The 144,179-nt window shown below is 37.9% G+C and overlaps 1 protein-coding gene and 1 pseudogene across 5 annotated transcripts; one reads left to right on the top strand and one right to left on the bottom strand.

Moving 5' to 3' along the window:
* The first annotated feature begins 46,024 nt into the window (after nt 1–46,024).
* On the top strand, nt 46,025–139,274 carry CRY1 (cryptochrome circadian regulator 1). Of its 5 annotated transcripts, XM_089921229.1 has the most exons (14): nt 46,025–47,023; nt 105,618–105,726; nt 127,220–127,362; nt 129,439–129,623; nt 129,953–130,041; nt 130,597–130,737; nt 130,820–131,131; nt 132,286–132,437; nt 132,677–132,879; nt 132,978–133,073; nt 137,444–137,527; nt 138,123–138,194; nt 138,270–138,373; nt 139,147–139,259. In XM_089921229.1, the coding sequence occupies exons 1-13, from the start codon at nt 46,866–46,868 to the stop codon at nt 138,371–138,373; spliced, it is 1,848 nt and encodes a 615-aa protein (XP_089777355.1). In that variant the 5' UTR covers nt 46,025–46,865; the 3' UTR covers nt 139,147–139,259. The 5 variants fall into 5 exon arrangements, with proteins under 5 accessions (XP_089777355.1, XP_089777357.1, XP_022455615.1 ...); XM_089921231.1 differs by lacking the exon at nt 137,444–137,527 and having other exon boundaries at nt 138,274–138,373; nt 139,147–139,274; XM_022599907.3 differs by lacking the exon at nt 137,444–137,527 and having other exon boundaries at nt 46,028–47,023.
* LOC111187855 (small ribosomal subunit protein eS8-like) lies at nt 93,393–96,253 on the bottom strand (annotated as a pseudogene).
* Nucleotides 139,275–144,179: the final 4,905 nt, after the last annotated feature.

Here is a 144,179-nt window from a genome sequence, read left to right as displayed (position 1 = left end):
ACAAGAAAAAGAATAGTTTCCAAGTTTCCGCATGAGTACCCGGAGTGGGTGAGGTGGCCCTCAACAGAAAAAGATGGAGGAATAGATTTGAGGGGAAAGATGATGAACTCGGTTTTGAACTTAAGCTAGAGGGATCTCTGAGTCTTCCAAGTGGAGATGTCCAATGAGCCTTTGAATATATAATTCCAGATCTCAAAAGAGAAGTTTGAGCTCAAAGTACAGATTTGGTAGCTTTAGCATATGGTCATTGGAATGACTGACATTCCTCAGGAAGTGTGTTGGAGGAAGAAGAGAAGAGGGGTTTGGGATAGGACCTGGGGGTCAGGGAGACAATGAAAAAAGAATTGAAAGCTAGAAGCAGGAGGGAGTCAATGATTTCAAGACCACAGGGTGGTCATTGGTGCCAAGCTATAGGAGTTCAGGAAAGATATGTACTGAAGTGGAACCCTTAAATCTAGACAATGGGAAGATCAAAGGAGACCTTGATAGGAGCAACTTCAGGTGTAAAAACCCAAATTGCAATGAAACTACCAAGAAGGAAGTAGAAACTAAAGGCATAGCTAAGAATAGTGGGAGAAATTTATGTCTTTTTTTTTCCCCTTCATTTCCTATAATCCAGACCTTTGATATAGCTGAAAGAAAACTAATCAGCTGGGGGAAAACCACTTATTTTTGGTGCTGACCTAACTCTGACAAGTGAGTTTGCATGCCTACCCACGCAGCCCTAAGAAATCAAAACAAAACAAAGAACGTTTAAAAGAAATTTTATCTGTGTTAGAGACAGCAGGTATCTACCCATCATCCTTTCTCACCTTCTTCATCAGTAACAGAATTCTGATCTTATTCAGGGCAGCAATATGTTTAGCTAAAAGTCTCCTTCTCCCAGCCTCCCTTGCAGCTAGGGATATATAAATGTCAATATTTGGGTGGGGCTTTCAGGAGAGCTGCTTAAAGAAGACAGCTCAGCAGGATGAGGCCTCTCTCTTGACCCTTGCTCTCCCTCTTCTTCCTTTCTGGAAAGAAGATGTGATGGCTGGACCTCCAGTAGCAATATTGGGCCCATGGAGCTACTTTGAAGAGAGAAGTTGCAGATGAGGATGGAATAGCAAAAAATACACTCAGGTCCCTAATGCTGTCACAGAGATACTATCTCTTCTCTAAAATGTTTGCCTACAGATTTCTTGTATGTGAGAGAATAAACCCCTACTTGGTTGTAGTTCGGTCTCTGCTATTAGCAGCTGAACACAATTCCTAACTGATATGTCATCTTTTAGTACCCCTGACTTTGAATTCCTATTCTGTTCAGACCTGCCCTTCTCCAAGAGCCACCACCAAAGTACTGCACCATTAAGAGCCCTGAAGAAGCCAGGTGCTTGAGAAACATACCTACCTGGTTGCTGATGTCTACAATTCCTGGGATAGTGGCCAGAGCCTTGTTTTACCACTCAAGATAGGGCTTAAGTTGCAAACACCCTTGAGATAGATGTCTCATGGACTAAAATTTATTCTCTGAGTTTGTCCTGGGTTTTGATTGGGGCTGAGGAAAGAACATATGGATGAACACCTGGGGAAGAGGGAATATCAAAGGGAGAGGAGTTCATGGCAGAGACAGGTGAGTGGGCACTAGGGCCTAGATGACATATTTCCCAAGCTTTATAAGTTTGCGTTAGGGTGGGCCCAGGTGAAGGACCAGTAGTAACATTACTAATGTTTATAGAGCACACAGTCTGTACCATGCACTTTACTTACATTATTTCATTTAATCCTCACAACATCCCTGTGAGGTTAGGTGGTATTGTTATCACATCATTTTACAGATGAGAAAACTGAGGCACAGAGACATTAAGTAAACAAGAGACCTGACATTTGAACCAAGGTCTATCTCACACCAGAGAGTCAGCTCTACCTAGAAATAATTTCTAAAATAATAATAGCCAACCAATATCAAGCACTTTTCATGTGCCAAGCATTTTACATGTATTACTTTTTAGCAACCTCATGAGGTAAATACAAATAGTGTCTCCACTCTGTAGATGAGGAAACTGAGGCCAAGAGAGGTTAAGGGATTTGCCTATGATCTATGTAGTTAGAAAGTGAGAGACCTGGAATTTGAACCCAAGTTTGTCTCACTCCAGAGCTAATAAATACTGAGGGAGTTTATTTTTTCTAAACTTTTTCAAGGCCCCTGAATTTTTAACCTACTAAAAAGTCAGAAAAGAAATGACAGCATGCAGTGCACCTTAGTTGTTCAATGCTCTATTCATTGTTAGAAGCAAACACTATATAAATCCACTCATAGAGGTATTAATGACAGCCAGGAAAGTGATACCCTTTATTCTCCTTATTTTACAAATTTGGAAGCACAGAGGTCATGAGACTTACCCAAATGCAATAAAGGAATCAAAATACACTCTGGTGGGGAGCCATAGGATCCAAGTCCTCGCAATTTAGTGGTGAGATGAAGGATGGAATTCTACATAATTCTGAGCTTGTAAAGGTCCCATAAACTGCAGACTTAAAGAGGAACTTTTTTTTTTTTTTTTTTTGTGGTACGCGGGCCTGTCACTGCTGTGGCCTCTCCCGTTGCGGAGCACAGGCTCCGGATGCGCAGGCTCAGCGGCCATGGCTCACGGGCCCAGCCGCTCCGCGGCCTGTGGGATCTTCCCGGACCGGGGCACGAACCCGTGGTCCCCTGTATCGGCAGGCGGACTCTCAACCACTGTGCCACCAGGGAAGCCCAAAGAGGAACTTTTAAAGATGAAACTTTATTTCCCTTCCTCCTCTCTCCTTTTCGGAATAAAGGTCCATTTTTCACTCCTAAGGAATTCACTCACTGCAGCGGACAGTCTAGGAACAATGTTCATGTGTTAGGGGGTCAGGGGCTGCTGGGTCTAGAGTTGCCTGGAATGGAAACAGGCCCCGTGGATCATACTGACAGCTGAACAAGTGCCTTGGCAGGAGAAGGGGCTGAGCTGGGATGACCTACAGCGTTGCCACCATCAGCTTCTGCTTTCCATGGCCTCTGGCACGTTCTTCCAACTGACAGCAAAAGTCACTGAGGTGAACGGAGGACACAAAAAAAGGAATCCCAAGCAGAGGCTGAAGTTTACTTTCTAGTGCATTGAGACGGGCTCCCAAGCATCTGCTTGGTCTCTTCTCTTTGCTGAGACCCTGAGGTGGATGGAGTTGCCCTGCCTGTGCTCTCCAACAATACAAGCTGGAGGTTTGTAAAAGGAGACAGGTCTCTGAGGCTGTGTTTGGAAATATTCCACTGCAGAGCTGCTGAGTGGGGGGGAAAGAGTTGCTGAGTGGCGGCAGCATCATTCAGTTCCACCATGTTCAGTAGCCCATGAGTGGACTGTTAGAGCACGTGTTGGTTAATGCTAATTTTCACTTGGATTCAACTTCGCTGATAAGCTAGTCTTAGTAAGATCAAAATAACAATGAGAAACTATTTTCTACTTCTCAAATACTTGAGTTTTTTACAGTAGTCAGCGCTGAGATGGGAAAGGAGCGTGGAATGATTTTCTAATACTTAGCAGGTGGGCATGAAGATTGGCAAACAGCTTAGCAACAGCTTTTAAAACATATATACACTACCAAATGTAAAACAGATATCTAGTGGGAAGCAGCTGCATCACACAGGGAGATCAGCTCGGTGCTTTGTGACCACCTAGAGGGGTGGGTTAGGGAGGGTGGGAGGGAGACGCAAGCGGGAGGGGATATGGGGATATATGTATGCATATAGCTAATTCACTTTGTTATACAGCAGAAACTAACACAACATTGTAAAGCAATTATATTTCAATAAAGATGTTTTTAAAAAAAGTTTATATTCTTGGACCCATTAATTTCACTCAGGAATATATCCTAAGAATTAGAACTGCAAACAATGACTGGTATTCAAGGATGTTGTAATAAACACCTTTTTTGGAAAACTGTGCAGAGCAACTACCACACACTCACCTTTGTGGAAATTCCCCTCCTGTGGTTGAAACGCCATCTTATCACTCATCTCAGCCAGCACCGATTGGAGGAAGCAGGACTGGGCACCTGACCCAAATGGGGCCAGTGAGAGTTCCCGCTGAAACCCAGCAGGACCCTGTGGGGCTCCTGGACACAAAAGCCTTTCTGTGTCCCTCATTTCTTGTTTGCAGGAAATAGGCTTCATTCAGCCTCCATGAACCTACCCCTGAGTTCCAAAGGGCAGTTTCAAACAATTGCTAATCAGGGAAGAGAAGGATATGGAAGCAAGGGAGGAGCAGTCAGGAAACAATAATACAGACTTGGGGCAGGTGCTGGTTCCCCCTCAAGGGATACACAGAACAATACCTTTGAGCTGATTTGCAGATACTGAAACTCCCACCAGGTGGGAGAAGTTAACTGCGTGCTGCCTACAAGCATGTAGACCCCAGACTGGTTGGAACCAAAAGGTTGATGATGATCACGCCCACTTACCCCACCACCAGCCAATCAAAAGAATGTCCACGAGCTGATCACGTCCTCCTCTTTGAACCATCACTATAAAACTCCTCACTACCCCCTCCAGGTCAGGACACACAGTTTTGAGGGCATTGGCCCACTGTGGCCCCCTTTGCCTGGCAAAGCAATAAAGCTATTTTCTACTTCAGTCAAAACTCTGTCTCTGAGATTCAATTTGGTATAGGTGTACAGAGGCTGAATTTTGGCTACACTGCCTCCTTGATCAATTATCATTTATTGGTCCAGGGACGGCCAATAATTTTTCAAGTTGTGTTTCACTTGCATCTGAAATAGTGCAAATGTTTACTGCAGCATTATTTATAATAGCAAAAGTTGGAGACAATTTTATGTGTTCTAACGCAGGACTGGTTAAGTAAACTATGGTACATTTATAAATGGAGTACAGTATTATCATCACCATCAGTATTCAAAAGTGTAATATCTTCCATTTAAGTGACTTTCCTGGTGGTCCAGTGGTTAAGGCTCATGCTCTACTGCAGGGGGTGCGGGTTCTATCCCTGGTCGGGGAATTAAGATCCTGCATGCTGCAAGGCCAATCAATCAATCAATCAATCAATAAATCCTCCTTTGACCACCATGTCCTCTTCCATCCCACATTCCATCTCTCTCATCCCTTTTCTGCAAAACTCCTAGAAAGATTTATCTAAACTCACAGTACCAGTCTCTACTCCCATTCTTTCCAGAATCCCCTCTAATCAGGCTTTGCTCCACCAAGATTGTTCTTGTCAAAGTCACCAATGACTTTCATGTCACCAATTCCATTGGCCAATTCTCAGTCCTCATTTTCTAAACCTTATCAGCAGCATTTGACAGAGTTGATGGTTTACGTCTTCTCGAAATTCTTCCTTCATTGGCTTCTGAAACTTGACTCTTTCTTGTTCTCCTACCACACTGTTCACTCTTTCTCAGTCATTTTTTGCTGGTTCCTTCTCCTCCCACTTCTAGACATTGTAGAGCCCCAGAACTCCGTCCTCAAATCTCTACTCTTTTCTTTTTATACTCCCTTGGTGACCTCTCCTGCCCGTGACTTTACATTTTACCTATGTACTGATAACTTTCAAGTTCTAGCTCCAACTTGGGTTTCTCTCCTAAACTCCAGATTCCTATATCAAATCACTCACTCTACTTCTGCACCCGGATATCTAACAGGTATCTCAAACTTGTCCAAAACTGGATTCTTCATTTCCCCCAAACCCTGACACCCATCTCTGAAACATGCTCTTCCCCCAGTTTTTCAAGATAAACAAATGGGCACTACCATTCACCTTGTTGCCCAGGTTTGTATATTAATAGGAGCTATCCCTGAATGGTACGTAAATCACAGGTGATTTTTCTGTTTTTCTTTATACTGTTGAATAAGCAGCATTGATCAGAGGAAGAACCAATCATATTAGAGAAGGGAAAGAATTCAAGAATAAAGTGTAGGTATGGACACTGAATTTAAGGCAATGGTTACAAAATGCAAAGACCTGATGGAAAAACAGGTAAAATAAGGAGGTGGAAACTGGAAATTTCAGAATTTTTGCATCCTTATGACCAAGAAGGGAAGGTAGCCAAGAGCACCTGCAGTTTGACTGAAAGGAGCACCAGGTCCATGTGAGACGGACAATTGTAGGACTTAGCATTACTGCATATGCTTGGACCATAACATTTGGTCTGGGTCCTAGACTAAGTAAGCATGACACCTGAGACTCAGTTCAAAATTCCTTCTCCTTAGGATTACTCCTGAATTAGCACAAAGAGTATAAATAGGACAAGGGTGCAGGAGAGTGAACTTGGCCCTCTTCTTTTATCCAGAGAGGTGCACCTAAACTTAGCCCATTCTGAATGAGTCTTTGCCAGGTCAGAGGAGCACAGAATCACAGGCTCAATGCTTTCTACATCCCATGGCAACAGCTAGAAACAACTAATATTATCACATAAGGCTTCTCAGCCAGTCAGGTCATCTAAGCTTAAGGTCCCGGTTCCAAGACTTGAAATTTTGCACTGGGGTAATCTTCCATTATCTGTACCTGCAGTTCAAGGACAGGAGTTTGTTTCTCTCTTCTTAGGAGCTTTCTATGTGCAAGACTAACCATGGAAATCTATATTAGGGCTCTCCAGAGAAACAGAACCAACAGGATGTGCATATATAGAGAGAGATTGATGTTACGGAATTGGCTCACATGATTATGGGGGCTTGGCAAGTCCAAAATCTGATGGAGTAGGCCCGTAGGCTGGAGACTCAGGGAAGAGTTGCAGTTCGAGACTGAAGGTCATGTGCTGTCAGAATTCCCTCTTGCTGGGGGGAGGTCAGCCTTTGTTCCATTCAGGTCTTCAATTGATTGAATGAAGCCCACCCACATTATGGAGAGTAATCTGCTTTACTCAAAGTTCATCAATTTAAATGTTAATCTCATTCAAAAAACACCTTCACAGAAACATCCAGAATAATGTTTGATCAAATATCTGGGCACATTTTAAAACATAATAATAGTTTTGAGACATAAAATTAGCCATCACAACAGCCTCACTACTTCATAATGAGGCAACTCCACACAAGTGAAGTCAAAAAGCCACACATGGTATCATTGGCTACATGTTGGGACAAGATCAGGGAAGGGGCCTGGGAGAGGTTTGTGTAGGAGAGAGAACATGTGTGAGCTATGTATAAATGGCTTAAATTGAGCCTGTGCACTTCAGAGCTTCTGGGTTCTGAATGATGTTCTCATTTCTCCTACTGACTCAGATGGAGTCCATGTAGATAATAGATCATGAGGTTGTATATTTGTGATGTTCCATCTGCTCCACCAATTGGCATCACTTCCTGGAAGGAACCTTGAAGTGGAGAGTGTCAGGAGCCCATTCACCTGTTGACCTGGGGCCACAGCAATTGTAGCTACTAATTAGATTGCTATAGTGCAGGAAGGCACAACACACCTGAATATGATCATTGGAGAACAAGGAAACAATACATACTTTCTTATTTTATAAATTTCCTGCAAAAAAACAGAATACATTTTTACTTAACAAAAATAACAAATATAGAGTATATATTTATTAGGGGGAGAGGAAGGAGGGCAGAGAGTAGGGGTCAGGAAATAAGAGAACACAAACAGCAGAACTAGGAAAGACACAAAACTCAGTTCACCTTTTTTTTTTTTTTTTTTTTTTTTTTTTGCGGAACAGCTCACGGGCCCAGCCGCTCTGCGGCACGCAGGATCTTCCCGGACCGGGGCACGAACCCGTGTCCCCTGCATCGGCAGGCAGACTCTCAACCACTGCACCACCAGGGAAGCCCTAGTTCACCTTTTAGAAGCGCTTTCCCCTGTGCCTCACCTGTCACTGGTTGGACTTGATCCCTTTGTTCTTGATTCCTGCCATGAATCCAACCTTGAATCCTGGATTCTGATGTTACCTGTTATTTGATTCTTACAGTCTATTTTTCTGAACTCCACCTATGAGATGGAATATGATTAATTTTATAATAAATGTTATGGGGAAAGTCTGAGCTTTTTTTCCTAACATTTAATTCAGGTTGCCTTTGTAATATGGATTTTTTAAAGTTATTTTGCCATTTCTTATTTATAAAATCATAAATTACAGGGCTGGATGTTATCTTAGAGAGTTCAAAGGCAACTGATGCCCCAAGAGGATTAATGGCTTGCTCAAGGCCGACGTCTCCATGAGACCAGCCTCTGCTCCAGTTCACCTGTCTTCCAGTGCTCCCTCCACTGCATCACAGGGAGAAAAAGCGAGCTGTGTTACAAGGGAGAAACAGAATCCCTTCCTGCCAACAGAGGCACTCGACTCCTTCCACATATTGCACGTTACTCTGAGAATTAATAGTGCAATTTGTTATTAAACAAAATGGCTCATGTGGCTGATCTGGCTCCAGTGAAGAATCAGCAAAATGGAGACCTGAGCTCCTCTGGATGGTAATCGGGAGCAGTCCCCAAAGGGGTAGGACAAACGTATTAAGCCTTTCTGCAAAGCCAAGTGTGGATGATGGTCAGATTGCTGAATAAATCATACCAGGAAATTGAAATGAGTGGTGAGGATGGCACAGGCAGGGTACATTATAGGGTAGCAAACAGTTCTTCATGCCTTAGAGAAATCACTCTATCAGAGGTGGAGAGGAACCATGCAGCATGTCCAGGGAGATAAGGAGAGACAAGGAAGAAATTAAGAGCATATTTGAGATACACAAATCAGAAGGATAAACTGATGTTAGAAGCAGTATGGAATTAAAAGAAAGTAAGAAACTGATGGCTAAAGAAGAAGCTGAAAGGGGACAGAAAAACTGCAAGGGAAACAAAAGCCAAAAAATATACTTACCTCTCAATAGTTCATGGACTTGATGACTTATTCATAGTATATATTTTTATAATGCCAGTTTAGACTGACATAACCAGGAAGTACAGAACTACCGTCCTTTCTCTTGGCTAGCCCATACACAGAGAATGCAAATTAGCGTGATGCTAAGTAAAGCATGAACAGGAGATTCAATTTATCGCAATTGTAGCTATCAATCATTTATGAATTATTCAATTATTCAAACATATTTATTGAGCATCTAATATGTACCAGACATTGTACTAAGGTACAATAATATGCAAGATTGCTATAGCCCCTGTCCTCATTGAGCTAACACTCTAATGGGGGCGGGGGGTTGGAGGGGAGTGATGTACTATGAAGGCACATAGAAGGGATTTAGAGTATTAGCTACTGATGGCTTGGATATCAGGACTGACTGTATTCTGCTACATATAGCAGAAACCCTAAGCAATAGTGGCTTAAATAGAGATTTATTTTTCACACATAATAAGAAATACAAGTAAATAGAGATATCTTTTTCATATATAGAAATATAAATATAGGCTGTCCAAAAATGGTGCAACTGCTCAAACATGACACCAGGACACAAACTGGGTCTGTTTATCTAGACAGGGAGTATGGCACAGTGGTTAAGTACAGGGATATTGGCACCAGGCTGCTATTTATTAGCTCTTATTAACTCATTATTAAATCTTGGCTCTGCTACTTATTAGCTGTGTGACATTGGCAAAGTTACTTAACCTCTTCTCAGTTTTTCAGTTTTCTCATCTGTAAAGCAGTGATGAAAATAATAGCCCCCACATAAATAGAGTCAATTGATCATAGATGAAAAAGCAAAGGCAATACAATGGAGTAAAAGTAGTCTTTTCAACAAATGGTTCTGGAATAACTTTTTCACATCCACATGTGAAAAAGTGAATCTAGATATAGACCTTATACCCTTCACAAAAATTAACTCAAATGGAGTACAGGTGGAAGTATAAGATGCAAAACTATAAAATTCCTAGGAAATAACAGGAGAAAACCTAGATGAACTTGGATATGATGATGCCTTTTTAGATACAGTACGAAAGACATGATCCATGAAAGAAATAACTGATTAGCTGGATATCATTAAAATTAAAAACTTCAGCTCTGCAAAAAAACAGTGTCAAGGGAATAAAAAAACAAGCCACAGACTGGGAGAAAATACTTGCAGTAGACACATCTGATAAAGAACTGTTATCCAAAATGTATAAATAACACATACAACCCAATTAAAAAGCAGGTCAGGTCTTCCCTGGTGGCGCAGTGGTTGAGAATCTGCCTGCTAATGCAGGGGACACGGGTTCGAGCCCTGGTCTGGGAGGATCCCACATGCCACGGAGCAACTAGGCCCGTGAGCCACAACTACTGAGCCTGCGCATCTGGAGCCTGTGCTCCGCAACAAGAGAGGCTGCAATAGTGAGGGGCCTGCGCACTGCGATGAAGAGTGGCCCCCACTTGCCACAACTAGAGAAAGCCCTCACACAGAAACAAAGACCCAACACAGCAAAAATAAATTAATTAATTAATTAACTCCTACTCCCAACATCTTCTTAAAAAAAAAACAAAAAAAAAACAGGTCAAAGAACTTTAACAGACGACTCACCAAAGAAGATATACAGTTTGCAAATAAGCATATTAAAAGATGCTCCACATCACAGGTCATCAGGAAAATGCAAACTAAAACCATAGGATGCCACTACACATCTTTTAGAATGGGCAAAATCCAGAACACTGACAACACCAAATGCTGGCGAAGATAGGGAAAAACAAGAACTCTCATGTATTCCATTGGGAGTGCAAAATGGTAAAGACACTTGGGAAGACATTTTGGCAGTTTCTTACAAAAGTAAACATACTCTTACCATACAATCCAATAAACGAGCTCCTTGGTATCTACTCAAAGGAGCTGCAGGCTTATGTCCACACAAAAACCTGCACACAGATGTTGGTAGCAGCTTTATTCGTAACTGTCAAAGCTTGGAAGCAACCAAGATTCTTTCCATAGGTGAATGGATGAATAAACTGGTACATCCAGACAATGGAATAGTTTTCAGTGCAAAAAGGAAATGAGTTATCAAACCATGAAAAGACATGGAGGAATCTTGAATGTGTATCACTAAATGGAAGAAGCCAATCTGAGAAGGCTACATACTGTATGATTCCAACAATACAACATTCTGGAAAAGGCAAAACTATGGAGATGGTAAAAAGTTCAGTGGTTGCCAGGGCCTAAGGGGAGGAATGAATAGACAGAGCACAGAGGATATTTAGGGCAGTGAAATTACCCTGTATGATACTATAAGGGTGGACACATGCCATTATACATTTGTGCAAACTCATAGAATGTACAACACAAGAGTGAACCCTAATGTAAACCATAGATTTTGGGTGATTATGATGTGTCAAGGTAGGTTCATCAATTGTAACAAATGTCCCACTCTGGCGGGGGATGTTGATAATGGGGGAGGCTGTGCACGTGTGGGGGCAGGTGGGGGAATCTTTGTATCTTTCCCCTCAATTTTGCTGTGAACCTAAAACTTCTGTTTTAAAAAAAACAACTGTCTTTCGGGAATTCCCTGGTGGTCCAGTGGTTAGGACTCCACACTTCCACTGCAGGGGATACGGTTTGAACGCTGGTCAGGGAATTAATGTCCCATAAGCTGTGTGGTGCAGCCAAAACAAACAAACAAACAAACAAAAGACAAGGAAAAAAAACCCAGTCTTTCTAAGGGTAAAGCTATTTTATGAAACTTTTAGTTACACACATAAACACATACATGATTGGTTGTTCTCAATCATATTTCTGCTGTGGATCACTAACAAAAAAGTCACTGGTTTAGTCTATTTGTCAGATGGAGAAATAGGTCCAGTGAGATTAAACCACTTGCCCCAGGCCATGTCGATGCCAATAGTCTCTTAATACAAAACATGGTTATGGGACTTCCCTGGTGGCACAGTGGTTAAGTATCCGCCTGCCAATACAGGGGACAGGGATTCGATCCCTGGTCTGGGAAGATCCCACACGCCGCAGAGCAACTAAGCCCATGTGCCACAACTACTGAGCCTGCGCTCTAGAGCCCGCAAGCCACAACTACTGAGCCCGTGAGCCACAACTACTGAGCCCACGTGCCACAACTACTGAAGCCCACGCACCTAGAGCCCGTGCTCCACAAGAGAAGCCACCGCAATGAGAAGCCCGTGCACTGCAATGAAGAGTAGCCCCCGCCTGCCACAACTAGAGAAAGCCCGCGCACAGCAGCGAAGACGGCAACACACCCAAAAATAAATAAATAAATAAAATAAAATAAAATAAAAGCCAATAATATCCTTCACCTCCTATTGAAAGGATTAATAGTTTAATATGTACGAACTGCTGGAACAGTGAAGTAGGCAATGTGTAAGTGTTATCTCAGTTGTTAATATTCATGTCTTACCAGCCTTAACTAGTTACAGTTTGTTCTTATTCTTTGGCCTCTCATGATCTCAAGAAGGCTGCTGCATCCTCAGGCATCATGTAGTGTTCTGGACAGGAAGAAGGGGAAAGAAATGAAAATGGCCCTTTTAAAATCAAGAGCACAAAAGCTTCTCTGAGAGTCCTGCCCAGGAGACTTTGCTCTCATCTCATTGGACAGAGCTGTGCCCTGTGGCCACACTTGGCTGGAAGGTGGTGGAGTATGGAGTTGTAGATGGGTTAAGGAGATCATGAATGGGGGCTGGGAACTGGATTATGGGAAACCGACAGTGTCTGCTGTGGCTTCCAGAGACAGTTGCTGTTAACATTGGACACATATCTGTTTTGTTTTGCTTTTATAATTTTTTATTGAAGTATAGTTGATGTACAATATTATATGTTACAGGTGTACAGTATAGTGATTCACAATTTTTTTTTTTTTGCGGTACGCGGGCCTCTCACTATTGTGGCCTCTCCCGTTGCGGAGCACAGACTCCGGACGTGCAGGCTCAGCAGCCATGGCTCACGGGCCCAGCCGCTCCAGGACATGTGGGATCTTCCCGGACCGGGGCACGAACCCATGTCCCCTGCATCGGCAAGCAGACTCCCAACCACTGCGACACCAGGGAAGCCCATGATTCACAATTTTTAAAGGTTATACTTCATTTATAGTTATAAAATGTTGGCTATGTTCCCTGTGTTGTATAATATATCCTTGTAGCTTATTTTAAACATAATAGTTTGTACCTCTTAGTCCCCTATCCTTCTATTGCCCCTCCTCCTCACCTCTCTCCACTAGCAACCATTAGTTTGTTCTCTGTATCTGTGAATCTGTTTCTTTCTTCTTATATTCACTAGTTTGTTGTATTTTTTTAGATTCCACATATGTGATATCATACAGTATTTGTCTTTCTCTGTCTGACTTATTTCACTTAACATAATGCCCTCCAAGTCCATCCACGTTGTTGCAAATGACAAAATTTCATTCTTTTTATGGCTGAGTAGTATTCCATTGTGTGTGTGTGTGTGTGTGTGTGTGTGTGTGTGTGTGTGTGTGTGTGTGTATATATATATATATATATATACACCACATCTTCTTTATCTATTCAGCTCTTGATGGACACTTAGGTTGCTTTCATATCTTGACAATTGTAAATAATGCTGCTATGAACATTGGGGTGCATGTATCTTTTCAAATTAGTGTTCTGGGGGGCTTTTTTTGGATATATACCCAGGAGTGGAATTGCTGGCTTATATGGTAGTTCTTTGAGAAACTAGTTTTTTGAGAACACTCCATACTGTTCTCCATAGTGGCTGCACCAATTTACATTCCAACCAGCAGTGTAGGAGGGTTCCCTTTTCTCCACATCCGCACCAACATTTGTTATTTGTGTTCTTTTTGATGATAGCCATTCTGACAGGTGTGAGGTGAAATCTCACTGTGCTTGTGATTTGCATTTCCATGATGATTACCGATGTTGAACATCTTTTCATGTGCCTGTTGGCCATCTGCATGTCCTCTTTGGAAAAACGTCTATTCAGGTCTTCTGCCCGTTTTTTAATTGGGTTGTTTGCTTTTTTGATGCTGAGTTGTATGAGCTATTTTTATATTTTGGATATTAACCCCTTATTGGTCATATCATTTGCAAATATTTTCTCCCATTCAGTAGGTTATCTTTTTGTTGTGACACGTATCTGTGTTTATGTCCACTTTTCCCCTTAATTACATGGATCAAGCTGGTTGAAGTGAATAGTTTCCACTTCTCATCCAGCCAGTATGCACCTGGGTTTCAATTCCTCCACACAAGACAAGGCACTCAAGTTACTCAATTCCAACCATTCCAATCAAGTCAACTATTTACTACTTTCCTAATATGTATGCAGAGCTATCCCCTGTGTTGCAAAAGGACCTGGGAATTTAGAAATGATATCTGACCCCACAGATCATATAATCTCTATGGCAACAGATGCCCAAAACAAAAGAATTTGAGATCACTGTGGAAAGAAATCTAGCATTAAGTATGAAGAGCCTTAGAAATGTTCATACCTTTAACCTAGCAATTTCATTCCAAGAATATTCTAAGTCAACAATTAGAAAGCCAGATAAGAATACATGAAAAAAGATGTTGACAATGTGCTGTCTTTTCAATAGCCAAGAGGTCATACAACTAACTGTTAAACAGTCACAAAAATTATGTTTATGAAAAGTTTTTATATTATGGGAAACATAATATTATGTTTTTATGTTTATGTTTTTAATGTTATGAGAAACAAAATATTATGAGGAAAATGTTCATCATATATTATGCCGGAGGGGACAGTTTACAAATGTGCATACAGTACAGTGGTTAAGTACATAGATTTTGGAGTTGAATGGACTAGTTCCAAGTTCCTTCTGTGAAATTCATCAGTTATTCATTCATTTATTTATGTATTTATTTATTTAAATTTAAACTAACTTCTCCAAGTCTCTAAAGCTAGTATGGAAAAATAGAGAGGGAAGGAAAAAAATTTTAAGAGGAAAGAAATGCCTTAGTAAGTTACCATAGAGCAAAAGGTGCCAGTTTTGAGTGGAGCACAGAACAAGAGAACGTCTTGCACAAAAAACTCTACCAGTTGGTTCATACAATCCAGCAGATCCGATGGTGTTTGGAGCAACAATGGCAGATAGGAATGCTTTTTGGAGCCTTTGGCAGCCCCTATACGTGAATCACAGCATGGACTCAGGATTTTGGAGCAAAACCCTGCCATCATCTGTGGATAGATTCTCTCCTTTTGAGAAACAGGGCTTTGCCTTCTACTGGGCCTTAGTAGAGCCTGAATGCTTAACCATGGTCCAGCAAGTTGCCATGTGACCTGAACTGTCCATAATGAACTAGGTATTATCTGACCCAACAAGCCATAAAGTTGAGTGTGCACAGCAACACTCCATCATCAGATGGAAGTGGTAAATATTCAGTACATGATCAGGCCCAAGCAGGCCCAGGATGCCACACTACATTTAGTTAAAGATCTGGCATCCTGGGAAAGAGACTCAGGGTGAAGAGACGAATTAGATAAGAATTGTAAGAATCCAGGTTTAGGAATCTAGCCTAAAGAGATGACATTAGGAATGAATGAGGAAGTGGGTTACATTGATGAAGAAAAAATCTGTACTTGATAAAAATTTATAAATAATCTATTGGTCTCCTTGCTGTTTCTAAAAATTCCAAGCCTGCTCCTGACTCAGAGCCTTCACACCTGCTGTTCCTTTTGCCTAGAATACTCTTCCTCTCCATAGCCTTACAACTAACTCCATCCCTTCCTTCAGTCTTAGCTCAAAAGTGACTTTCTCCAAACAGTATAAAAATCTTATTTTATTGAATAATAATTATGTTTCAGAAAGTAAATAAATAAATTAAAATAAATAATAATATCTAATGGGGGAAAAAAAGTGACTTTCTCAGTGAGGCTTCCCCTGACCCAATTTCCATTCCTTCCCTAACACTTCACATCCCTATTTCCTGCTTTCTTTTTTTTTTTTTTCCTTAGCATTCATCACTAACATGCTATAAAACTGACTAATTTCTTTATTTTGTTTCCTTCATGAGAGTAGAGATTTTTGTCTGTTTTGTTCACGTCTATACCCTGGAGCCCAGAACGTTTCCAAACACACATTGAATCATGCTAAAGGGACTAGCCAATAGAGAACCTAGGTTTTTGAATCTGGGCGATGGGGGAAATGATGATTTGGTTGGCAGAAATAAGATACCTGAGAAAGTTAGCATGGAGAGAAAGACTCAGCAGCTGACATTTGTAATGAGTCCTGGTAGAGTGGCTATATCATGAGTGTAAAGAGAGGCTGGTATCTTTTCACTCTCTATGCCCCCATAATGTTCACCAATAAGCCAGGAAGCACTGGACATGGAGCAAGCCCACTAGGGCTCTTGTCCTGGCTCAGCTAAGAACTAGCTAGATGACCTCAGCTAAGAACTAGCCAGGTGATCAGTCCTTCATGTCAGGTCTCAACTTCCTCATCAAAAAAACGAGAGAGTTGAAGATGATTTCTAAATTTCCTCCAGGCTTTACAGATCCTGTGATCCCAGGACCAAAAGGCTGCAAGCTAAGCCATTACATAAGAGGTCCTTTCTAGCCTTGAAAGTCTGTGGTTCTAAGAAGGGTACTATGTGGACATCCTTTTGTGCAAACAGCAGGTGCAGAGATGGACAGCTCAGGAAGAGGAGCCCTCTCACCGGGCAGGTCAAAGCTGTTTCCTTCAAAAAGGTGCCCCAGAAAGGGTGGAATTTTGCTTTCTAGACTGACTTCATTGTCTCCACAAGATAGTAATCTCATTCTTAGAGCGCCACCTACTGATAAAGGGCTTTTCAGCAGCAGATAAAATGTGATCTCAAAAAGGCTTGTTACCTCTTCCTGATCTCGAGCTTTAATAAGTATGTTTTAGGAAAGAGCATTGGGTAATATTTAAAAACAAAAATTCTCCCATAAAGAGACTTCTTTAACAGCTTTAACATTCAGAAAGGAAAAGGAAATAACGCTTTGCAGACCTTCTTTAGTATTTCTAAGAAAGAATCAAACCGTTAATTTGCTCTTCCGCACAAGGGATCCTTTGCTTAATAAAACAGGCATTTTCCTGAAAGGTCAGGAGTGTTAACCAAATTTGAATAGAGAAATTTACATCTTAATTGTAGTAAGGGAGAGCCCTGCTTTAAAGAGTCCCAAGGGTAATCCTGTTCTAAAGCAAAATAATCACTCCATAATGTTTGCTTTGGTAAATTCAGACTCTCATTTATTTTGTTTTCAATCCAGACCCACCTGTTCTTGTGACATGAGTTCTGGGCAATTTTAAATGACAGACTTTAGCTCACACTCTCTTTAAAAGCAAACCAAATACATTCAAAACCCTTTTTGAGCTGGCAATGAAGCTTGTGTAAGAGGTTATTTACGACGTGCTACGCTTGCCTGGATCTGGTGGGCAGCCCAGATGGGCCCCATACTCTTGTCTTTCCCAGGCAAGAAGCCTCTGCCCCGCCATCCCTGGCTTTTTAAATGCTGTCTTTAGCAACTACCAATCTAGGGTGCTTGAAATCTTTGTGTGGACTCTGTTGTGGTTTTGTTACTAGCGCATCCCCCAAAGAGCAGAATTTAGTGTAAGATGGACTAAGGGGGGTTAGTTACCTTACAACAAAAAGGAGCCTCTTTTAAAAGAATTATATTCTAACTTGTGGGCCGGGAGAGAGCATTAAAATGAGATCCTAGGGCCTGATAATGATGCTGATATGTCAGGTGGGATAACAAGCCTTCAAGGCCAAGAGCCTTTAAAAGATACTTTTATATCTTTTGGTAAGAAAAGAAGGTTCTGAGAAATCCAGCCATAGTGCCAGATAGTTCAAAGCTTGGGTTCTGGGGTCAGAAAGAATTGGATTTAAATCTCGTCCTGCCTTTTACGCACTGTCATTTAAAATGTTGGGAGAGTTACTTATCCTCTCTGGGACTCAATTTTCTCGACTATAAAGTGGGATAATAAGAAGACGTACCTCACTGGGCTGTTGTCAAGACTGAGTTTGATACACAGTATCAGGCACCTACAAAGGGCTCTATAAATGGTAGTGATCATTATTAATAATGATGATATCTAATACAATAGTCCCTTAGCCAGCATTGATAAGGGGATTAGAAGGGCAGAATGAGACAGTGGGAAAGGCATTGGGTTGGAGATCAGGTTTTTACCCAGCTCCGATAAGAACTACTCATATGACTTGGGGCCAGTCCACCTGGTTCTCTTGGGACCTCAGTTTCTTCACTTACTAGATAAAATCGCTAGTGTACCTGGTTTTCAGCTCTGAAATTAAAATCAATGAGATCCGTTGCTTTTAAAGTAGTTTTAAGGTTCTGAGTAATGGAAAGAATTTATTATTATAAAAATGACTATTCTGGGGCTTAGGAGAAACTTTTCAATCAAATCTTTAGGTTGAGTTTTTACCCCCACACTAGAGCTATCATAAATGAGAACATTTTGAAGTACAAAGACTTCCTTGTTGATTGCTCTTAAAGGTTTGAGTTGAAATTGGGGGAGAGGGGGAGCAGGGCCTGAGTACCTCCAGCCTGGCTGAGCAGAACTCCGGGCAGCCTTCCTCAGGGCACCTGGAGGCCCAGTTGGGACAACCCTGAGGTTTAGCGTGTCGGGTTCCCTGAGGAGCAACTTCCCATTGGATTGAATTATGTCAACTAGAGGAGCTGCTTGTAAAAACGAGCGAATATTCCCCAAGGATCAGATTTGAACCAACACATTGTACCTTTCAAACGGCTGAATATGTGGGAAAATGACCTTGTAATCAAACCAGACTGCCAATGTGAGGTCAGCCCAGAATGGAAGTGATTTGGGATATAGAAATCGAATTTATGACTTTATACCACCAGCCTTTATTGATTCTTTGGCTAGGCTGGGGATAGGTAAAGTTAATGCAGCCAGTCTGAAGGCAGCTAGCCTGCTGAGCAGTGGACTCCTTTTTTCCAGAAAATTTAACTTGGTCTCAATTATGAATCAATCCAAGGGTAAGGAAGGCCCTGAAGAACTATGTAAAGGCAAGTTGTAGAACTCATATACTAACCCTTGACCAGCAAAGCATTCTGGAACTGGGGGATTTTCCAATAAAATCTAATATTTCTTCTGCCAGGTAACTTTTTTGATTGGCTTTGTCTTGTTTTAAAATAAGTGAATTATGTTCAGATGGAATTGCTTAGGACAGAGAACTATTATCCAGGTCCACTTAGAAAACCAACACCACACACATTTTTTTTTTTTTTACAAAACTAATATTATAAACAGAAAAATGATAACAAGAAAAATAAAAGCTTCCCTTAATTCCAGAACCCAATGAGACCCATGACTAATGTCTTATAGTATTTTTCTATGTATCTGTATGTAGATGTAAATAAAATTGGTATACAGACTTCCCTGGTGGTCCAGTGGCTAAGACTCCATGCTCCCAATGCAGGGGGCCCAGGTTCGATCTCTGGTCAGGGAACTAGATCTCACATGCTGCAACTTAAGATCCTGCACGCAGCAATGAAGATCCCGCGTGCCGCAACTAAGACCTAGCGTAGCCAAATAAATAAATAAAATATAAAATTGGTCTAAAATCTATGACTTTATTTTTTTAACAGCTATAAAGAAAGTTCTGACAGAAAAAAGTTCTGGCATACTTTGAAAATCAAAAAGATTGACAAGGAGTGGATAATGGGCAAATTAGAAAACTAGAACTTAAAATGTTCAAAATTCAGGAGGGCATGTGACTGATATCCTAGAATAGAGTATAATTTCAGAAAACAAAAATAATTTGTAATTTAAAAGGTGTCCTCTTCTTTTCAGAGGTTTTTTGTTTTGTTTTGTTTTTTTCTGTCAGGTCTACTTGCATATTTTGCAGTTTTTTGCTTCTAATCTCTACAACAACCTGAGACCATTCAATTATGCCCTGTACATTTTTTTAGTGCTCCCTTTATTGGAAAGAGACTTCAAAGCACTCCCCAAAATTCAGCCACAAAGATCCTCATTAAACAGTCAAGGAAAGTTATGTGACTTAAGATACTGTGCAGCTCTGAGACGGATGGGATTATATTGTCAAGTGAGATGAAAATGCTATTAAAACTGATTGGATATAAGACACTACAAAGAGCTGTGCCTCAATAACTTTGAAATAAGTCTGTGATTTGCTATCTTAAGATTCAAGGACTCTATTTCTATCAATGTGGCCATGTTATCTATGGAATTTCTTACGGGATTAGAAAAAAATTATATTATACAACTTATAACTACAGTATGTGGCTTGGAGTTGTACATCTCACATTGTCATGTGAAATTTAGCCAGATTCTCCTGTGCTGTCTACACAAGACACATAAACAACAATCAAAGCCAAAAAGTGGCTGTGTTTCAGAAACAAAATTTAGCAGATTGAAGTCCACTGAGGTAGCATAATTCTGATTCACAGAGAATTTTTGAACCTGAAAAATAACTGAGGCGCAACGGATATTGCTGAATATTCCAGTGAATAACAATAAGGGCCAACATACATTGAATGCTTACTTTACGCCAGACACTTACATAAGTTAATGCATTTAACCCTGACAATAGCCTAGTGAATCAAGAACTGTTACTTTCCTGAGAGCATAGCTCAGAGTCTATGAGTTTAACAAGACTCTCTCTCTTCTCTCTTCTCATTACAAGAACAAAAACTTGCTTAAGATAAATTACAGGCTCTCTCTATGGTTCCTGGTCTACTTAACTCAGATATCTTTTAGAACTCACTAGAAACCTTGCTTCCCTGGAAGAATTTCCCTGGTTCCTTAGGTTACTTTTGGTCCATTTTCTTACACTTACCCTCCTAGTACCATGTACTTCAACCAGCATAACCCAAATCATAATTTTTGAAAATAATTCATTGAATTAACTGTCCTCCCCAGCAGAATTCTTCAGGAAGGCAGGGATTATGTCTGTTTTGCTTACCACCCTAGTCTCAGTACAGGGCAGAGAGTAGGCACATCTGCATGAATAAATAAATAAGCACATAATAGTTGTCCTTGATCATGGGAGGTGATAGAGAAAATGTGCCCTACGTATAAGAAGCACGCCACATATGGAAAAACATTGTTATGAAAACAGTTAACCACAGAGATCAGGCCTGACCTCTGCTCGTGCTCACTTGAAGCACGCCACATATGGAAAAACATTGTTATGAAAACAGTTAACCAAAAGCAGACAGCAGGATCACCACAGAGATCAGGCCTGACCTCTGCTCGTGGTTCTGGGTATACAGGAGAGGCTGGTTCTTAAAAGCACCCATTCATTCATCCAGGCTGTCTACCTTTAGGGGACTCACATAGTGCTGTTCTCAGAGGGATACGACATAAAATAGAAACAATCATTACCAGCCTGACAAGTTCTGCCTACGAACCCTTGAAGGAAAAAGGGGAAGAAAAAACAAAACAAACAACAACAAAACACTTCACTTACACTGACTTAGAAGCTAGCTTCAATCTATTCAGGCTTTTTGTTGTTTAACGGCTTTACACAAAAGAAGCAGACAATTTCCAAAGACTTTGTTGATTTAGTATAAATATTATCTCTATTTTATCCTGGGCTTCTAATGGTTATAGCTTATCCTACTAACTTGACCTTATTCATTTGATTTGGGACTCTAGCCTTGCAATCTAATTCCAGTTTAGTTTGTTTGTTTATTTCATACATTTTTTTTGAAGGCTATTATATGCTAAATGTTGTGCTAGTCCCTGGGACACAACAGTGAACAAAACAGATGCTACCTGACCTCACAGTGTAGTCTGGTGGAGAATACTGATGTGCTAATAGGCAACTGCAAAAATAGCAGGGACCTATAGCTCAGGCATGATATTCAGGGAGTTCTTAAAAATTCCCTTAAGTGGTAAGCACAACTGAGTATGTGTGTTTTTCATTGTTTTCAGCAGATTCTTAATCATCTTCAGTCTAATAGTTGGGGTGAGACAAAACCACATGTAGAAGGTACACGAGCATGTATAACCAAAGTATAAACAAATCATCCAGCTCAGCTATTTTGAACTGGATATAGCATATAATTGGGACCAGGCAGGGGCAGCTCTGAATTAGTTACCAAAAGATCTTGTTTAGAAATTCTATGTAGAGACTATTCAAAAAAAACACAAAGGCAGGTGTTGTAGATTGTATTATTGTTCCCTATCATTCTCTCTTCTCTCCCTGTGATTTGATTATACTTTTCCACCCCCCGACATCAGACTTGGCCACATGGTTTGTTTTGCCTATTGCAGTGTACTTGGAAGTGTTGTATGCACCATCCAAGCAGAAGCTTGAAGAGCTTTCCAGCAGTTACGTGTTGCTCTTTTTCCTCTGACACACAAAATAGCCTGTCCCAGGAATGGACTCCTCCTCCAACCTAGATCCCAGAATGAAGATGTGTAGCAGACTGACCAGTGAATAACATGTCAGATGAATAAGAAGTAAACCTCTGTGGTTGTAAGCCACTTAGACTTGGTGGTTGTTTGTTATTTCACATAACCTAGCAAGAGTAGACTAGATCACCAAGTTTCAGACACCCAGTAGGATTCAGAGGCTCAAAAGAAAATACAGAGCAAACGTAGAATAGGCACAACTTCCTAGAGCAAGACAAGAAATTAAACATAAAATAAACATATAAAGAAGTTTATAGTCAAGTGAACAAAGAAGCAAATTAAGGCAGAAAAAGAAGTAAAGATATTAAAGTTTAAAAATTAATAAAAGAGTTAGCAAAGTTTCTGGCTACAAAATCAGTATACAATAGCAAATTGCATTTGTATATATAAGTAACAAAGAGGATATATAATAACAACAACAAACTTAGTTAGAAATAAATCTAATAAAAGACATGTAAGACCTCTATAGAGAAAATATAAATCTAATATTAAATATTAAATTAAATTAAATAATATTAAGGAAAACTTAAACAAGGAGGACATCAGACAAAGGCGACATTAGTGCCTTAGTAGCCTCTGTAAGCAAACCAGAACCTAAGCCTGTAATGCCTCAAGGCTAAGAAATTGAAACCTAACGACAACCAATCACAAACAGCCAACTAGCCTTTCCAAAATAATGCAAACACTTAAGCTATAGCCAGTAATTTCCTTGCTTTGCTTCCACCTCTTCTCTATAAAAGTCTTTTCCCCAACTCCTATTAGCAGAGTGCAGATTCTAACCACGTCTGGTTTAATGGTGCTCCATTCAAACCTATATTTGCTCAAGTAAATTTCGAAAATTTTAATATGCCTCAGTTTACCTTTCAACAAGACCATATAAATGGAGAAAGATATAAAATATGTAAGAGTGCGCGTGTGCGTATGTGAAAACTAGTAAGCTAATCCTATTATATGAAAACGTGAAAAAGAAGAACAAAGTAGGAATACTTGCCCTATTATATAGTAATTGAAACTAACTGACCAGTGAAGCTGAATAAACAATCCTGAAACAGACTCTATATGAAGAATTCCAAAACATCAGTAAGGCAGAGACAACACAATTTTTAAACGGGCAAAAGACTTGAATAGGGACTTCAGAGAGGAAAAAGCATAGCCAATGGAAAGAAATATATGAAAAGATTCTCACCTTCATTATTATCCAGGAAACCAAATCAAAGCTAAAATGAGGGGCTTCCCTGGTGGAGAAGTGGTTGAGAATCCGTCTGCCGATGCAGGGGGAGTGGGTTCGTGCCCTGGTCCGGGAGGATCCCTCGTGCCGCGGAGCGGCTGGGCCCGTGAGCCATGGCCGCTGAGCCTGCGCGTCTGGAACCTGTGCTCCGCAACGGGAGAGGCCACAACTGTGAGAGGCCCGCGTATCGCAAAACAAACAAACAAACAAGGCTAAAATGAGATATTTTACATCCACCAGATTGGCAAAAAATTTAAATCCTCATAATATCAACTTTGATTGCAGATGAGGAACAAGGGATACTCGTGTACTCTTCTAATGGAAGTAGAAGTAGATACAACCTATTTGGAAAACAATTTGACATTAATTAATAATGTCAAAGATGCGCATAACTTATGATCCAGCAATTCCACTTCCAGTTGTATTTGCTAAAGAACTCTTGGATATAAATATCAGGAGGCAAAATGTTTATAGCAGCAATGTTTGCAACAGTAAAAAACATGAAATTTACCCAAACCAATTGATAAGAGAATGGATAGATTGTGGCTTGTTCTTTAAATGGAATACTAGGTATGAATATGAAGTTGGTTGCATTTCAAAAGCACAAGGTGAGCAAAAAAACAAGTCACAGGAGACTAGACTCCATGTAATTCCACATACATGAAGTTCAAAAATACAGAAAACTAAACAATATATTGATTAGAGATTGATATGTGATAAAATCATAAAGAAAAATAAGAGAATAACAGGCATAAAATTCAGGATTGCGGTTATGCCTGGTAAGACAGAGGGATGAGAGCAAGGAGGCACACAGGGTGGGCTTGGCTACAAAGGCACTGGTAATAGTCCTTTGTTAAACAAGATATTGAATTCATGGGTGTTCATGGTATTATTCTTTAAGCCTAGCATGAGTCAGTAGGGAAGGCCAAAAAATAAAAAATAAATTTTAAAAAATGCACGGAATATAGTGAATGATGAGTGTGCAATAGCAGAAATAATAAAAGTTTAAAATTTGAAAACAGGACTTCCCTGGTAGTCCAGTGGCTAAGACTCCACGCTCCCAATGCAGGGGGCCTGGGTTTGATCCCTCATCAGGGAACTAGATCCCACGTGCCGCAACGAAAAGATCCCGGGTGCAACTAAAGATCCTGCATGCCACAACTAAGACCTGGTGCAGTCAAATAAATAAATTAATTTTTTAAAAAAAGAAAGAAACTTAAAAAAAAAATGAAAACAGATTTAATTCCCTTTTCCTCGTTTCCCAAAAAACTAGACAAAAGAGCAACTTGGGTTTATTTTTCAAACCTTCTGGTTTTCACCAGTAATTTTTTCTCCCCATCTTCAGCAGGGACGTGAACAAAATGAGAAAATAAGCCATGCGGTTATCTGGGAGAAGCTTCTGGAACCAAAGGGTAGAATGGAGAGGAAAAATATAAACTGACCTTTGTCCCAAAGTTAATCAGACCCATTGAGAAGGCAACAGTAAATCCCCTCAGTGGCTTGCATCCAATCTGTGTATGACATTCACCCCAACTCCCGCCACTGCCTCTCACCCCCCATCTCAGCCTTACTTTGATCTTATTATGATAAAGCTACTGGGTTGCATTACAAAGCCCTCATCCATTAACCTGGCACAGTAGGCTCCATGTCTAATCACCACTTCCTAATTCCCATGATCCCTCACCTGGCTCTGACGGGCTGTCTTTGGTGAGAGAAGAGGGTCCCACATTTCCATACTTTTCAAATTTGCTCCTTTTTCTCTATCTTCACTCCCATCTGCATCATTATTACCTACCTAGAGTGGTCTCCCTGGGTGGTCCATAAGTTAAATTTGACAAGTATTGAGTACATTTACTAGTTCCCTTAATTTGGGATTCCTAGTCCAGGCTATTCTAAATTTAAGTCTACCTACCTGGCTCTCAGAAGACTCTAGGGTTATCAATCCATTTCGAAAAGAATGATGAACCGTGCAGTTGTGTAAACCATACTTCCTGAGCTCTTCACTTACTCTGAGGTGTTGGGCAAGTTACTTAGACTCTTTGTATCCCAGTTTCCTCTCCTCTAAAATGGAAGAAACACAAGACTTATATGACAGAGCTATTGTGAGGATAAAAGATGGTATACATATAGCAGACCCTTTGGGGCTACTTATTGATATCCCAACTCTCTCCCAGAAAAGACTGCCTCAGAATCACATTGGAAACCTGTGAAACATACAGATTCCGGAGTTCTGCTCAGCTCTGCTAGACCAGAATCTCAGAGAAGAAGAGGGATGGCCGAGAATCTGTAAATTTGATTCTGATCAAAGTGATAATTCTGATGCCTATGTGGTAGGCACCATTCTAAGAATGGCCCCCAATGACCCTCACTCGTGCATAATCCCATCCCTTTCGAGTAGGGATGAAACCTGGGATTATGATGAGATATAATTTCCCCAAAAGGAGATTATCTGGGTGGGTCTCATGAGCACTTTAAAAGCAGAGTTTTCTCCAGATAGTAACAGAAGAGAAAATCTGTGAAACCCTAAGGAGAGAGCCCAGTGGAGCTTACCTGGACTTTTGACCTATGGAATTGTGAGATAATAAAAATGGGGGTTTGAAGCCACCAAACTTGTGGCAACTTGTTATGCAGCAACAGAAAACCAGAACAACATCCAAACTTGGGAACGGCTAGAAATAATATCCTATTCTCAGCCCCCTATCCTCTATACACACTAGCATTGATTTGTCTCTGTCAACATTTGGAGGCATTTTTTTCTTTTTTTTAAACTGGAAGAAGGTGGGCAGATGTTTCTAGGAGAAGGGCTGAGTAATGGGGAAAAATAACAGGAAGTTGAAAGGTGATAGAATAGTGACCAGTTTTCAATCTCTAAAGAGACTGAAAGTTTAGAGTTCAAGGGGGATTTTAGGGGCTTTCAACATAAGGAAAGTGGCTTTTGGAGGAAACCACATCCACCACTGCCCAAACCCTTGGCAAACACCATTCAGTTGGAATCTGAGTGAACCCAGAGGCAGTGTCCTTGGCAGAGTCCTGGGCACCCCCCTGCTGGGTGTGGGTCTTCTCCCAGCAGCTGTATCGACAATGTCCACGGACACAAGGTACCAACCAACAGAAGGAAGATGACAGTCACACCTTTGGGTGTCTTCTGGAAATAACTGGGGTCACTGATGAGAGTGGGGGCAGGTTGTGGTATAACCACTAACTAGCAGGGCCCATCAAACTAGCAGACATCTGGGCTGCATGTAGAAAATACATACCATAGGTATGATATTTAGCAGACTTTTCATAAAGGGTGGGTCTAATCTAAACTTCCCCTTAATTGACAAGAATGTTCTATAGCCCTGATCATCAAATCTGACTCCTGGCCTAATTCTCTATTAATTATATTAATATATTCTATATTAATTATATTAATGTATTCTATATTAATTATATCAATACATTCTATATTAATTATATTAATATATTCTATATTAATTATATAATATATTATATATTAATTATATTAATATATTCTGTATTAATTATATTAATATATTCTGTTATATATCAGTTTGAGCAAAAAATTACTTCTTTCTATTGTAGCTGTCTATGGTAGCTACCCTTTGCTGCCTGCCTACATGCCTGTACTTTTCCTAGGAATGAGGGTTGTATCAAAGCTTGACTTCAGCCACAATATTTGGCCAAAATCTGGTTTTGGCATTGGCTTTGATCTTTGGAAGGTCAAAAGCTTTCTGGCATTCTGAGTAGCAGAATGCCAACTTTAATCTCATTTCTAGCCTCCTGAACTTGCATATGATCAATTTGCAAGTGACTGCAAAGCTAACCATTAAAGCTACTCAGCTTAACAATGTCAGTAATAGAACAAGACATATCATTCAGAGTCATTATTAATATCTGAATACGTACTTTCAAGTATAAGTAAGCATTTTAATGTAACTCGAGCAAAAAAAAATTTGTGTGCTTTGGATCTTTAATTCCTATCACTCAGTTGAAGTCTAAATGAATATTTTTAGGTTGTAGAGTAAAATGTTACAATAATTAATGAGGATTTTGAAAGCTCTATATGTTACGGAAGAAAACTAAGAAACTTCTAATATAGAGAGATCATTAACTAGAAAATTTTAGAAAGACTATCACCTTTTCTGAATCAACAAGCTTTATAAAAATTTAAAATAACAAGGCAGAATAATGGAGATTAGATTATATCATAATTCTAATCTTTGTAGAACTGTCTAGTGTTCTAAGATTCATAACATTAAATAAAATAACTTCTAAAACTGCCTTTGGGTTTTAGTTATTTAATTCCATTTAGGCCATGAATCTTCGGTTGTGTTTTCTGAATGTAATTAGCGTGGAGCCTAATGAAGCAGAATTACTGACTGTAAACAGAAAGATAACAGGCCACTTTCATCATTTTCCTTCAAGCAAAGACAAACCACAAGGCAGACAAAGGATTCTGGAGTTGCCTTGTCGTGTACTTATACAAGATGTTCAAACAAGACGAAATAGCAGCAATTACATTCTTAAAAGCCTGCTTGAATGAAAGAAAGACTTCTTTAATGCAGTACTTTGCAGATTAAAATACCAATATAACAGGGCTTAGAAACCACCAGTGGTTGCCTGCAGAGAAAGTAGTTCATATGACAGAAACTGCCAAAGAAATAGCCAAAGCAATGTTCCTTAAAAGAGCAAGTGTTTTTTATCTGTAAATAAGCCAGGGAAGATGCTAAAATTGGTGTGCATGCCACAAAAGCCAAATTGCAGATGGAAATGCAGGGAATTGCGTTATCTTAGAAGCCAATTAATTTGGTCCATTGCCACATTTATGGACCCAAGACTTAAGAACAATTTTATTTTCTCCAGTGATGGTGTGAGACAGCAAGTATGTGTAGAAATATTAAGAATAAAATATGGAAACGATGGCAATAAGTTTATGTTTGCTTCAGAGAATACAGAGCATCTTCAGATGGTGCACAGAGCTTTCATTTACGGCCTCAAAAACTAGTATCCTCACCATTGTTAGCAGATAGGGTAGGGGGTCTCCAGAGAAAGAGAAACAGGCGTGGCTTTCTTGACATAAGAGAAGCCATTTTTGCCTAAGCCATTTTGTGATCTAAGCCTGGCCACAATGCTTGCCCTTGAACAGGTCTCAGTAATGATCTTAAGGGAAGTGAGGGAATCCAGGAACAAAAGGAAAAGCAGTCAAGAAACAATAGTTCAGTGATAACACCGAGTCCCAGTTCCTCCTCAAGGGATATACTGTGTTGGCCAAAAAGTTTGTTCGGGTTTTTCCAAATGAACTTTTTGGCCAACCCAATACCTATCAATCTGATACATATCTTCTGCAGGAATTAAAGCCCCCACCCAGGTGGAAGATGGTAACTACATGCTGAGACCCCAGACTGGTTGGAACCAGAAGGTTGATGATTGAGATTCCTAGAACACCACCCTGTTACCTCATCATCAACCAATCAGAAGAAAGTCATACACCTTGCAGCTGTCATGCCAAATATTGCCTTTAAAAAGTCTTCCCTGGAAACCATCTGGGAGTTTGGGTCTTTTGAGCACAGGTCTCCCGTTCTCCTTGCTTGGCTCTGCAATAAACCTTTCTCTGCTCCAAACTGACATTTCTGGACTCACTGTGCCTCGGGCAAAGGGGCTTGGTTTTGTCAATGATCTACGTTCCAGGCAAGCTGGCACAAAAAATCATGTGACCAGTCACCGTAATTTCAGCGAGGTCCCTTCTCTCTGCCCTTTTAGAGCCTGACAAGCATCTTGCATGAAAGGTTCACACAAAGGCAAAATGTAACATATTCTGACACTGGAAGCTTTGACAGCAGAGCTCTCCAATAAAAATATTATGTGCGTCACATATGTAATTTAAAATTTTCTAGTAGCCACATTAAAAACAACAACACAGGTAAAAAGGAACAGGTGAAGCTCATTGCTGGTTTATTTGTTTTTGGCTTTTATATTATAAGAAAAAAATGAGACCACAGATACTGAAAACCACACAGAAAAAATGTATAACTTAATGAGTTATTATAAGGTGAGCATCTATGTAACAACTAACCAAGTTAAGAAATAGGACTTTGCTGTCTACCTCAGAAGTCTCTTCATGTGTCCCGGCCCAGTTTCAACCCAATCCTGCCTTCTATGTGTTATCAGTCTCCTGATTTCTTTCTTTTTTTTTTTTTTTTAACTTATAGACATTACTATTAGAACAGTTTTAGATTTACAGAAAAAAAATGAGCAGATGGTACAAGAGTTCTTGTATGCCTCCACAGACATACCCAGTTTCTCCTATTATTAGCATCTTACATTAATTGGGTGTATTTGTTACAGTATTGATACATTATTATCAACTAAGTCCAACGTTTATTTAGATTTCCTTTGTTTTTAACCTAATGTCTGTATTGTTCCAGAAGCCAATTCAGGATTGGATTTTTTTCATAGGGGTTGAGGAGAGAGAACACTTTAATTAATACTTTACAATATCACCTTGCCAACATTTAAATTAGCTATAGTCCTTTAAAAGCTCTAGTGAGAGCAGCAACACTAACATACACTCGCTCTCACAGACTCTAAAAGTGTGCCATATACAAAAGGGTGCATCATTAGCTTTCAGGGAAAGTCATTTGTAGCTAATTCACAATACTCCGCCTGGATATTCTTGCATTTTTCTCTCATTTGTGAGTCAACATTTGACCCTGAAGTTACAAATGTTTCGCGTTTTAATAGTTCTAAAATGTTATGGAATTCCCTTCCAATCAAAACAATTTTGTCAAATAGTTTCCAGGCTAGTTCCCTAAGCCTGTTTCATTCATATTGTAGCAGAAGTCAATTACATTTGAACTGAAAATTGTTGGAAACAATACTGTTACATTATGTAAGGGAGCCCTGGGCACAGAAAGATACAACACACGTGTTTTTTATACATAAATAGCCCTGTAGGAAAAGCTGATCCAGCTAAATTGGCCTAATGGTCTCAGAAGCTCTCCTTCCCTCTCCACTCTCCCAGTTTTCTTCTCCTTGGGATTTCATCACAGCTCTCTTTTTTCCGTTTCATCAATATTTTGAATAGTAAGGACTCATAGGGAAAAAATGAAGACTGCTCTTTTAGCTTGAGGTCCATGGAGGAGAGGTGGAAGGTTGGTGATATGTAAAGAAAAGATGATTTTTAAACTTATATTCAATTTTTTAAATGATAAAATTTAAAGCCATATTCCTTAAGCCTTTAAATTCAAAATACAAATCTCATTATTCTATTAATAAGTCTAGTACATTTTAATAAGGAGGCTTTGATTAATATTCTCAAGTTGAACAAACTAAACTTCCTTCAACCAGTTATGTTTACAAGCTTAGTTTAATTAAATTTTCCCTAAATGCTTTAAACTGCATTAATAAATTTAACATTTTCAATTTTCTTTTTTTTAAAGTATGTTTATCACCTCTCCTGACAAGCAAAACATTCTCAGTACTTACAGACTAAATTAAATTTGTAAATATAACAAACCTCTTAAACATTCCAATACTATACTGCTTGCAAACCATAAAATCCTCTTACATCTTTCAGTGATAAATTACAAATCTAAAGTCAGTTACCCCGTTACACATTTCAAGTTGGAATCGGGAGGCTAATCTCTCAGCCATTCTCCTACACCCAATTATTTCAAACATTATAAATACTGTGAATACCAAATATACAGATTGTTGTTCTTAAATTTAATACAAAAGTGTTAATACTGTGGATTTGGTCCCTTGCTTGTCTATATTTAATTCTAAATCTTCCCATGGCTAAAATACATGGACACGCTACAGCTAAGGGAACTGTTATAGCATCTCAAAATGAGTTGATGTTCCCATCCTAAGCAAGTTGCATTGATTTCTTGCCAGAGATTTCTGGCCCAAGGCAGGATCCAAATTCCAGGGTTATTTTTCTAGCACCAAAAATAGATGCGCTCGCCTTTTTAAAAGTCAGTCACTTATTCCAACCGGGGACTTTAAATCCAAATCTTTCCAAGGGAAATGGTTGGTTTTGCTGAACCCACGTTAGGAGTATAAATTACACCATTGTCTAATTCTTTGAGTCTGCAACCCACCCCATCCCTCATGTTACCTCACCTCTTTAAGTGGATTCAACTAGTCTTTTTACTGCTTGATTGAACTGAGCACTATTTTCAAATTTTTGTCTTCATCTACTATCTGTTCAGTCTCTAAGTCTTATGGATCAGGTAAGCAGTTCTTTCGTCCGTTTTCTATTTGTTCATCTCTGTTTTCCTCAGACCTTAATCATAAAGATGAGATCACTAGGCAGCATTTAACCTAACTCCAGATTTTTCCTTTACTGAATGTACACAACGCCTTGCCTAACCTGTTGATTCCTTTCCTGGATTAAAAGGAGTTAAGATAAATAAATAAATACATATTTTTTTTTAGAAAAAAGGAGATAAGAGTGAAGAATTAAGTAGTTAAAGAATGACTGACTCTACCTGTAGCTTCCCCTTAGAGAATCTGCAGGCAGACCACACGGGCAAGACAGCATCCAAAGGGAGATCAGAAGAAGTCAGCAGGTCTACACTCAATGGAAAAATGGTGAAGAATCTGATCTCCTACCTTAATGGTTAACTGAGATTGTTTCCCCCTTTTCCCTTTAAAAATTGTTATGGCCGGGGCTTCCCTGGTTGCGCAGTGGTTGAGAGTCTGCCTGCCGATGCAGGGGACACGGTTCGTGCCGCGGTCCGGGAAGATCCCACATGCCGCGGAGCGGCTGGGCCCGTGAGCTATGGCCGCTGAGCCTGCGCGTCCGGAGCCTGTGCTCCGCAACGGGAGAGGCCACAACAGTGAGAGGCCCGCGTACCACAAAAAAAAAAAAAAAAAAAAAAAAAATTGTCATGGCTGAGCAGAATCTTCAGAGTTGGTCTCTGGTTGTGAGAGACCACCTTCTCTGCAGATTGCCGGCTTTTCTGACTAAAGCACCTTTCCTTTCTACTGACACTTGTCCCTGGATTATTGGCTTTTGAGAGGAGAGCAGCTGAACTTGAGTTTGCTAACAATGATGTGTATTTAATTCAAGCAAAGACTGAGTCCCAGGAACACTTTGAGACTACATTCTGTTTAAAGAAGGAATGGGGAAGGGGAGAGAGCATGCTCTAGGGAAGGGAAGACCATGGCCATCTGTGTGTGATGGGAGAGGAAAGAAGCTGGCTGGACATTAAGAAGTGCGTGCCTGGGAAAGAGAGGAATCACGAATAACAATGGCCCAAGGCACGGAACCTCTGTACAGTGATTCCTGACCTCTCCACTTCCAATCCCTGTCCTTGATTTGCTATAACCTCTCACCCCTTGAGGTGGTGGTGGTAGCGGGGGAATTGGTAAGGTCCCATCTCACTGCTGTATGAAGGTTATTTCTGACATCCTGTTATCCCAAGGGGAACCCCTGAATTTAGATTTTGTTCCCTAGAACTTCTTTGCAGGCAGGTCTGAAAGCCACTGATAACCACTGATAAACTTTTTCCACCAGAAAATTCGTTCTTGGAATGTGGTCTTTGCTGGCCTGCTTTATCTCTTTATGCCCCTAGCCTCCTTTTCTACCATTCCCTGCCTTGCCCGCTCCACTTTTCAGCATGCTTTCACTTCTGCTTTGTCTCACTGCAGAACCTTTACCCTTGTCATTTCTTCTGCCCAGCTCCCTCTCCCTCCCCTCACCTTTAATCTTCAGGTCTTAGTTTCAATTTCGCTTGGGTTAACTCCTTTCTTTATAAGCTTCCACATTCTAATGAACTTCCTGTTGGGAAGGACCCACATCTGGGTTGTGATACCTTTTCAATGTGGTCCGCCCCACAGGGCTCCACCAGGGCAAGGGCTGTGTTTGTGTTCAGTTTTATTCTTGATGCCTAGCACATATCGGGCATATAACTAATTGTTCCACAAAAACTATTTATAATGTAGCTTTGAATTCAAATTGGAACTCTAATCTCTAAAATTGAAGAAAATAATGTATCTTGAAATTTAGCATTTGAGAAAAACAGGTTTAATGAGGAGTTAAAGATTTCTAAAGATTTCACAGAGGGCGTGGATCGCAGAAGGATGCATAGTTAGATGCAGGTTATTAGTTATGGGTTGTATGGTAGGTTTAGGATTACTTATTATATTATGCTTTATACCTAATATATGTTATAGAAGTCTGTATGAACTAAATATGTTGTACTTAATGTATTAAATATAAAAATAATAAAGGAAAAATGGAATAATATGAAAAAATGATTTCTGAAGATTTCAAATTTGACATATGTAGCGAGAAACTTTACACTGAAGTATAACATACAGAAAAGTGCCAGAGTCAGTGTACGGCTTGAGTGTTCACGTAACCAGCTCCAGCTCAAACAGAACATTCCCAGCACCCCAGAAGATCCTCTTGTGTCCCCTAACAGTCGTTTCCATGTTTATTCAACTTTAATTTTTAATCTGATGATACTTCATTGCTCCAAAACTTAGTGGCTTAAAACAGCTATAATCATTAATTTACTCACAAGTATGAAATTTGAGCAGGGCTTGGGATGAACAGCTGTCTCTGTACCATGTGTCAGCTTGACTAGGGGCAAAGAAAACACTTGCTCACCCCTATATCACTTGTTTTAACAGGACCAGGAACATAGAAATCTACTTCAATCAATTTTTTTGACTGACCGAATCCCAACCTGAAACCAGGCCTACATCTAGATTTTCAGTCTTTTGAGCCAATATGTTTGCTTTTAAGCCAGTTTGAACTGTATTTTCTGTTGCTTACAACTATAAGATTCTTAACTGATAAGAGGGAGATTAGGGTGTAAAGGGAGAATAAAGTTATCTCAGAGAAGCAAGAAGAGGGATTCAGATTACCAGGGTCTAAGAAGAGACGTCCGGGCTTCCCTGGTGGTGCAGTGGTTAAGAATCCACCAGCCGATGCAGGGGACATGGGTTCGAACTCTGGTCTGGGAGGATCCCACATGCCGCAGAGCAGCTAAGCCCGTGTGCCACAACTACTGAGCCTGCGCTCTAGAGCCCACGAGACACAACTACTGAGGCCACGTGCCACAACTACTGAAGCCTGCGCGCCTAGAGCCCACGCTCTGCAACAAAAGAGGATACTGCAGTGAGAGGCCTGCTCACCACAACTAGAAAAGAGCCCCATGCACAGCAATGAAGACCCAATGCAGCCAAAAATAAATAAATAAAATAAATAAATTTTTTTTAAAAAAGAAGAGATGTCCCTAGCAGTGGAGGAGAAGCAGGGATCCTACATGCCTCTTGGTGGCAGTGCCCCAAGGAGGTGGCAAGGCCTCAGAGGGATGGAGTGGTAACCTAGGGAAGTGGCTGCCTGGCCGGGGTTGGGAGAGATTCCAGCAGCAAAAAACAAACCATCATTCTGTAAGTGAAGCACAAAAATTGGTAGACAGCACCCAGATCTGAAAGGACCACATGAGAGCGACAATAGCCATCTCTGCAGAGGCGAGTATGGACAGCAGACTGAGGACCCCCAAAATGTGGGTCCTGCATGAGGCCACATAACCTTGCCATGACTCCCAGGAAGAGATATGAAAGCTCCAAGAATGACTGTGATAAATTTCCTGTCAACTTGGCAGAGTAGAAGCATGACATGAGAAATCAAGCTGATTTGTAGAAAATCATTTTTCTGTACACGTGGCTGTGTGGTCTGAGATTCATAGCAGCTAAATAAGCGTGATAAAGAGCTTGCCTGAGGTGGAATTAAGTTTCGAATACTGGAGGAAACGTGAGCATGGGAGCGGAGTGTGGGGGATTGATTGGTGGGGAGAATGCTCAGTAGGTGAAGCTCTCCTTGACTGTTGGGGAAGGGAAAGTGACTTACAAGCTCTTCCACTACAAGTGTTTCTGACATGCAAATTAGCCTATATGTGATTGTCTAATAGAGAAATGATGTCAGTGATAGGCAAAAGTTGTGTTGACTCATATGAAATTTTTCCCAGTAGGTTAATGTTTTCTTCCACGAAAATTTCTCCACTTTGTTCCACTAAGTAACAACAGACGAATGGCAACATAGATGCACACACAAGCCACAGAGAAATACAGTGCTGTATAGAATACTGATGATTCATCCCATGTTTTTCTCTTGCCTTGATTTAGCCACGTCCTCAGTCTAAGAGGTGGAATTCTACTTCATTTTTGTATATTGAATTCTTGTCTTCATAAATCAATAGCCTCAACCTGTTCTTTATTTTTTTTTAATTTTTATTGGAGTACAGTGTTGATTTACAATGTTGTTAGTTTCTGCTGTACAGCAAAGTGACTCAGTTATACATATACATATATCCACACTTTTTTAGATTCTTTTCCCATACTGGTCATTACAGACTATTGTATAGAGTTCCCTGTGCTATACAGTTGGTCCTTATTAGTTATCTATTTTATATATAGTTGTGTGTATTCAACCTGTTCTTATACCCTTTACATCAAGCTAGCTTCATTTTTTTTAAAAGTAAAGCCCAATATTTAATTACTCATTTCATTTTTTAATATTTATTTATTTATTGTGGCTGTGCCGGGTCTTAGGTGCGGCACTCGGCATCTTCGCTGCATCATGCAGGATCTTTAGTTGCAGCATGCGGGCTCTTAGTTGTGGCATGCATGCAGGACCTAGTTCCCTGACCAAGAATGGAACCCGGGCCCTCTGCATTGGGAGCACAGAGTCCTACCCACTGGACCATCAGGGAAGTCCCAAATTACTTATTTCTTTATAGGGGTTAAACTTGTCTTTTAATTGTATTTTTATTAGGATCGGGGTTTCTCTGTCGTTGTTAGTGCTGTGGTTATTAAGTTGCATACGTTTTAAGTGGTCTGGCTCAACCAAATATTTTCCATAAGACGTTGTTTTAACTGTGCTTCTTTGCAGAATGGAGATTTTTCTGAACATACACATGGATTCTTGTAGAACTGCCTGTAGTTCTTGCACTAGCCACCAGCTGGCATCACCAGGTGGTTGCCCCAGGCAAATTTGCTTTCCAGTAACTCTGAGAGGTTGGGGTCAGGGAAGTTCCAGGTTGGGTAATGCCTGTTCCCACACCTTGCCTCTTCTCACTTGCCTCAATTTTGTCTGCTAACTATTCTTACTGAAAAATCTAGCTTTAAGGACAAAAGACTTGCTCTTCCCTCTTCTGCCTTGAGTTCATAACACTTGTCATTTATGAGTATTTTCTTTAGAGAGTTCCTACCAGAACTTTTTTGGCTTTGATTAACCTATGAAGCAACTCCTAAATCCACTTTTCTACCCTGACCCTTCTCTAAGTGCTACCATCTCAACACAGCAACCCCAGGAGTGGCTGGATTATTCTTCACCAAATGCTAAAGAATTGTGGAGATGCATCCTTTAAAAGCACATTGATAGCTCTGAGTAATATGCAGCACAATTCAGTGCGATCTTTCTGCCCTTTCTTTCCATCTCTGCCCTCCTATGCTGATGTTGCAGTTATAGCAAGTACCCTCCAGGTTTCTGTCACTGTTCACTAGGTTTTCAATTTATACTTGACAACTGTTTTTCCTCTATACACTTACTTTACCACATGAACACTGTATTTATTTATTTATAACATCTTTATTGGAGTATAATTGCTTTACAATTGTGTGTTAGCTCCTGATTTATAATACAGTGAATCAGCGATACATATACATGTATCCCCATATCTCCTCCCTCTTGCGTCTCCCTCCCACCCTCCCTATTCCACCCCTCTAGGTGGTCACAAAGCATCGAGCTGATCTCCTTGTGCTATGCGGCTGCTTCCCACTAGCTATCTGTTTTACGTTTGGTAGTATATATAAGTCCATGACACTCTCTCACTTTGTTCCAGCATACCCTTCCCCCTCCCCGTGTCCTCAACTCCATTCTCTACATCTGCGTCTTTATTCTTGTCCTGCCCCTAGGTTCTTCAAAACCTTTTTTTTTTTTTTTAGATTCCATATATATGTTAGCATAAGGTATTTGGTTTTCTTTCTGACTTACTTCACTCTGCATGACAGACTCTAGGTCCATCCACCTCACTACAAATAACTCAATTTCATTTCTTTTTATGGCTGAGTAATATTCCATTGTATATATGTGCCACATCTTCTTTATCCACTCATCTGTTGATGGACACTTCGGTTGCTTCTATCTCCTGGCTATTGTAAATAGAGTTGCAATGAACATTGTGGTACATGACTCTTTTTGAATTATGGTTTTCTCAGGGTATATGCCCAGTAGTGGGATTGCTGGGACGTATGGTAGTTCTACTTTTAGTTTTTTAAGGAACCTCCATACTGTTCTCCATAGTGGCTATATCAATTTACATTCCCACCAACAGTGCAAGAGGGTTCCCTTTTCTCCACACCCTTTCCAGTGTTTATTGTTTGTAGATTTTTTGATGATGGCCATTCTGACTGGTGTGAGGTGATACCTCATTGTAGTTTTGATTTGCATTTCTCTAATGATTAGTGATGTTGAGCATCCTTTCATGTGTTTGTTGGCAACCTGTATACCTTCTTTGGAGAAATGTCTATTTAGGTCTTCTGCCCATTTTTGGATTGGGTTGTTTGTTTTTTTGATATTGAGCTGCATGAGCTGCTTGTAAATTTTGGAGATTAATCCTTTGTAAATATTTTCTCCCATTCTGAGGATTGTCTTTTCGTCTTGTTTATTGTGCAAAAGCTTTTAAGTTTCATTAGGTCCCATTTGTTTATTTTTGTTTTTATTTCCATTTCTCTAGGAGGTGGATCAAAAAGGATCTTGCTGTGATTTATATCATAGAGTGTTCTGCCTATGTCTTCCTCTAAGAGTTTTATAGTGTTTGGCCTTACATTTAGGTCTTTAATCCATTTGGAGTTTATTTTTGTGTATGGTATTAGGGAGTGTTCTAATTTCATTCTTTTACATGTGGCTGTCCAGTTTTCCCAGCACCACTTATCGAGGAGGCTGTCTTTTCTCCACTGTATCTTCTTGCCTCTTTTATCAAAAATAAGGTGACCATATGTGCGTGGGTTTATCTCTGGGCTTTCTATCCTGTTCCAGTGATCTATATTTCTGTTTTTGTGCCAGTACCATACTGTCTTAATTACTGTAGCTTTGTAGTATAGTTTGAAGTCAGGGAGCCTGATTCCTCCAGCTCCGTTTTTCTTTCTCAAGATTGCTTTGGCTATTTGGGGTCTTTTGCGTTTCCATACAAATTGTGAAATGTTTTGTTCTAGTTCTGCTATTGGTAATTTGATAGGGATTGCACTGAATCTGCAGATTGCTTTGGGTAGTATAGTCATTTTCACAATGTTGATTTGTTCCAATCCAAGAGCATGGTATATCTCTCCATCTGTTTGTATCATCTTTAATTTCTTTCATCAGTGTCTTATAGCACATGAAATTTCTTTCATCAGTGTCTTACTTTAAATAAATATATTGCTTTATATTGCACAATTATCTACTCCTTTGGAATCCTTTCTTCATTTCTTTAATTTTTTTTTCCCCGTGCAAATGCTACTTTCTACAAAAACCCTACCCAGATTCATCTTAACCAGAAATACTCAGCCTTCTCCCCATACTCTGATAGTCCTTGTCCTGCATCTATATAAAAGCACCTAAATGCCAGGGCAGTGAGAGCAGGAGAGTATGCTGGGCAACCCACAGCCTCTGGAGTTGGGAGAACTTGGGTTTGCTTCCTGCCTTTTCCACTTTTGAGGGCAAGTTATGAGGCCTTAACTACTTTGGGCCTCAGTTTTCTCATCTGTAAAACGGGAACAGTGATATCTACTTTATACGGCTGTTGTGAAAATTAAATCACATACCTAAGGCTCTTAGCACAGTGCCTACTATAGTAGTTCTGTGTCTGGCACATATTAAGGACTGAGTTGATCTTGGATATTATTAATATTATTTAGGGTATTTATCCATTCATTCACTGTATAAATACTGTGGGGTGTCTTACTTCCTTTGGGTTGCGATAACAAAATACCACAGACTAGATAGGTTATAAACATCAAAAATTTATCCCTCACAGTTCTAGAGACTGGAAGTCCAAGATCAGGGTGCCAGCACAGGCCCTGGGGGAAGGCCCTCTTCCCACTTGCAGACTGCCGACTTTTCACTGTGCCCTCAGGTGGTGGAAGGGGTTAGGGAGCTCCTGGGAGCCTCCTTTATAAATCACTAATCCCATTCATGAGGGGGATTAGGATTTCAACATATGAATTTGGGGGCAGGGAGGGGGGAGACACACACAAACATTCCAGCCCACAGCATGGGGCTTACTCTATAGAGTGGACTGAAATGTGTGCCCCCCAAAATTCATAAGTTGAAGCCCTGACCCCCAAAGTGTCTGTATTTGGAGTTAGGGGGTAGGGTCTTCCTGGAAGTATTTAAGGTTAAATGAGGTCATAAGTATAGAGCCCTGAACCAATAGGATTAGTGTCCTTATAAGAAGAGATACCAGATAGTTCTCTCTCCCCATCTTTCCATCTCCCTCTCTCTCTCTCCCTGCCATGTGAGGATACAACAGAAGGTAGTCTGCAAACCAGGAGGAGGGCTGTCACCAGAACCCGACCATGCTAGCACCTTGATCTTGGACTTCCAGCCTCTAGAATTGAGAGAAAATATATTGTTTAAGCCACCAGTCTATGGTATTTTGTTGTAGCAGCCCAAGCTGACTAATACGGACATGTAACCAAATAGATAAATATATAATTCATATACCGATGAGTACTAGAAGAAACATAAATGTGGGTGAGGGGATTTTAGAATAAGTATAGATACAATAGACAGGAAAGGCCACCCCAAGGAAGTGACACTGGGACAGACACCTGAAAGAAATGAGGAAGGATTTATGAGAATATCTTGGGTCACAACATTCCAGGCAAACAGCAAGTACAAAGTCCTTGAAGCATTCTTGGCCTGCTTGAGGAACAGCAAGGAGAGAGTAAGTGGGAGAGTGAGAGGAATAGGGATGCAGACTAGATTCCACGTCCAGATAGCTTGTGTAAAGTCTTTGGAGTTTCTATAATAATTGCCTGGATTTTGTAGCAAGTATAACATTTTTTCAGTCCACAAATCATGGTCCAAAAGTAACTGTCTTTATTTTTCTATAGCTAAACGTAGTTTCTATCTTAAGGTCTCAGTCTGCTCACTGGTTGAAAACTGGTCTGGTCAATTCCAGGTTTTCTTGGTCAATTCAGGATTTTCCTGTCATCCCAAGTTTAAAATCAATCAATTCCAAAAAAAAAAAAAAATCTCCTTTTCTCTGCTTCTCTTTAGGGTAGCATTTAAGTTCCCAGATATTTAAAGGACAGTGCAAAGGAGTGTTGATCTGTCATTCCTTACTTGCCAACACTGACATCTGCTGAATGTCTCATCCTGTCTGGTCCTCAGATGTCGTTATCTCTCCAGGATGGCGTCTGTTGAGATGCCCACATCCCCATCTAGTCCTTGGTCACAATCTCTTGTGACATTTTGCACATGCTGTACCCTTTGGCAACACCCCTTGGTTAACTGGTTTTGTCTTTCAGCTAACTCTAAGGAAGTCCTCGAAGGAAGAGGGGATGTCTAGAAAACTCCAGCTGTTCTCTTAGCCAGCAGGATGCTTGGCAGGGCTCCCGAGGCCCTCTCTGTCCAATAGCATCCCTCATGGGCTTTTGGGCTGGGTCACAGTAAAGTGGTAATGGGACTTCCGTGAGGGGTCAGCCTCCAGATTTCAGATGGAAAGTTGGCACAGTCTCCTCTACTCTCAGATCACTCTAAGCTTATCTAGGAATCTGGAGTTAATCCAAAAAGGGTAGGTGAGATATTATCTTCTTATTTTAGAAAAGATAGATAATTATCTTTCTCATACGGCACTCATTTCCCATTTGCCCCCTGCCAGGATACCAAAATCTGCAGGTGCTCGAGTCCCTTCTATAAAATGGTGCAGTATTTGCATATAACCCACACACATCCTTCTGTATACTTTAAACCAGCTCTAAATTACTTACAATTCAAAGTAAATGCTGTGTAAATAGAAATAAATACAGTGTAAATTATATGTAAATAGTTGCCTGTGCACAGCAAATTCAAGTTTAACTTTTTGAAACTTTCTGGAATCTTTTTTTTTTTTTTGCGGTACGCGGGCCTCTCACTGTTGTGGGCTCTCCCGTTGCGGAGCACAGGCTCCGGACGCGCAGGCTCAGCGGCCATGGCGCACGGTCCCAGCCGCTCCGCAGCATGTGGGATCTTCCCGGACCGAGGCACGAACCCGTGTCCCCTGCATCGGCAGGCGGACTCTCAACCACTGCGCCACCAGGGAAGCCCTGGAATCTTCTTTTTTTTTTTTTAATATTTTTGATCTGCAGTTGGTTGAATCTGTGGATGTGGAACCTGTGGATAGGGAGAGCCACAGAGCCTAAGCGCCTGATGTATGTTCCTCCCCCAACTGCCTGCGGCATCGGTGGAACAACAAAGAAACCAAGTATACCAGAACCAGGAAGAGAAGCCCCTTCCTCTTTCAGTTTCCCTCCAGCACCCTCTACTGGCAATGTTTAACATGGTGCCAGTGGTGAAGGAGAAATCCTTACAGTTTAGTTCCATTAACACAGAGGAAGCACAAAAGGTGAATTTGGAGCTGAGAGGCAATAAGTTGATAACTGACATGTGGATGATGTACAGCGTTCATGTGATCAACTGGGTGTTATCACAGTCTGTAGAAGAACATTGATTGAGAGTCTGTTGGATACTGGGCACTGTGGCATGTGCTAAGGGTATAATGAGGAACATGATAGACCAAAATATCTGCCCTCCTGGAGTTTGCATATGGGATTGGGGCAGGCATAGATTGCCTGACAATAAATAAGTAAACAACCAAAAAACTACAGATAACAATCAGTGCTATGATGAAAGTAAACAGGGGACTATAATAGAAACTAAGAAGGGGTCCTTTTAGAATGGGCTGACAGGGGAGACCTCTCCCAGGAGGTGACAAAAATTATGAATGACTTTGAAATGGGCAAAAAAGATCACTAGGTCTCTTGTCTGGGGCACCTTTCAAGTTATTCTCTGCCTGTCATTATCTTTAAACTATTTTACAGCTCTGTAAATTGTAGATAAATGATGCAATGCAAAGGAATGTTAACTATGCACATGTAAGTGGATTTTTCCTGTGAAAGTGAAATTGATTTCCCTCCCCCAACCCCTCTGTAGAAGTGTTTTGCATATATTAAGCAAATTTACTTTTAGCATTCCTGATGGCCTACATGTATAACTGCTCTTTGGAATCTCCTTTTATTTCATTGTAACATCGTACTGGCTCCCTAATTAATTAACAAGTTTAGTGAAATCTTTGACATGTGTTCATTTTATATTCATATGAGAATGACATTAAAATAATGACGATCCTGGGGGGAAGGCAAAATGGGTAAAGGGGGTCAACTGTATGGTGATGGATGGAAACTAAACTTTTGGTGGTGAGCACACTGTAGCATATACAGAAGTCAAAATATAATATTATACACGTGAAACTCATGTAATGTTATAAACCAATGTTACTTCAATTTAAAAAAAGATCCCTTAACACATTTAAATTCAATCCCCCCAAAGACTCCAGTGCTGGGGGGGTCACTCAGCCAGGGACTATTAGCCTAATATTCACATCACATCAAGACTGAGGGAGCTGATCACACTGTCTACTCCTTCATTATTTGTGTGTTGATAACACACGCCCAAAATCACCTCTACAAGACAGGGTCAAGGGAGAACACAGCCTTGCAATTTAGAGGCTGACACAGTTTTATCAAGGGTGCTCATGAAATCAAAGAGATATTGATTTTTCTAACATTGTGGGCAGTTAAAAGAACGTTTAATAGGACTCTTCATATATATTTTTGAGCCCATGACAGGGCTGTGCTTATAGAATCCTAGAATTTTAAAATAGTATAGCAAACTTAGAAATCTAGTTCAATCCCCCCATTTTACATATGAATTAAGCAAGCCAGGAAAGCCTAGATGACTAGCTCAAGATCATTAACTAATTAACGGCGAGCTCAGATATAACCCAGTGTCTTCCTTTCTACCACCAGGATGTTGGAGCCAACCAGAATTTCACAAGAGATTCCCAGCAATGCTCCCCATCCCTTCTTTCCTTCTTCATACATATACACTCACTCTGAAAAAGAAAGGGAGTGGTGGTGTCAGAGATGGTATGTGATAAGGAAAGAGCTTTGGGCTCAGAAACAGTCTTGGTTTTTCATCTGGTTTTACTACGTATTTGTATTTCTGAGCTTTAGCGTCTTCATCTGCAAAGTGGGCACAAATAATAAGCTGCCTTATAAGATTATTCTGAGGGTTAATAATAACCTATATAAAGTGCCTGGCATATAGTCGGTGCTCAATAAGTCATAACTTTTATTAAATGCTTACAAAAATATATTAAAGAACAACCTACATGCCATAAAAAACCTTTACTCTTTGAGGAATGCACAGTTGACAGTACTGACATTTTCATAATAAGTTAGTACTTTCATGTGTAAATGAAAGTTATACACCCACCCACATACAGCCGTCTGTTAAAAAAAAAAACATCTATTGAATGGACAACTGGCAAACATAAGGCAACTCCACACAAATCAATATTCTCTCTCTACCTCCCACTGTTACACTTAGATGCTTAAAATAATTCTTACGTCTCTAGACAAAATCTTACTTTTTTGTTTTTGTTTTAATATTTATTTATTTATTTGTCTGTGCTGGGTCTCAGTTGCGGCATGCAGGATCTTTAGTTGTGGCATGTGGGATCTCTTTTAGTTGCAGCATGCGAGCTCTTAGTTGTGGCATGCAGGATCTAATTCCCTGACCAGGAATTGACTCCAGGTCCCCTGCATTGGGAGCACAGAGTCTTAACCACTGGACCACCAGGTTAAGTCCCAGAATCCGCTTACTTTCAAACTGCCTAAAATGAAACATGAACTAGAAACACTGTATTTTTACAAGTACAATAGGCCCTGGAGTATGAGGCAATCCAAATGAGTGCACAGCTCTGTTTGCCACATCCTCTGCAAAAGTGATGGGACCCTGGGTGTGGTAATTAACCGAGGCTCATCCCCACTGATAAAAATAACTGTTTAATACTTCATCGTGAACAACAGGTTTTCATATACTATATAATTTTAAATGTTAAGAAACTAAAAAGAAGATGCTATGCCCTCCCTACGGCAACGAAAGCAAGGTTAGGGAAGACTATCCAGACATATTGGCTCACTGGAGGACTAAATTTACATTACAGCTGTATTAGTTTGCTAGAGCTGCTGTAGTGATGTACCACAAAATGAGTGGCTTAGAACAACAGGAATTTATCGTCTCACAGTTCTGGAGGCCGGAAGTCTGAAATCAAAGTGTTGGCAGGGCCATTCTCCCTCTGAAGGCACTAGGGAAGGATCTGTTCCAGGCCACTCTCCTAGCTTCGAGTAGGTTCTTGGTTTGTGGCAGCATAACTCCAATCTTCACATGGCCTTCTCTCTGTGTGGGGGTCTGTGTTGCATCCAAATTTCCCCCTTTTTAAGATACCAGTCATTGGATTTGGTCCCCTAATGACCTCATCTGCAAAGATCTTATTGCCAAATAAGGTCACATTCACAGGTACTAGGGCTTATATGAATTTTAGAGGTACACAACTCAATCTATAACAACCACCTCAAAGGTGGTTGTAGCGAGCAGCAGATTCTAAAGAAGAGCATTTTATAGAGGGAAAAATAGAACATATAAAGGTTAAGAGACAGATTGTGAACTCTGTGAGGGCTGAGATATTTGTCTCTTTCTCCCTTGTATCTGCAGCACTTCGAACAGTGCCAGTTTCATTCAGTAAGTGATTGTTGAATGAATATAAGGTCATTGCATGTCTAAGGAATGGCATGGCCTTAAGTTCATTGTCCCCAGAAAGGTAGGCAAAGACCCTATTACGAAGAGCCTTGCAAACCACACTAAGTGTAAGAAACTAGGGCTGACATGTTGACGATATTAAGGAATTCCACGGATGCCTGGCACCCGCCAGTTACTCCTCTTCCCCAGAGCACGTGCAAGGGTGCCATGCCGCGAGGGCCACAAGATGAAGGGCGCCAGCTCTACACACTCCAAAGTAGAGCTGGGTTCTCCAGCTAAAGCTGGATGGAAGCACATGGTTTGGGCTCCAAGTCTACGTGGAGCCTCCTACTTTGCTCTTTCCAACCCATCCTGCCCTCACTCCCCGCCCGGCTGGCCCGCCGACTCCTGGAAGACACCAGGCAGTCTCCAGGGCTCCGTGAACCCCACGGGAGAAATCCCGCAGCGCGCTCCAACCCCCCGGCCCCGCCCTCCTTCCCACTGGAATGCAGCGAGAGCGCAAGCGCGCCTTCCAGAGCAGAGCGCGCGCTCGCGAGCTCCCCGCATACCCGTGCTCATCCGGGTCTCGGCGAACCTCAGCCAATGGTGAACGTTCACGGCCCTCGAGGGCGGGGCTAAGCCTTCCCTCACATGGGGCCTCTGCTCACAGTGGGCGCTTCCAGGCAACACCAACCATTCAGCCGAGAAAAGGCGCAGAGGCAGAATGCCTAGTGTCTGGGCGAGGATAGACGGTTTTGAGATGGAGCAGCTGTCGCCCCGTAGAAGCGACTGAAGTGCAAGCAGATTCCCCAGAGCCGCTGTAGTAAACACACTTCAGAAACGTGAGGTGCCGGTAGTCACGTGGGGAGTGCCCCCTCCAATGAGGAGCCGAGGGCGGGGCCGAGGCCGCTGACGCGGCGGTGGCGGCGGAGTCACCCGGCCAGCCTCGGGACCGGTCACCGGCCGGCAACCGTCCAGCGGCCTCGACCACCGCCTCCGTGCTCCGTCCTCACTCCTCTCTCCCGGGCCGAGAGGCAGCGTGGCCGACAGTGGCTAAATTCTCTCTCATTCCTGTCGGCGGCTCGCCTCAGGCGGGCCGTCTGCTCCTCGGGGGCCGCCTCGGTGGGGCTAGGTTTCCGTGACGAACCTCCTGGGGCTGCCCGCGCCCGCTCGGGCCGTCGTGTCGGCTCGATTTTGTTGAACTTGCTCACCCTCCGCCGGTCCGGGGACCTCGAAGTTATGCGTCTCGTCCAGGAGGTGGCGGCCGGTGCCGGCTCCTAAAGGCGTCACACCCGGACTCCGCTGACTGGGCAACCTCCATTCATCTTCCAGCTGCGCCGCCAGCGCCCTCTCCCTCCCCCGTCCCCTCCTCGGACTCATTTTTTCCTTCCCTCCCCTCTGCCGCCCTTTCCTCACTCCTTGGGTGCGGCGATTCTCCTGCGACCGGAGGTGTCGGTTATGAGCCGGACGCCCCTGCCCTGAATTTCTCCGCGGAGGAGCTCGGCGGCTCCCCGCCACCCGCCGCGTCCCCGGGATGGGGGTGAATGCTGTGCACTGGTTCCGAAAGGGGCTTCGGCTTCACGACAATCCTGCCCTGAAGGAGTGTATTCAGGGCGCCGACACCATCCGCTGCGTCTACATCCTCGACCCCTGGTTCGCCGGCTCCTCCAATGTTGGCATCAACAGGTGGCGGTGAGTCAAAATCCCGTGGGAAATTGGTTTCGCTGTTTGCTGAATCAAGACTTCACATGCGATCGGCCAGACCTGAGAATTTAGACTTGGCACCGGCTTGCCTATGCCGTTTTAATTACTGCAGGTGCTTTAAGTATTAAATAGAACGGATTTAATAGTCCTCTGGACAGAGAGTGCTGTGCTGGCAGCCTGGAACACCTTGGCCTTAAGGTGTGAGTTCCGTGGCTCTGCACTAATGGGAACTCTTCCCCTGGATTTATGGAGTGCTTAGTGCTGGAGTTAAAGAAACACCCGTCCAGTTCTCAGTGGCCCGTGGGTTGATTTCCTTGGCCTCTTTGTGGCGTTTGAAGGGATTGCGGTTTTTAATGTTTACGTTTGTGTGTGTCTAGTTAACTCATAGTATGGAGAAAATCATTCATTCAGTAGAGTCGCCTCCAAATCCGGTTTTCTTCCACCATGAGGTTGCCACAGGCAAAGCAAGGGAAACATTTCTTTTTGCTCGGCTCTCCCTCTCCACTCCTCCTTGTGGTTGACTAGACAAGCACAGTTTTTCTTTCTAGGCAATGTATAATCCTTCTAGGATTCAGAGCACTGGAAGAAATCTTAGAGAAGCTTTATGATCTTTTCCTGAAACGCCAGGCTAGAGGATTGTTAGGCCCCCTGGTGGAAATGAAACCGTTCTTTCAACAGATTATTGATCACCTACTGTATACCAGGCACTGCTTTAAACACTAGGGATATGGTAGTGAATGAAACAGATAGAACTTCTTGTGCTTTTCAAGCACATGTCCCAGAAAGCATATAGTATTTAGTGGCGATAAAGGATTTGCAGAAATAGAGATAAAAGGGATGAAAAATACAAGGAGTCGGGGTTGGAGTAGCAGTTTAAAATATGGTGATAGGGAAAAACTCAGAGAAAGTCACAGTTGAGCAAGACGATGAAGCAAGTAATGGATTACAGATATCTAGGGAAAAGCATTCCAGGGAGAAGGAACAGTAGGAGAAAAGGACCTGAGGTGGAAATATGCTTAACCTTTGGAAGGAACAGCAGAAGAAACCAATATGGCTGGAGCAGAATACGTGAGAGGAAAAGTAGTAGATGAGGTCAGAGATGTAATAGGGCCAGATTGAGTAGAGCTTTATAGGCAGTTGTCACGATTTGGGCTTTTACTCACAGCAAAGTGGGAATAATTGTAGGATTATGAGCAGAGAAGTGATGTGATTTGATGTAAGTTTTAAAAAAACTTCTCTGGCTGCGGTTCTGAGAACAGACTCAAATTGTGGGATGGAGGTGGACAAAAAGCAGTAAGACCAGTTAGGAGTCCATTGCATTCATCCAGGTGAGATATGATAATGACTTGGACCATAGTGATTGTGGTGGACGTGGTGACAAGTAGTCAAGTGCTGAGTATATTTTGAAGGCAGGATTCACAGAATTTATTGACAGATTGGATATATGGTGTGAGAGAAAGAGAAGGAATTAGGAATGATTTCAAAATTTGACTTGAGAAACTAGAAGGATGGAACTGCTCTTTGCTAAGTGGTCAGTTGAAGAAGCCATTGAGAGGGTGATTTGAGTTCTCTTTTGAACTTGGTTAAGTTTGAAATGTTTATTACACATCCAGGTAGAGATAGCAGATAGGTAGTTGGATATATCTGGAGTTAAGGACAGAGATCCAGGCAGGAGATATAAATTAGGGAGTCATCACTTTATAGGTACCTTTTAAAGCCATTTATTAATCCGTTCAGTCATTGAACAGGTATATGGCATGCATGTACTACATGTCAGACACTTTTAGGTGCAGGGCATCCAGTATAAACAAAAAAGCTAAAAATTCCCTATCTTGTTGAAGCACATTCTGGTAGAGCCATGAGACTATATGAGAACATTAAGAAAATGAGTATAGATAGAGAAGAGAGGCGGTCCAAGAACTGAGCCTTGGGTACTCAAATGTGTTGAAATTGTGGACCTGTGGAAGAACCAGCATAGGAGTTAGAGAAGGAACATCTAGGAAGATAAGAAAACCCAGAAGAGTATGGTGTCTTGGAAGCCAAGCAAAGGAGAGAGAGTGTTTCAAAGAAAGTGTTTTACCTTTGTCAAGTTGCTGGCCAAGTGAGATGAGGACTGAAAATTAAAAATCATATTTAGCATTTGAGATCATTCATAATCATGACTAAAGTGGTTCCAGTAGTGTCAGAGACAAAAGCCTTTTGGGAATGGCTAGCTCTTTTTTTTTTTTTTTTTTTTTTGTGGTACGCGGGCCTCTCACTGTTGTGGCCTCTCCCGTTGCGGAGCACAGGCTCAGTGGCCATGGCGCATGGGCCCAGCCGCCTTTTGGGAATGGCTAGCTCTTCTAAGAAGTTTTCCTCTAGGGGGATCAGAGAAATGGTGTAGTTCCTGGGGGAGAACATGAAGTCAAGAGAGGATTTTTTTTTTTTTTAAGATGGGAGAAATTACAGCATGTTTGTGTACTGATGGGAATTATATAGCAACTCTATATAAAACACTTTCCTTAGCAGAGTTGGTGTCAAAGTTGATTCTGGAAAAAGATAATAAATGTTATATATTTTAATCTATTAATATCTTAACAATATAGTAATGATTCCCTCTTCATAAGATTGTTAGGAGGATTGTTAGGAGGATTGTTAGGAGGATTAGTTTAAAAATGTTAAATGCGGGCTTCCCTGGTGGCGCAGTGGTTGAGAGTCCGCCTGCCGATGCAGGGGACACGGGTTCGTGCCCCGGTCCGGGAAGATCCCACATGCCGCGGAGCCTGCGCGTCTGGAGCCTGTGCTCTGCAACGGGAGAGGCCACAACAGTGAGAGGCCCGCATACCGAAAAAAAAAAAAAAAAAAAGTTAAATGCTTAAAATGTGAGTGGTAGTAGTAAGTGCTTATTTGCTATTTGCTCTTAAATTGGAAGTCCTAGGTAAATAATATCTAGTTAAATGCCTACAGTCAGTTTCTTCTAGAGTACTTTATAAGTTTATAAAACCTAAACTATAAAATTCTGTAGATTAGGGGTTATATATTGCTTTACTTTGTACATCCAACAACTCACATTGTTAAATAATGAGTGAAATAAAACTCGTAAGCATAATAGGAATAGTCCCATATTTTCCTTTTTAAAAAGGATTTTTTTAAACTACTAAATATTGCCCTTGATGAGTAACAGATAAAGATGTAAATAATGAAGAGAGACAGACTGTTTTCTTCCACTGAAGTGTGTTATAAAATGGAGGGAGAGATTTTATTTAATTTGTTCTCATAGCACCAACTACAGTGCTTTTCATATAGTAGTAACTCAGTTAATGTTTGTTAATGAAGTGACTTCCAGGAGTCAATAATTTTATGTTTAAACAACTTTATTAATTTACTCATTGACCGTACAATAAGGTGCAAATTCCTTAGCTTGGCATTCAGGCTGTCTTGTGGGTTTCTGTCTTCTTTCCTTTGTGCCATTTCCTTTAATCAACAGTATTTCCTAGATTTTTGGATTTAACAGAAAAACAAATTTTTAAAAATTTATTTTGCCTAAGTAAATTAACAGAACCACCTTTTGATGTTGCCATCATTTCATTTAAGCAACTAGAGAAAGAAGAACAAACAAAACCCAAAGTTAGCAGAAGGGATGAAATCATAAAGATCAGAGCAGAAATAAATGAAATAGAGACTAAGAAAACAGTAGAAAAGATCAATGAAACTAAAAGCTGGTTCTTTGACAAGATAAAATTAATGAACCTTTAGCCAGACTCATCAAGAAAAAAAAGGGAGAGGGCCCAAATCAATAAAATTAGAAATGAAAAAGGAGAAGTTACAATGGACACCACAGAAATACAGAGGACCATAAGAGACTACTACAGCCAACTATATGCCAATAAAATGGACAACCTAGAAGAAATGAACAAATTATTAGTAAGGTGCAATCTCCTAAGACTGAACCAGGAAGAAATAGAAAATATGAACAGACCAATTACAAGTACTGAAATTCAATCGGTGATTAAATAACTCCCAACAAACAAAAGTCCAGGACCAGATGGCTTTACCGGTGAATTTTACCAAACATTTAGAGAAGAGTTAACACCTGTCTTTCTGAAACTATTCCAAAAAACTGCAGAGGAAGGAACACTTCCAAACTCATTCTATGAGGCCACCATCACCCTAATACCAAAATCAGAAAAAGATACCATACACACAAAAAAATTACAGGCCAATATCACTGATGAACATAGATGCAAAAGTCCTCAACAAAATACTAGCAAACTGAATCCAGTCGTACATTAAAAGGATCATACATCATGATCAAGTGAGATTTATCCCAGGGATGCACAGATTTTTCAGTATCCACAAATCAATCAGTATGATACACCACATCAACAAATTGAAGAATAAAATCCATATGATCATCTCTGTAGATGCAGAAAAAGCTTTTGATAAAATTCAACATCCAGTTATGATAAAAACTCTCCAGAAAGTGGGCATAGAGGGAATATACCTCAACATACTAAAGGCCGTATATGACAGACCCACAGCTAACATAATCAATGGTGAAAGGCTGAAAACATTTCCTCTAAGATTAGGAAAAAGACAAGGATGTCCACTCTTGCCACTTTTATTCAACGTGGTTTTGGAAGTCCTAGCCACAGCGATCAGAGGGGAAAAAAGAAATAAAAGGGAGCCAAATTGGGACAAAATAAGTAAAACTGTCATGTCACTGTTTGTGGATGACATGATACTATACATAGAAAATCCTGAAGATGCCACCAGAAAAATACTAGAGCTTATCAATGAATTTGGTAAAGTTGCAGGATACAAAATTAATATGCAGAAATCTGTTGCATTTCTATACGGTAACAATGAAAGATCAGAAAGAGAAATTAAGGAAACAATTGAATTCACCATCACATCAAAAAGAATAAAATACCTAGGAATAAATTGACCTAAGGAGGCAAAAGACCTGTACTCCAAAAACTGTAAGACCCTGATGAAAGAAATTGAAGATGACACAAACAAATGGAAAGATGTACTGTATTCTTGGATTGAAAGAATCAATATTGTCAAAATGACTGTACTACCCAAGTCACTCTACAGATCAAATTACCAATGGCATTTTTCACAGAACTAGAACAAAAATTTTTTAAATTCGTATGGAAACAAAAAAGACTGCGAATAGCCAAAGCAATCTTGAGAAAGAAAAATGGAGCTGGAGGAATCATGCTCCCTGACTTCAGACTATACTACAAAGCAACAGTAACCAAAACAGTATGGTACTGACACAAAAACAGAAATATAGATCAATGGAACAGGATAGAAAGCCCATAAATAAACCCACACACCTATGGTCAATTACTCTACAATAAAGGAGGCAGTAACGTGTAATGGAGAAAAGACAGTCTCTTCAATAACTGGTGCTGAGAAGACAGGACAGCTACATGTAAAAGAATGAAATTAGAACATTCTTTAACACCATACACAAAAATAAACTCAAAATGCATTAAAGACCTAAATGTAAAATTGGATATTATAAAACTCTGAGAGGAAAACATAGGCAGAACACTCTTTGACACAAATCGTAGTAATATCTTTTTGGATGTGACTCCCAGAGTAATGGAAATAAAAACAAAAATAAACAAATGGGACCTAATTAAACTTAAAAGCTTTTGCACAGCAAAGGAAACCAGAAACAAAACAAAAAGACAACCTACAGAATGGGAGAAAATATTTGCAAATTACGTGACTGACAGGGAATTTATCTCTAAAATATACAAACAGCTCATACAGCTCAATATCAGAAAAAACAACCAATCCAATCAAAAAATGGGCAGCAGATCTAAATAGACATTTCTCCAAAGAAGGCATACAGATGACCAAAAGGCACATGAAAAGATGCTCATCATTGCTAGTTATTAGATAAATGCAAATCAAAACTACAATGAGGTATCACCTCACACCAGTCAGAATGGCCATCATCAAAAATTCTACAAACAATAAATGCCGGAGAGAGTGTGGAGAAAAGGGAACCCTCCTACACTATTGGTGGGAACGTAAATTGGTACAGCCACTATGGAGAACGTATGGAGGTTCCTTAAAAAACTAAAAATAGAGCTACCATATGATCCTGCAATCCCACTCCTGGACATATATCTGGAGAAAACCATAATTCAAAAAGATACATGCATCCCAATGTCCGTAGCAGCACTATTTACAATAGCCAAGACCTGGAAACAACCTGTATGTCCATTGACAGATGAATGGATAAAGAAGATGTGAAACACACACACACACACACACACACACACACACACACACACACTGGAATATTACTCAGCCATAAAAAGAATGAAATAATGACATTTGCAGCAACATGGGTGGACCTAGAAGATTATCACGCTAAGTGAAGTAAGCCCGGCAAAGACAAATATCGTATGATATCACTTATATGTGGAATCTAAAAAAAAAAATTATACAAATGAGCTTATATGCAAAACAGAAATAGACCCCCACACATAGAAAACAAACTTATGGTTACCAAAGGGGAAGGGGGAGGATAAATTAGGAGTTTAGGATTAACATATATTCACTACTATGTATAAAATAGATAACCAACAAGGACCTACTATATGGCACAGAGAACTATACTCAATATTTTGTAATAACCTATAAGGGAAAAGAATCTGAAAAAGAACATATATATGTGTGTGTGTACATATCTATACACACACACACAAACACACATATATATAGTTATAACTGAATCACTTTGCTGTATACCTGAAACTAACACAACATTGTAAATCAACTATACTTCAATTTAAAAAAAAGGGTGCTCTACTATTTACAGTAGCCAAGACATGGAAACAATGTAAATTTCCATCAGCAGATGAATGGATAAAGAAGATGTGGTACACACACACACACACACACATACACACACACACATACACACACACAAATACACACACACACACACTCACTCATATACTGGAATATTACTCAGCCATAGAAAAGAATGAAATAAGGTCACTTGCAGCTACATGGATGGACCTAGAGGTTATCCTACGAAGCAAAGTAAGTCAGAAAGAGAAAGACAAATAACATATGATATCATTTGTATGTGGAAGCTAAAATATGACACAAATGAACTTATTTACAAAAGAGAAACAGACTCACAGACATAGAGAACAGACTTGTGGTTGCCAAGGTGGAGGGGGGTGCAGGAGAGGGTTGGGTTGGGAGTTTGAGACTAGCAGATACCAACTACTGTATATAAAATAAAGAAGAAGGTCCTACTGGGACCAATATTCAATATCCTGTAATCATAATGAAAAAAATATGAAAAATAATATATATGTAACTGGATCACTTTGCTGTACACCAGAAACTAACACAACATTGTGAATCGAATATACTTCAGTTTTTAAAAAAGGAGTGCTTTAACATTAAAAAAAAGTTTGAAGGACATTGTTACAAAATAAAAGACAGTTCTTTGATTTGAATAAATTAAGCTTTATGAGAATTCATTTTGCCCCATTTGATCTCTCAGACCAGTGAAAATTTTATCGTGGATTTGTCATCTTTGGATTTGAGTAATTTATAATATTTCAGTTCCTTCCTTCACTTATTTCTTGTTGAAGTTATGTGACACAAAATCTTATATGTGAATGTCCATAGAGTTACTATTATTCATAATAACCTAAAGGTAGAAACAACCTAAATGTCCATCTGTTGATGAATGGCTAAACAAAATATGATATATCTGTACAATGGAATATTATTCAATCATAAAAAGGGGTACTGATACATGCTACAACATGGACTGACATGAAAACATTATACTAAGTGAAGAAGCCAGTCACAGTATCCCACATGCTATTTGATTCTATTTATATGAAATGTCCTCAATGGGTAAGTATGTAGAGCTAGAAAGTAGATTAGTGGCTTCTTCGGTCTGGTGGGGGAGGGGTTGTGGGAGTTGAGCTAAGGGGCATGGGGTTTCTTTTTGAGGTGATGAAAATGTTCTAGAAGGTGATGGTTGCACAACTTTGTGAATATACTAAAAACCATTGAATTGTACATGTTGAAAAATAAACAAAACCCCAGAACCCTACTCACCTCTTTAAGGCCCAGTCCAAATGACGCCGTTTCCAATATACCTTTCTTTATCATCTTGTCTGGTTGATGAGCAGTTTTGTGAGCTCTTATATCATTTTTTGATACTACTTATATCATCCTTAGTAATTACTTCTTTCATTTGTAAATATTGATATAGTTCTCATATATTCATTTCTCCCCTGTTTAACAGATTGCACCTCTTCTTCCTAAAGAGAAGATATCATTCATTTAATCAGAGTTTATTTGGGGTTCATATTCATGGCAGGCACTATTCTTGGTGCTGGGGATGCAACAATGAATAAACAGAAAAAGTTCCTGCCTTGAGAAGCTTCTAGTATAGGAGGAGAAACAGACACTAAAACAAACATATCAGGTGGTGGTAATTGTAATGGAGAGAAATAAAGCAGAATGTGAGAACAGAGACCTAAATGAAGGAGAAAAAAGCTATGGAAATATCTGGGGGAAGAGCCCTGTGTATTCTTCACAATGTCTAGCATCATGTCTTGTACAAAGTAGGCATTTGGTAATTATCTTTTAAATTTTCTTTGTTAAGTCTAGGATTTGGGAGAGGGGCAGTTACTTCCCTTAACTTGGATGCTAACGTGTAACAAACTCATAATTTGGAAAAATAATTTTTAATGAACAGATTACTTTTGATATTTAAACTAAAACATGTTTATGACACAGTTGATGCTGTCACATGAGAGTCTCTTAATTTTCAGTAACCAAATCTATAAATGTATCCACATCCTTACTTATTCTTTCCTTCTACTGTATGACTTCAGTGAAAGAGATATTGCTTACCCTATTCAAAACCAGTATCTTTTCTCCATTGTATATTCTTGCCTCCTTTGTTGTAAATCAATTGACCATAAGTGTCTGGGTTTATTTCTGGGCTTTCTATTCTGTTCCATTGATCTATGTGTCTGTTTTGTGCCAGTACCATATTGTGTTGATTACTATAGCTTTGTAGTATCATCTGAAGTCAGGGAGCATGATTCCTCCAGCTCTGTTCTTTCTCAAGATTTGGCTTTTCAGGGTCATTTGTGTTTCCACACAAATTTTAGAATTATTTGTTCTAGTTCTGTGAAAAATGCATTGGTATTTTGATAGGGGTTGCATTGAATCTGTAGAGTGCCTTGGGTAGTATGGTCATTTTAACAATATTGATTCTTCCAATCCAAGAACACAGTGTATCTTTCCATCTGTTTGTGTCATCTTGAATTTCTTCCATCAGTATCGTATAGTTTTTGGAGTATAGGCCTTTTGCCTCCTTAGGTAGGTTTATTCCTAGGTATTTTATTCTTTTTGATGTGATGGTAAATTCCATTGTTTCTTTAATTTCTCTTTCTGATCTTTCTGTATTAGTGTATAGAAATGCAACAGATTTCTGTGTGTTAATTTTGTATCCTGCAACCTTACCAGATTCGTTGATGAGCTCTAGTAGTTTTCTGGTGGTGTCTTTAAGATTTTCTAATTTGAAAAGATACATGCATCCCAATGTTCATAGTAGCATTGTTTACAATTGCCAAAATATGGAAGCAACCTAAGTGTCCATCAACAGCTAAATGGATAAAAATGGATAAACAAGATGTGGTGTGTGGTGTATGTATATGTATGTGTATATACACACACACACACACACACACACACACACACACACAAAATGAAATACTATACAGCCATAAAAAAGAGCGAAAATTTGCCGTTTCCAGCAACATGGAGAAACTTGGAGGGTATTATGTTAAGTGAAATAAGTCAGACAGAGAAAGAAAAATACTGTATGATATCAGTTATATATGGAATCTAAAAAATACAACAAACTAGTGAATATAACAAAAAAGAAACAGACTCACAGATACAGAGAACAAACTAGTGGTTACCAGTGGGAAGGGGGAGAGGGATAATAGAGGGGTGGGGGAGTGGGTGGTAAAAACTGTTGGGTGTAAGATATGCTGCAAGGATGTATTGTACAACATGGAGAATATAGCCAGTATTTTGTAATAATTGTAAATGGAGTATAACCTTTAAAAATTGTATAAAGTAAAATAAATGCCTTTAAAAATCCCAATATCTTCATCTGTACTCTATAAACTTTGTTAGCTTTATTGAGGTATAATTGACAAATTGAAATTGTATATATTTAAGCTGTAAGATAGATTTTTTGATATATGTATTCATCGTGAAGCTCATTTTTGATTATTCACTTTCACCTTTTCTTTAACGCTGTCCTCTTTTTAAGTTGCTTCCAATCAACATTTAAACATGCTTAAAACCAAATTCTATAAACAAACAAACAACAACAAAAAACCAAACAGGAACGAAACCTACCCTTGACATTCCTCTCCTGAAACTATGTTTCTCAGTTCCTTTTTAGCCACACTTCCTAAACAAGATGTCTAAATACTGACTGACTTCATTTCTTTATCTTCTACTCACCCTTGAACCCACTCCAAATTTGGTTTTACCCACTCCCCACCCCCTTCTCCACCAAAACTGTTTTCATCCAAAGGATACTTTAAAACTTTTCATTCCTGGACTTTTTACTGTTTGACACATTTGACTACACATTCCTCTTCTTCCCTCTGCTTTGGTTAGAGGATTCTCCTATGTTTGTTTTTCTGTCAGAGCTATTAGTGTTCTTCCTTAACTTCCCTTTTTCTGTTCAACCCTTAAATGCCCCTTAAGTCTGTAATCTCCACCCTCTTTTCCTTATTCCTAGGTAATCTTCTCTCTTCATAAAGTCAGTTACCAATCTATATGCCCAGAATTCACAAATTAGTATTTGTAGCCCAGATCTCTCACCTGACCCCCAGATATGTGTCCACTATATATAGATTCCCTCCATATTTGAATGTATATTATCTTAAACTCAATTTGTTCAAAACAGAGTGCATCTTTTCCCTTACCTCTTTCTCAAAAACAAACAAAAAACTCCAAACTGACTTTTCTTGTGTTTCTTATCTTCATAAATAATACTGCCATTTGCCCAGTTGCTCACAGAGTTTACATATTAGGTTAATTGTGTATTCATTTATTCTACAGATAAATGTGTGTCCCTACTGTGTGCCAATCACTTTGCTAATTTCTGTGGATAAAATGGTAGTCAACAGATAAATTCTCTGTCCTCAGGGAGTTTACAGTGTAGAGACAGATTTATTCAGAAATAAAGTAATCATGGAAGTACATTCTTCTATCTCCATTGCCACTTTAGCCCATACCACTATCCTTTTTGTGTAGATTTTTCATAGTTTACAAATCATTGTTCCCCTCACCCTCCTCTAATTCATCCTTTACACAACAACCAGAGTCATCTTTTAAAATTGTTAATCTGATCATGTCCTTTGCTATTTTAAAATCCTTCAATGACATTTATTTACCCTTATGTAAGGGTTCAAAAAGCCATAGCATGGTTTAAAATCTCTGTGTAATCTGGTCTTCTGCTTCTTTTCCCAGCCTCCAGGGATTGCCTCACTGTGGCATTTGAACTAAGCATTGAAGTATGAGATGGATCTTAATAAACAGAGAAAAGAGGGAAGGGAATTCCAGCCAGAGGGAAGAAAATTCCAGACTGAGGAAAAAACGTGAGGGAAGGCACTATATTCTGATACTGGCGAGGAGGTTGATGTAACCGAATCATATCATGCATAAAAAGATAGGCGGTGTTGTTTAGCACTCTTGGTTCAGTGCTTTAGATGGTTGCCTGACTCAGACGAGCTTAAGCAGAAAGACAGTTTATTGGCAGGTGTAATTGAACAATCCAAGGGAAATTGGCTTCAGACATGGGTTGATGCTAGGGCTCAGAAGGGCCAAATTCTCTTTGCATCTCCAAACTTCACTTATTCTTCACTGGGTTTTCAGACAGGCTGTCCTCTGGTGGTAAAATATAGCAATAACAATAGCAGGTATATAGTAAAAAGCATTTGCTTCTGCCCCAGAAGTGTCAGCAAAAGTCTGTGGCATTTCAGTGGCTCTGTTTGAGCCAATTCTGAACCAGTCATTATGAACCTGATTGTCTGAGCTGGAGTTGTTTGCCTCATGGGTGGAATCAGCTTGACTGGACTGAAGTAACTGAAGTAGAGTAAGTAGGAAGTAGGTGGATGTCCTAAAACAACAGATGCCTATTATATAAGAACTCGGATCAGAAAGTGGGACCAAGTCAGAAAAACTTTGACCCCTGTTAGGGAACTATAACTTTGGCATCTGAGTGAATGATAAAGAAAAGAGACAATATAGCAGTGTGAAGCTTTATCAACAGTTCAGTTGAAAGATAATATAGACTTGAATTAGGGAAATGGCTGTGAGGAAGGGGAGGGATGCAAGAGAGTAATTGTAGAGGTGCGATGGATAGTCTAGGTGACTGTAAAAGGCAGTTACGTAGAGGAGGGTGAGGGAGAGAGTAAAATGTAAGATTCTCATGCTTTATGCCTCTTTGACAATTAAACATTAACTAAGTTAGGGATAGATCATATTTAGATGATGACAAGAGTGAGTTTAGTTTAGGTCATGATGAATATGAGGTGCTGCTAAGATATCAGCATGGGAAATGGAGAAAATAGAAGTTCAAGTTTGGGGAGTATAGACATTAGAGCTGTGGATATGGGAGTAATTCCTATATAATTAATAGGTGAAGCATGACTGCTGATATTAGATAGAATAAGACCCATCAATACCTTGGAGAATACTGTATTTAAGATGAATAGGAAGTGGTGAAGGAGACTGAAGAGAATCAGTCAGAGAGAAAGGGAGTCAGGAAACCAAAGGTGGCAAGAATTTTCCTTCATTGTGCTAAAGAAGGCAGGTTAGGACGAGTTTTGACAGTTATGCAGGAAAAATTTGTCAAAGACTTGGAAATGGGCAGAAGAAATTACTGTGTATCTGAATGCTGGGCATTGGACCCTCCAGAACCTAGAGGACCCTCCAGGAATTATATTATTTTGATTTAGAGATATATATTTTTGTCCTTGATTGACTAGACTGTTTTACAACTCTGCAAAAAGGCGGCAAAAGTTTCGTTCTAGAAAACTGGTAACAACAAATGTTTCCTGCCTATACTAATGCAATTATTCCTGTTCATGCCATGCAAATGAATTTTATAGACTGGGCCATATAAATCTCTGAATGTCAGATTCTCATTTGAACCAGTTTTAACATCTTACTGGTTCCTTCATTCATTAATGAGTTAAATAAAATCTTTGCCATATATTCATTTCACATTTGTATGAGAGTCGTGATTTAACCATTTTAAAAATTATACTTTAACTATTACAAAGGCCTTTGGTAAACTTTGGGAAAGCAGCTTCAATGTAGTTGTAAGGACAGAAATCAGGGTGTTACAGAAAGTGTGTGTGTGTGTGCGTGTGTGTGTGGCTGGTGTAGGGGAGGAGGGTGATGATTGAGGGATTGGTGAAGAGAGTTTTTATGGGAGAGGTAAGACATAAGCTGGATGCACAGGTTCTGGACAGGCTGAGGGAAAGTGAATTTTGGGTAGATCATCAGACTTGTAGTCCAGACAGGATGATAAATAGAAAATAAAATATATAGATAAGGTGAGGCCCGAATGCGTAGTCCTTTTAATGACAGCCTGAAGTGAGTTTAGAACATCTGACTGTCCTAAAACCTAGATACTAATCCCTGCTTTCCTGTTCAGTAGCAGTTGGGCTGACTTTGGGTAAGTCACTCCTCCTTCATTTTATTCATTCAGTAAATGTTCATTAAGAGATTGTTATCTGCCAGGCACTTTGCAAGGCACAAAGATGAAGGTCATAGTTTCTGCCCATAAAGAAAATTTCACACCACTCAAGGACAAATAATTACAATATAGGATGTTAAATAGGACTTCTGTAGAAATATTCTGGAACTCCTCCTCTCTCAAACCAGTATCTCCCTGCCTCCTACCTCCTACACTTTCCCTCCCCCCAACTCACTCTCTCTCTTTCTCTCTTCCTCTCTCTCTCTCTCTGTCTCACACACACACACACCACCTCTACTCCTAATCCCTCCTCCTCCCCCAGGGTTGTCTCTCTTCTGTGCTCCTAAGATTATCCTAATATGAAAAGGAAGATACTAAAAAAAAAAAAAAAGCCCTCTTATCTGATATCATTGGGACTAGCAGTTAGTTATTTGAAAAAGACAGGTGTAAAAAATAACATATAAATGTACATTAATTTGACAGCTTTTGACGTAGGGTGGAATTCTAGGTCTGGATTCTCTGTCTCTCTTCTTTATCCACGTTTACTCCTTAGGTGATTTAATCTAGTCACATACTTGAATACTTCATGCATTTCCTGCCCTGACCTCTATCTTGAGTTACAGACCTAAGTATCCAGTATTTTTACTCAGATTGCAAATAAGCATCTTAAACTTAATTTTGCCTCCTTCTCCTCCACCTCCCACTGTTTCTCTATGTCACATATGGCAACATTCACCTCATTGCTCTGCAAAACCCTAAGAACCATCTTTCCTTCATTGCTTTTTTTCCCTCACAACCCCATCTCTAGTCCTTAAGCGATTACTGTTGCTTTTCTTTCAAAATAATTCCCATATTCATTCAAATCTCACATTTCCACTGCTATCATACTATCCAAGTCACCAACATTTCTTGCAGGACTACTTGCAGTAGCCTCCTAACTTCTCTACTTCCATTTTTATACCTTCCTTCCCAGTCTCTTCCATGTGGAAGCCAGAGTAGTATTTTAAAAAACCTTAATCAAATCAGGTCATTCCCATGCTCAGAATCCTCCAGTGACTTCCAGGGTATTAGCATTTCTACTTCTCTACCCGAACATTATATTCCCTTATAACTTAACAGGGCTCATTCCTTCAGTATCTCTCCTTAGAGAGGCCTTTTCTGACCATCCTATGTCATTGCCCCTACTCCTTCCCTGCATCTCCCACTTTTCACTTTCTTCCTCCTTGCCCTGTTTTATTTTTCATGGCATTTATTACTACCTGAAATCATTGATTGATTGATTGAATGACTGATTGATTGATTGTTTTATTCCTTCACCAAATTACACAAGAGAGGGGTTGATTCATTATTGGTTCCTCAGTCCTGTAACACAGTTCTCACTGGTTGGTCTAGGGACGTTTTGGGTTCCCAAGACTCTTTCAGGGTATTTGTGAAGTCAAACTATTTTTGTAATAATACTAAGACATTATATGACTTTCTTACTGTCATTTTCTCATATCTGTACAGTTGAGTTTTCTAAAAGCTACACGGTAAGTGATGACACTATTGGCTATGATGGCTAATGGAATGTGTGCTGGTGTATTCTTGTGTTTTAAAATTTTTTCAGCTTTAATTTCTCACATGAATGTTGGTTGATATTACCTATAAGACAAAGCTCTTCGGGGTTACTCAGTAATTTTTAAGAGTATAAAGGGTCCTAAAGCCAAAAAAGTTTGAGAACTGCTGCCTTAGAACAGCACCTGGCACAGGGTAGGTGTTCATTGTACACTTGTGGATTGAGTGTCTAAATGAATATTGTTCTGCTGAGTTTGCTAATGGAGTTTCATGTTGGCTTTCATGCATAAATTACACTCATAGTATGATATTGCCTATCATTTTCTTTAAAGTTGATTAAAACCTTAAAGACCCTTGTGAAGCAAAGCAGTACAGAATTCCTCTAGTACATTTTTTTCTTCTGATCTATTGTAGCTATCTTATCCACAGATAATTAGAAACTTTTTTGGTGATTTGCCATTTATCAAGCCTTTTTGAAGCATTCAATTTAGTTTTCTTTTTACACTCATTCAATTAGTTTATATAAAATGTAATTATGTGATTACAGTAAGAAACTCAGCTGGCATGAACAGGTTTAAATAACACAATTGACTGTTGACATGCCTAGAAGTTTGATTAGAACAATAATTGGTTGTAACACAGAGCAATAGCTTGCTTTTCTTAAGCTGACTTTAGCCATGGCCATCAGTCAGTCAGTATGGCTTTGTATGTTTCACAGGAGTTATGGAGAGATTGTATGATGTCTATATGGAAATAGCAAAAATAGTTATTAGTAATATAAAAGCTGTAACTTTTCTTTTTAACTTGATATTTTAAAATTAATTCTGACATTTTTATTTGGTTTGGATTGCATATTTGTTTTAATTGGGCATTAGAGTTTCCTAGAGATGAAAGAAGGAAAAATGCAGTTTTAAAAATGGGATTCTATTGACTCTAGTTATTTTTGCCATTTTTATCTTATCGCAGCTCTCTCCCCTCAGTAGCAACAATAACAACAAACTAATATCTTAACATTTGTGGTTTTATTCTAGTTTTGCTGTTTTAAGTGATACAAGCCAGCAGGAATTAAAAGGCTATAAATACAATGACTTAATATTAAACTACTGTGCTATAGTGTGTATGTACTGGCCAATTTTTTTACTGTTATTAACATATGATGGGTGGTCAGATTCTAATTTGGGGGTTAAAATACCTTTTTTATTATAGGATTTAATGTTATTATTTTTTGTAGTGAGGGTCATAATTTTGGATGATATAATGGGAATAGAAAGGAAAGATTGAATGAGAGGGAAATACTAAAAATGATTTGGTAACATATATGAGAGGTTTTAGAAAAAGAAACAATGATGATTCTAAGTTTTGAGATCTCAGAAAGGGAGATATAAAGTCAGAAGGAGCTAGTTCAGGAGTTAGGATGATAAGCTTGTTTCAAGGTGTACTGTAGTTAAGGAAACAGTAGGATATCCAGGTACAGGTACGATTGGTTAACAGGGACTGAAGCTGGGAAGGGAAGGTGGGACTAGATGTATATATATATAATTGGAAATAATCCTTTTGAGGTGGTAATTCAAAATAGAAAATTATGAAAATACTAAAAGAGGGACATAAGAGAAAACAAAAAGGAATGACAGTCTTTATGATTTTTGAAAAAATATACATGTTAAAATTTTTGTACTCAAAAATTTCAGTTTATAGCAGTAATAATAAGCTTCAAAGGGCCTTTCCCACCGAAAGATGATATATTTATCTATATGCTTTTCTAATACATTTATATTTTCATTTATACATAAAAATATCTACAATTTATATTGACACTGAGGTTGAACCTCTAACTTCTTTTTCCCCAATTGAAGGTCATTTCCCCCAAATGGTGTTCAGATGTTCCAACAGTATTTATTGAATAATATCCCCACTGAAATGATATCTTAACCATACACTAAATTTTTAAATATTTTGAGGTCTGTTTCTAGGCTATTTAATTTTCAAAATATGAATCTTTGATGAAAAATAAATTGTAAACAATTCAAAAAATATGAAGAAAATATCTGGTAATAGTTTAAAAGTATGAAAATATGAATGCATATGTATATTAATACTAAGAATATTTATACATAAACTTTGGTGTCTCTATTCAAAAATGTAAATGATTCATTGGGTATTACTTTGGGAGCTAATTTTGTTAGGTTTTGATAATGGGATCATGTTACCCTTGTAAAATACTTCATATCCTTTTTATACTCCCTAACATTATAAAAAAGATGAATTCTCTGTTCCATAAGGGTTTGCTAGAATTCACCCATAAAGTCTTTTGGGTTGGGGTCTTTTGGGAGTAGGCAGATTCTTTTTGTAAATATCTCAGGGTACCTGTGCAGTCCACACACTGTACTGCCAACATCAAAAACCTTGCTAAAAGGATGAATTTTAGCTTCCATTTTAGTAGTTTATGACTCTGTAATCTACTTTTCCTATGGACTGTTTATTGGATTTAGAGTCCATACCTGACCCAAACTGTTCCAGTTCGGAATTTGGAAGTTTGGGAAAGGGATACACAAACTCTAGTTGGTTGATACTGTGCCTAGACACTGAGCAGTCATAAAAAGCTAGGTATCTTAGCATAGAAAGGTGATTGTAGAAAGAGAAAAACAAGACCATTCATTTCCAAAAAGGAGCAGGTATCCTGGGTTCCTAACATTCCAGAACCCTTAGACTTGACTGTATTTCCTGAGCATAGGTTACTTGAGATACTCCAGTATTCTTCCAATTTTCTTTTTTTTTTTTTTTTTGCTTGACTTAGTTTCTTTTTGGTCACTTTGATAATTGAATTTGATAATAATTCATATTTTCTTAAAATGTCTACCACTTAATCTAATCACATTTTCATATGTATTGTCAAAGTTGTATACTATATTCTTTTATTTTAATAACCACTGCTGTTATGGTCCCTTTCTTATATTACTAATAGGTATTTGTATCGTTTTCTTTTTTTATTTTTTAGTGAGACTTGACAGATGCTTTTCTATCCTATTGATCTTTTGAAAGCATAGCTCTCACAGAAGGAAAAAAGAATATTGCCAAGAGTTACCTCCACAAAATGCATCGACTCAGATAGTTGGGTTCTACTAAACTTTTAAGAACACGTAGCTTCAGTGCTATAAGAAGCACTGTTCTGTAGCATGGTAAAAGAAGAGGTAACTATAGTCCAGTATTATTTAGGAATAAAATGTACAAATTTATCAAATGGAATACAAAATCATATTTTAGAAGTATACTCTATTGCATATAGAAAATGCAAGGATAATTCAATATTGGAAATATTTTAATATAAATCTCTATATTTAAAGAACAAAGAAAAATCATAAGATCATCTTCATAGATGCTGAAAAGACTTTTGATAAAGTTCAACATCCATTCTGAATAAAAACTAGCACTAAACCAGTAATAGAAGGCTGCCTCCTTAATACAGTTATATTAAAAAAAATCAGCTCAAAAGCCAGCATTATGCTTAATGAGTAAATTTTGGAAGAATTTCTGTAAAATTGAGAACAAGATACAAATGCTTGTTACCATCACTATTACTATCATTGTGCTAGAGGTACTAACCAGTGAAGTCTAAAAGGCATAACAATGGAAAAGAAGGTAAAAGTATTGTTTTTAGATGATATGATTGTACATCTGAAATGTCCAGGAGAATCGACTGAAAGTGTTATAAATAATAAAAGAATTTAGTAATGTGGCTGGGCACTATTTTTCTTAACCTTGGGTGCAGAGAGTTAAACAGATCTTTAGATCAAGACACATTGTTGTCATGGGTGTATATAAAATCTCTTGCTTGATTTCTTTCTTTCTTTAGTCTCCTTTATATCTATCTATTTGAATTTCCTTTCCCTCATAAAGAAATGTCTTAATACTTGTTTATGTTATATTATTTTTCATAAAATAATTATATAGTATGTTATTACCTATATTCTAGTATATTTGTTTATCTTTTTGTAACTGTATTCTTGAAAAAAAGGGTATTATTGTTTTCTGTACATTTATTTTTTAAGTTATGTAAAAGTCATAGAGTAGTAAATCTTATTCTGTTACTTTCTGTCATTAGGCACTAAAATTTTAAGATTTACTCATGTTGGTACTTCTAATTCACTGCCTCTAATAGCTGCGTAATACTTTTGTGGGACATTTACCTCATTTTACCTACCTGTTAACTTAGTGATAGCTACTTCCAATTTCCTGGCATCACAGATTATGTTGCAGTGAACATCCTGTACATGACTCTATGTAAGGATTTCTTTGGAACATGTATAAAAATGAATAGAATTGCTGAGTCATAAGATAACCCTGTACTTGGTTTGACTAAGAAATGCCAGGTTGCTATCCCCAATAGCCTAACTAGTCTATATTCCCACAAGCAATGTATGAGTATTTGTATATTCATATATACCAACATTTAAAAGTTACCCAGGTTTCTAAATTTTACCAGTCTAATAAGTGTAATGTCTGATTGTTTTGTACTTTTCTGATTATAATAGGTTTGAACATTTCTTGTTACATTGGCTTTAGAGGCTTTTTTCCTTCTATAAATTACCTTTTAATAGTCTTGCTCATTCTTCTATTGATGTTTCAACTGTCTTTTTAAATTTTATTTGTAGGAGTCTTAAAATAAATATATATTAAAAAGTACCAACAATGACTAACAAGCACGTATAAAGATATTCAACATTGTTAGTCATTGGGGAAATGCAAAGCAAAGCCACAGTGTAATACTACTTTACACCCACTAGGATAGTTATCATAAAAATTCTTTTAAAGGAAAATAAGTATTGGTGAGGATGTGGAGAAATCTGAACCCTCATACATTGCTGGTTGAAAGTGTAAAATGATGTAGCCATTGTGGAAAACAGTTTGGTAGTTCCACAAAAAGTTGTAAACAGAATTGTTTGTGGCTGTGTTATGGGTCATACTATATGACCCAGCAATTCCACTCTAAGAATTCCAAAAGAATTAAAAACACGTATTGAAACAAAAATTTGTACATGAGTGTCCAAAGCAGCTCTGTGAACAATCACCAAAATGTCTATCAACTGATGAATGAATAAACAAAATGTAGTATATCCATACAATTCAATGTTATTCAGTGATAAAAAGGAATAAGGTACTGCAGCATGGATGAATATCCAGAATAGGTAAATCCATAGAGACAGAAAGCAAATTAGTGGTAGCCAGGCATAGGGGAAGGGAGAAATGGAGAGTGATTGCTTAATGGGTACAGTGTTTCCATTTGGGGTGATGAAAATTCTTTGGAGCTAGAAAAAAGATAATGATTATGCAACATTATGAATTGAAGTAAATGCCACTAAATTGTGCACTTTAAAATGGCTAAAATTATGTGATATGAATTTTACCTCACAAAATTACAAATAGCTTTCTTTCATATTGGAGATTGGCAAACTTTTTGTGTAAGGGCCAGGTGATAAATATTTTAGACCGTACAACTTTTGTCACAGCTACCCAAATCTGTTGTAGCATGAAAGCTGCCGTAGACAATTTGTAAACAAATGAACATGTCTGTGTTCTAATAAAACTTTATTTACAAAGCAGGCAGTGAGCTGGATTGGCCCATGGGCCATACTTTGCTGACCCTCTGTTACATATAAACAACCAGTTAGGAAGTATCATAGGAAGAAAAATCCTTTTTATAACAGCAACAAAGAGAGATGACAATACCCAGCGATAACTTGAATTCAGATACAAAGAGATTGGTGATTGGATCTTATTCTCTGCCTAAACTCTTGTTCTCAAATAAGGGAGGAGGGAGATGTGAAATAGCTAGGAAATTAACTCCTTCATGACCCATGAGACTTCCTCAGTTGAGAACGTTCTTTCAAGATTCAACAAAGAATATAGTTTTAAGCTTTCCAGTGAGAAGAGGCAGAAAACTTATAATATCAGTTATCAGTCATTTGTAAGGTTTCAGCCTACATACAGACTCTTGCTCATTTTCCTCTTCCTCTTTTCTAAACTTTTCCAACATCTCCCTTCCCCAGTTAGCCTGCAGTCTGGTATCCTGCTATGTAGATTCTCTTCCTTTTCTCCTAGAAAGGCCTCAGGAAAGATACAGTAATCTGTGTGTCTCAGTGGTTTAAAATATAAAAAAACAAAACTATAAAACTTGTACAAGAAAACTTGGGAGGAATTTTTAAAATACTCTTGAAGTACAGGGTATGTCTTCTAACATGCAATTTAGAAACTAAAAAGAAAAGATTGGTAAATTCAGTTAGATAAGCATAGAGAAGTTGTACATGCCAATATAATCATAAAGTCTGAAGACAGCATGCATATGGGAAAAAGTCAATATATATGATAAAAGTCTGGTTTCCTTAATATATTAAGGCCTCCTATGTATAAGTTTAACTATGCATTAGTGTAGATTGTACCTTGGGTCAGCAGATTAAAGGGCTAGATGGTAAACGTTTTAGTCTTTGTGACCCACACAGATAGTCTCTGTCTTATATTCTTCTTCTTTCTTCTTCTTCTTTTTTAAAATATAACCCTTCATAAATGTAAAAGCCATTGTTAGCTTGTGAGCCAATATAAAAACAGGCCATGGTCTTGCCTGGTGGCGCAGTGGTTGAGAGTCCGCCTGCCGATGCAGGGGACACGGGTTCGTGCCCCGTTCCGGGAGGATCCCACATGCCCCCCGTGAGCCATGGCCGCTGAGCCTGCGCGTCCGGAGCCTGTGCTCCGCAACGGGAGAGGCCACAGCAGGGAGAGGCCTGCGTACCGCAAAAAAAAAAAAACAAAAAACAGGCCATGGGCCAGATTTGTCCCATGGGCCATAGTTTGCTGACCCTTATTGTAGACAGTTCCTTCTTTCTTTTGTTGAGCATTTTTGGGGTTTTTTGCCTTGTGTGATGTTGTTAATGTTGTGATTCCTGCTTTCTCTTCGTTTTGACTTTGACTTGTCTGCTCTATCTTTGCTTTTATTTTTTGTATGACTCTTATAAACAGTATGTACCTGAGTATTTTTAACCTGATTTGAATTTTTAATCTTCAATAGCGAGATGTGATCCATTCACACTTGATGGATTCAGTTCCCTATTTCAGAGCCATTTTCTTCTAACATAGTTTTGAATACTTTTTCTATTCCATGTGTTGTGTTCACTACTTGAAGTTTACTAATTAAGTGGGATTGGCTTTGACTTTCCTATCTTTATGGTTTCAATCATTTCATTGTTTTTCTCTCAAATTGTTGTAATCTACATGTCATCTCCTACAATTCCTACGTGTTATAGTCATTTGGTTATACTGTGTGGATTCTGCCCTTTTCTATTTCTAATATAATTCTGTAATGGGGGCCTATTATTAGTTTTTATTCTTCTTACGTAGCTCTGCAATCTTTTTATCTCATTTTTCTATTTTATCATTTTTGTCTCTAAGCATTTGGTAAATTGATTTGATGTTCTTTTTGTGTGTGTGTGTGTGTGAGATACGCGGGCCTCTCACTGTTGTGGCCTCTCCCGTTGCACAGCACAGGCTCCGGATGCGCAGGCTCAGCAGCCATGGCTCATGGGCCCAGCCGCTCTGCGGCATGTGGGATCTTCCTGGACCGGGGCACAAACCCATGTCCCCTGCATCGGCAGGCGGACTCTCAACCACTGCGCCACCAGGGAAGCCCTGTTGTTCTTTTTAAGTTCATCTGAAGGTGCAGATCTTTTTGGCAGATTTTTCTACTTTTCTCATGTGTTCTGTTTTCTTCTGTACTGGATTTTGTGGGTTTTTTGCCTGCTGTGGAATTATTTTTGTCTTTTATTTGCATTAACATTGCGATGTTATTTCTTTTCATCTTATTCATGCATAATGTGGGAACGGTATTTTACTTTTTTAAAAATTTAAATTAACGTGTAGTAAAATTCACTTTTTTTGGTATACAGCTCTGAGTTTTAATGCACAGAACATTACAATCACCACCAAAATCAAGATACAGAATGGTTCCATCATTCCAGAAAAATTCCCTCATTCTATCCCTTTGTATTCACACCCCGCCCCCTCCCCTTTAGCCCCCTGGCAACCACTGATCTATTTTGTATTTTCTAGAATGTCATAGCATGTTTCCTTTTGAATTTGGCTTCTTTTACTTAGCATCATGCATTTGATATTCATCCATGTCACTGTAGGTAGCAGTAGTTCATTTCTTTTCATTGCTGAGATATTCCATTGTATGGATGTTCTATGGTTTGTTTATCCATTCCCCAGTTCAACAAATATTTGGATTGTTTCCAGTTTTTGGCAATTACAGATAAAACCACTGTGTAGAAAGGAGTTAACATAACAGACCTGAGATTGCTATCCCTGGAAAGCCTGTTTGCAGGGTTGGCTCTTGGCTATTTTCTGGAACTCAGATTTCAAGAGTGTTCCCACCATTCTCTAACTGATAAGCGTGGTTTATGTGCCTAAGCTGTTTATGCTAAATACCTTCATTCCTTCTGGAAGTATGGAATTTTGGTACGTACTATAAGCTATGGTGACTGTATGACCAGCCCCCCAATAAAACCTATACTCCTAGGCTCAGGGAAGTTTCACTGGTAGATAGTACTTCACGTACACTGTTGTAATTCATTGCTGGAAGGATTAAGTGCATCCTGCTGGGAGAGGACTCTTGGAAGCTTTCATCAGGTTTCCAGTTTTACCCCATGTGCCTTTTTCCTTGGCTGGTTTTGCTTTGTTTCCTTTCTCTGTATTAAATCTTAATTGTAAGTATGACTATATGCTGAATCCCGTGAGTTTCTCAAGTAAATCATTGAACCTAGGCATTATCATGGGGACCTCCCACATAACCATTATAAACATTCACACACAGGTTTTCTTGTGAATGTGGTTTTCATTTTGCTTGAGCATATATCTAGGGGTGAGATTGCTGGGTCTTATGGTAAGTATATGTTTTAGCTTTATTAAAAACTGCCAAATTATTTTTATAGCATTTGCAAATGCAAATTTTACCATTTTGCATTTCCACTGACAATGCATGAGAGTTCGAATTGCTCCTCATCCTTGTCAGCATTTGGTATTATCAGGGGTTTTTAAAATTCTTATTCTAATAAGATGTAATGGCATCTCATTGTGGTTTCAATTTGCATTTTTATGTACTTCTCATATCTGTATCATCTTCAGTGACATGTGTGTTCTAATCTTTTGCTTACTTTTTATTGGGTTGTTTTTTGTTGTTGAGTTTTAAGAGTTCTTTACATATTCTGGGTACAAGTTGTTGGATGTGTGATAAATGATTTGCAAATATTTTCTCCCAGTCAGTAGCTTGTCTTTTCATTCTCTTAACAGTGTCTTTCAAAGAATAATTTTAAAAATTTTAAACAAAATTCTGTTTATTAATTTTTTTTTGGTATGGATTGTAGTTTTAGTGCCATACATAATGTCTTTGCCTAATCCAAAGTTACAAAGATTTCTCCTGTGTTTTCTTCTAAAACTTTCATAGTTTTACATTTTATATTTAGGTCTTTGATTTTTTTTTAGTTATTATTATTTTTTTTTTCTGTACGTGGGCCTCTCACTGTTGTGGCCTCTCCCTCTGCAGAGCACAGGCTCCGGACGCGCAGGCTCAGCAGCCATGGCTCACGGGCCCAGCCGCTCCGTGGCATGTGGGATCTTCCTGGACCCGGGCACGAACCCACGTCCCCTGCACTGGCAGGCGGACTCTCAACCACTGAGCCACCAGGGAAGCCCTTTAGTTAATTTTTGTGTGAGGTGGTGGTATGTGTCAAGGTTCATTTTGTTGCATATGGATCTCAGGTGGTTCCAGCACCACTTGTTGATAAGACTATCCTTTCTCCATTGAATTGCTTTTACATCTTTGTCAAAATTCAGTGTGTATGTGTGTACTCATACATAAATTAATTTATTTGTGGTCTCTCTCTTCTGTTCCATTGATGTATGTATCTATCCTTTCATGAAAAACCATACTGTCTTGAAATCAGGTAGTGTGAATTCTTCAAATTTTTTCTTTTTCAAAAAAATTTTTTTTATCTATCCTTGTTCCTTTGCTTTTCCATGTAAATTTTACAATTAATTTGTCAATATTTACAAAAAATCCTGCTGGGATTTTGACTGAAATTGCACTGAATCTATAGCTCAATTTGTAAAAATTGACATCTTAACAATATTGAGTCTTTCAATCTATGAACATAGTATATCTCTCCATCTATTTAGGTCTTTTATTTTTTTCATGTGTTTTGTAGTTTCAGCATGCAGAGCCTGGGAACTGTTTTGAAGCCCTCTGTTTTGTAATAGTATGTGTGTGTTCTTCCTAACTCCTTTCCTATCTATCGAGACCTTTTCAGTTTTTCCCTGGAAACTATACTTGGAGCTAAAACATTGCATTTAATCTATTTCTCTTTACTTGGTGGCATTGGTTGTGTGTGTGTGTGTGTGTGTGTGTGTGTGTTTTGATTAGACTACAGCTTTTGCTTTAGAGCTGAACTCTGCTCTGTGTTAACTTGTGTTAAAGTTCTATACTAGTGTTCTTTCCACCTAGATTAGGAAACACCCTTTTCTCACGGGGGCATATGCTCAGGTTTTGAATTGTGAATCTTCCTCAATTTGGGGCCCTAGAGCTATGTTTTCAACATTTAAAGTCTGCCATGGTTGTTCTCCAGGGGTATTTGTGTCTCCCCAGGCAAAAAAATGATAAGGGTTCCTGTGGGTTTGGGCCCCAGTATTGACAGTTGATGAAAATGGGAGTGGCGAGTTAGAGAGGAGCAGTTCACTCTGATTTTATTGTAGGTTTACAGAATCTTAATTTTTTTCTCTTTTACTTCTAGCTTGCTAAGACTTTGTTAATAAAAGTAAATAGCTCTAAGTAGTTATGACCATTGAGTTTTTCCTTTTGGCTTTTCTTCTAACCTAGAGGGACCAAAATGGCAATCCCTGATAATTCCTCCCTCTTCTGCAGAAATTCTGCAGTCCTGCAGTGGTTATATGGGTTTCTAGTCTCGGTAGTTGTGTGCATTTCTTTATAACACTGATCATCACACTTCTTTACATGCTGATGCCAATAAAATGTTATTTTTCTGACTGCCAGTGGCTTATTTATTAAGTAGTGAATCTTAATGACATGTTACAGTTTCTTGGGTGGAGCAAAAATAGTGATTTTTAATGTTGAGGATAAGATAAAAGGATTTCTAAAGACTGAATTGTAGTACAAATGGCTTAATAGTCGAGTTTGACTCTTTCGTAGCACTTGATGATTTTGTTCATTTGTTTAGAGAAAGAAATTAATGACATACTAGTGGATATATTAACAGAAAATGTATATGTTTGTGTATAGCAATAGAATTTGAAGATACACTTTGAAGTCCAAATGCAGGTAAAGAGTAGATTAGCAATCCATTTGTCACTGTTTCCCCAATTCAAGCATTTAGCTGTCAGCTTTTGTGGGGGTGCATTGATTTAGTTTCTGAGTTCTTAAAGTGTTCATGTCCCATTTTTGGTTATGAAATCAATTTTGCAGGTTGTAATGGACATTAAAAATAATGATACAGAATTAGAACTATCAGAGGGCACTATGTTATAACGGTAAGCCATTTTATGAAACTTTCAGTTATACACATAAACGCATACATGATTAGTTGTTCTCAATCATATTTCTTGCTGTGGATCACTATCAAAAAAGTCACTGATTTTGGGGCTTCCCTGGTGGCGCAGTGGTTGAGAGTCCGCCTGCCGATGCAGGGGACACGGGTTCGTGCCCCGGTCCGGGAGGATCCCACATGCCGGGGAGCGGCTGGGCCCCTGAGCCATGGCCGCTGAGCCTGCGCGTCCGGAGCCTGTGCTCTGCAACAGGAGAGGCCACAACAGTGAGAGGCCCACGTACCACAAAAAAAAAAAAAAAAAAGTCACTGATTTAGTCTATTTGTCAGATGGAGAAATAGGTCCAGTGAGATTAAACCACTTGCCCCAGGCCATGTCTATTCCAATAGTGTCTTAATATAAAACATGATTATTACATTCAAAATCCTTTTTTGTGTAATTGAAAATAATGATGAAATTGTCAAGAGTTATATGAGTACAGACAGATAGCCTCACAGGGTTTCATATTAGAGTCCTTGCTCCAGGTTAACATTAACTAATTCAACAGTTCCCTATTGAATACAATTCGTAGTTTAAAATCTTATCAAACTGTTCAGAATTTTCAATATTGTCCACAAAAAGCATCATTAACTTTGTCATATATCCATCAGTCTAATAGTCCTGTCAGAAAGTGAAAAGAGATTGTTATCTTGCTGTTAACTTACCAGCAATTCTGTTTTTGTTTTTAGAGTAAGCTTTGTTTTCTATTATTTTCCAGGGGTGAATAATTAAACTTACTAGCTTATACTTTTTGAATCTTCCCTACACATACACACCTGTCACACATCTACCGTCCTCTGACTCTTCTCAGTTTGAGCCTGTTCATTATTCTTGCCAAGATTCATCTCTTGGACTTCCGTTCTCTCTTTAGGTTTGTACATCCCTATTTGATGTTTGTTGTTAGGGTATATATATTTACTAGGGGCTAGTGGAATAGGACATTCTGTATTCTCTGTCATCTATTAATATTATATTATTATCCTGAGTATAGACCTGAATTCTCTCTGTTAATTTTCTTGGCTTGAGCATGATTTTTAAAAGGGTTGTGTTGTCATATCTAGCATTTAAAACAAAACAAATAAAAACTTCAGCCTTAACATTGCAGACATTTTTTTAAAGGTTTTTGTTTATTTTTGCAATTTTACTTGATTATACACCAGTCTTCTCACTTTTGAAATTTGGGCTTTTGAGAAAACTCCTTTAGAGAGAGAGAGACATTTTTTTATCCCCTCCACCCCCAACTTAGTTTCTTTCCTCATTGCACTCATTCATAATAGGGTAGTCAGTACTTCATCATTTTTAATTCCTGTGCTATATTGCTTCTTGATTTGCCAACCCATCATGTAACAATTGTCATTTATGCCTGTTATGTAATAGGTACTTTGTAAATTTTTCTTCTTGGCATTTTTTGTTCTTTCTTTATACCGTTTTTGTTTTGTTTTTTTTTTTTTTGCGGTACGCAGGCCTCTCACTGCGGTGGCCTCTCCCATTGTGGAGCACAGACTCCGGACGCGCAGGCTCAGCGGCCATGGCTCACGGGCCCAGCCGCTCCGCGGCATGTGGGATCTTCCCGGACCGGAGCACGAACCCGTGTCCCCTGCATCGGCAGGCGGACTCTCAACCACTGCGCCACCAGGGAAGCCCTACTACTTTCTTTTCTCCTTGTTTTTCTTGCATACTAGACAATCATCTGAAATCACTTTACTTCTGAAACATCATTTAGAATTTCCTTTAGTGAGATCTTTTAGAGACAGAACTTTTCATCTTTTATCATAGTATGTCTATGTTTATCTCAATTCTTGAAAGATATTTTCATGGATATAGAATTTTAGATTGCTGTGTTTTGGGTTTTTTGTTTTTCCAGCTTATTGAAAATATACAACTGTCTTCTAGTTTTCACTGTTGCTCCTTTGAAGGTAATCTGTAGTCTACCCCTACCCTCGAGCTGCCTTGGGGATTTTTCTCATTGTCTTTGAAAATTATTGGTGGGAAATTCCTCAGGGTTCCTTTCTTCAGAGAGAATTTGAACTTAATTCTTAGTGGCATTAGAGTCTTTGCCACTTGAGGGACACTTTTAACTTTTTGGTCTGAAGTTTCTCAGACTATCCTGATGATTTGAATTTGGGCTGCAAATCTGCCCCAGGGCTGGTCAGTGCTTACAACTTACAGATGCATTTCTTTTTGTTTATTTTCTTCCCTCCTTTTCTGCTGAATGCCAAGGCAACCTCACCACAGTGTGGTATTAAGGATTTTGTATCTGGTTTATTCATTTCCTAAGAATGTGTGTAGTGTTTTGGCATCTTGACTTAATATTTTTGGGTATCTTCTTTTAGACTTTCCATCTTGGACTGATCCTAGGCTTTGTCTTCTGTTCCCCTTGCATCATGAGGTGATCAAAACCGCTCTTCAGATGCTTTGGGATTAGCAAATGCTCTTAGGGTTAAAAGCTGATTATGTGTTCTACTTAGCTTTTAGTTTGTTAATTTTTATTGTCTTGTCAGCTCTTAGCTGCTATAAGAAGATGTGTTTTTATATATATTAACCAATATTTTTATTTGTTTTTAATGGGAATGTTGATCTAAATAATTAGGCCATTACTTGAAATTGAAACCCACTTATTTTTGTGTGTGTGACCCAAATATATGTAGCATCTATACTTATTTTGCCCTTTTCATTTTTGATATTGCTTATTTGTGTCTTCTCCCTTTTTGTTGTGATGAATTGATCAGAGGTTGATTAATTTTATCATCTTCAGAGAACCAACTTTTGTCCTTACTGATCGTCTTTCTCTGTTGTAGATTTGTTTTCAGTTTCATTAATGGCTCCTGTTACTTTTATTTCTTCCTCCTGATATCTTTTTCTTACTCTAACTTCTTGAGATGCATACTTAGGCTAATAATATTTAGCCTTTTTTCCCTAATAAAAGCATTTAGGTGTGTAAATATACCTTTAGTATTATTTATTTATAATATTTATATATTTCAAGCCTGTAAAGTTTTTCTAATTATCTTTTTAGTATTAATTTTTAGCTTAAATACACCAAGGTCAGAGAATATGCTCTGTATTGTTTAATTACATGAAATTTGTTTAGACTTTTTTAATGTCCCAGTATATTGTCAGTTTTTAAAAAATGTTCCATGTTCATACTGTTCTTCCAGCAGTAGTCTACTACTGTGATTGCATGGAGTATTTTTTTTTCTCATTTGGTCAAAGTTGTTAATGTGTTGTCCAAATCTTCTGTAATCATTTTTGGTCTGCTTGTTTATCTCAGTTATTATCAGAAGATTATTAAAATCTCCCCCAATTTATTTATTCATGTATTTTTTATGTATTTTATGTATTTTTATTAAAAATTTTTTTTAAATTGAGGTATAGTTGTTTTACAATGTTGTGTTAGTTTTTACTGTACAGTGAAGTAGAGTACCCTGTGCTATACAGCAGGTTCTCATTAGTTAACTATTTTATACATATTAGTGTATATATATTAGTACCAGTCTCCCAATTCATCCCTACCCCGCTTGATGTCCATACATTTGTTCTCTACATCTGTGTCTCTATTTCTGCCTTGCAAACCGGTTCATCTGTACCATTTTTTTAGATTCCACAAATATGCATTAATATACGATATTTGTTTTTCTCTTTCTGACTTACTTCACTCTGTATGACAGTGTCTAGGTCCATCTACGTGTCTACAAATTACCCAATTTTGTTCCTTTTATGGCTGAGTAATATTCCACTATATATATGTACCACATCTTCTTTATCCATTCATCTGTCAATGGACATTTAGGTTGCTTGCATGACCTGGCTATTGTAAATAGCACTGCAACGAACATTGGGGTGCATGTGTCTTTTTGAATTATGGTTTTCTCTGGGTATATGCCCAGTAGTGGGATTGCTGGGTCATATGGTAATACTATTTTTAGTTTTTTAAGGAACTTCCATACTCTTCTCCATAGTGTCTGTATCAATTTACCTTCCCACCAACAGTGCAAGAGTGTTCCCCTTTCTCCACACCCTCTCCAGCATTCATTGTTTGTAGATTTTCTGATGATGCCCATTCTAACTGGTGTGAGGTGATACCTCATTGTAGTTTTGAAAATTTCCCCCAGTTTAATCGTGCTTCTCTCTGAAGTTCTGTCACTTTTTACTTTATACATTGTGAGATTATTATAATAGATATATGTCCTCCTGATTAATCGATGCTTTTAGTTTTTATCATTATGAAGTGTGATGAGTGTATGTGTAAAATTTATATATATATATATATAATATTTTCCTGATGAATTGAAGTGTTATGAATGGTGCCAAGTATTTTTCCTTAAAGCTAATTATTTGATAATTGATACGGCTATGGCAGGTTTCTTTGGTATTTTTATGGTGAACTTTTGGTATCCTTTTGTTTCAGTTTTTCTGGAAACTTTGTTTTAGACGTCTCTTGTAAACAGCATATATTTGTTTTTTTGGTTAATTGGTCTGACAGTTTTTATTTTTTAATTGAAGCCTATTTATATTTGTTATAATTGCCTGTGTGTTTGGATTTATGTCTACCATCTTATTTTGTGTTTTCTTTTTGTTCTGCTTGTTTTATTTATCTTTGCTTCTTTTAAATTTAATTAATTGTTTTAAATTTTATTCATTTCTTTGTACAAGCTTGGGAATTATACATTATTTTAACTATTCTTCTAGCATTTACCCTAGAAATTACTGCAACTATACTGATCAATGTCTAAAGTTAATCAATGACTTTGTCCGTATATTGGATCATACCTTAAAACACTTAAACTTTTAAACTCCAGTTAGTTTCCTCCTGACATATATTCTAATTCTGTCTGGTTTTTGTTTGTGTATTTGATTTTAAAAAAGCCAAAATGCATTATTTTTATTGTTTTATAAAACTAGTGTTTATTTACCTACATATTTCTACCTTCTGTGTTTTTTATTCTTCCTAGCATCTCAAATATTCCACTTGGAATCACTTTTATCTCAGATATATCTTTTAGAATTATCTGTAGTGCTAGTGGCAAACTCTCTCAAGTTTTGTTTGAATACTGTGTTTCTCTCCTTACACTGGGTACAGAATTCTAGATTGACAGTATTTTTTCTCAGCATATTGGAGATAATAGTTATAGTCAGCCATCATTTCCACTGTTACTTTTTTGAGGGTAATATGTTGTTCCTTTTTGTCTAATTTTAAATCTTCTCTTTCTGTGATATATTCTTCAGTTTTTCAATGATGAATATAGGTGTGAGTTTCTTTACATTTATTCCTCTTGGATTTGTAAGGCTCTTTGAACCTGAGAGTTGGTATCTTTCATCAGTTCTGATAATTTTTCAGCTGTTACCTTTTCAAATATTGCCCTTACTTCATCTTCCTTTCTCCTTTTGGAACCCTATTTGTACATGTGTTAGATATTTTCACTGTGTTCTTAAGGTCTTCTCCATCATTTTCATCTCTTTGTCTCTCAGTATTTCATTTTGTAAAATTTCTTTATGTCAGCTTTACATTTCATAAGATCTCTTTTTAACTGCATCATTATGTTTTATTCCAATTAGTTTTTAATAGAAGTTTTCTTTGGTTCCTTTTCAAACATGCCATTTCTTACTCCCTAAACTTTTTGTCTTGTTTTTGTTTTTTGCTTGTTTGCCTGCTTTTATTTATACTTTTTTACTTTAAACATATTAATTAAATTATATTTTATCTGCTTTCAAAACGTATCCAAACTCAGACCATGTTTCATACCTCCATATTAACTACCTTGGCCCAAGACACTACATAGAATATTGCAATAGTTTCCTTTTAGACTTTGCTGGTTCTGCGTTACCTCCCATTTAACCTATTATGATTCTTTGTGACCAAAAGATCAGTCTTCTAGTGACTTACTTCTCAGAGTAAAAGACAACATCCTTACAATAGTTTATAAGATATTATGTGAACTGGAACTTGATAACTTGCTAACCTAATCTTTTACTACTCTGCCTTTCACTCTGTGTGCTGCAGTCATACTGGCCTTTTGAGTATTCTTTTTACAGTAGTAGGCATATTCCCCATCTGGACTGTACATTTGCTGTTCCCTCTGCACAGAATATTCTTCTACCAGCATGGCTTACTCCCTCACTTGCCTTCAGGTCTCTGCACAAATGTTTCATTGTCACTGAGGATTTACCTGACAGTCTTATATAAAACAGCAATCTCCATTCTTTTATTCCCTAAAATCCCTATTCCCCCTTGAACCTTGTATTATTCACTTATTACCATTTGACTGATTTCTTTTTTGTTTCTTTATTATTCTGTCACCATCCCTCCCGCACTAGAATGTAAGCTATACAGTAGTAAGAATGTCTTTTTTAAAAAAGTCACAGCTGTGTCCCTAATGTTTAGTACAGTCCCTGGTGCCTAGTAGGTTCTCAATAAATACTTGTTGAATAAATAAATGATTATATAGCATTGTTGAAGCCACTGTCAATATGGTGAGTAGGTACCATCATTTTGGGAAAGTCACAAATCATATTACATTAGAATACTGTGGTTCACCTTCTATGACTTTTTAGATTTCTTCTTCTTTTATTATTATTGTTGTTTTTGGTGTACTTATTTGGTTACGATTGGAGAAAGCTTCTGGCAAACTTGAGATAATTGTGTTTAATTTAGGTCATGGATCAGAAAAATAAGTATAATTTTTAGCGTTTTTTAGTAAATATTTTCAGAAAAGAAATTTTTTAGGCTATCTGAGTATAAAAACCCATTATATATAGCTCTCTAAAACAGTTTGCTGTTTACAAATGTTTAATAGATTTTATTTAATTCCATGTAAGTCCCCTAGAGTCCCCAAATAAATCTCCTACCTGATTTTGCCTGTCTTTTTGAGGTTACAATGCAGTGCTCTCTAAAAATAGACAAAGATTAGTAGGAGGCCTAGATTACAAATACTTCAATGTGATTTTTGAAATGAGGACAGCATAAGTTACATATACTTGTATTAGTGTAATTCAATTCCAGAAGGTATATGATACTTGTATTAAAGATCATCTTACATTCCTAACACAAAGTGAAATGCTGTGCTATTAAAAGACCCATATCAAACATCATCTATGTGAAACTTCATGACCCTCCCTTGACAGATTTAACTCCTCCCTATTTTCTTAGTACCATAAACTTTGATCATACAGTTTAATAAGAAATATAATAGTTTATTTTTATACCTTATTTTCATTAAATTTGGGAGGCCTTCAGGATGGGAGTTCTGTGTTTTTGTATCTCAAGAAAATGCCCAAATGTTGATTTAAAGAACGAATGAATGAAAATGCTTCAGATATACTTTTCTATATTATGTCACTGGTTATTAGCATTAAAAAATTATAAAAATGGTGTGGACCATACCACCAGTGGACCATAAAGATAGTAAAAGTTAATACATGCCTAAATATGATTTTTTACCTAAGTAAAATAATGTACTTCACACAATTAGTTCATTAAGTACATTTCTGTTGTTGCTCTTTTTTCATCTACTTAGATTATGTTTTGTCATATAATTATGTAATATCTGTATGATCAGGGAACATTTTTTATTTTCAGATGTGCAAACACATGCAATTGGAGTTTGTTTGTGGTCCATGGCAGGTCCAGACACTCTTGTTTGGAATTTAAGAAATGTCTCTTTCTCTCTCTTTCTCTGTCATTGGAAACTGCATGACACAATAGACCAGTTGGATTTAATTGATATCTACAGGACATTACATCCAAAAAACAACCCAGAATACACATTCTTTTCAAGCACTCATGGAATGGTCTCTAGGATAGACAACATACTAGGTCACAAAACAAGCCTCAGCAAATTTAAAAGGATAGAAATTATTTCAAGCGTCTTTTCTGACCACAGTTGTATGAAACTAGAAATCAACGACAGAAAGAAAAACAGGAAAAGAATTAACACATGGAGACTAAACAACATGCTACTAAAAAACCAATGGGTCAACAATATGATCAAAGAAGAAATTAGAAAATACCTTAAGATAAATGAAAATGAAAACACAGCCTTACAAAATCTGTGGTATACAGCAAAAGCTGTTTTAAGAGGGAAGTTCATAGGGATACAGACCTTGCTCAAGAAACAAGAAAAATCTCAAACAACCTAACCTACCAGGTAAAATAATTAGAAAAAGAACAGACAGGGGCTTCCCTGGTGGCGCAGTGGTTGAGAGTCCGCCTGCCGATGCAGGGGACGCGGGTTCGTGCCCCGGTCCGGGAGGATCCCACATGCCGCGGAGCGGCTGGGCCCGTGAGCCATGGCCGCTGAGCCTGCGCGTCCGGAGCCTGTGCTCCACAACGGGAAAAGCCACAACAGTGAGAGGCCCGCGTACCGCAAAAAGAACAGACAAAACCCAGAGTCAGCAGAAGGAAGGAAATAATAAAGATCAGAGAGGAAATAAATACAATAGACATAAAAATATCAATAAAATCAAGAGCTGTTTTTTTGAAAAGATAAAATTGACAACCTCTAACCATGCTCACCAAGAAGAAAAGAGACTCAAATAAACAAAATAAGACATAAAAGAGGAGAAATAACAACAGATACCACAGAAATACAAAAAAAATCATAAGAGAGTACTATGAAAAGTTATATGCCAACAAATTGGACAACCTAGACAAAATGGAGAAGCTTCTAGAAACATACAGCCTGCCAAAACTGAGTCAAGAAGAAATAGATGAATTGAATAGATGATCACTAGAAGTGAAATAGAATCTGTAATTTAAAAAACCCCCTCCAAATCAAAGTGAAGGTCCAGACAGCTTCACTGGGGAATTCTACCAAACATACAAAGAAGAACTTATACCTATCCTGCTCAAATTATTACAAAAAATTGAAGAGGAGGGAACACTCCCAAATTCATTCTATGAAGCCACCATCACCCTGATACCAAAACCAGACAAAGACACTACAAAAAAAGAAAATTACAGGCCAAAGTCCTTCATGAATATAGATGGGAAAATCCTCAACAAAATATTAGCAAACCAAATCCAACAATACATACATACCATCATCAAGTTGGATTCATTCCAGAGTCACAAGGATGGCACAGCATACCCAAATCAATCAGTGTGATACACCACATTAACAAAAGGAAACACAAAAACCACATGAGCATCTTAATAGGTGCAGAAAAAGCATTTGACCAAGTTCAATGTCCATTTATGATAAAAATTCTCACCAAAGTGGGTATAGAGGGAACATATCTCAACATAATAAAAGACATTTATGACACATCCACAGCTAACGTAATTCTCAATGGTGGAAAACTGAAAGACTTCCCACTGAATTCAGGAATAAGACGAGGATGCCCACCCTCACCACTTTTATTCCACATAGTATTGGAAGTCCTAACCACAGCAGTCAAACAAGAAAAAGATATAAAAGATATCCAGATTGGAAGGGAAGAGGTAAAGCTGTCAGTATTTGCAGATGGCATGATATTCTATGCAGAGAACCCTAAAGTCTCCACACAAAAACTATTAGAACTAATAAATGAATTCAGCAAGATAGCAATATATAATATTAATATACAGGAATCCATTGTATTTTTTTACACTAACAATGAAATATCAGAAAAAGAATGTAAAAAGAATCCTGTTTAAAATAACATTAAAAAAAATAAAATACCTAGGTGTAAACCTAACCAAGGAGGTGAAAGACCTATACACTGAAAACAATAAAACATTGATAAAGGAAATTGAAGATGATTCAAAGAAATGGAAAGATATCCCATGCTCTTGAAAGGATTAATATTGTTAAAACGGCCGTACTATCCAAAGCAATCTATGGATTTAATGCAATCCCTATCAAAATACCCATGACATTTTTCACAGAACTAGAACAAATGATCCTAGAATTTTTATGGAACCACAATGACCTAGAATTGCCAAAGCAATCCTGAGGAAAAAGAACAAAGCTGGAGGCATAACCCTCCCAGACTTCAGACTATACTACAAAGCGACAGTAATCAAAACAGCATGGTTTTGGCACAAAAACAGATATATGGATCAATGGGACAGAATAGAGAGCCCAGAAATAAACCCACACACCTACAGTCAATTAATCTATGACAAAGGAGGCAAGAATATACAATGGAGACAAGACAGTCTCTTCAGTAAGTGGTGTTGGGAAGGCCAGACAGCTGCATGTAAATCAGTGAAATTAGAATACTTTCTCACACCATATACAAAAATAAGCTCAAAATGGCTTAAAGACCTAACTATATGATATGACACCATAAAACTCCTAGAAGAGAATATAGGCAAAACACTCTCTGAGATAAATCATAACTATATTTTCTTAGATCAGTCTCCCAAGACAAAAGAAATCAAACAAACAAACAAACAAAAAAACACATGGGGCCGAATCAAACGTAAAAGCTTTTGCACCGCACAGGAAACCATCAACAAAATGAGAAGACAAAGTATGGACTGGGAGGAGATATTTGCAAATGATGTGACTGACAGAGGGTTAATATTTAAAATATACAAATAGCTCATACAACTCAATATTGAAAAAACAATCAATGTAATCAGAAAGTGGGTAGAAGACCTGAATAGAAATTGTTCCAAAGAAGACATACAGGTGGCCAACAGGCACATGAAAAGATGCTCAGCATCACTAATTATTAGAGAAATGCAAATCAAAACCACAATGAGGTGTTACCTCACAGAGGGCAGAATGGCTATCTTCAAATGCTGGAGAAAGTGTGGAGAAAAGGGAACTCTCCTACACTGTTGGTGGGAATGCAAATTGGTGCAGCCACTATGGACAACAGTATGGAGGTTACTTAAAAAGCTAAAAATAGAGCTACCATATAATCCAACAATCCCACTCCTGGACATATATCCAGAAAAGGCAAAAACTCTAATTCGAAAATACATGTGCACCCCAGTGTTCATAGCAACATGGTTTACAATAGCCAAGACATGGAAACAACTGAAGTGCCCATTAACAGATGACTGGTTTAAGAAGATGTGATATACGTATACATACGTATGTATATGTATATGTATACATATGTATGTATATGTATACATATGTATGTATATGTATACATATGTACGTATATGTATACACACACACACAATGGAATATTTACTCAGTCATAAAAAAAGAATGAAGTGTTGTCATTTGGACCTAGAGAGTATTATACTTAGTGAAGTAATTCAGACAGAGAAAGACAAATATTATATGGTATCATATGTGGGATCTAAAAAATAATACAAATGAATACAAAACAGAAACAGACAGATATAGAAAACAAATTTACGGTTACCAAAGGGAAAAGGGAGGGGGGAGGGATAAATTAGGAGTATGGGGGTAACAGATACAGACTACTATATATAAACTAGATAATCAACAAGGATTTACTATATAGCACATAGGGTTATGTTCAATATCTTGTAATAACCTAAATGGAAAATAATCTAGGAAAAAAATATATCTGAATCACTTTGCTATATACCTAAAACTAACACAATATTGTAAAACAACTATACTTAATTTTAAAAAAGAGAGATTTCAGAAGGATTCCAGTCAGTGGCTAGTAGATCCTCCTGGCTAGACTAAAGAGCTGAAAAATCTTAAGGCTGTTGTCCGATAGAACTTTAACATTCTGTGCAAATTGGAGAGAGGCCTGCCTAGAGAAGAATCGAGGGTGTGACCTCTCTTGAATGGAGAGGACTAAAGTCAGACTCATAGGAAATTCATTGTTTTAAAGAGAGTTCTACTGGTGGAAGCACCACAGTGTGAACTGAGATGGCTCTAGTTACACAAAGCCTTCTGGGGGCCCAAGTTTCTTTGAGTAGGAACAGAATGAGAAAGCCAATCAGCTGCCAACAAGGGCCATTTCTCATGGAAATGCAAAGACCCCTCCAAGGGCAGAGCTCTGAAGAACAAAGGACTGCAGTCTATTCTACTTAGTAAAGCACACTTTCCTGACTTTTCTCTTCCCTGTCTCCTCACTGTGCTCCCTGAGATGACCATCAAGTAAATTTCCCATTTTCAAGTTCTTGTCTCAGGGTCTGATTTTGGAAAATCAGACTATGATGCCAGGCATCCTTATTTTGTTCTCAACTATAGTGGAAACTCCACTAGTGTTTTCCCACTAAGTATGATGCTGGATAACTCTGCAGAGAAGGGTTGAGTGACCCAAGACCTGGCAAGAAGACACATGTATAGGGATAAGCTGAGGAGGATGAGGAGTCCCAAGAATAAGATAGATTTGAGGGCCAGCAGAGGGTCATGGCCAGTGAGAAAGTTGGGGTAGGGAATAGCACTAGTGCTTTAGGGTGGAGATGTCTAATATTCAACTTTTAATTGTTACCTGTCTTGTAGTGTCATTTCCTACCACTACCCTAAACTTTCAATAAGAGCCTGCTGTCCATTAAAAAAACGGTGGTGAAAGATAGGTGTGAAGTGTCCAACTATTTTTTTATCACTGTTTTTATTATAGATTAGTTGTTGAATTCCATCAAGTTCATTTTATGAACATCGTGACTCATCCACTCTTCTCCAGAATGATCATTATTAATAAAGCTACTGTGAACATTTTTGTATATGTCTCCCATTAAACATGTCCACACATTTTGGGGATATATATACATAGAAGTGGCATTGCTGGATTATAAAGTGGGCATTTCTTCACTGTTAGTAGACACTGCCAGTTTTCCCAAGTGGTTATATCATTCACATTCCCACCAGCAGTGCATGGGAGTCTGAGATTACCTGTGGTGTTGTCAACACTTGTTATTGTTAGTTTTTTTATTTTCAGTCATTCTGATAGATGTGAAGTGTTATTTCATTATAGCTTTAATTTTCACTTCATGATTACCAAAGAAGTTGAGCATTTTTTCATGTGGTTAGTAGTCATTGGATACTGTCTTTCGGGAAGTGCCTGTTCAGCTCCTGTGTCCGTTTTTCCATTGTGTTAATATTTTGCTCACTGATTTATAAAATTTCGTTAAACACATTTTTAAAACAACTTAAATATGGGGGTTAAGATGGGCTGAAGTAAAAGCATGGGAAAAGATATACCATGCAAAGGCTAACAGAAAGCTGGTATCACTTTAGTAATATCAGATAAAGTAAAGTTTAAAGCAAGAAGCGTAATTGTTAGAGATAAAGAGGGATGTTTCACAGTCATTAAAATGGACAGTCCTCCAGAAAGATATAGCAATTCTAAATTTGTATGTGTAAAATATAGCCTCAAAATACAGAAAGCCAAAGCTGATAGAACTAAAAGGAGAAACAGACAAATTCAAAGTCACAGAGAAATATTAATACACTTCTTTCAGTAACTAATGGAACAAGCAGGCCAAATATCAGTAGTGTTATAAAGGATTGGAACAATATGATTAACAACTTTGACTTAATTCACATATGTAGAGCATTTTATCCAACACCTACAGTGTACATATTCTTTTCAAGGGCACATCGAAAGATTAACAAAATTAATTGTATCCTGGATTATAAAGCAAGTCTCATATTTCACAACATTGAAGTAACAGAGAATATGTTCTCTAATCACAATGAAATAAGCTCAGAATTAATAACAAAAATATAATTAGAAAAGCCCCAAATACTGATAGTTAAGCAACATTCTTATAAATAATAAAGAAGAAATCACAGTGGAATTTTTAAATATTTTGAACTAAATGACAGTGACATACCAAAATTTGTGGAATACAGCTAAAGACATTTATGGCCCTAAAAGCATCAAGTTGAAAAGAAGAAAGACTGAAAAATCTGAAACAAGCATTCTTTTTCCAAGAAGTTGAAAAAAAAAATCAGAAAAACTAAACTGCAAGAAAGTGAAAGGAAGGAAATAATAAATATGAACAAAAATTAAAACTGAAACAAACAAAATTAAAATTAAAACCTCTTGAAACAAACAGAATAAAACAAACAAAATCCCCAAAGCTCTTTGTCCTGTATTTTCCCATTTCAGTAAATAGAAATTTTATCCTATCCTGTGCTCTGAATTTGGAATCAACCTTGACTGCTCTCTTTCTCTCACACCTCACATTTATCAGGTGATCCTATAGATGGGGGGTCCCCAACTCCCAGTCCGCAGACCAGTACAGATCCGTGGCCTGTTAGGAACTGGGCCACACAGCAGGAAGTGAGTGGCGAGCGAGCATGCCGCTCCCCATTGCTTGCATTACCGCCTGAATCATCCCCCACCAACCCCCGTGGAAAAATTGTCTTCCACGAAACTGGTCCTGGTGCCATAAAGGTTGGGGACCGCTGCTATAGGTTATACCTTAAAAATATATCCAGAATCCAGTCACTTCTCATTCCCTTTGTTGATTACAGCCTGACCTAAGCCATCATTATCTCTTACCTGGATAACTGCTGTAATTTCTTAATTGATCTCTGTATTCCCTCTCTTAGCCCAGTTCTTCATATGATAGTCAGAATTACCCTGTAAAACCTTCATGTCACTCTTGCTCTCTTATCTTTCCAGTCCCTTTCCATTTCTCTTGGCATAAAAGCCAAAGAAAGCCCTTACAATTACCAAGGAGACCCTGAATAATTTGCTCACCTCGTCTTATTTTTTGCCTTCTTCCTGTCCCTCCCTGAGCTGCAACCATAGTAGCCATCTTGCTGTTCTTCAGACATGCTATTGAATCTCTAGGCTGTCACACTTGCTGTTCCTTTTCCCAAATATCCACTTGGCTTACCTCACTTCAGAACTCTGCTAAGTATCACCTTATTAATGAAATCTTCTCAATCAACCCATAAAACAGCAATCCCCTTCCCCCATACTTGGCACTCCCTACTTTTTTTCTGTAATATATGCCTGGCACCTAGTAGACGCTCAAGTGTTTATTTGTTAAATGAATAAATTCATGGATGGAACTATTCAAGTGGTTACTACCGGAAGTGATGTGAAAGTAATATCTATGTAGGAAAAACTTCCCAAACCTGTTTATTTCAGGATACAATGCTCTGATTCTTCTGTTTTTTTGTTTTATCTGGAAATAAGTTTAGGCTTACAGAAGAGTTACAAAAATAATACAGAGAGAGGGCTTCCCTGGTGGTGCAGTGGTTAAGAATCCGCCTGCCAATGCAGGGGACACGGGTTCAATCCCTGGTCAGGGAAGATCCCATATGCCGTGGAGTAACTAAGCCCGTGCACTACAACTACTGAGCCTGCACTCTAGAGCCTGTGAGCCACAGCTACTGAGCCTGCGTACCACAACTACTGAGCCCACGTGCCACAACCACTGAAGCCCACGCACATAGAGCCTGTGCTCCACAACAAGAGAAGCCACCGCCATGAGAAGCCCATGCACTGCAATGAAGAGTAACCCCTGCTCGCTGCAACTAGAGAAAGCCCGCATGCAGCAATGGAGACCCAACACAGCCAAAAAATAATAATACAGAGAGTTACTGTATACCCTTCACCCAGCATCTCTTAATGTTAATACCTTATATAATCATAATATAATTATCAAAAGTAAGAAATTAGCATTGGTACAATGCTGTTAACGAAAGTACAGACTTTATTTGAATTTCACTGATTTTTCCACTAGTAGTTTTTTCTGTCCCAGAGTCCAGTCTAGAATTCCCTATTTCATTTAGTCATCATGTCTCCTTAATTTTTTCTGGCCGGTAACAATATCTCAGTCTTTCCTTATCTTTCAAGACCTTAAGACTTTTAAAAGTACTAGTCAGGCATTTTGTAGGATCTCCCTCAATTTGGACTTATCTGATGTTTTCTCATGATTAGATCAAGGTTTTGCATTTTTGAAAAATACCACAGAAGTGATATGGCCTTGTATCAGGGGAGACATGGCATCAGTGTGTCTTATTACTGGTGATATTACCTTTGATCATGTGGTTAAAATAGTGTCTTCTGGGTTTCTCCACTGTAAAATTACTATTTTTTTCCTTTGTAATTAATAAATATTTTGGAAGAGATACTTTGATAAATATTTTGATAAATATTCTTTTTCTCCTGATACTTTCAGATATTAATTTTAGTATTCATTAGTGGATCTTGCTTGAAGCAATTATTATGTGCTATTCCAATCATGATTTTTTTCATTCCTTCTATATTTATCAGTTGGAATTCTTCTGTAATGAAGACTTATTCCTTCTCCCCCCATTTATTTATTCAATAATTTATTTATAAAAGTGTGGGTTTGTATTTGTTTTATTCTTTGGGTTATAATCTATTACTGTTACTGTTTATTTTGTTTAAATTGGTCCAGCTTTGACATCCATCTTATTTTTAGACATGCACCCATCTTATTTCTCTTGAGCACTTCCTTACTTTCTGGCACCATGAGATGCTCCAGCTCATCTTGTATTTTTCTTGCTCTGCCCTGAAATCAGCCACTGCTCTGTGGAATCCTGGTTCTTCTAATTGGAGAAGGATATTTAGAAACCAAGATCTGGATACTGTTTCATCTTTTATAGCCTTTTTTTGTGTCCTGGCACTCTTTTTTTTCTTCTTCTTTTTTCATAGTCCTACCACCATGAAAACCTCTGAAAAACTTGACTTATATCTAGAGGAAAGTTAACATTATTAGAAGAGAATTTTCTGATAGGAATATCAGAAAACCACTATGTGTAACTCTGTCATTTGCTTTTGTACATGTGTTGAACAGATTTTATTTAGTTCTATTTTAATCCTCTAAAGCTTAGAAGTAGATTTTAAATATGATTTTTGGCCTGTCCTCACAGTGTTACAGTGTAATCATTTCTAAAAATACACATGGGATAGTAAAAGTCTTAGATTTCAAGTACTTTGTGATTTGGGGATTAGGGAGGCATAAATTACATAGCCTTATACTAGTGTAAATTAACCTCAGAAGTTAAAATATATTTCAAGTAAAGACTGACTTAAATTGTTATCACAAAGTGCTGTGATAGATAATAAAGATCCAGGTCAGTCATACCTGTAAAATTTTAGAGCTCTTCCTCAGCATAATTGCCTTCCTTCTACATGTCCTTTAACAATAGGGACTTCAGTAATACAATATATTAATTACTAGTAATGAATTTGCACATCTTATTCTCATTGAACTTGGAGGCTCCAAGGACTGGAATTCTGGATGTATTTATTTATTTATTATTTATTTTTATTTTTGGCTGAGTTGGGGTCTTTGTTGTCGCGCACAGGCTCTCTCTAGTTGTGGCGAGTGGGGGCCACTCTTCGTTGCAGTACATGGGCCTCTCATTGCAGTGGCCTCTTCTGCTGCGGAGCACAGGCTCCAGGCATGCGGGCTTCAGCAGTTGTGGTTCACGGGCTCAGTAGTTGTGGCTCGCAGGCTCCAGAGCACAGGCCCAGCAGTTGTGGCTCACGGGCCCAGTTGCTCGTGGCATGTGGGATCTTCCTGGACTAGGGCTCGAACCCGTGTCCCCTGCATTGGCAGGCGGATTCTCAACCACTGCGCCACCAGGGAAGCCCTGGATTTATTTTTTTGTGTCCTATTTAGATGCCCAGATGTTGGTTTATGAATGAAAGAATGTACCTCAGAATATGTGACTCTACATTTTATTAGATTACTAATAATTAATTCTTAAATATCTCTAAAGAGAGTAAAAGTTAATGTGAATCTAAATGAGTCTGTTTACCAAATAAGAAGAGATATGATAGTACTTCGGGTTCATTTAGTTTCATTTATGTTTCTCTAAGCATAGAACAAGTTCTGTATGTAGTTATATAGCATCTGTAAAGATGAGATGTTTCTTATTTTCAACTATGAAATTAATGGGATGTGTTTGAGGTCCATGACTAGTTCATAACTCACTTATTAATAATTAAGTAAAATTGACCCATTTTTGTTATTGAGAACTGCATCAGACTCAGGATTCTAAAATTTCAGTTTGATTTCCATGTTATCTTCTTCTCTGCCTTTTTTTTTTTTGACCCTTTACCATCTCACCCCCTACTCTATCTTTCTTTGTTCATTCTTGCTTCTCTGTCCCATCAGTCTTTGCTTCTCTGTCCCATATAAGACATATAAGAGTATATGTCCCATATACTCTTGCTTCTTTCTATCAGGTGTCCTTACTTCTCTCATGTGTTATTGCATCTTTATCCTCCCTCCCTCCCTTCCTTCCATCAGTCATTCTTTCCGTATTTCCTTCTGGGAGTACACTTATCTATCCTCTTCCGTATATCCAGACCTCATTCCATCCTTCCTTTTCTTATTCCTTCTCTCTCTCCAGCTGTTCTGTCCTATCATTCCTTCTGTTCATTCAAAATGAAGGTCCTTTCTTCCATCAGTTCTTCTTTTCCTTTATCTAGTCTAATGACTACCATATATGTACTGATGAATTCCAATTTTATATCTTCCACCCACACACTTCTACCTTGGACTCCAGATTTAACAATCCCACTTCCTGTGCTATATTACCTCCTGAATTCCTACCGAGATACCAACTGCTCTTATCATTTTCACTATTACCACTGTTATTCATGCCACCATCATCTCTCCTCTAGAGCAGTATAGTAGCCTCCTAAGTGGTCTTCCTATTTCTGCCCTTTGCCTGATACTCATTTTCTACCCAGCAGTCCAAGTGATTATTTTAAAAGTTGTCATGTCATGTCCCAGTCTCTGCTCAAAACCTTTCAAAGGATTCCTATCTTTTTTTTTATTATTATTGAGGTAACATTGGTTTATAGGTTTCATGTGTAAATTATATTTTAATTTATGTGTACACTGCAGCATGCTTACCACTAATACAGTCACCGTACAGTTAACCCCCTTTACCTATTTTGCACTTCCATCCTCTCTGGTAACCACCAATCTTATTTTTCACAGATGAAAACAGAGATCTTATTTTTTTCTTTTTTCCCCAGCTTTATTGAGATATAATTGACATGTAACTAGTCTTTTTCTGAAGAAGAGAAATTTCAAATAGGACCGTTAGACTACTGAAAAGCATTACACATAGATCTGGGAAAACATGCTTTTGAGCACATTAGACATTTTATTTAGTTATGTGTAAATCCTTTAAAGCCTAGAAGTACATCTTGTACTTGATTTTGGCCTAACCTGGTAGAGTCACAATGCTCTGGTTTCTAAAATTAGACAAGGAGTAAGAGTTCTAGATTATACATAGCTTTGTGTGATTTTTGAGATCAGAGAGGCTTAAGTTACATAGATTGTATTAGTGTAAATCGATTCCAGAGATTGAGTGATCTTGGCCCTTTTAAACTCTATTATTAATTTTAATAATTTTCTGTGTATTCCTTTTTTTATATGTTGATAGTGTCAATACCCATATCATCTGTAAATAATCATGTTTTTGTTTCTTCTTTTCCCATCCTTACACCCTTTATCTCTTGATCTTCTTATTACTACACTTGTTAGTCCTACTAGTACCAGGTTGAATAGAAGCCGTGGCAGGCATCCTTGTCTTCTTCCCAATTCTAAAAGAAGTACATTCAACATTTTACCATTAAATATGATGTTTTGTGTACTTTTTGTGAATGCCCTTTTTCACATTAAGGAGGTTACCTTCTAGTCCTGGTTTGTTGAGGCTAAAATGAAATTGAATTTTAATAGCTACTCTTTCTGCATCTGCTCAGTTGGTCATGTGAAATTTCTTTATTCTATGAATGAGGTGAATACACTAACCAGTTTTTAAACATTAAACTAATCAACTTTCTGTGGATAAGCCCAACTTGATCATGATGTATATTTTTTAATGTATTGTTGTATTTGGCTTGCTAATATGGTATGCTTGTGAGTGAGATTAGTTTGTGATTTTCCTTTTGTACTGTCCTTGTCTGATTTTGGTATCAAGGTAAATCTTACCTCATAAAGTGAGTTAAGGAGTGTTCCTTTTTTGTCTATCCTCTGTATGAGGTTAGAATCCTCTGTAAAATTAAAACTGTCTATTTCATGAATGTTTGGTAGAATTCATCTGTACAGCTGACTGGCTCTTGTGTTTTCCATATAAGATTTTTAACCACGAATTCAGTTTCTTTAGTAGCTATGAGACCGTTCATGTTCTTTATTTGCTCTTGAGTCAGTTTTGGTAAGTTTTAAATTTCTTCTTGAGTCAGTTTTGGTAAGGAATTTATCCATTTTATCAAAGTTTTCAAATTTATTTGCATAAAATTTTTCATACTGCCTTATTTGCCATTTAATCCCTGCAATATCTGAGATTATATCCTCTTTTTTATTCTTAATATTGCTTATTTTGTCTGCTCTCAATTTTTCCCTTAATTTACCTTGTCAGAGTTTTACAGTATTGTTTCTTCAAGTAATAAATTTTGGCTTTGTTGTTTCTATTATGTATTTGTGTTCTCTTTTCACTAATTCCTGCTCTTGATCATTTCCTTCTTTCTTTTTCTTCTTTAGAACATAGAGAACAATAGATGAACAATAGAACAATAAACATCTTTATTACTTGAGCTAAGATAGGAGGGAGGAGGATTTGTTTGCCTTTCCGGGCATTGATTTTCCTCAGCTAGAACTCCAGCTCCTTGCATTCTAGCACATAGCCATCTGCTTGGCCACACTGGCCTGGTTTTGAAACAATGCATGCAAGGAGCTTGCCCTGCTGGAACTGCTCCTCCAGAAGACTGCTGACTTTGGCATTCTTTTTCCTTTCATCATATTTTTTCTGAATTTTCTTTTATAGTTTTTTGTTTAAAATCCCTTCCTCCTCGGAAGTCAGCTTGGCTCCCTTCTTGCGGCCCCGGGGCAGTGCATAGTGGGACTCCTACCACTGTCAGAATAGTGTGCTGTCAGTGAGCACGATGCAGTTCTTCACCAGGGTCTTGGTACTGACCAGTTCATTGTTGGAGGCACTGTAAACTATAATAAGCCTCGTTTTGCACGTACAACACTCCAAGCCTCCGGGGAAGTTCCCCACGTCCAGCCTCAAGTTCCCCACGTCCAGCAACTTCTTGTTGCCTCCCTGCATGTGGAATGTGTGTATGAGGCAGGGTCAATCTTAGTGTTGGCAGCGGGGATTCCCAGCTCATACTTCTGCTTCTTGTGGTAGGTTTTTCTCTCGTTCCTAGTCTTGTGGCGCTCCTGCCAGTTGTTCCAAGATATGGCTATTGCTCAGTGCTGGCTGGAAAGAGATCATTTCCTTCTTTATATTTTTTTAAAGATTTATTCTGCTGTTTTCCTAACTCAATTTCAAGTCTTTTTTTCTAATGTAAGGATTTAAGCCTATATATTTTCTTCTAATACCTCATTTTTGTTGTTTTTCATTTTGTGCATTTTAGATATATTTTTTTCATTATCATTCAGTTTTAGGTATTTACTAAAATCCATTGTGATGTTCTTTGATAAATTGTTTGGAAAAGTGTTTTTGTTTTTTTTTGCGGTACGCGGGCCTCTCACTGTTGTGGCCTCTCCCGTTGCGGAGCACAGGCTCCAGACGCGCAGGCTCAGCGGCCGTGGCTCACGGGCCTAGCTGCTCCGCGGCATGTGGGATCTTCCCGGACCAGGGCACGAACCCATGTCCCCTGCATCGGCAGGCGGACTCTCAACCACTGTGCCACCAGGGAAGCCCGGAGAAGTGTTTTTTAATTTCAAAATGTATGATAGATACCAATTCCTTTAAATCTGTTGAATAGTATTATGACCTAGTACAGGGTCAATTTTCATGAGTATTCCATGTATACTTGCATAAATGTTCTCTACTTACTGGATATAATGTTCTCTGACTGCTTTGTATCTTATGTCTTTGTCTTTGGTTTTGTGTAGTTTCTAAATGTGGATGTATCTAGATGGTGTATGGTGTATCTAGATGTGGATCCTTTCTCTGTCTCTGTCTCATCTCTCCTTCTCTGTATCTCTGCTTATTTTTATCTGTTCTTTATTTCTGTTTTTATTTCCCCTCCTGTCCATCCCGCCTCCCAACCATATCCCCATGTACCTCTCTTTTTTACCCTGCTTGAGATTCGTGAGCTTCTTGAATTGATATCTTTCAGTGGTTCTGGAAAATTCTCAGTAATTTTCAGGTCTCTTATTCTGCAACTCAGATTAAGTTCTTGTTTCCTTGTGTATTTTATGATTGATTGATTGATTTTTGGTGGAACTTTTTCTGTAGAAATTGAAGCATGGGTTGAAGTTGAGAATCCAGAGAGGATTTATAATTTCTTTTAACAATTATCTCAGATCACAACCAACCTGGGACCACGTTAAATGCAATGATATGCTTAAGACGTTTGGTACCATTTAAATTCCATGAATTTGCACTGAGATTATGCATGGGGGGGGATGCACAAGAATTTTTTAATAAAATAAATAATTTTAGATTTATAGAAAATGTGCAAATATAATACAGAGAGTTCCTGATTACTCTATACCCAGTTTCCCCCAATATTAACATCTTACGTTACCACCGTATTTTTGTCAAAACTAAGAAATCATAGCACTAGCTAAATTCCAGACTGTATTCAGATTTCCACTAATGTTCTTTTTGTGTTCCAGGATTTCATCCAAATTACCACATTGCATTTAGTCATGTGTCCTTAGTCTCCTCTGTCCTGTGACAGTTCCTCAGGCTTCCCTTGTTTTTTATGACCTTTTTGATTTAGAGTACTGGTCATGTATCTTGTAGAATAGTCTTCAATTTAGTTTTGTCTGATGTTTTTCTCATCTGTAGAGTGGGGTTATGGGTTTTGTGGAAAATATCTCAAAGGTGAAGTGTTCTTCTCATCATATCATACCAAGATGTACATGATACATGACTGACTTATCACTGATGATGTTTGCTCCGATATGTGGTTGCAATACTGTTTGCCAGTTTTCTCCACTGTGAAATTATTATGTTTAACCTTTCCATTCAGGAATGGGAGATTTTATTTTCTTTCAGCCCAGACTGAGTAGAGACAGGCAAGTTTCCTTCCTGTCCTATTAAGATTTATGTCTTATTTACATTTGAACTGTGGATGGAGCTCTTTAAAGCCCAGGTTTTATATTGAGGGTCTATTATTAGTTTCCTCAGTTGGATGGGCCTTGGGCTTTATCTCCTGTCCTCCTCAACCTGGATTATGTTTAAGCTTTCCAGGGCTCTGTAGAAATCCTCAAGGCTAAAGCTGACCTTAGCACTCTGCTTAACCTCTTATGATTCCTTACTTTTGGGACAGTCCAGTGAATTATGTTTAAAAGTTTCCTTTTGTTGTTTTTTGTTAGTTATTTCCATTGAGGTATCTTAATCCAATGTACTGTCAGCAACAGAAGTTAGTAGGTTTCTTTTGACATTGATTTTGAATATTTTTAAAAGTGTTAACACTTGTGTTGGGGGGAAATACAGCTTAGACTTAGAAAGTATGTTGCTTGTAGTCGTTCTCCCAATTCCTCACTCTCCCCGACCCAAACACACACAGTTCTTATGAGTTTCTTAATTTAAGGATACTGTTTTCTCTGCTTTGATTGATCTTTCCTACTTGATCCTCATGATCAACACCTATTGATTCCAAACTCTGTTCAAGTGTTTTCTTCCTCATGCCTTCTCCTGTCTCCTTTCCCCTGCCCCCACACACAGAGTTTGATTTCTTCTGTGTTGCCATAATATACCCTTCATTAAGAAATATGAAGACATATATATCAATGTTGGTTTGAATATTATGGTAGATGTTATTATTGTTCACCATTATTCACCTGCAGGAAGTTTATGCTTCTGCCTTCTTGAAGTTTGGCTTGCCCATGTAACCTGCTTTAACCAATTAAATGTGAGCAGAAATGCCTTGCCTGCAGTAGATACATAGCATGACTGAGAAATAAACTTTATTTATTTTAAGACACTGAGCTTTGAGAGTTGTTTGTTACCTCAGTGTAACCTAACATATTCTGTCTTAATTGACACACATGCTCATCCCTCATCTTGAAGGCAAAAGCTGTATTTTAGTCGTCTTTATGTCCTTAAAGCTGCCAGCCTAATTTTCCTAAAACATTTTAGATTATTATATATCCTTCAGGAAAGTAACATTATATAGTGCAAAGAACATGGGTTTAGAGTCAGACACATCAAAATTAAAAAATTTTTTACTTGATTGCTTAGCTGAGTTACTTTGGAAGATGTCCTTGAGTTTTAGATTCATTTTTAAAATGAGATACCTTATAAAGTTGTTGGGAATATAGTATATGTAAAGTACCTAATCCAGCATACATTCTTTCCCTCTCACATTTATTACTTCTCCATTGACTATTGAATTAAGTCTTTAAAAGTCCCTTTCTCCTGCTTTCATTAATTTATTTATTTGGTTAGTCATTAGATAAATATTTTTTGAACTGCTACTATATGTCAGGCATTGTCTAGTTACTGTGAAGTGGTGAACAAGGCCTAGTCCCAGTCTTTAAGGTGGTTACAGTCCTATGGCCAATAATTCTCCCTTCCTGTCTTCAGCTATCAAGCAAAGTTATATTAATACTGCAAGTCCTCTCTACCATCACCTTGAAAATTTTGCCTAAATTTCTCCCCATCTCAAAAAAAAAGAAAAAAATCCAGAAGTGATTGTTCCCTCCTGATTGTTCAAAGCAAATTACTGGTATTCATATGTGTCTCTTATAATATATATTGCATTCTGCCATAACAGATTCTGTTATATTCATGTACATCATGTACATTTTCAAGTTTCTTTTCTAAATTTTACGCTCGAGTGTTGGAATTTCATATCATTTATCTTGTATTCCTCAAATCAAGAATATTATCTGGATAATGAATGTCATTCGTTAGAAGGTGTTTGGGGAATTTATGGGGGCATTTTTGGTAGTCACAGTGATTGGAGGGTCCTAGTGGAATTAATGAGGAGAGACTGAGGATGGAAAACTTCTTGCAGTGCTCAGGACAGTCTCTCAAAATAAATAGTTGTCCTGAGTCCCACATAACTTTCAAATATTATACTAGATGTTTCGTGAAACTTCTAGTAAGTGAAAAACTTATTCATGATTTTCAAAATCTAGAGCCTAAATCCATTTTTATGTGTAAACACTAGGTATTTTTTACACAATTTTAATATACATTGAGTGTTCCTAAAATATATTGATCACCAATGTGAATCAAGGGAAGATTGAACTTTGTCCAGACCTCTACTAAATCTTGCTCAACATTACAGAAAACCAAAGGCAGTAACACTCATGGTATTTGAGTCACCAATAATACAACTGTATCATTCTGTTTTTGTAGCTGTTGAATTTAAAATGATTCTGTATGTAGGTGCAGGCATCCAACTAATTCATTGTCTTTTTGTTTCATACCCAGATATTTACTTATGGTAAGTAAATGTTGCTTCTTTTTAAAATATAAATGACTTTACTTAAACTTCTCTCATATATTACATTGCAGTGTTATATTAATGCTTTAAAATTGTATATAAGGATATGTTATCTATGAATTTCATTTCAGAATTTAAAATAAGGCAGTGAAAAATATTTGTTATAAGATGTGACATTGTGTCATGGTTTAGACCCACTGATTTATGAACCATTAGAGCCTGGAAAAAATATAAACTTTGCTTTTAAAATACATATTTAATCCTATTCAACATTAAACTGTTCTCTTTAGGGAAAGTGTATAGCACAAATATTCTGATAATTTGAATAATGTTAGATAAGAGCACTAAAAATTTGTTACAAACCTTAAAAAAAGCATATGTAATCTTTATTCAATTTATAGACAAATTGCTATTTATAATTTTTGACCTTCTAATGAAACACCAATGACTGCTTAATGACTGAGACTCTCCATTTTTTCCTTTATTATGGTTAGTATATCCAGAACTTTTATTTAAAAAAATTTAACTCTGTTGTTTCACAAGGAGGAAGGGTAGAAGATATTTTGCATGTGATTTAATGATCTTAATTTATAGTCTGTAAATCACTTCTCTAGGGTCAGCAATGAATTGTTTTGGTTTAGATATTCTAAGTGTAGTTTTCATTGTTGAGCATGTGATAAGATATATTTTATAAACTAAAGTGCAGAACCAGATGGCTTTATTCTGGTATGATACGTGTTAATTCATAATGCCTTGTTTTTAGCAGGAATGGGATTATGTCGTATCTTACTGTTGCCTTTTTTAGACTATTTTATAGACAGAACTAGAAATTCTAGTTATATAAAGCTGTACTAGCATAGGCTGGAAAGTAGGTCATTGTTATGGGGAGTATACCAAACTGCCCACTGGTTGCTATAGCAATGACCTACTTTAAGAAACTATTTCTGTTGATTCATGTTGAAATCATCTTTTGGAACCAGCATAAAGAAACTCACCGCATGTAATTTTTCCTAATAGCAATAAGGTAGTGATCGCTGGAGGTAAAAAAAAAATCCTTAAAATGTTTAAAGTGAAGAAATATATTTTCTCACCTAACCCCTCTTCAATTTATTTTGAAGTGCTGCAATTAGTATTGTAATTAAAGAGTACCAGAACTGTTCTTCTGTGTAGGCAATACAATTATGCAGAGGGATGTAGTGAGTTTTACTACCCTTTGGCCTATTTAAAAATCAACCTGTTACATGTAATTAATAGCATTATTAACTGAGCCTTCAAATGGGTATGGTTTCAAGAAAACACAGTAAACATGCCAAATTGGATAAGGTCTGAAAATAAGTTCCTATTAAAATTGTACCTTATGGGGAGTTCCCTGGTGGCCTAGTGGTTAGGATTCTGGGCTTTCACTGCCGTGGCCCTGGTCAGTCCCTGGTCAGGGAACTGAGATCCCACAAGCTGCACGGTGAGGTCAAAAAAAAAACGTACCTTATGCAATTTCAATATATTGTATTAAATCATTCCATTCAATGTTGGATTCCTGTTCTTAGGTACATGCATTCGTAATATATAAAGGTTGAAATTGGTGTGTTCTCTGAAACACATTGAATCTGAACTCTGGCAGAACTCATTCTCTTCCCAGTTGAGGGTAAAGGATGAAAAGTTAGACTATAGAGCACCCTTTGAAGTAACATTATTCCTTCAGCACTAAAAAGAAATCTTACCTGTCAATGAGTTGATATTTTGAACTTGGTGTATTGGAGATTTTATGGTATTATCAAGGAAGAATTATATGCTTAGAGATTAGTTGATTCAAGGTATTAATTGCACTGTATCTTGTATATATATTCATATTCACATTTGCCTTGCCTTGTGGGAAAGATTTTCATCAAACCTTTGTTCAAAGTCACATTCAGAGAAAGTTAAGAGTTTAAGATGATTATGTATATAGATGTAGGCATTAACTAATTCATTATCTTCTGTTGTCATGCCCCAGTATTTACATATAGAAATACATGTTACTTCTTTCAAAACTATAAATTTTTCCCAAGGGAGAATAATTATAACTTCTGCTGAATGAATATCTACCAAGTACTAGTTATTTTATGCTCTTTCTATCCTTTCAGCAGATTTTCAAGACAACTCTATAGGTTATTTTCTACTATTTCTGATCTTTTCAACAAATTGTGTAAGGCACGTGATGAGATTTGTTTGCCAAATGTAGAATTCAAAAGACAGGTAAAGAAAACTGTGTAGTTAGGAGTGAGACACAGATACTTAATTTGAAATCCTTGAGGAGGAGAAGGTGATATATATATGATAGCTATCATATAACGTACAATCTGAAAGTTTCTCTAGGATGAGGTTATGTCCTTTGAGGGTTTAGGAGATGGAGAAATTACTTTCAGGTGGAAGACTGAAGATTAGTAGAATGTGAACTTAAAGACATGGGAATTGGGAAAGGTACTCCAGGCCGAGGGAAGAGCATGGAGCAAATTCCAGGAGACTGAATGTGTGAGGAAAAGAGGAGTAGTTTGGTTTGGCGGGAGGGAAAGAGGAATGGTAGGAAATGAACCCTGGAACCCTAAGTTAGTCAAACAAAATAATTTGTTCTTTATTCTATAGAGAATGAATTTTTGAAGACCTTTTTACAGGAAAGTGTGCCTTAGGAAGATTTCATATTGTGTATAAAATGGATAAGAGTGGAGAGAGATTGTTGGTAGGCAGAGCCATTTTAAGGCATTGCAGCAAATAATACTGGCAAGAGATAACAAGGGATAGAATTATTGTAGCAAGAATAGGAGTGATAGGAAGGAGGAGAGTAAAAAAATAAATAACAGTTATATAATCATGCTTACTATGGGTCAGGCACTATTCTAAGAGCTTCACATATGTTATTTAATTCTCACAACAATAGTATGATATGGGCCCTGTTACTATTCCAATTTAACAGATGAGGAAATTAGAACTTTTCAGGATTGATTGAGGGATAGTAACTTGTTGCTATCAATTGTTAAATTATGGGACATCTATGGAATGGAATACTATGAAACCATGAAAATTGATGCCATAGAAGTATGTCTGTTGCTTTGAAAATATGTTCACTATGTGTTAAAGCAGGTTTACAGTAAATACAATATTTCTGTTTTGTTCTACTTTGAATGAATATGCTAATTGTCAATTTTATAACTTTTATGACATTTAAAAAAAGTGTATGTTTCTCTCTTCTTTACCCCCACCCCAAACTCCCTCTCCCCAAGGGTAGCTATTATTAATAGCTTGGTGAGTATCCTTCCAGTTAACAAGTAGATATATGCAAAGTAAATTTTATTTTATCAAAATAATATATGCAACAGTTTTAAAAGTCATAGTGCAAAAAGCCTTTTAACAAAGGACAGCATCACTGATATGTTCTCCTCCATCCTGCTCTTCTTCTTTTCTTCACAAGTCTTTTCTGAAATACCTATTTGAGTCCACTGTATCTCTGCAATCTTTATGTGAAATTATAGTGATATAAGCAGTAACATCCATGCAAGAAAAACACCATCAATAACATCTATGGTAGAAAAACATCATACTGCAATACAGCTTCTGTTCCTTTGTTTTATGAAGTGCCAAAACAAAATTAACTTTATGGTTGCAAAACTTTTTCCATTGCTCCAGCCCACGTCATTCTGTACAATGTTTGTTTGGTTCATAGAGTATTTATTGAAAAGCATTAAGAATGCTTATTCAGCTTGTGAACAAGAAAGGGAAAAATAAAGGGCTAATTATTAACTAATTCAGGCTTACTTGTTCATTTTATAAATGAATCAGATCCTGTTTTTTTCTTTTCCCATCTTGTTGTCTATCATTGACCTGCTTGTACTACATAAAAACTTTTCTACCAAAAAAGTCAAATATGGTGAACTCTTGCTACTTACTACCAGCTCTGGTAGAGAAGATACTGAAACTAATACTACAAAAGAGATTTGAGGATTATCTCTGCCTTGGATTATCCTCCCAGTACATTTTAGTTTTGTACTGTTTAAATTTAAGAAAACTTAAAATTGCTAGTTCATTCAACTTCTTAATTTTTGATCTGAATACTACAGGCTCTAAAATTTCTTTTGCCAAGCAAATACAGAAAACTAGATGCTTCCCAATAAACATTTATCACCAAACATGATAAGTTATTTATAGTTACAGATAATTCTACAAAACTTAGATACTTTTATATTGCTCTAACAACAAACAACAACAATATTCTCCCCAAAGTATTTACACATTGGTAGTGGTGGGTTGGGATGGGGATTGGGTATTGGGCGGGTAACTCCAAACCAAGACAGAAAGGGGATGTGGTGAAATATAAATGTGAGTATATATTTGTTTACGGACAACTGTGAGACTTCCTAGGGTGAAATGGTGTGATGTCTTTAACATCCTCATGAGTATAGTACTGTGACTTCCCAGGCCTGTAGAGATGATGATTCCTAAAGGGGAAGGAATATCAAACTTGACTAGGTATACTGATGTCACTAATAACTACAGTTGTAGAAAATTAACAAGACTTTCTTGGTGAAATTATGGGATCAGAATGGGCAAAGACAACAAAATGATCTATTCTGAATAATCTTCTAGAAAAATGCTGTCCAGTAGAACTTTCTGCAGTGATGGAAGTGTTCTTCACCTGTGCTGTCCAATATGGTAGCTACTAGGCACACATGTAGCTCTTGAGAGGCCTTGAAATGTGGCAAGTGTGACTGAGGAACTGAATTTTTAATTTTAATTAATTTAAATGGCTACATGTGCCTAGTGGCTACCATATTGAACAATGCAGTTCTGAAATATGCCTTTCCATTCATTTTAACCACTCCTTCTCACAAGTAAGACACAATCATTATTCTGAAAGAGCACATGGCCTGTAGAAAAGGCAGATAGATATTTAAGATGAAAAACAAAGAAGAAACAGTAGAGAGGAAATAAGATATATCCAGCTGAGAGGAACAGAATCTAGATGAAATATTAGAGAAAATTAACATGAGGCAAACAATGAGGTTGAATCTTCCAGGGGTGATATCTCTTTTGGATTTGCTCTTGTGGGCTACTCCATTTCTTCCCAATGGAAGATGCAAAGTAAGCAGTCTTCTGCCTCTGCCCCAAAATTTCCCCAGATATCTATCATGCATAAGACTTACTGATAATTATTTCATTGAAAAAAGATCCATAGCTCCATCTGCATCATGAAACCTTTTTTGAAAAAATTAATCTGGCATTCTCTACACTCAGAGAGTTAATGCCACATAATTTAACATCTATTTATTATCAAATTCTTTTTCTTTAATTATATTAGAAATTTGAAAATGGGCATTACACTTTCTCTCTCGTACATAGATAATTACGATTGCTCAGAGTGATTAAATAGGATGTTACCTTTTTTTCCAGTAGAATATGTTCTAGACTTTACAAGGTGGCTTTCCTATATGAACTTGAATTTATTTCACCAAGTTTCGACAATGAGATCAGTTCATTTAATTACTTTATTTCGTTTTTTAAATATTTATTTATTTTTGGCTGCGTTGGGTCATAGTTGTGGCACACGGGCTTCTCTCTAGTTGTGGCGCTCTGGCTCCAGAGCACGTGGGCTCTGCAGTTGCAGTGCGTGAGCTCCAGGGTGCTTGGGCTCTGTAGTTGTGGCACGCGGGCTTTCTAGTTGTGGCACACAGGCTCAGTAGTTGAAGTGTGCAGGCTTAGTTGCCCCACAGCATGTGGGATCTTAGTTCCCCGACCAGGGATCGAGCCTGCATCCCCTGTGTTAGAAGGCGGATTCTTAACTACTTGGACCACCAGGGAAGTCCCTACTTTCTTTATATGTTTTTTTTTTTTTTTTTTTTTGTGGTACGTGGGCTTCTCACTGCTGTGGCCTCTCCCGTTGCGGAGCACAGGCTCCGGATGCACAGGCTCAGCGGCCATGGCTCACGGGTCCAGCCGCTCCGCGGCATGTGGGATCTTCCCAGACCGGGGCACGAACCTGCGTCCCCCGCATCGGCAGGCGGACTCTCAACCACTGTGCCACCAGGGAAGCCCCTTTATATGATTTTTATGTTTACAAATTAAACTTTGCTAACAGTCACCCTTATTTAATGAAAGTTAGCAATTTAATTTAGGAACTTTATTAAAAAATACTGAGAAATTTGTGCTGTAATTTAAAAAAATTATATGATTTCTGGAAACAGTAATTTATATATAAGCTGGAAATAATAAGATGATAAGAGGTAAAAAAGGTGATGGGGTGGCATTTCAAATTTTAGAATAACATGATTTTACATTATATCTTCTAAATATATATTTTGAAGAATTTAAATAATATTTTCCTCTCTCTAGATTTTTGCTTCAGTGTCTTGAAGACCTTGATGCCAATCTGCGAAAATTAAACTCTCGTCTGTTTGTGATTCGTGGACAACCAGCAGATGTGTTTCCCAGGCTTTTCAAGGTTATTGGAAAAATCTTTGCATAAAAAAATAATCTTTTGTCAGAGAAGACACGTATTTGGGGTAAAGTATGGGAAATATAAGTGCTTTTAAATAAAATATTGTGGATATTTTCTCTATTTAATAAAAATGTTACACAGTGTAAAATCAGACAGTGAAAAAAATGATTTACAATGAAAAGTTTCTTTCTTCTACCTTAAACTGACAGTTCCCCTCTCAGAAGCAACAACTACTACCAGTTTGTGTATTCATTAGAAATATTCTTTGCACAAATAAGAATGCATATGTGTATGTGTTTATATACACATATTTGTGTTTGTGTGAATGTTAACCATCCCCCCTTTTTAAAACCAAGGTGAGAACACGCTATGTTATACCATTCTATGCCATGCTTTATTCACATAACCATATATTTATATTTTGGAGATTGTTCCATGTTACTTTCTCAGTCTTTTTTTTTTTAATTTATTTATTTATGTTTGGCTGTGTTGGGTCTTTGTTTCTGTGCGAGGGCTTTCTCCAGTTGCAGCGAGCGGGGGCCACTCTTCATTGAGGTGCACGGGCCTCTCACTGCCGCGGCCTCTCGTTGCGGAGCACAGGCTCCAGACGCGCACGCTCAGTAGCTGTGGCTCACGGGCCTAGTTGCTCCGCGGCATGTGGGATCTTCCCAGACCAGGGCTCGAACCCGTGTCCCCCGCATTGGCAGGCAGACTCTCAACCACTGTGCCACCAGGGAAGCCCCACTTTCTCAGTCTTTTAAATGGCTTCATAGTACTGCATTGTATAGATATGCTGTTAATTTTTTTTTAATTAAAGTATAGTTAACTTACAATATCATTAGTTTCAGGTGTACAACATAGTAATGCAATATTTTTATAGATTACACACCATGCAAAGTTATTATAAAATATTGACTATATTCCCTGAGCTGTGTATTATATCCCTGTGACTTATTTATTTTATAACTGGTAGCTTATACCTCTTAATCCCATTCACCGGTTTCACCCCTACCCCTACCCCACTCCCCTCTGGTATCCACTAATTTGTTCCTTTTGGGATTTTTTGGTTTTTTAAAATTTATTTATTTATTTGGCTGCTTTGGGTTTTTGTTGCTATGCCCGGGCTTTCTCTAGTTGCAGTGAGTGGGGGCTACTCTTCGTTGCAGTGTACAGGCTGCTCATTGTGGTGGCTTCTCTTGTTGCAGAGCATGGGCTCTAGAGTGCATGCTCAGTAGTTGTGGCACACGGGCTTAGTTGCTCCACAGCATGTGGGATTTTCCCGGACCAGGGATCGAACCAGTGTCCCCTGCACTGGCAGGCGGATTCTTAACCACTGCGCCACCAGGGAAACTAATTTGTTCTTTGTATCTGGTGAGCCTATGTCTGTTTTGTTATATTTGTTTGCTTGTTTTTTAGATTCCACATATAAGTGAAAACATACAGTATTTGTCTTTCTCTGTTTGACTTATTTTCACTTATCATAATGCCCTCCAGGTCCATCCACATTGTCACAAATGGCAAGATTTCATTCTTTTTTATGGCTGAGTAATCTTTCAGTTTGTGAGTGTGTGTGTGTGTGTGTGTGTGTGTACATCTTTATCCAGTCATCTGTTGGAGGGCTCTTAGGTTGCTTCCATATATTGGATATTGTAAATAATGCTGATATGAACATTGCGGTACATATATCTTTTTGATATAGTGTTTTTGTTTTCTTCAGATAAATACCTAGGAGTGGAATTGCTGGATCATATTACCATATTATCTGTGTTCTATTTTTAATTTTTTGAGGGTATAATTTATTTCACTAGCTTCCTATTGAACATTTAGTTATTTTTCCACAGGCCTTTTGCTAATGCAAGTAATGCTGTCAGTAAACATCCTTGTTCACAAAAGAGAAATCTTTGCTCACATGTGCCAGTACATTTGTGGGACAATTCTTATAAGACTTTCTGAGTCAAAGGGCTGTAACAATTGACATGCTACAAAACTGTAATGTTTTTAACTTGGTAGAATCTTAAAAATCTCCTAATCTTATTTCCCCCCCTTTTTTCCAAATGAAAAAATTAGTCCTAGAGAGATTAAATGAGCTAAACCTAGGTCATAAAACTAGCTCATGGAAGCATTCAGACCAGAAACTGAGTTTTCTGGCTTTGTTAATCGATCCCTTCCTATTTACTACCATTAGTATTCCTAATGTATATCTGTTTTTCTCTTGCAGCTGTTTGATTCATCAAATTTTTATAATAGCATTGTTTCTACTTCTAATGCACAAGAAAACAGTTCCTTTTCCTGAATGAAATATCCACAGTGCTGGGAATCAAACCAACACTACCTAGCCTTTTTTTCAGCAGTGTGAAAGAACCTTTTAATGTTTAGAGTTTGGCTAATACAGCAGTTGTAGCTAGTGAAAATTTATTTTATAAAAGTTTTCGGGCTTCCCTGGTGGCACAGTGGTTGAGAGTCCGCCTACCGATGCAGGGGACACGGGTTCGTGCCCCGGTCCAGGAAGATCCCACATGCTGCAGAGTGGCTGGGCCCGTGAGCCATGGCCGCTGAGCCTGCACGTCTGGAGCCTGTGCTCTGCAACGGGAGACGCCACAACAGTGAGAGGCCCGCGTACCGAAAAAAAAAAAAAAACAAAAAAGTTTTCTTACTACTATAGCTACTTAGAGTCAGAATTTAACCTAGGTACATGGAAGAGCTCTGAGAAGAAAGGATATCAAAAACAATGGTGATAGTTTATCAGCATCTAACAAGTATAAAAGTATATGTGAATAACTGCTCAACCCTATCTAAATCCATGTGTTATAAGTAAAATGAATCTTAAGAGGATTTTAAGTACCTTTAAAATAACAAAACATTTACGTGCTTTAAAAAAAATGGTTTAACTCCACAAGTCTTTTGTGTTCTTTATTTTGAGCTTTCTTCTGCCTGAAGTAACATATTATTGGATCAAACTATCTTCTGTATATAGATGATGTCCTGTCTTGTTACTTTGGCAGAGAGGCAATGGTTTCTGCAAGGGCCATAAAATACAGATACGTGAATATACTTTAATATACCTAGAGTGCTTATTATTGTATTCTGATACAGTAGTCTATATAAAATGTCGTTTATGAAAACTTCCAGATTTATTTAATATGTCTGAACCATAGAAGAGTTAATTCCTCTTTTTATTGTATTGATATTTTCATTTTTACTTTTTGTTTAGAGGTACTATATGCATGTGTTTCCAAAAAAGAGCCTAAGAGTACCTACGATAAAAAGCAGGTCTCCTTCTCACCCCTAACCCTTACACCCCCAGTTTCTCTGAGTAGGAAGATTCTTTTGTCAGTAACTAGCTGACTCATTTACATTACTGTCTCTGGTTTTATTATTCTAGTACAGCAGATAGTGAGGACTTTCATAGGTAAGTAATCCAGCTTCCCACATTGGAGGTAAAAGTGGTTTAGACCCGATAAAACCTTTAGTTTACTGGGGTGGAAATAGTGGTTTCAGTACTGACGTCTCCTCTAGTGTGCACCTTCTTTCTATAGCATTCACTCATTTTATTCTGTTTATACTCAGTAGATTTAGGAATGGGGCCAGAGCATTTTTATAAACACATTTTTACACACATCTATGTTGGATAAACTTGTTTTTTCTTATGTGTTTTCTACTTAGAATTTTTCTCAGTTAAATTCTAACTTAATATAAGCTGACAACATGGCTTTTTTTTTTTTCTTTTCATGTTCTACTGAAGAAATGATAAACTTAGCAGACACTAGCCTAGGCAAAACTTGAATGACAGTATTAATCATAGGTGTCTTATATAAATTATTATTATTATGCAGTTAAATCTTATATCTTCTACATTTGCTGCCAGAGTGATAAGCTACCAAGACCACGCATATTCTAGGGCCTGCAGAAACTTTTTTTTTTTTTTTTGCAGAAACTTTTTATGAAGAGTTTAAAGTATCGGTTTAAAACATTCTCATTATATCCAAGAAACAGAGACATGTGTCTAAAGTCTTTATAGATGGCCACACTGAAGCATAATAAAATGTTTTTTCAAAATCACAGAATAAATCAAAGAAGAACATATAAAGCCACTAACGTTTCACATGCATAAATTTATATTATGCTTTTTGAGTCATTTTGGATTCTTGCTTTATTATTTCATGGTACATGCTCATTTGAATAAGATAATTCATTCAACAGATATTGATTGAGTGCCTGCTATGTACATGGCAGTGTTCAAGGTGCTGGGGTATACTGGTGAACCAAACAGAAAAAGTTCCTACCTTCACTGAGCTTACACTATATTGGGAAGCAGGCCAATAATAAGTAAATATGTAATGTCAGGTGGTGATAGGTACTAAAATAAAATGTGGGATAGAAAGTCCCAAGGTGAGGGAAGGATAGTTACTTTATATGGAATCATGGAAGGCCTCACTGATAAGGTAGCCTTTGAGCAAATATATGAAGAGATTGAGCCATGCATATATCTGGGGTGTGATATATTGAATCCACAAAATTTTGCAGCTTGTTCATCAAAAGGTAGAGTTTATTTTCTCACTCCCTTAAATCTGGGTTGGCCTTATATCTTGTTTTCACTAAGTGCCAAAGGAGATGCTGAGTGCCAAAGGAGATACCAAGTTTCAAATCCTAGGCCTCAAGCGACCTTGCAGCTTCTACCTTTGCCCACTTGGAATGCTCCTTGTACCATGTAAGGACTGGGCTAGAATGTCAAATTATGGGAGACCACGTTTAGAGAGAGTGGGCCAACCAACAGGCAGCACCAAGGTCTGAAATGTGTGAGAGAGGTCATTTAGATGCTCTGGCAGCAGCCAAGCTGCCAGCCGACTGCAAGCTTGTGAGTGAGCCCAGGTGAGACCAACAGAAGAACCATCTAGTTAACTGACAGACTTGGAGAATTAATCAGTTATTTTAAGCTGCTAAGCTACTGCAGCTTGGGGAAAGAGTGTCACAGGCAGAGGAAACAGCAGTTACAAAGGCCCTGATGTGGAAGTGTGCCATGACTTATTTAGGAACAGCAAGGAAGGAGGCCAGTGTGCTCTAGCCAGAGCACAGTGAGTGAAAATAAGAGATAGGGTCAGAGAGGTTGCAGGGGCCAGATCACAGGGCTTTACCATGTTAAGGACTTTGGCTTTTACTCTGAGTGAAATGGGATGCCATGGGACATTTCTGAGTAGGGGAGTGACATGATTTCACTTACATTTAAAAGAATCACTCTGACTATAGAGAATAGATATTGGAGAATGGAAATGCTGTAAAGACTTAAGCAGAAAGATCAATTAGGAGACCATGGCAGTTATTTGGAAACAAGATGATGGTGACTAGGACTAGAGTAGCAGTAGGGGTGTTGAGAAGTGGTAGGATTTTGGTATATTTTTTAAATAGAGGCTATAGGGTTTTTTTATATGTGGTATTTGAGAGTCAAGGATGACTGCTAGGTTTTTAGCCTGGGCAAATGACACAGTGGGTTGCCATTTAGTGAGATGAGGAAGACTATATAGGAGGAACAAGTTTAGGGAAAAATCAGGAGTTCACCTTTTTTAACATTTTAAGTTTGAGATGCCTTTTAGACATCTGAACGTATTTGTTGAGTGGGATTCAAGTCCAGAGCTCAGGGGAGAAGTCTGTACTAAATTTAGGAATCTTAAACATGTAAATTGTGTTTAAAACTCTGAGACTAGATTTATGGAGTAAAGGAAAGAGTAATGGATGGATGCGTGGAAATTTTTAGAGCTTTACCTTTATGTTTGGGTTATTTTGTGAGATAACATTTTTAAATGTAATTATACTACTTTAAATGCTTTCTCCCAGGAAGTTTGTTATTTATAACTGTTTTCTAAAAATTTTATGTTTCTTAATTATTTTCACAGTATTACTCGTGACTTTAAGAACTGCACATCCATTTAGTGGTTCATATTATGCCTTCTGAATGGTTAAACAAATAATTGTGATACACAAAAACAGATATGAATCTTAGTGCCTAAAATTGCAAAGTGAATATTCACTCATTTCACATGAAAATATTTTAGTGCTACATGCAAACTTATTGTTATATTTACTATTGAAATTCAAAGGTTAACTGTGTGTTGCTTAAAATAAAACCGGGGCTAAAGAGTAGATAGGGACTTCCACCTCTGGTTAAGATGTAGGAAGTTGCAGTAGACCAACATTCCTGTCTTAACAATGTGAAGGAAGTAAATATGCCACAATATCATAGGTTTTTTGTTTGTTTTTAACCTGTTAGAGAGTTGATGACACAAAGAAAGCTAAATAAACCAAATTGCATAAAGGGATGAGACTTTCCTGGGAAAGAAGAGACCCATGGCTACATCCCTGAAATCACAGCAGGAAGAGAAGGGATTCTACCATAGTTGAGAGTGAAGAGAAACCAGTTGAAATTTTACCAAGCTTTTTGTGGTCATATGTGGGCTGACATGGCAGATTAGAATTTCAAGAAGCCCTAGTCACAGAGTAAGTTTACACCCACTCTCCAGTTCTTTCTTACAGTGCCTTCATGGAGTACCAGTGGCAGTGTGCCAAAGGCTGGGGCGAGGCAGAAGAGAGGAATTCCTCATTGAAGTGCACTGGGCATTCACTTAGTGCAAAGTAGCAGTTCACTGAAGCTGGAGACAGGACATCAGGGTAGAAAGATGCCTCCAGAGGTGTAGAAAATTAGGGGACAGGGCTAGAAAACAAAGAGAAGTCCTTAGCAACCATAAAGCTGTTGGGTAGACAGCAAAGCAGAGAGAGATGTCCTATAGTTTGTAAAGCTAGTGACTGTGCTGTAAAGTAGAGAGAGACATCTGGAGTCTTGTTAATACTCACATCTCAAGCCCTGTTGAAGAAAAATCTGAATCCTGCCCTCAAAATATTTGAAGCCAGTGTTGAATGAAATTTAATTACAGCAGCAACAAAGCCCAGACCCAGCTCAATTACTGACTCCAGCAATTCAACTTCTATCAGAGCAAAGACTGCACTTTTCTAGAGATAAATGTTGTTTATTGCGTTTCTAGTCTTTTATAACATTGTTGTATGATCACAAATTATTAGACACATGAAGAAGCAGGAATATGTAACTTGCAATCAGGTAAAAGAAAAACTGTCAGTAGAACCAGTCCCACAGTTGATGGAGATGTTGGGATTAGAATAAAGAAAGGACTTTACAATAATTATGCTATAGATAGTAGAGGATCTAGTCAACAGGTGAAAAATTATGTAAAGAGATGGTAATTTTAGTACAAAAATGGAAAGTATTAAAAAGAACCAAATGAAACTCCTAGAACTGAAACATGCAATATCAAAAATGAAAATTCATTAATTGGGTTTATCCAGATTGAACAGAGCAGAGCAAAAGATCAGTGAAGTTGAAGACAGTCAGTATCCCAGCTGAAGCACAAAGAAGAAGAAGATTTTTCTAAAAAGGGAATAGAGTGTCTGAGACTTGTGGAACAATAGTAAATGGCCTAACATATCCATAATTGTAGACCTAGAAAAAAGAAGGAGAGAGAGATTGGGACAGAAAAAAAATATTTGAAGAGATAATTGAGTTTCCAAAATTGATGGACGATATCAACCTACAGTGCCAAGAAGCTCAACAAACCCCAAACAGCATAAACATAAAGGAAACCACATCTTGCCACATCATAATCAATTAACTGAAAACCAAAGATAGAAAAATTTATAAGCAGCCAGAAGAGAAAGGACATATTCAGGGAACCACAGTAAGAGTGTTCAGTGGTTTCTTATTAAAAAAAAAAAAAAAAGTCCAGAAGACAATGGAAGGCACAATGAAGGCATTTTCAGTCAGACAAATGCAGAGAGAATTTATTTCCATCAGATCTATACTATAAGAAATATTAAAAGGGGACTTCCCTGGTGGCACAGTGGTTAAGAATCTGCCTGCCAATGCAGGGGACATGGGTTCAATCCTTGGTCTGGGAAGATCCCACATGACTCGGAGCAACTAACCCCTTGTGCCACAATGACTGAGCCTGCGCTCTAGAGCCTGTGAGCCACAACTACAGAGCCCATGTGCCACAACTACTGAAGTCCATGCACCACAATTACTGAAGCCCGTGCACCTAGAGCCTGTGCTCCGCAACAAGAGAAGCCACTGCAATAAGAAGCCCACACACTGCAACAAAAAGTAGCCCCCCCTTGCCACAACTAGAGAAAGCTCGTGTGCAGCAATGAAGACCCAACACAGCCAAAAATAAATAAATTTATTTATTTTTAAAAGAAATATTAAAGGAAGTTCTGCTAGGTAAAAGAAAATAGTTCTAGGCTAAAGACAGAATCTTCAAAGAAGGAAGAGCACTAAAAATATGGGTAAATATAAAAGACCACTTTTTTTTTAGTTATGTATATTAATATATCCTATTTTCCTTTAAAAAGACCATTGACAGGTTAAAACCAACTAATATTGATAAATTGTAGGGAATAATATGAATATAGTGGGGCTTGAAACATATATAGAAATAAAATCTGTAACAAGATCACACAAGGTAGGAAGAAGGTAAATAGAAGTATGTGTAAATTCTTACATTATTCAAGTGTAATATATTATTTGAAGGTAGACTGTGGTAACAATACGTATTGTGATCTAAAATAACCCAAAGAGCTATTTCTAAAAAGTTAATAGAGGAATTTTAAATGGAATACTAAAAATATTACTCATTCAAATGAAGGCAGGTAGGGGGCACAGAGGAGTAAAAGAAGAGATGGGCAAACGGAGGACTTACCAACAAGATAAAATTAAACACAACTATATCAATAATTATATTTAAATGTAAATGGTCTTTTTTAAACTCTCCATTTAAAAGACAGTTTATCAGACTACATAAAAAGACAAGCAAGAACCAACTGTATGCTGATTAGAAGAGACACTTTAAATATGAAGAAACATAGTTTGAAATAAAAGAGACTGAGAATGATGTACTTTGTAAGCAGTAAGATAAAGAAGTAGAATTCAAGACAAAATTACCACAGATGAAGAGTAAAGTCTCACATCAAAAATATATAACCTGGACTTCCCTGGTGGCGTAGTAGTTAAGAATCCACCTGGCAAGGCAGGGGACACGGGTTCCTTCCCTGGTCCGGGAAGATCCCACATGCTGTGGAGCAACTAAGCCCATGCACCACAACTACTGAGCCTGCACTCTAGAGCCCGTGAGCCACAGCTACTGAGCCCACATGCCACGACTACTGAAGCCCACATGCCTAGAGCCCGTGTTCCACAAGAGAAGCCACCACAGTGAGAAGCCCGGACACCACAACGAAGAGTAGCCCTGGCTTTCCACAGCTAGAGAAAGCATGCACACAGCAACGAAGACCCAATGCAGCCAAAAAGAAAGAAAGAAGGAAAGAAATGTATTAAAAGAAAAAGTATAACCATCATGAATATGTATTATCTACTAATAGCATAAAAACACATGAATCTCAAACTAATAAAACTAAAGGGAGAAATAGATAAATTCACAATCATAGTTGGTGATTTTTACATCTCATTTATTGATAGAATATACAAAAACTAATAAAGATATGGATGATATGAATAACACTATGAAATCAATTTGATGTAACTGATATTTGTAGAACACTACACCCAAGAACTAGAGGATGCATATTATTTTCTTATGCATATGAAACATTCACCAAGATAGACCATATGTTCAGTCGCAAAACAGTTATCAACAAATTTCAAGACTGAAATCTTACAGAATAATATTCTCTGACCAACAGAATTAAATTAAAATGAATAGCAAAAATGTGTTCTTTCCAAGAAGTTTGATTGAATTACTGTATACATTTACTGTCCTATGTGACAGTTTTATCATTGTTAGAGATTTCAGTAATTAAAATGGGAAACAGAAGCTTAGGTTATTTTCCTTATCAAAACTATGTTCCTTGGAGCCACAATATTATGGTTTTTGTGCTCATGTACATTGCATGTCATAAGGTGAGTGCAGTTTAGGGGATCCTTTCTAATTACAGGAAGGTGCTTCTTTCCTTCAACGCTGTGATCTGACTTGTGACAAATCTGTACTATACACTATGTAAATGACTAACAAGTGAATTGCAAACCAACTGAATGTACAAATCTTAGTGCTGGTGCTGAAATCTCTTCAGAATAGAAGAAATCAGAATAGCTGAAATCTCTTCATCATGATCTCAAAGTTTGTTTCAAAATTTGCAGGCATCAGGTGTCAATCAAAACTGAAGATGAAACAGTAATGAATGTTGAATTCTCATGCTTTAGGTGTAGTTCCTTATTAGAGTTTTTGGTTCTCTGCTATTTTTACCATACTGTTTCATTTAAATTTCCTATAGGCTAACTTCATTTGTGTGATTGAAATAAAATTGCAGTATATAAAAAATAAATAAAATTTAAAATAAAATGAATAGCAAATCTTTGTAACTGAATGATAATGGAAATACGGTATATCAAACATACCGTATTTGAATACGGTATATCAAAATTTATGAGATTCAGCTATAGCAGTGCTTAGAGGAAAATTAATAGCTTTCAATACTCTATTAGAAAAGAATCGAACTAAGTTTCTACCTTAAAAAATAGAGAAAGACAAATTAAACCAATAGTAGAAGAAAGGAGATAATAAAGAGAGGAATGGAAATCAATGAAACTGAAAGCAGACAAACAATAGAGAAAATAAACATGGAATAAACAATTTCTTGTCTCTCGGCTCCAAATCCACCCTTCTTTGCCCTGCTTTGTGATACTGAAGCTGGATGCTGTAAACTTTCTTCCTTTGCTGGCTGGCTTGATTTTAGGTTTTGTCAATAGAAATTGCTGTTGGTTCTTTGTAAGGTCACAGCAGGAGAGAAGGGGCTTTCTTTATGGTATCTTTATACTTTTTTTCTTAGCACCTTAGCCAGCAAATGAGCATGTGGGAGGACCAGTAGCACTTACCTCAGTAGCCCTCACCTCAGTAGCCCTCCTGGACAAGCTCCAGCTCATTCACACCCTCTGGCATATTTCTCTGCCATGCAGTGGACCGATTCTACAGATCAGCTCCAGTCAGCCCATACCCTGCAGGAAGTTTCTCAGCCACCAACTGGGATGTTCCTAGGAACCAGCTCTGGCCCTAGCCCTCTGGCAGGTTTCTTCCCTACAGGGAAGGTTGTTCTTGAGTCAGCACACCCCATACAATGAGGTGTGAATCTCAGCAGCAGGGAAGAAAGGGAACTTTCTTAATTCATTGCTTAATGATTTTCCCTCCATTTAGAGGTGGTAGCTGCTTTTGGACACCTTAGAACAATACTATCCAACAGAAGCTACGTGTGTTATTTAAAATTTTCTAATAGCCACCTTTAAAAAAGAAAAATGTGAAGTTAATTTTTTAGATGTATTTTATTTAACACAGTATGTCTAAAATATTATCTTTTCAATATAAAATCATTACAAAACAAACTATTTTAACCTATTTTTATATGAAGTCTTTGAAATCCACTGCATATTTTATGCTTATAACACATCTCCATTCCAACTAGCCACATTTCAAGTGCTCAGAACCCACTTCAGTGGCAAGTGGTTATCTACCATATTGGACAGTATATAGCCTTAACTCTTCTTCTTTTACTTGCTGACAATTCTTCAGGTTAAATTTTCCCTGTTCAAATTACTAATGTGGTTTCTGTCTACTGACTGAACTCTGATTGATTCAGAGTTCAGTTTTCTTTTGAAAAGATTAATAAAATTGATAAACTCCTAGCAATACTGATCAGGGCCAGAAAGGGAGAAAACACAAATTACCTTAATCAAGAATTAAAAAGGGGACATCACTAGAGTCTCTAAACTTTAAAAACATAATAAAGGATATTGTAAACATCATAATACCAATATATTGTACAACTAAGATGAAATGAAAAATATTCTTGGAAAGTGCAACTTACTAAAATTCTCAGAAGAAAGAGAAATTGAATAGCCCTCTCTTAAAGAAATTGCATTTGTAATTATAAAAACCTTCCAATAAGTAAAACTCCAGTTCCCAGGTGGCTTTACTTGTGAATTCTACCACATATTTAAGAAAGAAATAATACCAGTCTTATGACACTCTTTCAGAAAACAGAGGATAATATTGGGGACACTGAACTTGTTTATGAGGCCAGCATAACTCATACCAAAACCTGATGAACTTTTAAGAAAGAAAAAAAAAAGTATAGCCAAGTGTCCCCCATAACACACACTCAGATATCCTTAATATATTAACAAATAGAATTTAGCAATATTTTAAAATAATACTACATCATGATCAGTGGGGTTTATTTCAAGAATACAAAGTTGGTTCAACATTATAAAATTAACAATCCTATTAATAGAGTAAAGGACAGGGTATTATGATTGTCTCAGTAGATGAAGAAAAATCATTTGACAGAAGTCAACACCCATTTATAATTTTTAAAAACTTTATGCAAACTATATGCAAACTAGGAATAGAAAATTGATAAATATCAATTTGGTAAAGATTGTCCACAAAAAGCATAGCTAACATCATAATTAATTGTGAAACACTGAATGCTTTACACCTAAGATAGGGAGCAAAGCAAGGATATTCACTTTCACCACTTACTGAAAAGTCTAGCCAGTGTAATTAAGAGTAGATAATTAACTTACCAGCTCTCCCTCACCCCCATATCCTCTATCATAGCATCCTATTTTTTTCCTAATAGTTATTACATATTTAATTATTTATTTACCTCTGTAAGTTCCTCAGTAAGTTCCAGGAGGGAGGAGTAGAATTGCTTCACAATACTGTGTTTCTGTTGCGTGAAAAAGTGAATCAGCCATATGCATACACATGTCCCCATATCCCCTCCCTCTTGAGCCTCCTTCCCATCCTCCCTATCCCACCTCTCTAGGTCATCACAAAGCACTGAGCCGATCTCCCTGTGCTATGCTGCTGCTTCCCACCAGCCAACTATTTTACATTTGGTAGTGTATATATGTTGATGGTACTCTCACTTCACCCCAGCTTTGCCCTCCCACCCCATGTCCTCTAGTCCATTTTCTGTGTCTACCTCTTTATTCCTGCCCTGCAACTAGGTTCATCAGTACCATTTTATTTTTTAAGATTCCATATATATGTGTTAGCATACAGTATTTGTTTTTCTGACTTCACGCTGCATGACAGTCTCTAAGTCTATCCACCTCACTACAAATGACTCAATTTCATTTCTTTTTATGGCTGAGTAATATTCCATTGTATATATGTGCCATATCTTCTTTATCCATTCATTTGTCGATGGACATTTAGGTTGGTTCCATGTCCTGGCTATTGTAAATAGTGCTGCAATAAACATTGTGGTACATGTCTCTTTTTGAATTATGGTTTTCTCAGGGTATATGCCCAGTAGTGGGATTGCTGGGTCATATGGTAGTTCTATTTTTAGTTTTTTAAGGAACCTCCGTACTGTTTTCCGTAGTGGTTGTATCAGTTTACATTCCCACCAACAGTGTGGGAGGGTTCCCTTTTCACCACACCCTTTCCAGCATTTATTGTTTCTAGAATTTTTGATAATGGCCATTCTGACTGGCATGAGGTGATACCTCATTGTAGTTTTGATTTGCATTTCTCTAATAATTAGTGATGTTGGGCATCTTTTCATGTGCCTCTTGGCCATCTGTATGTCTTCCTTGGTGAAATGTCTGTTTAGGTCTTCCGCCCATTTTTTAACTGGATTGTATGTTTTTTTGATATTGAGCTCCATGAGCTGTTTGTATATTTTGGAGATTAATCCTTTGTCTGTTGTTTCACTTGCAAATATTTTCTCACATACTGAGGGTTGTCTTTTTGTCTTGTTTATTTTTCCTTTGCTTGCAAAAGCTTTTAAGTTTAATTAAGTTCCATTTGTTTATTTTTGTTTTTATTTCCTTTACTCTAGGAGGTAGGTCAAAGATCTTGCAGTGGCTTATGTCAAAGAGTGTTTTTCCTATGTTTTCCTCCAAGAGTTTATAGTGTCTGGTCTTATATTTAAGTCTTTAATCCATTTGGAGTTTATTTTTGTGTGTGGTGTTAGGGAGTGTTCTAATTTCATTCTTTTACATGTAGCTATCCAGTTTTCCCAGCACCACTTATTGAAGAGGCTGTCTTTTCTCTTTGTCATAAATTAGGTGTCCATATGTGCGTGGGTTTATCTCTGGGCATTCTGTCTTGTACCATTGATCTATATTTCTGTTTTTGTGCCAGTACCATACTGTCTTGAGTACTGTAGCTTTGTGGTATAGTTTGAAGTCAGGGAGCCTGATTCCTCCAACTCCGTTTTTCTTTCTCAAGATTGCTTTGGCTATTCGAGGTCTTTTGTGTTTCCATACGAATTGTAAGATTTTTTTGTTCTGATTCTGTGAAGAACGCCATTGGTAGTCTGATAGGGATTGCATTGAATCTGTAGATTGCTTTGGGTAGTATAGTCATTTTCACAGTATTGATTCTTCCAATCCAAGAACATGGTATATTTCTCCATCTGTTTATGTTATCTTTGATTTCTTTCATCAGTGTTTTATAGTTTTCTGAGTACAAGTCTTTTGCCTCCTCAGGCAGGTTCATTCCTAGGTATTTTATTCTTTTTGTTGCAGTGGTAAATGAGAGTGTTTCCTTAATTTCTCTTTCTGATTTTTCATTGTTGGTGTATAGGAATGCCAGAGATTTCTGTGCATTAATTTTGTATCCTGCAACCTTACCAAATTCACTAATTAGTTCTAGTAGTTTTCTGGTGGCATCTTTAGCATTTTCTAGGTATAGTATCATGTCATTGGCAAACAGTGGCAGTTTTACTTCTTCTTTTCTAATCTGTATTCCTTTTATTTCTTTTTCTTCTCTGATTGCTGTGGCTAGGACTTCCAAAACTATGTTGAATAAGAGTAATGGGAGTAGACATCCTTGTCTTGTTCCTGATCTTAGTGGAAATGCTTTCAGTTTTTCACCATTGAATATGATGCTTACTGTGGGTTTGTCATGTATGGCCTTTAGTGTGTTGAGGTAGGTTCCCTCTATGCCCATTTTCTGGAGAGTTTTTATCATAAATGGGTATTGAATTTTGTCAAAAGCTTTTTCTGCATCTATTGAGATGACCGTATGGTTTTTATTCCTTAATTTGTTAATGTGGTGTATCACATTGACTGATTTGTGTATACTGAAGAATCCTTGCGTCCCTGGGATAAATCCCACTTGATCATGGTGTATCATCCTTTTAATGTATGATTGGATTCAGTTTGCTGGTATTTTGTTGAGGATTTTTGCATCTATGTTCATCAGTGATATTGGTCTATAATTTTCTTTTTTTGTGATACCTTTTTCTGGTTTTGGTATCAGGGTGATGGTGGCTTCGTATAATTAATTTGGGAGTGTTTCTCCCTCTGAAATTTTTTGGAAGAGTTTGAGAAGGATTGGTGTTAGCTTTTCTCTAAATGTTTGATAGAATTCGCCTGTGAAGCCATCTGGTCCTGGACTTTTGTTTGTTGGAAGATTTTTAATTATGGTTTCAATTTCATTACCTGTGATTGGTCTGTTTATATTTTCTAATTCTTCCTGGTTCAGTCTTGGAAAATTGTACCTTTCCAAGAATTTGTCCATTTCTTTGTGGTTGTCCATTTTATTGGCATATAGTTGTTGCAGAGTCTCTTATAATCCTTTGTATTTCTGCAATGTCAGTTGTGATTTCTCCTTTTTCATTTCTTTTTTTAAAAATTTATTTATTTTATTTATTTATTACTTTTGGCTGTGTTGGGTCTTTGTTGCTGTGTGCGGGCTTCCTCTAGTTGTGGCGAGTGGGTGCTGCTCTTTGTTGTGGTGCACGGGCTTCTCATTGCGATGGCTTCTCTTGTCGTGGAGCACGGGCTCTAGAGTGCAGGCTCAGTAGTTGTGGTGCACAGGCTTAGTTGCTCTGCGGCATGTGGGATTTTCCCAGACCAGAACTCAAACCTGTGTCCCCTGCATTGGCAGGTGGATTCTTAACCATTGTGCCACCAGGGAAGCCCCTCCTTTTTCATTTTTAATTTTATTGATTTACATCCTCTCCCTTTCTTCCTTGATGAGTCTGGCTAAGGGTTTATCAATTTTGTTTATCTTCTCAAAGAATCAGCTTTTAGTTTTATTGATCTTTGCTATTGTTTTCTTTGTTTCTATTTCATTTTTTTCTGCTCTGATCATTATGATTTCTTTCCTTCTACTGACTTTGGGTTTTCTTTGTTCTTCTTTCTCTAGTTGTTTTAAGTGTAGGGTTAGATTGTTTATTTGAGATGTTTCTTGTTTCTTGAGGTGAGATTGTATTGCTATAAACTTCCCTCTTAGGACTGCTTTTGCTGCATCCCATAGGTTTCGGGTCCTCGTGTTTTTGTTGTCATTTGTTTCTATGTATTTTTTTAATTTCTTCTTTGATTTCTTCAATGATTTCTTGGTTATTTAGTAGTGCACTGTTTAGCTTCCATGTATTTGTGGGTTTTTTCCTGTAATTGATTTCCAATCTCATAGCGTTGTGGTCAGAAAAGGTGTATGATATGATTTCAGTTTTCCTAAATTTTCCAAGGCTTAATTTGTGACCCAAGATGTGATCTATTCTGGAGAAGTTCCATATGTACTTGAGAAGAAAGTATATTCTGCCACTTTTGGGTGGAGTGTTCTATAAATATCAGTTAGATATATCTGGTCTATTGTATCATTTAAAGCTTGTGTTTCCTTATTTATTTTCTGTTTGGATTATCTGTCCATTGGTGTAAGTGGGGTGTTAAAGTCCCCTGCTATTATTGTATTACTGTCGAATTCTCCTTTCAGGGTTGTTAGCATTTGCCTTATGTATTGAGGTGCTCCTGTGTTGGAGCATAAACATTTATAATTGTTATATCTTCTTCTTGGATAGATCCTTTGATCATTATGTAGCGTCCCTCCTTTCCTCTTGTAACAGTCTCTATTTTATCTGATACGAGTATTGCTACCCAGCTTTCTTGATTTCCATTTGCATGGAATATCTTTCTCCATCCCTTCACTTTCAGCCTGTATGTGTCCCTAGGTCTGAAGTGGGCCTCTTTTAGACAGCATGTATATGGGTCTTGTTTTTGTATCTATTCAGCCAGTCTCTGTCTTTTGGTTGGGGCATTTAGTACATTTACGTTCAAGGTTATGATTGATATGTATGTTCCTATTACCATTTTCTTAATTGTTTTGGGTTTGTTTTTGTGGGTCTTTTTCTTCTCTTGTGTTTCCCACCTAGAGAAATTTCTTTAGCATTTGTTGTAAAGCTGGTTTGGTGGTGCTGAATTCTCTTAGCTTTTGCTTGTCTGAAAAGCTTTTGACTTCTCCATCGAATCTGAGTGAGAGCCTTGCTGGGTAGAGTAATCTTGGTTGTAGGTTTTTCTCTTTCATCACTTTAAGTATATCCTGCCACTCCCTTCTGGCCTGTAGAGTTTCTGCTGAAAAATCAGCTGATAACCTTATGGGGATTTCTTTGTATGTTAGTTTTTGTTTTTCCCTTGCTGCTTTTAATATTTTTTCTTTGAATTTAATTTTTGTTAGTTTGATTAATATGTGTCTCGGTGTGTTTTTCCTACAGTTTATCCTGTATGGGACTCTCTGTGCTTCCTGGGCTTGGGTGACTATTGCCTTTCCCATGTTAGGGAAGTTTTCAACTATAATCTCTTCAGATATTTTCTCAGAGCCTTTCTTTTTCTCTTCTACTTCTGGGACCCCTATGATCCGAATGTTGGTTCATTTAGTGTTGTCCCAGAGGCCTCTGGGATTGTCTTCAATTCTTTTCATTCTTTTTTCTTTATTCTGCTTCTCAGCAGTTATTTCCACCCTTTTGTCCTCCAGCATACTTATTCGTTCTTCTGCCTCAGTTATTCTGCTATTTGATTCCTTCTAGTGTATTTTTCATTTCAGTTATTGTGTTGTTCATCTCTGTTTGTTTGTTCTTTTAGATCTTTGTTAAACATTTTTTGTATTTTCTCAATCTGTACCTCCTTTCTATTTCCGAGATTCTGGATCATCTTTACTATCATTACTCTGAATTCTTTTTTAGGTAGATTGCCTATTTCCTCTTCATTTATTTGGTCTTGTAGGTTTTTACCTTGCTCCTTAAGCTGTGACATATTTTTTTGCCATCTCATTTTTTTTTTTTTTTTTTTTTATGAGTGGGATTGTGTTCCTTTCTTACTGGTTGTTTGGCTGAGGCTTCCAACACTGGAGTTTGTAGGCTATTGGGTAGAGCTGGGTCTTGGTGCTGAGATGAGGACCTCCATGAGACCTCCTCACTCGGATGAATATTCCCTGGGGTCTGAGATTCTCTGTTAGTCCAGTGGTTCGGACTCGGAGTTCCCACCACAGGAGCTTCAGCCTGTCCCCAGGCTCGTGAACCAAGATCCTGCAAACCTCCTGGGGCAGCAAAAAAAATAAAAAGATAAAAAATAACAAAGTAAAAAATAAAATTAGACTAGGAAACTAAGGGATATTTTAGGAAGAATATAAAAGTAAAAATATAGATGAATCAACAACGAGAAGGTACATCAGTACCACAGTAGTAAAAAAGAGAAGGAGGGAAAAGAACAAAAATAGTGGGGGTGCCAGGAGAGGCCTTGGCTCTGGAGGGTGGGGCCTAAGCAAGGGCGGGGTTTGGATGGTGGGCCAGGCCAATGCACAGGACCCACAGGGCTGGAAAAGGCCGTGGGGGGTGGAGCTTAGGCTCAAGGAACAGAAGGGGCCCAGGCATGCCCCCAACCCCTGGTCTCAGAGGTCAGGGGACCTCACCTGGGAGCCCAGCAGGCTTCCTGGGCTCAAGTGGGTGGGGCAAATGCCCTCCTCTCCTGTCCTGCTCCTCTTGTCTGGGAGGGCCCCTGCCACCTGCCTCTCCTGATCTCCCCGGCCTCCCTCCTATGCCCCCAAGGACCTGTGCAGCCTGGAGGGGGCTTTGGAGGGCAGGGGACTGGCCTGGGAGCTCAGCAGGCTCCCGGGGCCTGAGTGGGCAGAGCAATCACCCTCTGCCTCTCTCCCGCTCCTCCCAGATGGCCCCTCCCGCCTGCCTCTCCTGATCTCTCTGGCCTCCCTCCTACTACTCCAAGGACCCATGCTGTCTGGAGGGGGCTTTGGAAGGCAGAGGATTGACCTGGGAGCTCAGCAGGTTCCCTGGCCCGAGGGGCAGGGCTATTGCCCTCTGCTTCTCTCCCACTCCTCCTTCCTGCCTCTCCTGATCTCCCTGGCCTCAGGGGCCCTGATCCTGTCTGACCTCCACTTCTCCTCCCCCCTCAGTCCCCCTACATCCTACCGGTTCACTTTCAGGTTCCTCCTGTCTCCTTTGGCATCAGAGTCCACCACCAGCGGCCGTCAGGCACCCTAGTTGTGGGGAGATGCTAACTCCTCGTCTTTCCACACTGCCATCTTGACTCTGCCCTGAATACTTTTAATGTTTGGGGAACCTTCTCTTCCCTATCTTTTCATTTTTTTCTGGAGAGATGTTCACTAATTTATCCCCAGGGAAGAAGTGAATGATCTCACTGGTGAGTTAATAGAAGGAGTTAGGTGAGTATCACTCATATCATACCTTTTTGCCTATTCAGTTGCAGAGAGCACTTATCCTAGTCCCTTCTTCCATGTAATAAATTTTGTAGGGGCAGCCCACACTGCAAGGAAGGTGCTGCTTATCATTGGGTAGCTAAATCTGTTTACTTCAGGGGTAAAAAATTAGCAAGCTTATCTGTCCTTAAACATAACATGTTTTCTCCAACTTTACTAGTAATGTGGTCTATATATATATATATTTAAATTGAAGTATAGTTGATTTACAATATTGTGTTAATTTCTGCTATACAGCAAAGAGATTCAGTTATACATATATACATTCTTTTTATATATTATTTTCCATTATGGTTTATCATAGGATATTGAATATAGTTCTCTGTGCTATACAGTAGGACCTTGTTGTTTATCCATTTTATGTATAATAGCCTACTTCTGCTAACCCCAACCTCCTACTCCATCCTTCCCCCCAACCTCCTCCCCCTTGGCAACCACAAGGTTGTTCTCTATGTCCATGAGTCTGTTTCTGTTTCATAGGTTCATTTGTGTCATATTTTAGATTCCATGTAAAAGAGATATCATGTGGTATTTGTCTTTCTCTTTCTGACTTACTTCACTTAGTATGATAATCTCTAGTTGCATCCATGTTGCTGCAAATGGCATTATTTCATTCTTTTTTATGGCTGAGTAGTATTCTGTTGTATATATGTACCACATCTTCTTTATCCATTCATTTGTCAGTGGACATTAGGTTGTTTCCATGTCTTGGCTATTGTGAATAGTGCTGCTATGAACATGGGGTGCATGTATCTTTTTTAATTAGAGTTTTGTCTGGATATATGCCCAGGAGTGCCACTGCTGGATCATATGATAATTCTATTTTTAGTTTTCTGAGGAAACCTTCATGCTGTTTTCCATAGTGGCTGTACCAACTTACATTCCTACCAGCAGTATAGGAGGATTCCCTTTCCTCCATATCCTCTCCAGCATTTGTAGACTTTTCAGTGATGGCCATCTGACCATCAGAATCAGTGCAAAGTGATACCTCATTGTAGTTTAGATTTATATTTCTTTAATTATTAGCGATGTTGAGCACCTTTTCATGTGCCTGTTGGCCATTTGTATTTCTTCTTTGGAGGAATTGTCTATTTAGGTCTGCTGCCCATTTTTTAATTGGGTTATTTGGGTTTTTTTCTGTTGAGTTGTATGAGCTGTTTGTATTAAGCCCTTGTTAGTTGCATTATTTGCAAATATTTTCTCCCACTCTGTAGGTTATCTTTTCATTCTGTTTATGGTTTCCTTTGCTGTGCAAAAGCTTGTAAGTTTCATTAGGTCCCATTTGTTTATTTTTGTTTTTATTTCAGTTGCCTTGGGAGACTGTGTGATCTATATTTTTACCTTTAGTTTTCTGACTTATATTCCCTTCCTTTTCAAAAAGGGAAAAGGGGAGGGAGTGTTATTGACTTGTTCTAAATTCCAACATTTACTAACTAAAAACTAAATATTTATTTGTCAAAAAAATCATAGAATTAAATTACAAACTATTTAGGAAAAAAAGTGACACAGGTGATAGAGAAGGTTTGCTATCATTAAAATATAAGGAGCTCTTACAAATCCTTAAGAGAAAAATTAACTGCGATAGAAACCCAAGAAAACATAAGCTGCAACCCACAAAGTAAGAAATATACAAATGGCTAGTAATAATGACAGCTATCATTCACTGAGGACTTACTATGTACTATGTCCTAAACAATTTATATGCATTGACTCATTTAATCTTTCAGCAACTTGGTAACATGTTATTTTTTTCCATTTTATCATGACAAACACTTATATATAGTGTTTGTTATATACTAGGTAGCATTGGAGCTTTTCACTTTTTTCCAGCCTATGTCATTATAATAGAAAAACTAATTGTTAAAATTTATGTATGTTTTTGCCCCTTTCTTTTATTTTAGGAATGGAACATTACTAAACTTTCAATTGAATATGATTCTGAGCCCTTTGGAAAGGAACGAGATGCAGCTATTAAGAAACTGGCTACTGAAGCTGGGGTAGAAGTAATTGTACGAATTTCACATACATTATATGACCTAGACAAGTAAGTTTTTTTAATGGTAAAATACATATAATATTTTTCATCTTAACCACTTTTAAGTGTACATTTCAGTGGTTTTAAGTACATAGAAAATGTACTGTGGGAATGTACTGTGGGACTAGTTTATAAAGTGGAAATAAAAACATACATAATAGACTTGTGGTAGAATTAAGTGAATATATGTCAAACCCTTAGCATTTTATTTAACCTCTGTGATTTTTGTTTACCCAGTGACAGATACCAAAATTACAGACATAAGTACATAAGATAAACATACTCAGAATTTCAATGTCAAAACTATTAAAAGCATCACACAGTTACCTTTGACTGTTCTAACTCAGCCTACTAACTTACCTTTCTGGGCTCTTAGCAATGTTAATTTTATAGTTTATATGACATACATAGCCACAAACTGCCTTGATATATTTTACATGATTGTCATAAGTTATTTTATTTTATGTGTGTATATCTAGTCTCTGGATTTTAAGTCCATATGCAAATTTTACGTAATATTACATAGTCTTCTGAAAAATGGTATAATATCTTATTTCTCAAAGTATATTTCCTGGACTATCAGTTTTTGGTGATGCTTTGTCCAACAAAGATTCCGTGGTCAAGTTTAAATTTAGAAAGCTTTATATGCTGTAAGATTTGAAGGTTCATAAGATTTGTTAACATTAACCTTTAGCATACTATCATCCTTACAAGTGCTGAAATCTCACAATTTACGTACCTTTTAAATTATTTTACTTTTTTATTTTCACATTTTGTCAAGTTAATAAAACTAATTCTGTAAGTAACACAACAAGCTAGTTAATTTTATTCCAAGTGTATCAAAATATTGTGGTTCGATTCAGTCAAGGGTCTTACTTGATATTAAGCCAGAAGTCATATATCCTTCGATAATAAACTTGCCTTCTAGTTTACCAGATTTCTTAACTTTAGAGAGCTGATAGCAAGGAGGCAAAATAAGATAAGAGCAATTGCTTTAAGTGGGAAACTCAGTGTTGTGCATAAAATTGGAATGTTTGTTAGATTGAGTGTGAGTATTTACCACATATAATCCATCATATAAAAATGTAACATATAGAAAACATTTTTTCTAAGATTTTTGTTCTGCTTCTGTTATGTAATTAGCAGTGTCCTCAGTAGTGCCATTGTAGTATCATTATAGTGGACAAATTTCATTATGACCCTATATATAAACTCAAAGTGTTACACCAAAGCAAAATTACTAAAAGCAGAGAGCATAGTTTTTATGGTGGTTACTTTCTGTATGTACAACTGATACATAATTATATGTGGTATAATGAAAACTGTATTATATTTGGATTAAGAAAACTTTGATTTGCTATTTATTAGTTATGTGACCTTGACTATTAAATTCTCTTGAGGCTTCAGTTGCTGATGCATAAAACGATGGAGTTGGATTTTACCAATAATTTTTTACTAAGGCTAAATGCTAGTAAGCAAATGGCCATAGTGAAAAAGAATAATTGGTATTTCCAAATTGTGTCTAATTCAGACTACCATTGGTAAGACTTATCTTTCCTTTTAGTATTACTTAATTGAGAAATTAGTGATCAGTATCACTAATATATAAAATATATACATGAGATACGTATGCTGACATTTAACAAAAACATGAGCACAATAGAAAATAGCAAGTGATTATCATGACAGTAATATAGAATCCTAATTAATGAGACTTGCTGATTGCTCCTTGGTATAATATTGGCCTGGTTTAGTTTTTATTGATGATTAAGAGATTCTTTGAGCTGTGTTGTGGTATGTTTTTATATTTCCATATATATTATTTTTTGTTTTTGCCTTTAGGCTTATTTAGCCACTTGTTTTTCCACTCATAGGTGCTTAATTCCCTTTGTCTTAAAAGTTTTGATATTTGCATACACTATATTTTTGATACCTAGCAGATGTCTATAAAATGAAGAGAATGATTTTTAGATTTGTTAATTATTTTAACAAGTTTCTTGGTCCTTAAGCCTTTTCAGAATTTATCAATCAAAATGTATTGTCCTTTTTTTAATACTAACAGCATTTTACTAACTTTTGTAATAGGATCATAGAACTAAATGGTGGACAACCACCTCTTACTTATAAAAGATTCCAGACTCTCATCAGCAAAATGGAACCACTAGAGATACCAGTAGAGACAATTACTTCAGAAGTGATAGAAAAGTGCACAACTCCTCTGTCTGATGACCATGATGAGAAATATGGAGTCCCTTCACTGGAAGAACTAGGTAGGTGTAAACGGTAATACATGTGGAGCTTAAGAGTTAATAAACCATTCAGAAAAATCCCACTTCTAATTTGTCATGTAAAGTATTTTGCACTAAAAGGAAAAGAAAGGAGAAAAAAGAAAAGAAAGTCTGAAACTAAGAAGTGATAAATCTGTGCGTTATTTATGTGTTCTATAAATATGTGGTCTATCTGTTATCACCTTAAAATGTACATCTTAAAGAACAGAGACCATGTTATATATCATCTATTTGTGAGGACCTATCCAGGGCTGTCATTTCATTTTTATGCTACTGTCAATTTTTTTTCTTTTCTTTTCTTTTTTTTTTAGGTTTTGATACAGATGGCTTATCTTCTGCAGTGTGGCCAGGCGGAGAAACTGAAGCACTTACACGTTTGGAAAGGCATTTGGAAAGAAAAGTATGATAATACAGATGATGTTTATATTGTCAAACTGGCATTTTAAAAATAATTTCACTCTTTTTTAAAAACAAAAAAATAGACTGTTGAAAAAGAAGGATTGAGAGAAATAGTTAAAATAGAACAATCCTAATTGTTTGAAAATTAACAACTATCTCTTCATTTAAATACCCTTCTTCCTCCTCTTCTTCTTATTTCCTCTTTAGCTACTATCAATACTACCCCTTCTATTCTTTCTTTGTAAGCTGGTATCTGATGACTATAACTTTGAAGCTAGGATAGAGTTCTTCTATTTCATATTTTTCTCAATGTCAGAGAGACAGATTGAAGGTGCTCTCAGCCTTGTGTTAGGAATTTACTGCATGAGGATGGCTAAAACAAAAGAATGATCACTTTTATCTTGCTTGTTTTTTATTAAAATCTGTCATTTGTGGCTAGAAAAATGATATTTTATTTTCCAAGCCCTATGTAACTTTAAAAAAAATCTCAACTTTAAACAATCTTTTAAAATGGAAAAGGCAATTAGTTAGCATAATTTTCTCTGTGTGTTTTCAGGCTTGGGTGGCAAACTTTGAAAGACCTCGAATGAATGCGAATTCCCTGCTCGCTAGCCCTACTGGACTCAGTCCTTATCTCCGATTTGGTTGTTTGTCATGTCGACTGTTTTACTTCAAACTGACAGATCTCTACAAAAAGGTATTATCTGGAACTGGAGCTTATTTTTCAAAATACTTTTTTCTTAAATTGCTGATAATACTTCTTTGCTTTTTAATCTTAGGTAAAAAAGAACAGTTCCCCTCCCCTTTCCCTTTATGGGCAACTGTTATGGCGTGAATTTTTCTATACAGCAGCAACAAATAATCCACGCTTTGACAAAATGGAAGGAAATCCCATCTGTGTTCAGATTCCTTGGGATAAGAATCCTGAGGCTTTAGCGAAATGGGCAGAAGGACGGACAGGCTTTCCATGGATTGATGCCATCATGACACAGCTTCGTCAGGAGGGTTGGATCCATCATTTAGCCAGACATGCAGTTGCTTGCTTCCTGACACGAGGTGACCTGTGGATTAGTTGGGAAGAAGGAATGAAGGTAAGTGTTTTTCCAACTAATGTAGTATGGCCTTATTCTGAAGAACTCTATACCTTTATAAAACAATTCCTAAAAATTGTCTGCTATGTAGATTCATTTATAGTCTAATTTTTTCAATAGAAAAGCATTTAATTCTCATCATACAGACACACTTTTGGGGAGCAGAATGGCATAATCAGATAGGAGAACTGGTGAAAAATGGTTCATTTAACCTGAAGTCATTTCAGTGGCTAAATCAGCCTAGCCATCAAGGGAGCTGTAAGATTTAATACTCTGGACTTATTGGGTCGATATATATTTATAGGTGATCATTTCTGTCACATAAAGGATTCATCTGAGTTCTTAGAAATAGCAAATTTGTTTTATAAATTTTAAGCTATAAATCATTTCATCTCACTTCAATACCATAGCTTTTTAGTCATAATTATATTATGTAATGTGAAGCATACAACATTTTGTGACATCTTTTGGTTATATATAATAGGACTTAAATATATGTTTTACCTTCCTGCCTATATCATAAATTTCCCCTATCCAAAGACCATTTCTGATCCTATGTTTTTTTACATCTCCTGTATTTCCTAGTACAAAGTTGTGCATGAGGTAGATGTACAGCACACAACGAATTTATAAAAAATAATTTAATTCTATTTCTCTTTTGGATCAAGGAATCCCAAATTTAAACTGTATAATACTAATGAATTTTTAAAGGTCATTTGTATTTGATTGCTCCCATTATGTAGGCCAATGTACTAAGCTTCTAAGTTTTTGTTGGTGGTTTATTTGGTAGCATTTTTGCATTCTTGAAAGTGTTTACTGCTTTTTCTTCCAGTTTTTTAATCTTCTCATATCCCATCTTATCCTTTTAAATTGGTGACTTTAATAACTTTTACTCTCCCCTCTTCCAGTAACACTGCAAAGATTAGAATAGTAAATTCTATTCAGAAATCTATATATTACTAATATGTTTCTTTCCCTGAAATAACTCATTATAGAATAGAACACAGACAAGGAAGCTAACTTTGGAATGTTTAATTTTACAGCTCTGTGCTAGATTTTCTTGCCTTGACTTTTGATCTACAGAGACCTGGAAAAATGCTTGCTTTGAGAATTATGTGTGTGCAAACTAATTGTGATTACTGTTACTTCCGAAGGTATTTGAAGAATTATTACTTGATGCAGATTGGAGCATAAATGCTGGAAGTTGGATGTGGCTGTCTTGTAGTTCCTTTTTCCAACAGTTTTTTCACTGCTATTGCCCTGTTGGTTTTGGTAGGAGAACAGATCCCAATGGAGACTATATCAGGTAAATCAAGAATGATTATTATTCAGTTTGGAATAGCTAATCTAGGAAGAACTTTTCATGTTTAAGCAACATGAAAAGTGGGTATTCCCCACTCATCATGGGCAGCAGAGATGAGCATAAGGGTAACAAATCATTTAAATGGTATTGATTTGATTTTGGTCATTCATAGCTAATAAATAGTTTGTTATAATTTGCTTATAGTTCATTTTATTAATAATTTTTCTTCCTTCTCCCAAAAGACGTTATTTGCCTGTCCTAAGAGGCTTCCCTGCAAAATATATCTATGATCCCTGGAATGCACCAGAAGGTATTCAAAAGGTAGCCAAATGTTTGATAGGAGTTAATTACCCTAAACCAATGGTGAACCATGCTGAGGCAAGCCGTTTGAATATTGAGAGGATGAAACAGATCTATCAGCAGCTTTCACGATACAGAGGACTAGGTATGTCAGTAAATGCCTTTGATTTGTTTCTTTGGCAGCTGTTTATGTACCCATCCTTGAACTTGATCATAACTTAATAGGAAATTTTTTCCCTTTAGGTCTTCTTGCATCAGTGCCATCTAATCCTAATGGGAATGGAGGCCTCATGGGGTATTCTCCTGGAGAAAATATCCCAGGTTATAGCAGCAGTGGAAGTAAGTGAAAAGGAAATTTCTGTACTTAGTAACATAAAGAGATTAATTATAAATATATTGTTTATCGTACCTCACTATAATATGTTTTTTAAAATCTATCTTTAAATTGTGTAATAGGTTCCTTGTACACATGCATACATGTACATATACATACACACATACCCTCACTCCATTAGTGACATTTTAGAGATAGAAACATCATTATATATGGTGGAATTGGGTCAAGGTAAAGATCTTCTTGCAAACTGAACGAGGTTAGCAATTTTTAAGGATAAAATGAAACTGAAATGTTATATATTCAGAATGGTCATTATTTTTTACTCCCTTTAAGTATATATCAGCTATAAGGTAATTAGTTAAGAAGGTCAGAGGCCCTGTGAACGTGGCCAAAAGATTTATCACGCACATGCATAGGGCCTCTAGTCCTTTTGCACATGAGTTTTTTCTTACAAAGCCTGGTCTATAATGGTTTTCTTTGTGATATATATAGTTAGTTGCCACATATGTTCTTAATATGTGTCAAGAAGTCAGTATGTATTGGAAATTTGAATCATATCAATTTTCAAAGGTTCTAACCAAAAATAGCATGAAGCTAATTAATTTGATTAAAAACAAGCCTGAATGGCTGGACTTATTACTTTCTGTTTGGTCATGTAAGGGGATAAAAACATCCATATTCTAAATTCTAAAACGTCATTTTGTGGTTTGGAAATAAGGTTTTTTTGGTATATCAGTTATAGGTAGTAAAATAAATAATTCTGCATGGTTACTAAAAGGCAAAAAAAAACCCACCAAGGCTGCATTAGAGGAATGCTTATTTTTTTTTAAAAAAAGAAGTCAGCTATTCAAAATTTGATATTAAGAATAACACCTTTAACAAATTGAACCTTTCTGAATTCAGAAATATTTTGCATACTTTTGAGAGCATCAACAATTAGCTTAAGGAGAAAGGAACGAAAGCACTCATATCTTGACTGCCTACTTTGTGCCTAAGTATGAGGGGATTTTGGCCACATACTCACAATAACCTTGAGGGGTGGTGGTAGGCTTCTCATTTTATGATTGGGAAAATTAGCCTAGAAGAGTTAGGTAACTTAACCAAGATCCCACAGTTAGTAAGTAGTTGAGCTAAGATTCAGATCCAAGTCTAACTAGTCCTAAAGTTCATACTCTTTCCTGTATCACTGGGTCTCCCCTGCAAATGTAATACCAAATGTAGTGTTCATAAGACAAAATATTTTATTACTGGAACGTGTTTCACCTGCATTCAAATTGTTGCTAATGATGGCAGTATACTTCAAAAATGTTCTTTCTCAGCGTCTCCTACAATTTGAAGTAAACTTTAACAAGGTAGCATTTCAAAAGTTCTATCAGATTTATTATGCAGTTCACAGACTGCCTCTTTTGCCCACACATGAGTTTGAGGGACAGAAGTTCTGTGAAGCAGTGAGATAACAAGCAGGTGGCAGAGGGTGGAAAGCAACAGACTCCAGTTACCTAGCTAATGGATGATGATGGTACATACTGTTTCTTAGTCCAAATCTGTATTTATCTGCAAAACTAATCATGTTAGCAAGTTAAACTGGAATAATTTTGCTTCACAAATTTATAAACATGATGTTTTGTGATAGGATTAATAAATCTTGAAAGTAGTTTAATCATGTAAATATTTGCCTATAACACACTTTGTAGCTAGGTGCTTAGAGGCTTTCAAAAGACATAGAAGACATAAAAGCTACATAGAGCTTAGAGTCTAAATGGGGGTGTGGAAGGGGGTAAAAAAAAAATGAAAAAAGTGATAAATTGTAAGACACTGCCTCCTCATGCAATAGGAAAAAAGGGAGTTGAAGGAACTAGGAAACTTTTCTTAGAAGATGGTGGGGGACTTCCCTGGTGGTGCAGTGGTTAAGAATCTGCCTGCCAGTGCAGGGAACATGGGTTCAAGCCCTGGTCAGGGAAGATCCCACACGCTGCAGAACAACTAAGCTGGTGTGCCACAATTACTGAGCCTGTGCTCTGGAGCCCGTGAGCCACAACTACTGAGCCCATGTGCCACAACTACAGAAGCCCACGTGCCTAGAGCCCGTGCTCTGCAACAAGAGAAGCCACCGCAATGAGAAGCCCATGGACCACAATGAAGAGTATCCCCCACTCACCACAGCTAGAGAAAGCCCGCACACAGCAACAAAGACCCAATGCAGCCAAAAATAAATAAATAAATAAATAAATATTTTTTAAAAAGAAGAAGATGGTGGGGTGGGTAGCATTTAAGTAGGCAGATGAAGGAGAGAGCATTGTAGACCTGAAAATGGGAGTGATTATGGCAAGATCCTTAGGATACTATGCTGTTAAGAATTTCTCCCTTCAGGTTTCTGTTCCATTTGAAAGGACTTACATGGGGACTTCCCTGGTGGCGCAGTGGTTAAGAATCTGTCTGCCAATGTAGGGGACATGGGTTCGATCCTTGGTCCAGGAAGATCCCACATACCACAGAGCAGCCAAGCCCACACGCCACAACTACTGAAGCCCGCATGCCCTAGAGCCTGCATGCTGCAACTACTGAGCCTGCGTGCTGCAACTACAGAAACCGGCACACCTAGAGCCAGCGCTTCACAACAAGAGAAGCCACCGCAACGAGAAGCCCACGCACTGCAACAAAGAGTAACTCGAGCTCACCGCAACTAGAGAAAGCCTGTGCGCAGCAATGAAGACCCAACGCAGCCAAAAAATAAATTAAAAAAATTTTTTAAATGCTAGAAAGGACTATACTTCGGAAGCGTATCCCTTAATGCCCCATACTTACCCTATTCGTAGGCTTTTATTTACAGTGTCTTAAAGGCATTTCAAAGGGCAAGATTCTTTATGATTTAAGTTTTTTAATGACTATGCAAAAATTCTTAATCTCTGCAACAGAAACTGCATTTTTGTCCTCTCATTTTTGTAGACTTTTTGTGCTCAGGAAAGGAATAAACTAACATACATAGATGTCTTGAGGTATTTTTGTTCTTATAATAAAGCAGACTACTAAAATTTTTTCTATTATAAAATACCTGTTCAGCATTATTAGTTATTGGGGAAATGCAAATTAAAACTACTAAGAGATAGGACTTCACACCTACTTAGGGTGACCAGTTATCACTGACTGCCTGGCATTGAGGAGTTTCTTGGGACACAGTACTTTCCATGCTAACACTTGAAGAGTCCCAAACTGGGATGAGTTGGTCACCCTATAACCACTAGAGTGGTTGAAATAAAAAAGACAGACAGTAACAAGTGTGTGGAGGATGTGAAGAAACTGGAATGCTCATACATTGCTGAGAGGTAGGGTGTAAAACAGTGAAGCCATTTTGGGAAGCAGTTTGGCAGTTTCTTAAAAGCTAAACATAAATTTAACATACAACCCATAAATTCCATTCCTAAGTGTCTATCCAAAGGAAGTGAAAATATGTCTACACAGAGACTTATATGTGAATGTTTATAATAGCTTTATTCATGATAGTCAAAATGGAGTATATCCATACAATGGAATATTAATTCATAAAAAGGAACAAAATGCTGATATATGCTACAACATGGATAAATCTCAAAAATATTATGTTAAGTTAAAGAAGCCAGACACAAAAGACCACATGCTGCATGATTCCACTTATATGAACTAGTGAGGAAAGTCGTGTTTTTAAAAGAGAAATTAGATTAGTGCCTACCTTAGGCTTATAGGTAGGAATGGAGAATGAAAGCAAATGGACATGAGGGATCTTTTGGATGTGATGAAAGTGTTCTAAAGCTGGATTATGCTGGTGATTACACAACTCTGTAAATTAACTAAAAATTATTGAACTGTACCCTTAAAACAGTTGAATTTTATGGTATATAAATTATTCCTCAAAACTGCTTTAAAAAACTATTCACTATAGACAGTTTAGAAAATTCAGAAAAATAGAAAATAACAATAAAAATCAAATAAATACGATAATTGAAAAATGTATTTGTTGAAGTTTTTTTAATTGTAAAATATGCACAACATAAAATTTAGCATTTTAACCATTTTAAATATACAATTCAGTGGAATTAAGTACCTTCACATTATTTTGTGAATATTTCAGTAGAGTTGTGCAAAGATGCATGATGACAAGTATCGCTACTAGGGGAAGCCCTGATGATGGTAAGACCAGTAGCAGCGCCATTCAGCGGTGAATTTGCCACAGTCCAGAGTCTGGCCTTCAGCCTTACAAGTCTAAAGCCTGAACGTTTGCTATAATTAGTGGTGACCATTCTGTGAATGACAGACTAGAAATTTTAAAATCATATGAATTAAAATATCAACAAGGAACATTAGTTTATTAGCTTATGGTGGAAATATTCCTTTCCAGAAGTCCTCATCCTTGATCGGGCATTCACTTTCCCAATTTTGAGTACCCGAAAAGCTGAATTCTTTATCCAGAGAAATGTGATAAGTATGAAGTTACACTAAAAATAAGTAGATTGTCTTGTTCGGGCCATCATGCAACCACTCCTAGGGGTAGGATCCTCATATTTTTCCGTAATGTTTTCTCTAGAATCTACTTTTCTGTGCTAACCCATTCTCCTATAACATTTTTTCTTTTTAGGAGAGTTGATACAATTTTACAGGCTAGGTAACTGCTCCTTTGTTTAACTCTCATCTGGCAGGACCGTATTCCCTTACTGTATCTCCAAGGACATATGTTTTAGATAGGTGCTGAGGGAGGAGGAGGTGAAGGAAGGATGTATATCTCACTGATGCCCTGTGTTTTGACTTCATGATCAAGTGTCTAATTGTCATCCAGTAAAGAAGTGTTTTTTAGAAAATGATTATCAGTGATTTTGCCCTTGAACAGTCGATATTTCTATGACCCTAAATTTAAGGACAAGTTAAGTTTTCCTGATTTGGGTATGAGTTTTGGTTCATATGAAGGGTTGTGGATTAATCCTAAAACGCACAATACAAATACTAAAAATTAGATTTGTAATCGTAATACATACAACTTGAAATTAGTTTAAGTAATTTTACTATGTTTAACATACTAACAGGTTGCACTCCAGGGAGTGGTATTTTACATTATGCTCATGGAGATAGTCAGCAAACTCACCTATTAAAGCAAGGTAAGAATGTAGCATTCGAGCATACTCTTCTTCTCACCTTTCTTATCTTAAGCATACATTTTTTTAAATGTGTAGGAAGAAGCTCCACGTGCACTGGCCTCAGCAGTGGGAAACGTCCTAGTCAGGAAGAGGACACACAGAGTATTGGTCCTAAAGTCCAGAGACAGAGCACTAACTAGGTAAATATTTTAGAGCTTTATTTCTTGCTTTAGCGGAGTGTATAATCAACATAAATTAATATAATTTCCAAAATGGAGCTAATCTCTATTTTCAAACCAGAGAACCTGAGGCATAAATTTTTCAGTGATTGTTACAAAATCAGTTAATTCTTAGACAAGAGAAATGTATCTGTAGTGGACAAAGTGCTGTACTCAGTTTTATGGTCATCTGAACTGATGATCTTCAAATTTGAAAAGCTTATGATGTCATGCTCAGGTTTTTCCTCAGAAAAAGCCATCCTTTTCATTTCCTTCCTGTGTGACCAGGAGTCTAAAACAATTAAAGTGACTTTTTTATTTTAGTGGTATTAATATAATCCCCTTATGAAAATTTCCCCAAATCTTCTCTTGATTTTATAAATTTCTTTTATTTATTGTGATACTTCTAAAATCTAAATTATTTCCAGTTTGGGAATAGTTTAAGTTTTTTTAAAATGTTGGCCGTTTTTGGAAGTGTCAGAAAGCCATGCCTGTATTCAGTTCAACTGGTTATGGGATACTATTTTGTGATTTAAATTTATATGAAAAGTATTCATATAGTGCATTTGCCAGTTTTTAAAGACTTCTGTTTCTTCAGTTATCTTGAACTGTTTACGTTTTTAAAATCATTGCTATTTTTTAATACCAATATAATTAGTCTGTAAATTTCTTGAAGATCAATAAACAGTCATCAGATTTTTGTCATTCCTTGCAATCAAGCTTTACCCAGTTTTTTTTTTTTCCTTAAATCACAGAAAACATTCAGAAGGAATACCGTTGCAGCAGAAATTGGTGGGCAGTTCAGTACTTTTTCAGTTAAATTATTTTAAAATGTTCTTCATTAATGGAAAACAGTTACATATTGAAATGCATTATTTCTAATAACATTTCTGTAGTTTTTAACTTTTTAATGAATTTGACATAGGACAAATGGTAATTTGTATATAAAGAACTTGGTAAAAGAATTTGCTTAATGTAAATATGAATAGTCACAATTAGTATAGACCCATCAATATATTTTTGATAATCTTTCATGTATGGTAAAAATTAAAGTGGCAAACTGATATTCTGATATAAAAATCAAAGTTTTGAGAGTCAGTGTGAGAATATAGGATTTTAGACTTTCTTAAAAGACTTTGTTAAAATTTTAAGACAGAATTTTTCTTGACATCATTATTTGGTCTAACTTTGAACTCTTTGACAATAATGTTTCAGAAAACATGTGTAATCAAAATTGGTAGTTGTAGCCTCCATTAACATAGACAATATATATTTTAAAGCTTCATGTATGCCTGTTTTGACCCAAAGTTGTGGATATCATAGTATCATGTGTAAAGTTCTTCTTGTCTCCCTTTCTTTGTTCAGTTACAGCTAAAGTGACTTTGTTATTAAAGTATATGCATATATGGAATCCTGTGTACTTGGTGGTTGCTTTTCTTTTTTTCCTTTCCTTTTTTAAAAATTTTTTGTTTGTTTTAGGTAAGGGGGAGAGCATTGGTATGTGAGATGTGATCACAAATTAGAGACAGATTCTGTAAACTACATGTCACCATTCTGAATGAAGAAACAGCTAATATATATTTAGTAAAATACTTTTCAAAATTATTCCAAGTAAGAATACTACCTTCCAAATACTTTGTACTTTTAAAAATAAAGTTATCTATAAGAAAGATTTAAAACCAAAGAGATTTTTTTCAAGTAATTGGGCTTATAACTCTGAGTTAGTCAGTATGGGGTAGCAGTTAAGAGTGTGGGCCCTGGAGTCAAATGCCTGGCTCTGTCACTCATTAGCTTTGAGATCTTGGGCAATTATTAACCTTTTGTGCTTCTTTTTTCTCTTCTATAAAAAGTGAGGATGAGAGTAGTATCTGCTTCATACTACATATGAAATGCTCATAACAGTGCCTGGCATGTGGTAGGATGCTCAGTAAATATTAGCTACAGGATTGCTGTTCTGTGTAGCTAGCTCCCTGGAATGTGCAGTGCATAGTCTGCATAACTGCCCACTGCAGCTCTGGTTAGCTGCCATTATTGTTATCATTATTATTATCCCTTTACTGTTCTCCAGTAGGCCAGTTCTTACCATTTGGAATTATAACCATTGGCTTTTGTTTTCCCATCTTTATTATGATGTTCAGTGTGGTAATTGTATTTAAAGAACTCAAAATAAATTTGAGTCAGAAATCCAGAAACAATCATTTTTATTTTTAGATGATACACATTTTAAAAAGTATCCTGGATAATGAATTAATACTGATCAATAAATTCATTACTGAGAAAGAAATGAGATGAAAGAAAGAAAATGAAAGAAAAAACTGCCTTATCTTCTTTTATCACTGTTAATAAGGAGTAATATTTTGTTTTTCACACCTGTACTTTACATCCTGCTCTTTGGACCTGATTGTACTATACAGAATTGAGAAATTCATTGACTTGGAATTTACCATCACCATTTGGGGAATAAAAGATGCAGTGTTCATATGAATAAATCAGTATTTTAGTAAAAGAACACTATTTCAACATAGGCACTGATATTTTACTTTTAAATGTAGAAGGATTTTCATATGTTTGGGGGGTGGGGTGGGGAAAGCTTTTTTCAGTTTGGTCTAAATTGTGACTAAAACAAAAAAATCACCAAAAGGGAAAGAGAGGTATCAATCAATGTGCTCCAACTGAGCAAATGCACTATGTTTAAATACAGTGTTGTGCCCCTAACTGGAAGGGTTAGTGTTCTAAAAACCCTACAGGTGGTTGAGGGATTTTAAGACATTTTGTTCATTCAGCAGATACTTCTTGAACTCTTATTACCAAAAACTGTGCTTAGAAACTTGGAAAAACTGAACTGAGGGAACTACGTTTTTAAGTTTTTCACATTCACTTAAAACAGTTACTAATTTGGGATATAAAAGACTGATAGCAATATTACTTTTAACCATCTCTTGTGTACTAGAAACTTCAGGATCTTCCCACAATTTCAAACATATGTTTGTAATTTTCTTGTAGGTAATATGCCTAATACTAGGTTCTAGGTTCTTTGAACCCCCGTTTCTCCATCCAAGTGTTTTTCTGATTGTATGGTTCTAGAAATGAACTCTTTAAACTAGGATGGAAAAAACTTTGGGTAGCATTTATTTAAGACAACTGGCATAGCTAAGTTGGTCAATTTCAAGTGTGATTACAATGCACAGGGTTATATGTATTGTCATTCCTCATACAATTATGTGGAGCCCTGATATAAGCTGCTAGCACCTTAATGCACATCTCTGCTCCCTTCCTCCTGACCAGTGACTGCCGCATGCAGTTCTAAGGCCCTAGTTTACATTCCTTAATGTCCTTCTCTTTTCTGTATCCTACTTTAATTCCCTTTTCCTAGATGCAGGTGACACACTTTGGTTAGTCTGGACCCCAAATCCTTGTATTTCAGGAAAAAGAGTGTGATAAAGCCATGAATAATGGGGGTTTTGTATATGGGTAACTCAGAGGGAGAAGGGTTACTGGGCAAACACTCCCCTACCTCACATACATTAGCCACCCAGTTAATTCTAGAATATCCTGGAGATCAAAGTTGACCTAGAGACAAGGAGCCAGGATTCTTGCTGCTACTCTGTGGAATTGAAGTGCAACTTGTCAGTCCCTCTCAACAAAGCCATTGAGCACAAACTGGGTAATAAGACTAGACTCAAAGATTTGGTTAGCATTTCCTGAGTCCCTACCATGTGCCAAGCACTGTTCATAGGAAAATTAATTCATCAGTATCTACAAGGACACTCCACAAAGAGAGAGGGCCATCTTGCGCGTTAAGGTGTTAGAACTGTGCACTGTATACTATGAAATACGCAAAGTGAGGGGACTACATACAGGCTGGGAAAATCACAGCTTTCCTGACCCCCAGCTCCACACCCAGCATAGGACAGCTAGGCCAGTCAGGGCACCCTGTCCTTGGAAACATTCAACTCTAGTTGTGATTAATCATGTCATTGGTTGTTAATGTCTTTGTTCTCCACTAGAATGTAAACCTCATCAGGATAGGGAATGTACTTTATTCCCTCTTGTCTTGTGCACCGCTGTTTTGTCATTGCAGCTTCACATGCTTGACACTTTAACAGGCATGCCATAAATATGTGTATGGATAAATATGAGAATAAATGGGACAGACATTGAGCCTGGCTTTAAGGAGAAATTTGTTAATCTATGAGGTTGGCATCACAGGTAATAATTAGAATGTAAAGCACCTAGCAGTTTATCAGAAAAGGTGAGTATTTGGGTGAAAGCGGCAGGAGGGAGGCTGTTAAAGACGCATCAGACACTGTAGCTGACTGCTGGATTGGGGTGGCGAGGGGGCAGGAAAACTAGATATGTACCAGAGAAGTTTTGGGATTTTTTAAACTACGTTTCTTTTGTAACTTAGTTCTTTACCTATCGACTAATTTTGGGAATTCTGAATGGCTGTAGCTTAAAGATATAGCTTAAAGATATAGCGGTTTGAGTTATTTCTACCCTTTTTTTCTCCCGGGCTAGTGACACTCCCCAAGGGACAAAAGGACTGAAACTCCAAGTTCTCTAAAATACTGGGAGGGAAAGGGTGAGAAAATGCCGGAAGCAATAGTTGCCGGCCAGAGGCGCTGTTCCCCGAACAGCTGACTCGCACGCTGGCCCAACTCCGCAGGTCCCCTCCGCTCCGCCCGGCCCCGCCCCGCCAGGAGGGTCACGTAGCCTGCGCCCCGCGCCCTGATTGGCTGCGTTGGGAGCTCTAGGGCGTGTCTGTGGGTTCCGCGAAGCGGGGCCAGAGCTGCTGAGGGGAATTGGCTGGCGGCTTGGGACCCTGGCCCCTGTTCCCAGGCCTCGGGAGGACGCCAGGCTGCGGGGAGCCTTGGCCTGGGGAGGGGGGGAGGACGGAGCCAGAGACCCGGAACTCGCGCCTTGTGCAGAGTGGACGCCGACAGGTGAGTCGCCCCGGTCCTGCGCCCCTGGGGGTGATCGTCTCCGGCCGCACAGCGGCCGAGAGGCTGGAGTCGGGAGCTGCCCACCGTGAAGCCAGACTTCCCGCCAGCTGCTCAGCTCCGCCTGGCTGGCTCGGGAGCTGGGTGGACGCTGGGGCGCCGCAGGTCGGAAGTTTCTCTGGATATGAGCGCAGGCCCCACATGATGGATGTGTGGCTTTCGATCGCTCCCTAGTATCCTCTGCTTTGGGCCCTCGTTTTTCCTTTCTTACAAACATTGGGGTTAATTTGAAACTGTCAGCAGGTCGTACATGTTATAAAAGTAGAAGTTAACTGAATTACCGGTGTTCGTCGAGGGAACCGTGTTATGAAAATTGTGCATATTACAGAAGTGGGTTTCACTCCTCAAAAACGCTTAAGAAACATGAAGTATCAGAAAATAAACCACGTTGTGATTTAGAAAACATTTACCTGGATCATTGCTATGTGCAGAGCACAGGGCTAAGAGCAGGACTCAGCTAGGCTGTTGGGTTTGAATCCAAGGTCTGCCCTTTATTAGCTGACCAACCTTGGGCTACTTTACGTGCATCTGTTAACTCATCTTTAAAATGGGTTGCTGTGATAGTTTAATGAGTTTCTGAATGCTTTGTCATTTATGGTATTAATTAACTTAACCTTCACAATCACGCAGGATGTAATCTTCACGAACACCTAGTGATGCCATTTTCCTGGTGCTTAAACTGAGGCACAGAGAGGTGAAGTGACTTCCTCAAGTCACAGCACAACTAATGACCAGGAATTAAGCCCAGGCAGCCCACAGCTTTACCCACTACATTAAGTTGTAGTGAA

This window comes from Delphinapterus leucas, chromosome 11 (assembly GCF_059928025.1).
Source record: "Delphinapterus leucas isolate spDelLeu-1000000601 "Yukka" chromosome 11, BTC_Dleu_Yukka2, whole genome shotgun sequence".
Lineage (NCBI taxonomy): Eukaryota > Metazoa > Chordata > Mammalia > Artiodactyla > Monodontidae > Delphinapterus > Delphinapterus leucas.
The sequence above is the reverse complement of the archived record's forward strand: the minus strand, read 5'-3'. Positions and strand labels throughout refer to the sequence as shown.

What these genes read in the sequence shown, in the direction of transcription:
- CRY1 (XM_089921231.1), top strand. Translation starts at nt 46,866, where the DNA reads ATGGGGGTGAATGCTGTGCACTGGTTCCGAAAGGGGCTTCGGCTTCAC. An exon ending in TGTTTCCCAGGCTTTTCAAG is followed by an intron (nt 105,727 to 127,219) that starts GTTATTGGAAAA and finishes CTTTTATTTTAG; the next exon opens with GAATGGAACATTACTAAACT. An exon ending in AAAGGCATTTGGAAAGAAAA is followed by an intron (nt 130,042 to 130,596) that starts GTATGATAATAC and finishes GTGTGTTTTCAG; the next exon opens with GCTTGGGTGGCAAACTTTGA.